Consider the following 121,896-nt stretch of genomic DNA (forward strand, 5'->3'; position numbering starts at 1 on the left):
GTAAAGCGCAGTTCATAGTATTCTGTTCATTGTGGACCCTTATTTCAATGCAACTGGTTCATTCTGTAAAGCCCAGTACTTGTCATTATGCTCTTTGTGGACCCTTATTTCATTGCCAATATTTCATACTGTAGATCCCAGGACTTGGCAGTATGTTCACTGTGGACCCTTATTTCAATGCAACTGGTTCATACTGTAAAGCCCTGTTATTGTATTGTGTTTATTATGGACTCTTTTTTCATTGAAACTGGTTCATTCTGTAAACCCAGTACCTAGCATTATAGAACCTTATTTCATTGCCAATATTTCATTCTGTAAACCCCAGTTCATAGCATTGTATTCATTGTGGAAACTTCTTGAATTGCAACTGGTTCATTCTGTAAAGCCCCGTACATAGAACTGTATTCATATTGGACCCTTATTTCATTGCAACTGGTTCATTCTGTAAAGCCCAGTACTTGCCATTATGCTCTTAGTGGACCCTTAGTTCATTGCCAATATTACATACTGTAGAGCCCAGGACTTGGCATTATGTTCATTGCAGAACCTTATTTAATTGCCAATATTTCATACTGTAGAGCCCAGGATGGCAGTATATTCACTGTGGACCCTTATTTCAATGCAACTGGTTCATTCTGCAAAGCCCAGTTCATAGTATTGTGTTCAATATGGACCGTCACTTCATTGAAACTGGTTCATACAGTAAAGCCCATTACATAGCATTGTATTCATGGTGGAACCTTCTCAAATAGCAACTGGTTCATTCGGTAAAGCCCAGTACATAGAACTGTATTCATGGTGGAACATTATTAAATTGCATATGGTTCATTCTGTAAAGCCGAGTACTTGGCATTGTGTTCATTGTGCAGCCTTATTTTATTGCCAATGGTTCATACTGTAAGCCCTGTATATTGCATTATGTTCATTATGGACCCTTATTTCATTGGAAGTGGTTCATTCTGTAAAGCCCAGTACATAGCATTGTATTCATTGTGGAACCTTATTAAATTGCATATGGTTCATTCGGTAAAGCCCTGTTCATAGAACTGTATTCATATTGGACCCTTATTTCATTGCAACTGTTTCATTCTGTAAAGCCCAGTACTTGCCATTATGCTCTTGTGGACCCTTAGTTCATTGCCAATATTTCATACTGTAGAGCCCAGGACTTGGCATTATGTTTATTGTAGAACCTTATTTCATTGCCAATATTCCATACTGTAGATCCCAGGACTTGGCAGTATGTTCACTGAGGACCCTTATTTCAATGCAACTGGTTTATTCTGTAAAGCCCAGTACCTAGCATTATGTTCAATATGGAGCCTCACTTCATTGCAACTGGTTCATACTGTAAAGCGCAGTTCATAGTATTCTGTTCATTGTGGACCTTTATTTTAATGCAACTGGTTCATTCTGTAAAGCCCAATACTTGCCATTATGTTCATTGAGGACACTTGATTCATTGCCAATATTTCATACTGTAGATCCCAGGACTTGGCAGTATGTTCACTGAGGACCCTTATTTCAATGCAACTGGTTTATTCTGTAAAGCCCAGTACCTAGCATTATCTTCAATATGGAGCCTCACTTCATTGCAACTGGTTCATTCTGTAAAGCGCAGTTCATAGTATTCTGTTCATTGTGGACCTTTATTTCAATGCAACTGGTTCATTCTGTAAAGCCCTTTACATAGAACTGTATCCATATTGGACCCTTATTTCATTGCAACTGTTTCATTCTGTAAAGCCCAATACTTGCCATTATGCTCTTTGTGGACACTTAATTCATTGCCAATATTTCATACTGTAGATCCCAGGACTTGGCAGTATGTTCACTGAGGACCATTATTTCAATGCAACTGGTTCATTTTGTAAAGCCCAGTACCTAGCATTATGTTCAATATTGACCCTCACTTCATTGCAACCGGTTCATTCTGTAAAGTCCAGTACTTGCCATTATGTTCATTGAGGACCCTTATTTCATTGCCAATATTACATACTGTAGAGCCCAGGACTTGGCATTATGTTCACTGTGGACCCTTATATCAATGCAACAGGTTCATACTGTAAAGCCCAGTTCATAGTATTGTGTTCATTATGGACCCTTATTTCATTCAAACTGGTTCATTCTGTAAACCCAGTACCTAGCATTATGTTCAATATGGACCCTTCCTTCATTGCAAATGGTTCATACTGTAAAGCCCAGTTCATAGTATTCTGTTCATTGTGGACCCTTATTTCAATGCAACTGGTTCATTCTGTAAAGCCCAGTACTTGTCATTATGCTCTTTGTGGACCCTTATTTCATTGCCAATATTTCATACTGTAGAGCCCAGGACTTGGTAGTATGTTCACTGTGGACCCTTATTTCAATGCAACTGGTTCATACTGTAAAGCCCAGTTCATAGTATCGTGTTCATTGTGGACCCTTATTTCAATGCAACTGGTTCATTCTGTAAAGTCCAGTACATAGAACTGTATTCATTTTGGAACCTTATTAAACTGCAAATGGTTCATTCGGTAAAGCCCAGTACTTGGCATTGTGTTCATTGTGGATCCTTATTTTATTGGAACTGGTTCATTCCATAAAGCCCAGTACTTGGCATGATGTTCACTAGGGACCCTTATCTCATTGCAACTGCTTCATACTGTAAAGCCCAGTACATAGCATTTTATTCATTGTGAAACCTTCTTAAATTGTAACTGGTTCATTATGTAAAGCCCAGTACATAGAATTGTATTCATGTTGGACCTTATTTCATTGTTTCATTCTGTAAAGCCCAGTACTTGCCAATAAGCTCTTTGTGGACCCTTTGCCAAATATTGCCAATATTTCATACTGTAGAGCCCAGGACGGCAGTATGTTCACTGTGGACCCTTATTTCAATGCAACTGGTTTATTCTGTAAAGCCCAGTATCTAGCATTATGTTCAATACGGACCCTTACTTCATTGCAACTGGTTCATACAGTAAAGTCCAGTTCATAGTATTGTGTTCATTGTGGACCCTTATTTCAACGCAACTGGTTCATACTGTAAAGCCCAGTTCATAGTATTGTGTTCAATACGGACCCTCACTTCATTGCAACTGGTTCATACAGTAAAGCCCAGTACATAGCATTATATTCATGGTGGAACCTTCTTAAATTGCAACTGGTTCATTCGGTAAAGCCCAATACTTGCCATTATGCTCTTTGTGGACACTTAATTCATTGCCAATATTTCATACTGTAGATCCCAGGACTTGGCAGTATGTTAACTGAGGACCATTCTTTCAATGCAACTGGTTCATTTTGTAAATCCCAGTACCTAGCATTATGGTCAATATGGACCCTCACTTCATTGCAACTGGTTCATTCTGTAAAGTCCAGTACTTGCCATTATGTTCATTGAGGACCCTTATTTCATTGCCAATATTTCATATTGTAGAGCCCAGGACTTGGCATTATGTTAATTTTAGAACCTCATTTCATTGCCAATATTTCATTCTGTAAAGCCCAGTTGAGAGCATTGTATTCATTGTGGAACCTTCTTGAATTGCAACTGGTTCATTCTGTAAAGCCCAGTACATAGAACTGTATACATATTGGACCCTTATTTCATTGCAGCTGTTTCATTCTGTAAAGTCCAGTACTTGCCATTATGCTCTTTGTGGACCCTTATTTCATTGCCAATATTTCATACTGTAGAGCCCAGGACTTGGCATTATGTTCATTGCAGAACCTTATTTAATTGCCAATATTTCATACTGTAGAGCCCAGGATGGCAGTATGTTCACTGTGGACCCTTATTTCAATGCAACTGGTTCATTCTGCAAAGCCCAGTTCATAGTATTGTGTTCAATATGGACCGTCACTTCATTGCAACTGGTTCATACAGTAAAGCCCATTACATAGCATTGTATTCATGGTGGAACCTTCTCAAATAGCAATTGGTTCATTCGGTAAAGCCCAGTACATAGAACTGTATTCATGGTGGAACATTATTAAATTGCATATGGTTCATTCTGTAAAGCCGAGTACTTGGCATTGTGTTCATTGTGCAGCCTTATTTCATTGCCAATGCTTCATACTGTAAGCCCTGTATATTGCATTATGTTCATTATGGACCCTTATTTCATTGGAAGTGGTTCATTCTGTAAAGCCCAGTACATAGCATTGTATTCATTGTGGAACCTTATTAAATTGCATATGGTTCATTCGGTAAAGCCCTGTTCATAGAACTGTATTCATATTGGACCCTTATTTCATTGCAACTGTTTCATTCTGTAAAGCCCAGTACTTGCCATTATGCTCTTTGTGGACCCTTAGTTCATTGCCAATATTTCATACTGTAGAGCCCAGGACTTGGCATTATGTTTATTGTAGAACCTTATTTAATTGCCAATATTCCATACTGTAGATCCCAGGACTTGGCAGTATGTTCACTGAGGACACTTATTTCAATGCAACTGGTTTATTCTGTAAAGCCCAGTACCTAGCATTATGTTCAATATGGAGCCTCACTTCATTGCAACTGGTTCATACTGTAAAGCGCAGTTCATAGTATTGTGTTCATTGTGGACCCTTATTTCAATGCAACTGGTTCATACTGTAAAGCCCAGCTCATAGTATTGTGTTCATGGTGGAACCTTCTTAAATTGCAACTCGTCCATTTGGTAAAGCCCAGTACATAGAACTGTATTCATGGTGAAACCTAATGTAAAGCCCAGTCCTTGTCATTATGCTCTTTGTGGACCCTTATTTCATTGCCAATATTTCATACTGTATTTCAAAGCAACTGGTTCATTCTGTAAAGCCCAGTACATAGCATTGTGTTCATGGTGGATCCTTCTTAAATTGCAAATGGATCATTCGGTAAAGCCCAGTAAATAGAACTGTGTTCATGGTGGAACCTTATTAAAATGCAAAAGGTTCATTTTGTAAAGCCCTGTATATTGCATTATGTTCATTATAGACCCTTATTTCATTGCACTGGTTCAGTCTGTAAACCCAGTACCTAGCATTATGTTCAATATGGACCCTTACTTCATTGCAACTGGTTCATACTGTAAAGCCCAGTTCATAGTATTGTGTTCAATACGGACCCTCACTTCATTGCAACTGGTTCATACAGTAAAGCCCAGTACATAGCATTGTATTCATGGTGGAACCTTCTTAAATTGCAACTGGTTCATTCGGTAAAGCCCTGTACATAGAACTGTATTCATATTGGACTCCTATTAAATTGCATATGGTTCATTCTGTAAAGCCCAATACTTGCCATTATGCTCTTTGTGGACACTTCTTTCATTGCCAATATTTCATACTGTAGATCCCAGGACTTGGCAGTATGTTCACTGAGGACACTTATTTCAATGCAACTGGTTCATTCTGTAAAGCACAGCATCTAGCATTATGTTCAATACGGACCCTCACTTCATTGCCAATATTTCATACTGTAGAGCCCAGGACTTGGCAGTATGTTCACTAAGGACCCTTATTTCAATGCAACTGGTTCATTCTGTAAAGTCCAGTACTTGCCATTATGTTCATTGAGGACACTTGATTCATTGCCAATATTTCATACTGTAGATCCCAGGACTTGGCAGTATGTTCACTGAGGACCCTTATTTCAATGCAACTGGTTTATTCTGTAAAGCCCAGTACCTAGCATTATGTTCAATATGGAACCTCACCATTGCAACTGGTTCATACTGTAAAGCGCAGTTCATAGTATTCTGTTCATTGTGGACCCTTATTTCAATGCAACTGGTTCATACTGTAAAGCGCAGTTCATAGTATTCTGTTCATTGTGGACCCTTATTTCAATGCAACTGGTTCATTCTGTAAAGCCCAGTACTTGTCATTATGCTCTTTGTGGACCCTTATTTCATTGCCAATATTTCATGCTGTAGATCCCAGGACTTGGCAGTATGTTCACTGTGGACCCTTATTTCAATGCAACTGGTTCATACTGTAAAGCCCTGTTCATAGTATTGTGTTCATTATGGACCCTTATTTCATTGAAAATGGTTCATTCTGTAAACCCAGTACCTAGCATTATAGAACCTTATTTCATTGCCAATATTTCATTCTGTAAACCCCAGTTCATAGCATTGTATTCATTGTGGAAACTTCTTGAATTGCAACTGGTTCATTCTTTAAAGCCCAGTACATAGCATTGTGTTCATGGTGGATTCTTCTTAAATTGCAAATGGATCATTCGGTAAAGCCCAGTAAATAGAACTGTGTTCATGGTGGAACCTTATTAAAATGCAAAAGGTTCATTTTGTAAAGCCCTGTATATTGCATTATGTTCATTATAGACCCTTATTTCATTGCACTGGTTCAGTCTGTAAACCCAGTACCTAGCATTATGTTCAATATGGACCCTTACTTCATTGCAACTGGTTCATACTGTAAAGCCCAGTTCATAGTATTGTGTTCAATACGGACCCTCACTTCATTGCAACTGGTTCATACAGTAAAGCCCAGTACATAGCATTGTATTCATGGTGGAACCTTCTTAAATTGCAACTGGTGGCCAAAATACTTCAGCTTTGCTTCTAATATCCTTCCCTCCAGTGAGCAGCCACTGGGCATTATTTCCTGGAGGACGGACTGGTTGGATCTTCTTGCCAAGGTCCAAGGCACGCTCAGGATTTTCCTCACGATTCCCTAAACACTCTGCATCCCTTTGGGTTCATAACACTTGTATTATTATTATTCTATTACAGTAAAGTCTCACTTATCCAACATAAACGGGCCGGCAGAATGTTGGATAAGCGAATATGTTGGATAATAAGGCCTTCCTTATTATCCCTATTAAGGAAACGCCTATTAAACATCAAATTAGGTTATGATTTTAAAAATTAAGCACCAAAACATCATGTTATCACAAATTTGACAGAAAAAGTAGTTCAATATGCAGTAATGCTATGTAGTAATTACTGTATTTACGAATTTAGCACCAAAATATCACGATGTATTGAAAACATTTACTACAAAAATGCGTTGGATAATCCAGAACGTTGGATAAGTGAGACTATACTGTAATATGTTTATATTATTGTTATATTACTATATTCTATTACTGTATTTTATTATTATATTATTTATTATAGGATTATTCTATATTATATTCTTTATTTTTCTATTCTATTTTAATATTATTATATTGTTCTGTTGTTTCTTCGTTCAGTCCCTTCCGATTCTTGGTGACCTCCTGGACCAGCCCAGGCCAGAGCTCCCTGTCGGCCCAGGCCACCCGAACCTCCTTCAAGGTGGAGTTAATTTCTTCAAGGATGCCATCCACCCACCTTGCTCTTGGTCGGCCTCTCTTCCTTTTTCCTTCCATTTCCCCCAGCATCGTGATCTATTCCAAGCTTTCCTGTCTTCTCATGATGTGGCCAAAGGGCTTCACCTTTGCCTCTCATCTGCTTCCCTCCAGTGAGCAGTCAGTTGGGCCTTCTTTCCTGGAGGATGGACTGGTTGGATCTTCTCGCGGTCCAAGGCACTCTCAGGACTTTCTTCCAACACCACAGTTCTTCCTTCGCTCAGCCTTCCTTATGGCCCAGCTCTCTCTCGCATCCATAGGTTACTACTGGGAATACCACTGCCTTAGCTACGTGGACTTTCGTTGCCAGTGTGATGCCTCTACGTAAAGGGAAAGGTTTTCCCCTGATGTTAAGTCCGGTCGTGTCTGACTCTGGGGGTTGGTGCTCATCTCCATTTCTAAGCCGAAGAGCCAACGTTCGTAGACGCCTCCAAGGTCCTGTGGTCACTGGCATGACTGCATGGAGCACCAATGTTACATTCCTGCTGGAACGATACCTATTGATCTACTCACATTTGCATGTTTCTGAACTGCTAGGTTGGCAGAAGCTGGGGCTGGAATGGTCACTACCCTCACCCAAACCCCTCCAGTCATCAAATCTCGGCATATCAGGTCTGTGTGCCAAGTTGGGCCCAGATCCATCCGTGTTTGGGTTCACAGTGCTCTCTGGATGGAGGTGAACTACAACTCCCCCAAATCAAGGTGAATTCCCCCCAAAGGCCTCCAGTATTTTTGCTGGTCACGGGGGTTCTGTGGGCCAAGTGAGTTCCAGGTCCATCATTGCTAGAGTTCAGAGTGCTGTTAGATTGCGGGTGAACTATACATCCCAGTCCCTACAACTCATAGAAACCATGGTGAATTCTCCCCAGACCCCCCCCCCCTCTCTAGTATGTTCTGCTGCTGACCAGTTCCTGTGTTTGCTGTGCGCCATAGAAAAGGATAGGACATAGAAGGGAATTGGCATGGTCCCGCCCACTGCCTCTCCCTTAACCCTTTCCTATTCTTTCCTTTGGCACACAGCAACTGGAGATTGAGGTCTGGGGAGTCCTGACCCTGACTGAGAGGAGTCGTAGGGAGTGGAACGTATAGTTCTGCTGCAATCCAAGAGCCCTGTGAACGCCAACAACGAAGGGCCTGGAACTTACTTGGCACACAGACCCAACACGGCCACCTTGGCATACTGGGCCAGGCTGCGGTGCAGCCGGTTAGCAGCCATCTGCAATAAATCACGACTGACTGAGAGGTTGTGGGTTCGAAGGCCGGGTCAGATTGAGTTCCCGACCATTAAGAGCCTGGCTCGCTGCTCACGTAAGCAGCTTGAAAGACAGGTGCATCTGTGGAATAGGGCCCGGGTTGTGGCGCAGGCTGGTGAGCAGCCAGCTGCAACAAATCACTCTGACCAAGAGGTCATGAGTTCGAGGCCAGCTCGGAGCCTGTCAGACCCCTGGCAGCAGGGCACCAAGAACCATACACGGAGGCCAATCTCTATCTAATATCTTTATTAAGGAAATGTATAAAAGTAATAAAAACAAGTGAAGAATATAGTTCAGAAGCAGACCTTTCAAATGAGGTCAGAAATAGTCCAAAAATGCAATGTCCAATAAATGATATTAGAGTTCAAATTTTAAATCCAATACCGAAACACACACTATTGCCAAGCAATAGTGTGGGGAAATGCCAGAGTCTTAGAAGTCCAAGGAAGCTTGACAACAAGGCTGGAAATAGTCTTGGTTCTTTAACAAGGTCCGTGACTAGAAACAAGGTAAACAATGAATCTTGGAACAAGGTCCGTGACTAGAAACAAGGCAAACAGTGAATCTTGGAACAAAGACCGTGGTTAACAGCAAGGCAAGGCAGTACTTGAATTCTTGATCCGGGAAGCAAGGAACTGGGGTTACGAAGTCCACACACGAATTCACTCCTGAAGCAGCTCTGTTGACTCCGCAAAGATTCTCCTGCGTCAGGCACCTATATTGGGTCTCGTTTTCCCGCCAACAACCTCTTTCCCTAGAGAACGGGAAGCGAAACCCAACTTTGTCCAGATGCAAGACTCCTTAGAATTTCCCAAGGGAAGCAGGTCTAATCAGCCTGTTGTTTGGCTGCAATCCGTAAACTCCTGCGATTCTGTTCCCTGACTCCTCTGTCAGCACAATAGGATTCTCTCCTAGGGAACGGAGGCGAGGAATGCCCAAGGTCTGTTTTACTGAATTCTTGGGTACAAACATCAACATCCGGCAGGTGAAAAGACTCCGGCTCATGTTGAACCGGCGAAAACCCCATGTTTTCGTCTTCATCTGCCTCGATGGCACTAGGAACAGGACTACAAGGCCCATGAGGCATCACAACGACCAACTTTGCCTTGCCTTGTTATCCTAGCCTCGGACATTGAACCTGGGACTCTTGAAAGACCTTGCTCATTTCCCCACTCCAACTGCTTGGAAGTTTGAGTGTGTTTCGGTTGTTGTATTTAAAACTTTGAACTCTAATACTGGACATCTAACTTTATATTATTGGACTATATTTGACCTTTCCTAAAAGGACTATTGCTGGACTAAATACTCCGCTTATTTTTGTTTGACTCTTTTATTTCCTTAATAAAGATATTAGATTGTTTATTGGCCTCCGTGTCTGGTTCCCAGTGCTCTCGCAGCTTAGAGGCGTCACAACAGCATAAGCGAGTGAGTAGCTCTTGCCTCCTATGCAGTGGCTCCTGACATCAGGATACAGCGTTCCCTTGCTTTTCGCGCCCTCGCTGTTTCACGTTTTTTTAAATAAACACTAAAATAATAGCATAAATCATAAATTAATATTATAAATCCCTCCTTCTACTTCCTTCCTAAGGAGAAGCCTCGGGAAGGGAGAGAAGAAGAGGCCGAAGCGGCTTTGTTTTCGCATCACAAGGCAGCGGCGGGAGTGCGCATGCGCATGCTTGAGAGGCGAGGAGGGGACAGAGACAACACAAATATAGCATCCCTACTTGGCGGATTTTCACTTTCCGCGCGTGGTCTTGGAACGTAACCCCGCGATAAGTGAGGGAAGACTGTAGCATAAGCGAGCAGGTAGCTCTTGCCTGCCACTCAGTGGCCACAGAGGGAATGGCACCCTCCACGGAGGCTCCTCCTCCTCCTCCGCCTTCTTCCGGTCTTTCTTGAGAGAGGGGAGGGGGGAGGGATACCTAGCCTGACCCTCCGCCCAAACTGCAAAGAATGACAGGAATCATAGAATCATAGAATAGTAGAGTTGGAAGAGACCTCATGGGCCATCCAGTCCAACCCCCTGCTAAGAAGCAGGAAATCGCATTCAAAGCACCCCCGACAGATGGCCATCCAGCCTCTGCTTAAAAGCCTCCAAGGAAGGAGCCTCCACCACGGCCCCGGGGAGAGAGTTCCACTGTCGAACAGCCCTTCTCACAGTGAGGAAGTTCTTCCTGATGTTCAGGTGGAATCTCCTTTCCTGTAGTTTGAAGCCATTGTTCCGTGTCCTAGTCTGCAGGGCAGCAGAGAACAAGCTTGCTCCCTCTTCCCTATGACTTCCCTTCACATATTTGTACATGGCTATCATGTCTCCTCTCAGCCTTCTCTTCTGCAGGCTAAACATACCCAGCTCTTTAAGCCGCTCCTCATAGGGCTTGTTCTCCAGACCCTTAATCATTTTAGTCGCCCTCCTCTGGACGCTTTCCAGCTTGGCAACATCTCCCTTCAACTGTGGTGCCCAGAATTGGACACAGTATTCCAGGTGTGGTCTGACCAAGGCAGAATAGAGGGGGAGCATAACTTCCCTGGATCTAGACGCTATTCCCCTATTGATGCAGGCCAGAATCCCATTGGCTTTTTTAGCAGCCGCATCACATTGTTGGCTCATGTTTAACTTGTTGTCCACGAGGACTCCAAGGTCTTTTTCGCACACACTGCTGTCAAGCCAGGTGTCCCCCATTCTGTATCTTTGATTTGCATTTTTTCTGCCGAAGTGAAGTATCTTGCATTTGTCCCTGTTGAACTTCATTTTGTTAGTTTTGGCCCATCTCTCTAGTCTGTCAAGATCGTTTTGAATTCTGCTCCTGTCTTCTGGAGTGTTAGCTATCCCTCCCAGTTTTGTGTCGTCTGCAAACTTGATGATCGTGCCTTCTAACCCTTCGTCTAAGTCATTAATAAAGATGTTGAACAGAACCGGGCCCAGGACGGAGCCCTGCGGCACTCCACTTGTCACTTCTTTCCATGATGAAGACGATGCATTGGTGAGCACCCTTTGGGTTCGTTCGCTTAGCCAATTACAGATCCACCTAACCGTAGTTTTGTCTAGCCCACATTTTACTAGTTTGTTTGCCAGAAGGTCGTGGGGGACTTTGTCGAAGGCCTTACTGAAATCCAGGTACGCTACATCCACAGCATTCCCTGTATCGACCCAACTCGTAACTCTATCGAAAAAAGAGATCAGATTAGTCTGGCATGACTTGTTTTTGGTAAATCCGTGTTGACTATTAGCAATGACCGCATTTGTTTCTAAGTGTTCGCAGACCACTTCCTTGATGATCTTTTCCAGAATCTTGCCTGGTATTGATGTGAGGCTGACCGGACGGTAATTGTTTGGGTCGTTCTTTTTTCCCTTCTTGAAGATAGGGACCACATTCGCCCTCCTCCAATCTGCTGGGACTTCTCCCGTTCTCCAAGAACTCTCGAAGATAATTGCCAGTGGTTCTGAAATAACTTCCGCTAGTTCCTTCAGTACTCTTGGGTGTAGCTGATCTGGCCCTGGGGACTTGAATTCGTTTAGAGAGGCCAAGTGTTCCTGGACAACTTGTTTCCCTATTTGGGGTTGGATTTCCCCCAGTCCTTCGTCCATTCCGTGTTGCTGAGGTTGAAGATGGCTTTCTTTTTGTGAGAAGACCGAGGCAAAGAAGGCATTAAGTAGTTATGCCTTTTCCCTGTCCCCTGTCGCCATCACCCCATCTTCTCCTTGCAGAGGCCCTATCGCCTCCTTTTTCTTCCTTTTTCTACCAACGTAAGCAAAAAAGCCTTTTTTGTTGTTTTTTATGTCCCTGGCAAGCCTGAGCTCATTTTGCGCTTTAGCCTTGCGAACCTTTTCCCTACAGGTGTTGGCTATACGTTTGAATTCTTCTTTGGTGATTTCTCCCCTTTTCCACTTCTTGTGCATGTCACTTTTGAGCTTTAGCTCAGTTAGAAGTTCTTTGGACATCCATTCTGGCTTCTTTGCACTTGTCTTATTTTTCTTCTTTGTTGGCACTGTTTGCATTTGCGCCTTGAGTATTTCACTTTTGAAAAACTCCCATCCATCCTTAACTCCCTTGTTTTTTAATATCGGCGTCCATGGAATGCCGCTCAGTAATTCCTTCATTTTTTGGAAGTCAGCTCTCTTAAAGTCCAGAATGCGTGTTTGACTTGTCTTAGTTTCAGCATTCCTTTGTATTGCAAACTGCAGGATCACATGGTCACTTGCCCCTAAGGATCCAACCACTTCAACTGTATTGATCAGGTCTTCCACATTTGTTAAGATTAGATCAAGAGTTGCTGATCCCCTTGTTGCCTCTTCTACCTTCTGGACCATAAAATTATCTGCAAGGCAAGTGAGGAATTTGTTGGACTTTGTACTCTTGGCTGAGTTTGTTTTCCAGCAGATATCGGGATAATTGAAATCGCCCATGACTACTATATCTCTTCTTTGTGCCTGTTTGGTCAGCTGTTGACAGAAGGCTTCATCAAGTCCTTCATCCTGACTCGGAGGTCTGTAGTAGACACCCACGACAAGATCTTTTTGAGTCCCGGTTCCCTTGATTCTTATCCAGATGCTTTCAAGCTGGTTTCCCGGATTACAGTCTTGCATTTCTTCTGCAACGTAACTGTTTTTGACATATAAAGCTACTCCCCCTCCTCTCCCCTTTGTTCTATTTCTGTGAAAGAGGTTATAGCCCTCAGTGGTTAAATTCCAGTGATGGGAGTCATCCCACCAGGTTTCAGTGATGCCTATGACATCGTATGTGTGGTGCTGTGCTAGGAGTTGGAGTTCGTCTTGCTTATTTCCCATGCTCTGAGCATTAGTGTAAAGACATGTAAGCCCCTGTGACCTCCCCTCGAACTGTTTATTTGGGATTATTGTGCTCTCTGTACTTGGTCCTTGCTGTGTTTGTGCAGCCCTCCGTTTAGCCTTTCGGCGGTTCCCTGTGGTCGTGGGTAATATAGTGTTCGCCAGGCTGTTGTTCCCCTCCCCCAGTGGATCTAGTTTAAAGTGCGCCTGAGGAGGTTTGTGAGTCTGTGTGCAAAAAGATGTTTTCCTACTTGTGTGAGATGCACCCCATCGCTTGCCAGTAGTCCATCCTCTTGGAAGAGTAGACCATGGTCAAGGAAGCCAAAATGCTCCTCTTGACACCATTTTCTGAGCCAGTTATTGACCTGTACTATTTTTCCGGCCCTTGTAGAGCCGTGTCCTACAACAGGGAGGAGGGATGAAAAGATCACATGTACATTATACAGTTTTAGCTTTGTTCCCAGAGCTCGAAAATCATTTGTGATCTTTTGAAAAGTATGCCTAGCGGTGTCATTGGTACCTACATGAATCAACATAAGGTGGGGAGGGTGATGGGGCTTTAGGAGCCTGCTGAGCCTCTGAGTGATATGGTGTATTTTTGCCCCCGGGAGGCAGCATGTTTCTTGAGCCATCCCATCCGGTCTGGAAATGATGGCTTCCGTTCCTCTAAGGAGGGAGTCACCTACTACCAAGACCTGTTTCCTTTGAGGATTGAGGTTCCACCATGAATACAATGCTAGTAGCAATGAAATAAGGGTCCACAATGAACATAATGGCAAGTACTGGACTATACAGAATGAACCAGTTGCAATGAAGTGAGGGTCCATATTGAACACAATACTATGAACTGGGCTTTACTGTATGAACCAGTTGCAATGAAATAAGGGTCCATAATGAACATAATGCAATATACAGGGCTTTACAGTATGAACCATTGGCAATAAAATAAGGATGCACAATGAACACAATGCCAAGTACTCGGCTTTATAAGTTGAACCATATGCAATTTAATAATGTTCCACCATGAATACAGTTCTATGTACTGGACTTTATTGAATGGACCAGTTGCTATTTAAGAAGGTTCCACCATGAATACAATGCTATGTACTGGGCTTTACTGTATGAACCAGTTGCAATGAAGTGAGGGTCCATATTGAACATAATGCTAAGTACTGGGCTTTACAGAATGAACCAGTTGCATTGAAATAAGGGTCCACAGTGAACATACTGCCAAGTCCTGGGCTCTACAGTATGAAATATTGGCAATGAACTGAGGGTCCGTATTGAACATAATGCTAGGTACTGTACTTTACAGAATGAACCAGTTGCATTGAAATAAGGGTCCTCAGTGAACATACTGCCAAGTCCTGGGATCTACAGTATGAAATATTGGCAATGAAATAGGTATCCACAAAGAGCATAATGGAAAGTATTGGGCTTTACAGAATGAACCATATGCAATTTAATAAGGGTCCAATATGAATACAGTTCTATGTACAGGGCTTTACCGAATGAACCAGTTGCAATTTAAGAAGGTTCCACCATGAATACAATGCTATGTACTGGGCTTTACTGTATGAACCAGTTGCGATGAAGTGAGGGTCCATATTGAACACAATACTATGAACTGGGCTCTACAGTATGAAATATTGGCAATGAAGTGAGGGTCCGTATTGAACATAATGCTAGGTACTGGGTTTACAGAATGAACCAGTTGCAATGAAATAAGGGTCCATAATGAACATAATGCAATACACAGGGCTTTACAAAATGAACCATTTGCAAATTTAAGAAGGGTTTCACCATGAACACAATGCTAAGTACTGGGCTTTAGAGAATGAACCAGTTGCATTGAAATAAGGGTCCACAGTGAACATACTGCCAAGTCCTGGGCTCTACAGTATGAAATATTGGCAATGAAATAAGTGTCCACAAAGAGCATAATGTCAAGTACTGGGCTTTACAGAATGAAACATTTGCATTGAAATAAGGGTCCATATTGAACACAATACTATGATTTGGGATTTACTGTATGAACCAGTTGCAATGAAGTGAGGGTCCATATTGAACACAATACTATGAACTGGGCTTTACTATATGAAACAGTTGCAATGAAATAAGGGCCCAATATGAATACAGTTCTATGTACTGGGCTTTACAGAATGAAATATTGGCAATGAAATAAGGTTCTAAAATTAACATAATGCCAAGTCCTGGGCTCTATAGTATGAAATATTGGCAATGAAATAACGGTCCTCAATGAACATAATGCTAGGTACTGTGCGTTACAGAATGAACCAGTTGCATTGAAATAAGGCTCCTCAGTGAACATACTGCCAAGTCCTGGGATCTACAGTATGAAATATTGGCAATGAAATAAGTGTCCACAAAGAGCATAATGGCAAGTATTGGGCTTTACAGAATGAACCATATGCAATTTAATAAGGGTCCAATATGAATACAATGTTATGTACTGGGCTTTACTGTATGAACCAGTTGCAATGGTGAGGGTCCGTATTGAACATAATGCTAGGTACTGGGTTTACAGAATGAACCAGTTGCAATTAAATAAGGGTCCATAATGAACATAATGCAATACCCAGGGCTTTACAAAATGAACCATTTGCAGTTTAATAAGGTTCGACCATGAACACAGTTCAGTGTACTGGGCTTTACCGAATGAACCAGTAGCAATTTAAGAAGGTTCCAAAATGAATACAGTTCTATGTACTGGGCTTTACAGAATGAACCAGTTTCATTGAAATAAGGGTCCACAATGAACACAATACTATAAACTGGGCTTTACAGTATGAACCAGTTGCATTGAAATAAGGGTCCACAGTGAACATACTGCCAAGTCCTGGGATCTACAGTATGAAATATTGGCAATGAAATAAGTGTCCACAAAGAGCATAATGGCAAGTATTGGGCTTTACAGAATGAAACAGTTGCAATGAAATAAGGGTCCAATATGAATACAGTTCTATGTACAGGGCTTTACCGAATGAACCATATGCAATTTAATAAGGTTCCACAATGAATACAATGCTATGTACTGGGCTTTACATAATGAACCACTTCCAATGAAATAAGGGTCCTGAATGAACATAATGCAATATACAGGGCTTACAGTATGAACCATTGGCAATAAAATAAGGATGCATAATGAACACAATGCCAAGTACTCGGCTTTACAGAATGAACCATATGCAATTTAATAATGTTCCACCATGAATACAGTTCTATGTACTGGGCTTTACCGAATGAACCAGTTGCAATGAAGTGACGGTCCATATTGAACACAATACTATGAACTGGGCTTTACAGAATGAACCAGATTCATTCAAATAAGGGTCCACAGTGAACATACTGCCATCCTGGGCTCTACAGTATGAAATATTGGCAATTAAATAAGATTCTGCAATGAACATAATGCCAAGTCCTGGGCTCTACAGTATGTAATATTGGCAATGAACTAAGGGTCCACAAAAATGACACAGCAAACAAGATAGACCTGCTGGATTTCGTGTCACAAAATCACAAGTCGAACACTTCCCAAGTGTCTAGGACTGTGTGATGTATTATTATTATTATTATTATTATTATTATTATTATTATTATTATTATTATTATTTCACAGCAAACAAGATAGACATGCTGGATTTCATGTCACAAAATCACAAGTCGAACACTTCCCAAGTGTCTAGGACTGTGTGATGTATTATTATTATTATTATTATTATTATTATTATTATTATTATTTTATTATGACACAGCAAACAAGATAGATATGCTGGATTATTATATCTATTATTCTTACTAGCTGTGCCCGGCCACGCGTTGCTGTGGCGAAGTCTGGTGGTATGGGAAATAAAGTCTTGAGGAATTGGTGGTAGTTAAGGTCAAGGGTAAAGGTTTTCCCCAGACATTAAATCCAGTCGTGTCTTACTCTGGAGGTTGGTGCTCATCTCCATTTCTAAGCCGAAGAGCCGGCGTTGTCCGTAGACTCCTCCAAGGTCATGTGGGATGACTACATGGAGCGGCGTTACCTTCCCGCCGGAGCAGTACCTATTGATGCACTCACATTTGCATGTTTTCGAACTTCTGGGTTGGCAGAAGCTGGAGCTAACAGTGGGGGCTCTCTCCGCTCCCCCAATTCAAACCTGTGGCCTTTCGGTCCAGAAGTTCAGCAGCTCAGCGCTTTAACACACTGCGCCATCAGGAGATATTATTTCCTAAAGGTTGTGAATATACAATATTTCTGATTGGTTTTTTTTTGTTTGTTGGAGGCAAGTATGAATGCTGCAATTAGGAAAAATGATTAGGATGTAATGGCCATGTAGCTTTAAAGCCTGGCTGTTTCCTCCCTGAGTGAATTTTTTGTTGGGAGGTGTTAGCTGGCCCTGATTGTTTCCTGTCTGGAATTCCCTTGTTTTCAGAGTGGTATTGTTTGCGATATTTTATGTGCTTCTACTGTCTTTGCCAGAGGATTTGCCAGACTTTGATGATGGGAATACTTTGTTGGGAGGTGTTAGCTGGCCCTGATTGTTTCCTGTGTGGAATTCCCCTGTTTATTTACTGTCCTGGTTTTAGCCTGGAGGTTGCCCATTCCCACCTTCCAGAGTCCCTTTTCCCCACCTCGGGGCAATTGAGTTTTATGGCTGGTTCGTATGTCCTGTCCTCCCTTTTGGCCCATGGTCATGTGCTCTGTGCCAGCGCTTTGTGTCCGGAGATGGCATGAGATGGGGATCACAACATGAAGCGAGGAACCAACAAGGCGTCTCTCACTGGCAAGACGGAACGAGGGCCCAGTAAGGCGTATCCGAATAACAATGGACAATAAAGTGTGCAGGTGGGACCCCATAAGTCCTACAGCCTGAGATGGAGAATGTTTTGAAACCATGCCATAAGAACGGAAGCAACAGCACGTTCCCTGAAAGAAGGACTAAACTTTAGGGCATCCAATGCAGGGGCCTCAAAGATTCAGCACGCTTTCTGGACCTGTGACTACGGAGCGTCCACACCTGTCGGGAGAACCTGATCACCTCTTCCGGGCAGGGTCTGTGTGTGTGAGTATGGATGTATGCATGTGCGTGTGGGTGAGAGCTCTCTCTAGATGTGATTTTGATACGATTCTGATGTGATTATCAATAAATGTTACATGAAAAGTGTTAAAACCGAATTTGGTCTCTAAAAGCACCTCACTGATCCCTCTGCTGCTGCTCAGTCGTTTAGTCGCCTCCGACTCTTCGTGACCTCATGGACCAGTCCAGGCCAGAGCTCCCTGTCGGCCGTCACCGCCCCCAGTTCCTTCAAGGTCAAGCCAGTCACTTCAAGGACACCGTCCGTCCATCTTGCCCTTGGTCGGCCTCTCTTCCTTTTTCCTTCCATTTTCCCCAGCATCGTGATCTATTCCAAGCTTTCCTGTCTCCTCATGATGTGGCCAAAGGGCTTCACCTTTGCCTCTCATCTGCTTCCCTCCAGTGAGCAGTCAGTTGGGCCTTCTTTCCTGGAGGATGGACTATTCTATGATTCTATGATTCTATGATTCCTCAGAAGTCTAACAGCAACCGTTTTTTTTTTCAAAAGGCACAGGCTTCAACTGCCAACTAAGCCACGCCCCCTTCTCCTCCAGAGAGAGGTTACGTTGCCATGGCAACCCACTGAACACAGCTGGCTTCCATGTGAGGCCTGCCTTTGTTAATACATAACTCCTTCTTTTCCTTTAACAAACAAATAAAATCATATCAATAATTTCTGTCAACTCATAACATCCTTACAGCTCCTTATTTCATTGCAACTGGTTCATACCGTAAAGCCCAGTACATAGCATTGTATTCATGGTGGAAGCTTCTTAAATAGCAACTGGTTCATTAGGTAAAGCCCAGTACATAGAACTGTGTTCATGGTGGAACCTTATTAAATTGCAAATGGTTCATTTTGTAAAGCCGAGTACTTGGCATTGTGTTCATTGTGGATCCTTATTTTATTGCCAATGGTTCATACTGTAAAGCCTTGTATACTGCATTATGTTCATTATGGACCCTTATTTCATTGCAACTGGTTCATTCTGTAAAGCCCAGTTCATAGTATTGTGTTCACTATGGATCCTCACTTCATTGCAACTGGTTCATTCGGTAAAGCCCAGTACATAGAACTGTGTTCATGGTGGAACCTTATTAAATTGCAAATGGTTCATTTAGTAAAGCCGAGTACTTGGCATTGTGTTCATTGTGGATCCTTATTTTGTTACCAATGGTTCATACTGTAAAGCCCAGGACTTGCCATTATGCACTTTGTGGACCCTTATTTCATTGCCAATATTTCATACCGTAGAGACCAAGACTTGGCATTATATTTATTGTAGAACCTTATTTCATTGCCAATATTTCATACTGTAGAACCCAGGACTTGGCAGTATGTTCATTGAGGACCCTTATTTCAATGCAACTGGTTCATTCTGTAAAGTCCAGTATTTGCTATTATGTGCATTGTGGACCCTTATTTGATTGCGATAAGTTCATTCTGTATAGCCCAATACATGCCATTATGTTCATTGTGGACCCTTATTTCATTGCAACTGGTTCATGGCATTGTATTCATTGTGGATCCTTATTAAATTGCTAATGGTTCATTCTGTAAAGCCAAGTACTTGGCATTGTGCTCATTGTGGATCCTTATTTTATTGACAATGGTTCATACTGTAAAGCCCAGTTCAGAGTATTGTGTTCAATATGGACCCTCAATTGCAATTGGTTTATACTGTAAAGCCCAGTACATAGTATTGTGTTCATTGTGAACCCTTATTTCAATGCAACTGGTTCATTCTGTAAAGCCCAGTACATAGAACTGTATTCATATTGGAACCTTCTTAAATTGCAACTGGTTCATTTGGTAAAGCCCAGTACATAGAACTGTATTCATGGTGGAACCTTATTTTATTGCCAATGGTGCATACTGTAAAGCCCTGTATATACTGGGCTTTACAGAATGAAATATTGGCATTGAAATAAGGGTCCACAGTGAACATACTGCCAAGTACTGGGCTCTACAGTATGAAATATAGGCAATGAAATAAGGGTCCACAACGAACAGAATGCAAAGTACTGGTCTTTACAGAATGAAACATTTGCAATGAAATAAGGTCCATTTTGAATACAGTTCTTTACAGAATGAACAAGTTGCAATTTAAGAAGGTTCCACAATGAATACAATGCTATGTACTGGGCTTTACAGTATGAAGCAGTTGCAATGAGATAAGGGTCCATATTGAACATCATGCCAAGTACTAGGCTTTACAGAATGAACCAGTTGCAATTAAATAAGGGTCCATAATGAGCACAATGCTATATACAGGGCTTTACAGTATGAACCATTGGCATAAGGATCCACAATGAACACAATGCCAAGTACTCGACTTTACAGAATGAACCATTTGCAATTTAATAAGGTTCCACCATGAATACAGTTCTATGTACTGGGCTTTACAGAATGAACCAGTTGCATTGAAATAAGGGTCCACAATGAACACAATACTATGTACTGGGCTTTACAGTATGAACCAGTTGCAATGAAGTGAAGGTCCATATTGAGCACAATACTATGAACTGGGCTTTACAGTATGAACCAGTTGCAATGAAGTAAGGGTCCATATTGAACATAATGCTAGGTACTGGGTTTACAGAATGAACCAGTTGCAATGAAATAAGGGTCCATAATGAACCAGTTCATAATATTGTGTTCAATATGGACCCTCACTTCATTGCAACTGGTTCATACATTAAAGCCCAGTTCATAGTATTGTGTTCAATATGGACCCTCACTTCTGCTTCATAATGTAAAGCACAGGACATAGCATTGTATTCATTGTGGAACCTTCTTAAATTGCAACTGGTTCATTCTGTAAAGCCCAGTACATAGAATTGTATTCATAATGGACCTTATTTCATTGCGAATGTTTCATTCTGTAAAGCCCAGTACTTGACATTATGCTCTTTGTGGACCCTTATTTCATTGCTACTGGTTCATACTGTCAAGCCCAGTACATAGCATTGCAACTGGTTCATACATTAAAGCCCCGTTCATAGTATTGTGTTCAATATCACTTCATTGGAACTGGTTCATACAGTAAAGCCCAGTTCATAGTATTTTGTTCATTGTGGACCCTTATTTCATTGCCAATATTTCATTCTGTAAAGCCCAGTACCTAGCATTATGTTCAATATGGCCCCTTACTTCATTGTAACTGGTTCATACTGTAAAGCCCAGTTCATAGTATTGTGTTCAATATTGACCCTCACTTCATTGCAACTGGTTCATACAGTTCATAGTATTGTGTTCATTGTGGACTCTTATTTCAATGCAACTGGTTCATTCTGTAAAGCCCAGTACTTGCCATTATACTCATTGTGGACACTTATTTCATTGCCAATATTTCATACTGTAGAGCCCAGTACTTGGCAGTATGTTAACTGTGGACCCTTATTTCAATGCAACTGGTTCATTCTGTAAAGCCCAGTACCTAGCATTATGGTCAATATGGACCCTTACTTCATTGCAACTGGTTGATACTGTAAAGCCCAGTTCATAGTATTGTGTTCAATATGGACCCTCACTTCTGCTTCATACTGTAAAGCACAGGACATAGCATTGTATTCATGGTGGAACCTTCTTAAATTGCAACTGGTTCATTCGGTCAAGCCCTGTACATAGAACTGTATTCATATTGGACCCTTATTTCATTGCAACTGTTTCATTCTGTAAAGCCCAGTACGTGCCATTATGCTCTTTGTGGACCCTCACTTCATTGCTACTGGTTCATTCGGTAAAGCCCAGTACATAGAACTGTATTCATGGTGGAACCTTCTTAAATTGCAACTGGTCCATTCAATAAAGCCCAGCACATAGAACTGTATTCATGGTGGAACATTAAATTGCATATGATTCATCCTATAAAGCCGAGTACTTGGCATTGTGTTCATTTTGCATCCTTCTTTTATTGCCAATGGTTCATACTGTAAGCCCTGTATATTTGTCAGGATCTCCAATCCTCGACATCTCTGCTCAGCTGACAAAGAACAGATGCCAGCCATAAAGCAGGCCGGCCATAAAACATCAATTACCCTCTGGGATGTGAGAGTCCCTATATATGTGGCACAAAAGAAGGTTCTGGCATTCGGTACAATAAAAACTTGTTGGAATCTACCCGCGTGTGTCTTGGTGCTTTCTTTGGAAGACGGACCCACAGCACAACTGGGAGAAGAGAACCCGACAAATCCCCTACTTTCTGTAGCTCCTACCTACAGCAACATGGAGGGAGGAGAGAGAGAGAACCAATTCGAATATTCCCGGGGAGAAGAAGCAAGCGCCGACGGAGAAACGAGGGACGAACCCCACAGCCTCTCGGAGGAAACAAGCTCCGATGGAGGAGAGAGGGAAGAATCACACACCCCCGTGGACGCAGCCACTTCCCCCCCAACCGTGGCCACACAATGGAGGGTCACACCAGCGGCGCCGGAGAGGCCGCACAGAGCCGAGCCAGCCACCGCCTGGGAGCTTGGCAACCCCCACCCGACGGAGAGTCAAGGAATACAGGAGATGAGGCAAGAAATATCACAACTGCGGGAGATGGTCCATTCCCTGATCCTGGCACAACAGGGCAGCCCCAGGGGGGAGAACGCCAGCTCCGTCCTCCCAGCGGCCGCTCCTTCCCCTCAGGTAACCTCCCCCGGCTTCTCCGCGGCAGCCCTTTCCCCCTACTGACAAAGGACTGGGGGAGAGGGGGGGCAGCGAGGCCGGCACTACAGAGAGGAGAGGAAGTTGCAAGTCACCTTTTGATGGGGACCCAGAGAAACTGCCTTTCTTTTTGATGAGAGTGGCTACCTTCATGAGCAAGTGGGAAAGCTCTTTTCCAAGCGAAATGGACAAGGTCCAACATGTGGCCGACCACTTTGAAGGAGCAGCCTCTGAATGGCTCCTGGCGCTGTATGACATGGGGGCACCGGAGCTCAACAACTTGGATGCCTTCATGGGGGCACTGAGATCCCGCTTTGAAGACCGCCTGTGCAAGCAAAAAGCCAGGGCGAAACTCAGGAGCCTGAAGCAAGGCGCCCGCTCCGTCCAGGACTTTGCCTTGGAATTCAGACGGCTGGCCTTCCTGCTCCCTGAGTGGAACGAAGCCTATAGGATTGAAGTGTTCAAGGAGGGCTTGAGGCCAGACCTGGTGGAATGGGTGCTGGCCAGGGAGAACCCAGGCACCTTGGACAGATGGGTGGACACGGCTGGTGAGGGGGAGGTGTTGAAGGAGGAAATCAAAAACTTCCGCCAAAAACAAACCCCCTCAGCCGGAAGCACTGCGGGTAGAAGCCGTGCCCCTTCGAAGAACAGGGACAGGCTTGATCCAGCTGAAAAGGATCGGAGGTGGAAGATGGGCCTGTGCCTATGGTGTGGAGGCGAGGGGCATTTGGCCACCTCCTGCCCAGGAAGCGGGAAGAAACCTGCAGGACGCAGGACAGGAGAAGGCCAGCCCAAGGCCAACCTCAACCCAGGGAAGAAGACCAGCGCAACAGCACTGGTAGCAAAGCAGCAGAAACGGCCGGAGACCCCCTGCGACGGACCCCAAGATGCCTCCTCTGGCAGCGAACAGCTCTCGGGAAACGAGGTTTGCCTGGATTAAAGCGCGCCGGCGTCCAGGCAGAAGGAAGGAGGCGCGCCGGAGCAGCAGAGACTGGCAGTGAATCCTCCCCGCCCCAGGCAGCACGGAAGCGACGCTCCAAGACCATGGTGAGTGGCACAGAATCCCCCTTCTGGCTGAAGGTGCAGCTGAGCAAAAGAGGGACTGGAACAGACTCGCCCATGCGGGCAATCCTGGACTCAGGCTGCACAAAATCCATAATAAAGCCTGAGGTCGCGCTTGGGATGGGGTTGGCCAAAGTGAAGCTTCGCTCACCAATAACCTTTGTGCAGATGGATGGGAGCGAAATGAAGGGAGGGGGGGCTCTGTAAATACAGGACTGAACAAATATTGTTGCGGGTGGGAGACCATTGGGAAGCCATTCAGTTCATCATTGCACCCACGGCCCGCTACAAATTGGTCCTAGGCTTGGATTGGCTGAAACGACACAACCCCATGGTGAAATGGAGGGAGGGGGACATCAGTTTCACAGACCCGGCATGCAAGGACCACGTACGGGACCTGAAGGCAAGCGAGAGGGGAGGGGCTGATGAGGGATGCAGCACACTCACTCTTTGCCTACCGGAGGGGGGGGGGAAGAGGGGGCTCCGAAGACCCAGAGCAGATGGCAGGAAGCGCTGAGTCAAAGAACAACACACACACCGCAACAGGAGAACAGGAAGGGGGGAGGGAAGACCTCAAGCAAATGGCAGGAAGCACAGCCTAGGACGGGGGGCCTAAGAGGAACACAAACACCTCAACAAGAGAACAGGAAGGGGGGAGGGAAGACCCCGAGCACATGGCAGGAAGCCCAGCTCACCCACTGGCGGGAGGGGGGGCGACACACCTCTGAAACACTGGGGGACGAGGCAGGGTGCCCCCGGATACCAGCAGAATATGCAGACTTAGCAGAGGTCTTTGATGACAAGGAGAGTGACAAACTCCCTCCCCATTGAGATACGGACTGTGCCATTGAGATCTTGCCCAACTCCCCCATGCCCAAACAAAGAACCTACCCCATGACTCCCAAAGAAAGGGTTGCGCTGAAAGAATTCCTAGACAAGAACTTGGCCAGGGGCTTTATTCGCCCTTCCATGTCACCCTTGGGTGCGCCCGTCTTTTTCAGGGAAAAGATCACTCACTGAGGCTGGTCACCGATTATAGACACCTAAACGCAATCAGCGCCACACAGTCATATCCCCTCCCTTTGATTAAAGACATGCTGCCGCAACTTAGCACCGGAAAGATCTTTACCAAACTGGACCTGAAGGAAGCTTTTCACCGAGTGAGAATTCGAGAAGGGGATGAATATAGGACAGCCATAAACACTGTCTATGGAAAGTACGGATTTTTAGTTTTGAATTTTGGTTTAAAATCAGGCTCTGCAGTCTTCCAAAATCTCACTAACGAAGTGCTCAGGGAACACCTAGGCAAAGGTGTCCTTTGTTATTTGGATGACGTCCTCATCATGTCTAATGACCTTGAATCTCATGTCCCCCTAGTACAAGTACTAAAAAAAACTGCTGGCCAACCAATTGTACGTCAAGCTGCCTAAGTGCCCATTCCACCAAGACAAATTAGACTACTTGGGTTACTGCATCTCTAGCCAGGGCATTGAGATGGACCCCAGCAAAGTGCAGGCAGTACTGGGCTGGGAGCCCCCCAGGACCCAGAGGCACCTACAAAGCTTCCTGGGATTTGCAAATTTCTACAGGCAATTCATACCCAACTTTGCCCAGATAGCCCTGCCCCTCACTGACATGCTCAAAACAAAGAAAAAGGGAGGGGGAGCTCAATCAGACGCCAAGCCCAAACCAAGCGCAAAACTGCCCTGGAACAGGGAGGCCCAGGAGGCCTTTGGAATGCTAAAATCTCTCATGAGTTCAGAGCCGATCCTGAAACACCCAGACACCCAACAGTTGCAATGAAGTGAGGGTCCATATTGAACACAACTGGTTCATACAGTAGGGGCCCAGTACATAGCATTGTATTCATGGTGGAACCTTCTTAAATTGCAACTGGTTCATTCGGTAAAGCCCAGTACATAGAACTGTATTCATGGTGGAACCTTATTAAATTGCATATGGTTCATTCTGTAAAGCCGAGTACTTGGCATTTTGTTCATTGTGCATCCTTATTTTGTTGCCAATGGTTCATACTGTAAGCCCTGTATATTGCATTATGTTCATTATGGACCCTTATTTCATTGCAACTGGTTCATTCTGTAAAGCCCAGTACTTGGCATGATGTTCACTACGGACCCTTATCTCATTGCAACTGCTTCATACTGTAAAGCCCAGGACATAGCATTGTATTCATTGTGGAACCTTCTTAAATTGCAACTGGTTCATTCTGTAAAGCCCTTACATAGAACTGTATTCATAATGGACCTTATTTCATTGCGAATGTTTCATTCTGTAAAGCCCAGTACTTGACATTATGCTCTTTGTGGACCCTTACTTAATTGCCAATATTTCATACTATAGAGCTCAGGACTTGGCAGTATGTTCACTGTGGACCCTCATTTCAATGGAACTGGTTCATTCTGTAAAGCCCAGTACCTAGCATTGTATTCATTGTGGACCCTTATTTTATTGCCAATGGTTCATACTGTAAAGCCCTGTATATAACATTGTGGTCATTATGGACCCTTATTTCATTGCAACTGGTTCATACTGTAAAGCCCAATACTTGGCATGATGTTTACTACGGACCCTTATCTCATTGCAACTGCTTCATACTGTAAAGCCCAGGACATAGCATTGTATTCATGGTTGAACCTTCTTAAATAGCAACTGGTTCATTCGGTAAAGCCCAGTACATAGAACTGTATTCATGGTGGACCGTTATTAAATTGCAAATGGTTCATTTTGTAAAACCGAGTCCTTGGCATTGTGTTCGTTGTGGATCCTTATTTTATTGCCAATGGTTCATACTGTAGAGCCCAGGACTTGGCATTATGTTCATTGCAGACCCTTATTTCATTGCAACTGTTTCATTCTGTAAAGCCCAGTACTTGCCATTATGCTCTTTGTGGACCCTTATTTTATTGCCAATATTTCATACTGTAGAGCCCAGGACTTGGCATTATGTTTATTGTAGAACCTTATTTCATTGCCAATATTCCATACTGTAGATCCCAGGATTTGGCAGTATGTTCACTGAGGACCCTTATTTCAATGCAACTGGTTCATTCTGTAAAGCCCAGTACCTAGCATTATGTTCAATATGGACCCTCACTTCATTGCAACTGGTTCATACTGTAAAGCCCAGTTCGTATTATTCCTTTTATATTATTATTATTATTATTATTATTATTATTATTATTATTATTTATATGTAATTACATTATGATAATGGATTTCCTGTCCTGCCCTTCCTCTGGTCCTGGCCCATCAGTGGAGTTCTCCCTCCCTCCCTGGATGGCTGTTCCGTGCCTGCAGGGGGCGCCATGGAGACCTTTGTGATGCGCTGCAGCATCTCCCACTGAAGGCTGCTCCCTTTGGAAGCTCACTTTCCTGTTCACAGCAGGAAGAAAGGAAGGCAGTTGCTGTCTCTCTCTCGGTTCTTGCTCCTTGCCTGTTGCTTTTGCAGCCTGTCGCTGTGTCGCCTGGTTTCGTCCACATCCCGGTGAGTCTTCTTCGCTCCTCGTGTGGGGAGGAGGGGAGGAGCAGAGGGACCTAGACGGGGGGAGGGTGTCCCTCTTGGTTCTCTTGGACCTCTCAGGGGCCTTCAATATTGTAGACCACGGTCTCCTTCTGGGATGCCTCGTGGGAATGGGGCTTGGGGGCACCGCTTAGCAGTCCTTCCTGGAGGTGTTGTTGGGGGACACCTTCTCGGCCCCGCAGCCATTGCTTTGTGGGGTCCTGTAGGGTTCAGTCTCAATGACATGGCATTTGGGGGCCTGCTGACCCCTTTGTCTTTGCTCTGTAGGGACAAACAGGACTCTGTCTCGGCCGGAGTGGCGGCTGGGGTCACGGCAGCCTTTGAGGCCTCCGTTGGAGGGACGCTCTTCAACGCAGAAGGCTCTTCCTTCTGGAAGCAAGGCCTCACCTGGGAAGTGGTCAGAGTCCCAAACAGGAAACGGTATCATCATCATTGTTGTTGTTGTTGTTGTATTTATTTATACTTAGAAGTCAACCCTTTGAGCAAGTGATATTCGCAAGCATTCATGTAATGGCACACAGGGAACTCTGCTGCTGGACTGAAGAACGATGCCTTTAAACTGCCATAGATAAAGACATGCCACTACAAACATATATTTGGTTGGTAGCAGAGGATGGTTGTTTTGCTCTTGAAATTGCAGTTGCCCAAAAGATAAGACACTCTCTTGAAACCTCATAGTTAAAATAGGCACTCAGAGATCAAAAACAAAGTATTATTTGAAAAATAACATATCTTGTTTACTCACAAACATCTTGTATTAATCACCAATCAGGCACATTTCTGATTGAAGTTCGGTTACAGGTATGGTGTAGCTTCTCTGTGTTGAGTACACAGGGCATCACTCTGCATCAGGAGTCCATAGTGAAAGTATAGTTGTACTCACTGTGTAGTGGAATCAGTGGAGTCTGTTGAGACACGAAGCAAATGAAGCAAAAAACGCCAGAAGCAGGCTTTGGAGAGGGTGCTTTCCTTTGGCTCGTTCTCTGAGGAGTTGGAGTAACATAACTTGAAGATGGAAACAATTATCTGGACCCAGTGACATCAGCAAACTATGGCGCCGAGGCAATAAGCCTCGTACGGAGCTCTGAGAAGCAAAATACTTTATTTGCTCTAATCGTCCTTGCCTGCCCCCCCCCCTCAGCTCAATTTGAATCTGAGCATCCCTCCAATCTTCCGAGGGACTGGAATGAGGGTGGATTCCAGAGGAATGCAGGAGGATTAGGTAGGCAAAGAGAAAAGAAGATCTGGAGGGTAAGATGGGGAGCAGCCGCCATTAATTCGGCTGAGAAAGATTCCTCACTCCCTGCCTCTCTGTTTCCCTCCTACCTTCGCCTCTTTGCTTCTTTGTTTTTCTTCCATCTGTTCCATCTGCTCCGGAGGTGACAGGAGCCCTGCTCCTTCAGCAAGCTGCTGTCTGGGAGGCTGCTGGCTTTACGAGCCATCTCTCCATCCTGGGAGGTGGCTCCCTCCCTCCCTGCTGATCAGCTGCTAGGCCACCGAGCCTTCCGGCAGGTGGCCGAAGAGCTCAGCTGATCCTTTCCAGCAGAACTGGTCCTTCTCAGCAGGCTCTCGCTCTCCTGGGCCCAAAGTGCTGCCTTGCCGTCTCAGGAGGCAGCAGGAGCCCCAGCCTTTTGCCATGGGCTGTTGCTGAGCGGCCGTTAGACCACTGGGAAGAACTCAGCCAGCTCTTTCCAGCAGGCACTCGCTTCTCTAGGCCCAACGTGTCACTTCATCGTCCCAGGAGGCTGCAGAAGTTCCAATCTTTGCCGTGCGCTGCGGCTGTTGGACCACTGAACCACCTCGCCGTTCCGGGAGGTGGCCGAAGAGTCTAGCAGATCTTCTTCCGAAGGCCTTTGCTCTCCTTGGGCCCAACGTGCCACCTTGCTGCCTCGGGAGGCGGCAAGAGTTCCAGCTGCGCGCCGTCAGGTGTCTGGTCAACCATCAAACTATTCAGCAACATTACCAACCTGGGAGGTGTTAGCAGCGCCAGAAGTCCCTACACTGTCTACCATCCGATTGCATTGCAGCTTGCCATCCCTATCCTTTTATTTTATTTATTCTTATTTTATTTTTTGTATTTTTATTCTATTTTTTTTAAATGTGGGAGTGAGAAAGTTTTAATTTAATTTAACAGGGGAGGAGATATTTGACTGTGATAGGAAGTGGGTTTGCAAGACTGGTAGTAAAGGTCATAGGAAGTGATCACATAGGATTTGAGAGTACCTTGAGTTTAATTGATTGTTGAACTGATGGTTTTGGAATGTGATTGATGGTTTGTGTATTGTTTGTTGATATATTGCTGGAAAGTTTGACTGAAATAGTCAGTAGGAACGGTGTGTCAACTTTGAATTTTGAAGGTCAAGAGTGGTTTACTATAGGAAGGCTTTTTGGAAGGTTATAGGAAATGAGTATGCAGGAAACTCAGAGGAATAATGATCTTCCTTACCTATGTGATCTTCTGGGGAAATTGTTCAGTACGGTTCTGCATCAGATGGAGATACTGAACAAGAAAATTGACCATCTTTTTAAAGGAATTTCCCTGATTGTGAAAAACTTTACTCCTATAGACATTTCAACAACTGTACCTACCCATTGATCTGCCCTTTGGTCACCGGGCTGAAATCTGATACACAAGATTCAATAATTTCCAACAATGGGGTTGAATGTTCGCCGGTGTTGACCCCCCTCTCAGAGTTCCATCTTGAGACTCCCTCCCTAATTTCAAGTCCTGCCTGCTTCAACTCCCAATCCTGCCCACAAACGCTACCCTTATTCAGTCCCCTCTCCATGTCAGATGACTCCATGTCAGATGACTCCTTCTCTCTCCTACCAGTGGAGATGGGCTCTTTCTCTAGACAAACAAATACATTTGGAGGCTCTCCATCTTTGGACAGCTGACTAACCCCTTCAGAAGGCAACCTCAATCAGCCAATCCACCAGGGGGAAGAGGGTTCACATGGGTGGGGCACCATCGAGGTGGTGTGGGGGAGGAGGAAGATCGGTCACTTGCTGCCCAGGGAGAAGCGCAACAGTTCTTGCGACCCTGGAGAGGAATAGGTGTGGTAGTCTCCAGGACAGACCTCTAAGGTTCTGCTTTTGAACGCCAGATCCGTCAACGGTAAGACAGCTGTCATTCAGGATTTGATCCTGGATGAGGGGGCGGATCTGGCATGCATCACCGAGACGTGGTTGGACGAGCTGGGTGGAGTGAATGTCACCCAGCTGTGTCCACCAGGTTTCAGGGTGCATCAGCAGGCCAGGGCTGGGGGGCGGGGAGGAGTAGTCGCGGTGATCTTTCAGCAGTCCATCGCCCTGATCAGATGCGCCGTTCCGCAATCTTCGAGGTTCGAGTGTGTCTTCTTGAAGGTGGGAGCCCGAGACAGCTTGGGGATTCTGCTGGTGTACCGTCCACCCCGTGACCCAGCAGTCTCTCTGTCTGAGCTAGCAGAAGTGATCTCCAATTCGGCCCTGGTCTCCCAACCTCTCATAGTTTTGGGAGACTTTAACATCCATGCCAAGACCACATTGACAGGTGCAGCTCAGGATTTCATGGTTGCCATGACGACCATGGGGCTGACTCAAGTTATATCTGGGCCCACACATCAGGCAGGACACACGCTGGACCTTGTCTTTACTGTGGACGGTGGGACAGTCAGAGTGGAAGAGCAAAACATCCTTCCATTGTCATGGTCTGACCATCATCTGATCTGTTTAAGTTTCGCCGTGTCTTCTAACCTCCGCAGGGGTGGTGGACCCACTAAGATGGTCCGCCCCAGGAGGCTGATGGATCCAGATGGACTTCTGAGGTCTCTTGGGGATCTTCCTGTTCTGGAGACTGGCGATCCTGTTGATGTCCTGGCTGATCGCTATAATAGTGAGCTGACAAGGGCACTTGACATGATCGCTCCCGAACGTCCCCTCTCGCTGCGTAGAGTCACGTCGACTCCTTGGTTCACTGAGGAGCTGGCTGTGATGAAGCTTGTGAGGAGGGGACTAGAGTGCATCTGGAGGAAATCTCAGGATGTGTCTGACCAAGCATGGGCTAAAGCCGCTATTAAGGCTTACTCCGTGGCTCTGCGAGCAGCCAGGAAAGCTTTCACGACTGCCCGCATAGCGTCTGCAGCCAACAGGCCATCGGAGTTGTTCCGAGTTGTTGGGGAGCTCCTGCGGCCTCCTGAGACCCAGGGGCTTCCTGATGACTTGGCAACTCGGTGCAGCGATTTCGTGCACCATTTTGCAGGCAAAGTTGCTCAGATACGCCGTGAGTTGGACTCCAGCTTAACTGTAGTTCCAGCGGAGGTAACCGAGGTACCTGTCTGTCCGATCTTGTGGGATTCTTTCCGGCTTGTTCTTCCTGATGACGTGGAGGGGATTCTTGGGTCTGTGAGGGCGACCACTTGCGCTCTGGATCCTTGTCCTTCTTGGCTGGTTAAGCTGGCCAAAGATGGGTTGTTGGATTGGTTTGTGGCTATAATAAATGCCTCCTTGGGTCAGGGGTCAGTTCCATCCTGCTTTAAGCAGGCAGTAGTAAAACCATTACTAAAAAAGACCTCTTTAGACCCATCTGTATGTACTACAGACCAATTTCCAACCTCCCATTTTTGGGCAAGGTTCTGGAGCGGGTGGTTGCACGCAGCTCCAGGAGTTCCTCGATGACACTGATTTTCTGGACCGCTCGCAGTCTGGCTTCAGGCCTGGGTACAGCACCGAGTTGGCTTTGGTCGCCTTGGTGGATGACCTCCGCAGGGAGCTGGACAGGGGGAGTGTGACCCTGCTGGTTCTCTTGGACATCTTAGCGGCTTTCGATACCATCGACCATGGTATCCTTCTGGGGAGGCTCTCTGGGATGGGGCTCGGTGGCACGGTTCTGCTGTGGCTCCAGTCCTTCCTGGAGGGGCGTTCACAGATGGTGAAGCTGGGGGACACCTGCTCGGATCCCTGGCCATTAACCTGTGGGGTCCCGCAAGGGTCTATTCTATCCCCCATGCATGCATCCATCCCAACATCTACATGAAACCTCTGGGAGAGGTCATCCGGAGTTTTGGAGGGCGTTGCCATCTCTACGCAGGTGACACGCAAATCAACTACTCGTTCCCATCTGACTCCAAGGAAGCCCCTCGGATGCTGAACCAGTGCCTGGCTGCTGTGGCGGACTGGATGAGGAGGAACAAGCTGAGGATCAATCCTGACAAGACAGAGGCCCTCCTGGTCAGTCACGCGTCGGATCGGGGTATTGGATGGCAACCTGTGCTGGACGGGGTCGCACTCCCCCTGAAATCACAGGTCCGCAGTTTGGGGGTCCTCCTGGACTCAGCGCTGACACTTGAGGCGCAGGTGTCGGCGGTGGCCGGGAGGGCCTTCGCACAACTCAAATTTGTGCGCCAACTGCGACCATACCTCGTGAAGTCTGACTTGACCACGGTGGTGCATGCCTTAGTTACCTCTAGACTGTAATGCGCTCTATGTGGGGCTTCCCTTGAAGACGGCCCAGAAACTACAATTGGTCCAGCGCTCGGCTGCAAGGTTAATTACGGGGGCGAGTTACAGGGAGAGATCTACTCCCCTGTTCAAGGAGCTCCACTGGCTGCCTTTTATTTTCCAGTCCCAATTCAAGGTGTATACCATCACATATAAAGCCCTAAACGGTTTGGGACCCACCTACCTTCGTGACCGTATCTCCTATCACAAGCCCACACGATCCCTTCATTCATCAGGGGAAGCTCTCCTGTCCCCACTCCCGATATCCCAGACCCGCCTTGTGGGAACAAGGGAGAGGGCCTTTTCTGCTGTGGCCCCCCGATTGTGGAATTCTCTGCCCGCTGAGATTAGGCAAGCCCCCACACTAGCAGCCTTCAAGAAAGACTTGAAAACATGGCTCTTTCGCTGTGCTTTTGGAGAGTAACCATTTTATATTTCTTTTCCGTTGCTCCCTCTAATATCTATCCTCCAGAATACCCCACTCCCTTATGACCCTGTTCGCTGTGGTTTTTATTTTTATGTCTTTCTCACCCCGAGTTTTAACTTAATGTTCATGTGGTCTGCCCTTGTTTTTATTGTCTCCTTTTTTTATTTTGTAATGGATATTATTTACTGTATTGCTTATTGTATTGTGTTGTGCTGTTCTTTTATATGCTGTTTACATTGTATTGTTTTGGGCATGGCCCCATGTAAGCCGCCCCGAGTCCCCGTTGGGGAGATAGTGGCGGGGTATAAATAAAGTTTTATTATTATTATTATTATTATTATTATTATTATTATTATTATTATTATTATGAAGCAGGCAGACAAGACACATTGGGTTTCAAGGAGAGGCTCACAGAGCAGTGTCCCTGTTGTCCACCCTCCGCCCCAAACAATCCTGGAGAACTTCATCTGGAGATCTCAAGATGCTCTGGACAGCTAGCTGGCTTCCAATGATCTGTTTCCCGAGACAGGAGCCACCTCGGTCTGCCTCCTGGAGAGGAGTCCCATTGCGTCTTTAAGAGGAAGGCCTTTGTTTTTGGAGAACCTTTGGTGGTTCCCAAAGGGAGGGGAAGGGGCCATGAGGAATCCTGACCCCCTTCTCCAAGATGGCCCCCGCAATGCCTCCTCCTCAGAACGAGGCCTCAAGGAGAAGCCATGAATGAGCAGCTTCCATCTGCACCAGGAGCAAGGCTTCTGTGATGCCAATGGCTTCCGATTGTCCTCTCCAGAGGAAGCCAAAGGCCCCGAATGTGATGTGAAAAATGGCCCTCTAAGCTAATGTGATGATAAAGTTGGGAAACAGGATATCCTAATGGAGTCCCAGAATCCGAAAGGGACCCCAAAAGGCGTCTTGCCCAACCATGCAGGAACCAATGGTTTAATTCATTTCTTTATTTAGATATACAGGCTGCGCTGCCGAGCTGAACTGAAGGGTTGCGACTCAATTTATTGATAAGCCAGCACAAATTGAGAACGGGATAATTCATGTGAGATAGGCAGAGGAGGATTTATATAATCCCGGCTGGCAGGCAGAAGTTCTGGGAGTGTCTCCTTTCTGCATCACTGACAGGATAACAATCAACTCCAGAGCTATGCGGCCAACCTTAAAGGCAAAATAAATTGGGCAGTAAACTCCACATGGGTCTAAAATCACATCTATCTGCCACTCCAGTCTCAGAATTTTTAACCTTTCTAAATTAGCCACCTTTTAAGAAAATAATTTTTAAGTAAAAAACAATAATATCGCATAAAGGAGAAATTATATAATGTATGATGCTAAACTTATGTGGCTAACTAACTAGCTACTACAACAAAGTACAAAGCTAAATTAGAAACAAATATCAATAAAACCTTCCTGCCGGAGCGGTATCTACTCTCATTTGTATGTTTTTGAACTTCTGGGTTGGCAGAAGGTGGGGCTAATAGTGGGAGGTCTGTCCATTCCCTCAATTCAAACCTGTGACCTTTTGGTCCAGAAGTTCAGTAGCTCAAGCTTATGAATATACAATATTTCTGATTTTTTTTGTCGGTGGAGGTAAGTATGAATGGTGCAATTAGGGAAGATGATTAGCATGTAATGGGCTTGCAGCTTTAAAGCCTGGCTGTTTTCTGCCTGGTTGAATTTTTTGTTGGGAGGTGTTAGCTGGCCCTGATTGTTTCCTGTCTGGAATTTCCTTGTTTTCAGAGTGGTGTTGTTTGCAATATTTTATGTGCTTCTATTGTGTGTGGGTTTCAGAAAAGAGAGGATTTGCCAGACATTGATGATGGGAATAGTTTGTTGGGAGGTGGTAGCTGGCCCTGATTGTTTCCTGTGTGGAATTCCCCTGTTTTCAGAGTGTTGTTCTTTATTTAGTATTTTGATTTTAGAGATTGTATTGTTGTGTTTTATTATAGCACAGTAATTTTTATATATTTTGATTTTGGTGTTTTTGAATACTTGGAGCCAGACTGTATTCATTTTCACGGTTCATAGCAACACAATAATAATAATAATAATAATAATAATAATAATAATAATAATAATAGTAATAGTAATAATAATGAGTTTGGTAATGTACACTGCTTCACTCCGTTGTGAGCTTTCTTTGTGGAAGAATCCTTTCTTGGGAGGTGTTAGCTGGCTCTGATTGCTTGTTTTGTGGAATTCCCAATTTTCCTGATTTCAGAGTGTTGGTGTTTATTTACTGTCATGGTTTTAGAGATTATATTGTTGTGCATTATTTTACCAGAGTAATTATTTCATATTGTAGTAGAATCTCACTTATCCAACATTCGCTTATCCAATGTTCTGGATTATCCAACACAGTCTGCCTTTCAGTAGTCAATGTTTTGTAGTCAATGTTTTAAATTCATTGTGATATTTTGGTGGTAAATTTGTAAATACAGTAATTGGTACATAGGATTACTGCGCATGGAACTAGTTTTTGTGTCAAATTTGTTGTATAACATGATGTTTTGGTGTTTAATTTGTATAATGATTCTCTAATTTGATGTGTAATCGGTTTTTCTGAATCCGTTCTTATTATCCAATATATTTACTTATGCAACGTTGTGCCGGCCTGTTTGTGGGATAAGTGAGATTGTAGTGTATATTTATAATCTTATATTATTTGTTTAGAAGTGGATTATATGAGGCGCCTTATGTTATAATAATAATTATTATAGCATTGAATGATTAACTGTTATAAAAATAACTATTATTAGTTATTATTATATATTGTTGAATGATTATCATAATAATTATTATTACATTCATGAATGGTTATCAATGTTATAATAATAATAACTTACTATTATTACATTGTTAAATGATAATTACTGTTATTATTATATTAATAATTATTATTCCTCAGAGGGAAGGGAAAGGTGAGGGCGATAGGGCTTGAGAGGGAAAAAAGGGGGGCTCCTGAGGCATTTGAGGGGTTTGTGGGGTCGTAATTTGTGGGTGACAACAACAACAGCAGCAACAGGAACACAAAAGGGGGGAGCTCAGCCTGGGCCAACTTGGGCCTTCCCTTGAGTTGTTTTGGCCGCCAAATCCCACCCTTCCTGGCCTGAGGCTCTTTCGTTTAATCGGGTGAAGGGGGAAAGGAAGGGGCCTGAGGCAGGGAAGGGTGGAAGTTGGCTGCCAAAACAACTCGAGAGGAGGTTCAGACTTGCTCGAGGGCCATGCCCCCTCTTGCCCGCTCACCTTGAAGACCTCCGAGAAGAACCCGGTGGCGATGTTGTCATAGAAGAAGTCATCGAGGAGGGCAGGGTGGAGAGGGCACTGCGCAGAACCCGGTAGGAGGAAGGCCAAGAGGAGGACAGAGGCTGAGGTGGGGGGGTCCACGGGGCCTTCCTCGCGCTGAGGGGAGGGGAGAGGGCCATGGAGGGTCCCTGCGCAGCGCCCAGGGACCATCCATGGCCCCTGAGGGGGGAGGAGACTGAGGGGGAGAGGGCAGAGAGGGACGGAAGGCCTGCACACCTCCCAGCGCAGCCCCCAGCATCCCTCGCCTATCCAGGAATCCGCCTTCCTGCCTTCCTTCCTTCCTTCAGCCCAGGCCCAGCTCTGAGGCGAGGTGTTTGTGAGGCCTCTTTGGTAAGGATGATGTGTGTGTGCGCACGGGAAGGGATGAGGGTGGTGTGTGCGCAGGCGCACATCACCTGTTGCAGTTTTTGGCCTTTGTTGGCCCTATGATTGTGTTTGTTGTGTTCTATCTTACTGGAGGTGGGGATGATGGATTGTGTTGCCAATTTTGGAGTTTGGGGAGTTTTGGGTTTTGTTGTTTTGTGCGTCGCTGCGATGCCATCACTCATTTATATATATAGATTGATTAATGAATAGATTTAAATGCATTACCCTTAATATTAGGGGTATGTCATCCAAACGTAAATGTCAGATTGAAAGCGTATCTAAAAAGGTCAAGACCAGATTTTATTTTCTGCAAGAATTTCACCAGGGGGATGGCCATAACGAAATTCATCTGGATTTGGAGGTTTTAAAGCCAGAGGGGTTGCAGTGTTGATCTCACAAAGAGTGGGGTTTAAGATTGATTTAATTGATAAGGATGATGAAGGGCGAATTTTGATAATTAAGAGTACAATAAATAATGACGATTATCTGTTAGTGAATATTTATGCCCCAAACTCAGGCCAAAGGGATTTTTTAGAGGGGTTGACAAGAGGATTAGAAAAATACAAACAGACAATATGATAGTAGCAGGGGTTTTTAACACAACATTTAACCAAGAACTGGACTCATAATCACAAAAGAGAGGGGATTTATAAGCAAGACATGGCTTTGTTCAATTGATTAATAATTACAATTTAAAGGATGTATTGAGAATAATGAAAGGGAATGAAAAGCTATATACCTATTATTCAGCCGTGCACAAGGTATTCACAAGAATTGATTATATATTCATAACACCACCCCTAACAAAATATGTTAAGGAAGTCAACGTAAATTTAAATTCTGTAAGTGACCATCGAGATGTGAATATGGTATTAGAATATCAAATTGACTACGAGCCCCTAAAAAGAATGTGGATGGACATAAAGATTATTAATAAAAATGTATAAGGAAAAATATTTTAAGAGAATGGACAGAAATTGGGGAGTTGAATGAAAGGGAACCCCCTTCATATGAGGTGCTTTGGGATGCAATGAAAGCAGTTTTAAGAGGATTGTTTAGTAAATATTCAGGTATACTGAAGAAACCGGAAAGGAATATGAGAACCAACTGATAGGTGAAATAAAAAACCTTGAGTCTATGTACTTGTTAACAAAGGATTTGAAGATTATAAATAATATTACCAGATTAAAGAAAGAGTTGGAGGCTAAAGATATAGAAAAAGTTAAAAAAGACATGATGTATACAAACAGATATTATTTTGAATATAATAATAAAAGCTCAAAACTGCTGGCAAAAACAGCACAGATAAAAAAGGAATAGAGGGAGATTGGAAGTATCAAGGATAGTAATGGTATCTTATGTGCCAGAATGGTAGATAAAATCAAAGCGATACAGGATTTCTATTCCAATATGTATAGAGGGAAAGAAGTAGATATAGCCGAGCTGGACAAATATCTGGAACAAAATTTACGCAAGAAATTAAGTGAGACCCACAGTAAGGAAACAGAGAAATCTATAACATAAATTAAAGACATAATAAATAAATTAAGGAAGGGTAAGTCACCAGGCGAAGATGGTATGCCAGCTGAAATCTATAAAACATATATAGAATTTCTAGTACCCAAATTACAGAGATTGTTCAATGACATATTGAGGGGGAAACCCATACCAAATTCATGGAAACATACTAGGATAATGTGTTGTCGAAGGCTTTCATGGCCGGGATCACAGGGTTGTTGTATGTCTTTCGGGCTGTGTGGCCATGTTCCAGAAGCATTCTCTCCTGACGTTTCGCCCACATCTATGGCAGGCATCCTCAGAGGTTGTGAGGTATGGAGAAAACTAAGCAAAGAGGTTCATATATATCTGTGGAAAGTCTAGGGTGAGAGAGGTCAGTATGAATGTTAGGTAGTTAATCACTTAAATTAGCATTGAAAAGCTTATCTGCTGTCTTCTTCCTGCCTCTGGGGCATCCTTTGTTTAGAGTCATTAACTGCCCTTGGTTGATTCATGTCTGGAAATCCTCTGTTTTTAGAGTATTGCTTTTTATTTACTGTTCTGATTTTTGAGTTTTGTAATACTGGTAGCCAGATTTTGTTCATTTTCATGGTTTCTTCCTTTCTGTTGAAGTTGTCCACATGCTTGTGGATTTCAATGGCTTCTCTGTGTAGTCTGACATGATAGTTGTTAGAATGGTCCAGCATTTTTGTGTTCTCAAATAGTATTCTGTGTCCAGGCTGGTTCATCAAATGCTCTGCTATGGCTGATTTCTCTGGTTGAATTAGTCTGCAGTGCCTTTCATGTTCTTTGACTCTTGTTTGGGCGCTGCGTTTGGTGGTCCCTATGTAGACTTGTCCACAGCTGCATGGTATCCGGTAGACTCCTGCAGAAGAGAGAGGATCCCTCTTGTCCTTCGCTGACCGTAGCATTTGTTGGATTTTCTTCGTGGGTCTGTAGATAGTTTGTAGGTTGTGCTTCTTCATCAGCTTCCCTATGCGGTCAGTAGTTCCCTTGATGTATGGTAAGGACACCTTTCCTCTGGGTGGATCTTTGTCTTGACTCTCATGGCTTGTTCTTGGCCTTGCAGCTCTTCTGATGTCTGTGGTGGAGTATCCATTGGCCTGTAGAGCCCAGTTTAGGTGGTTGAGTTCACCTTGGAGGAGGTGAGGTTCGCAGATTCTTTGTGCACGGTCTGTCAGGGCTTTGATTGTGCTCCTTTTTTGACTTGGGTGATGGTTGGAGTTTTTATGAAGGTATCTATCTGTGTGTGTAGGTTTTCTGTAAACTGTGTGGCCCAATTGTTGATTGGGTTTGCGGATGACCAGAACATCTAGAAATGGCAGTTTTCCTTCCTTTTCTTTTTCCATGGTGAATTGGATGTTTGGATGGATGCTGTTAAGATCCACCCAAACATCCAATTCACCATGGAAAAAGAAAAGGAAGGAAAACTGCCATTTCTAGATGTTCTGGTCATCCGCAAACCCAATCAACAATTGGGCCACACAGTTTACAGAAAACCTACACACACAGATAGATACCTTCATAAAAACTCCAACCATCACCCAAGTCAAAAAAGGAGCACAATCAAAGCCCTGACAGACCGTGCACAAAGAATCTGCGAACCTCACCTCCTCCAAGGTGAACTCAACCACCTAAACTGGGCTCTACAGGCCAATGGAGACTCCACCACAGACATCAGAAGAGCTGCAAGGCCAAGAACAAGCCATGAGAGTCAAGACAAAGATCCACCCAGAGGAAAGGTGTCCTTACCATACATCAAGGGAACTACTGACCGCATAGGGAAGCTGATGAAGAAGCACAACCTACAAACTATCTACAGACCCACGAAGAAAATCCAACAAATGCTACGGTCAGCGAAGGACAAGAGGGATCCTCTCTCTTCTGCAGGAGTCTACCGGATACCATGCAGCTGTGGACAAGTCTACATAGGGACCACCAAACGCAGCGCCCAAACAAGAGTCAAAGAACATGAAAGGCACTGCAGACTAATCAACCAGAGAAATCAGCCATAGCAGAGCATTTGATGAACCAGCCTGGACACAGAATACTATTTGAGAACACAAAAATGCTGGACCATTCTAACAACTATCATGTCAGACTACACAGAGAAGCCATTGAAATCCACAAGCATGTGGACAACTTCAACAGAAAGGAAGAAACCATGAAAATGAACAAAATCTGGCTACCAGTATTACAAAACTCAAAAATCAGAACAGTAAATAAAAAGCAATACTCTAAAAACAGAGGATTTCCAGACATGAATCAACCAAGGGCAGTTAACGACTCTAAACAAAGGATGCCCCAGAGGCAGGAAGAAGACAGCAGATAAGCTTTTCAATGCTAATTTAAGTGATTAACTACCTAACATTCATACTGACCTCTCTCACCCTAGACTTTCCACAGATATATATGAACCTCTTTGCTTAGTTTTCTCCATACCTCACAACCTCTGAGGATGCCTGCCATAGATGTGGGCGAAACGTCAGGAGAGAATGCTTCTGGAACATGGCCACACAGCCCGAAAGACATACAACAATACTAGGATAATATTGATACCTAAACCGGGTAAGGACAAATTAATATTAGACTCGTATGGCCCTATTTCTCTAATTAACCAAGACGCAAAAATTTTCATGGCCATTTTGGCCAATAGATTAAAGAATTTTGTTGAGTATTATATTAACCCGGACCAATGTGGGTTTGTTAAGGGAAGACAAATGGTCCGTAGAGTGATAAATATTATAGAGAATGCCAAAAACGAGAAAGCTCAGGTAGACATTTTTGTATTGGACATATATAAAGCCTTTGATATAGAAGGTTGGGTAGTGTTGAAATCTCCAATTAAAAAATATGGTTTTGGAGAGGGTTTCCAACATATAATAGAACAAATATATTCAGAAAACAGGGCTAAAGTCATAATTAATGATTCAAGTACTGAATCTTTTAGTATTAAACAAGGAGTAAGGCAGGGTTGTCCTCTTTCCGCAGTATTATTTATTTTAGTTATGGAATTATTAGCTTCTGCAATTAGGAAAGATAAGGAGATACAGGGAATGGGAATGGACAATAAAACCAAAATTAGCTTATTTGTGGATGATACACTTTTGAAAGTAAGGAATCCAGATAGGCCACTAGACCAGATAATTCTACATTTAAAGCAGTTTGGGAAAATAACAGGTTTAATAATTAATTGGAAGAAAACAGAGGTAATGACAATAAACCTGGAGGGAAAGGTCAAAGAGAAAATAATGGATCAATTTAAGATTAGAAGCAAAATTAAGTACTTAGGAGTTACAATACCTGTAAATTATTCAGTTTAAAAAATTAAATTTTGCCACTCCAGTCTCAGAATTTTTAACCTTTCTAAATTTGCCACCTTTTTAGAAAATAATTTTTAAGTAAAAAAACAATAATATCACATAAAGGAGAAATTATACAATGTATGATACTAAACGTATGTGGCTAACTAAACAAAGTATAAACCTAAATTAGAAACAAATATCAACAAAACACATACCTACAAAGACACAAACTACACCAACAAACAAAAATAGACAAAAACCTCACACTCTCTATTCATTGTTTTTATACCATCTATAAACCTCACACTCTCTATTCATTGTTTTTATACCATATTATTCTACTCCATGTAGACAATCCTATACAAGCACACATTTGCCTTTGGTACCAGTTATTCTCATTCATAAATATGACACTTGACACATGCCCCTATTGTTGTCATGAAAAGTCCTGTGATGTGAACGTAGATTTACATTGTAAGTGAAGGTTTTTCAACACTCCAGGCATTTATAAGGTTTCTCCTTTGATGTGTATGTAGACGTGGTTCCTGAGTGAAGATCTGTCCACACTAAAGGAATGTATATGGTTTCCCCCCAGTGTGAGTTCTTTGATGTGAATGTAGAGTTCCAATCTGAGCGAAGGTCTGTCCACACTCCAGGCATTTATAGGGTTTCTCCCCAGTGTGAGTCCTTTGATGTCTACGTAGACTTGAACTATGAGCAAAGTTCTGTCCACACTCCTGGCAGTTATAGGGTTTCTCCCCAGTGTGAATCTTTTGATGTGAATGTAGACCTGCACTCCGAGCAAAGCTCTGTCCACACTCCCGGCATGTATAGGGTTTCTCCCCAGTGTGAGTTCTTTTATGTGAATGTAGAGTTCCAATCTGAGCGAAGGCCTGTCCACACACCAGGCATTTATAGGGTTTCTCCCCAGTGTGAGTCCTTTGATGTCTACGTAGACTTGAACTATGAGCAAAGTTCTGTCCACACTCCTGGCAGTTATAGGGTTTCTCCCCAGTGTGAGTCTTTTGATGTGAATGTAGATCTGCACTCCGAGCAAAGCTCTGTCCACACTCCCGGCATGTATAGGGTTTCTCCCCAGTGTGAGTTCTTTTATGTGAATGCAGAGTTCCAATCTGAGCGAAGCTCTGTCCACACTCCAGGCATTTATAGGGTTTCTCCCCAGTGTGGGTCCTTTGATGTAAACGTAAATGTCCCCCCTGAGTAAAGCTCTGTCCACATTCCAGGCATTTATAGGGTTTCTCCCCAGTGTGAGTCCACTGATGTGAACGTAGGCCTGAACTACAAGTGAAGCTCTGTCCACACTTCAGGCATTTATAGGGTTTCTCCCCAGTGTGAGTCCTTTGATGTGAACGTAGGCCTGAACTCTGAGTGAAGCTCTGTCCACACTCCAGGCATTTATAGGGTTTCTCCCCAGTGTGGGTCCTTTGATGTAAACGTAAATTTCCCCTCTCAGTGAAGCTCTGTCCACACTCAAGACATTCAAAGGGTTTCTCCCCAGTGTGAGTCCACTGATGTGAACGCAGGCCTGAACTACAAGTGAAGCTCTGTCCACACTCCAGGCATTTATAGGGTTTCTCCCCAGTGTGAGTCCTTTGATGTGAACGTAAGCACCCCTTCTGAGTGAAGCTCTGTCCACAGTCCAGGCATTTATAGGGTTTCTCCCCAGTGTGAGTCCTTTGATGTGAACGTAGGCCTGAACTCTGAGTGAAGCTCTGTCCACACTCCAGGCATTTATAGGGTTTCTCCCCAGTGTGAGTCATTTGATGTGAACGTAGACCTGAACTCTGAGTGAAGCTCTGTCCACACTCCAGGCATTTAAAGGGTTTCTCCCCAGTGTGAGTCCTTTGATGTGAACGTAGGCCTGAACTACGAGTGAAGCTCTGTCCACACTCCAGGCATATATAGGGTTTCTCCCCAGTGTGAGTCCTTTGATGTGAATGTAGACGTGAACTATGCGTAAAGCTCTGTCCACACTCCAGGCATTTAAAGGGTTTCTCCCCAGTGTGAGTCCTTTGGTGTGAATGTAGACCTGAACTTCGGGTGAAGCTCTGTCCACACTCCAGGCATGTATAGGGTTTCTCCCCAGTGTGAATCCTTTCATGCAGTAGCAGATGGCTCCTCCAACTGAAGTTCTTTCCACACTCAAGGCATGTATAGGGTTTCTCCTTCATGTCGACAGTCATGTGATATGGAAACGTGAGTGTTCCCTTTTTCTTTCTGATCAAAATTGAGTTCCACAAGATTGGCACCTAGCGAGGATTTCTTCTTCCCACATGATTTCTTTCATTATTGCCCTTTGGTTTCCAAATTCCTCAATCTCCACTAGATATTGATATTTTCTTTTCATGCCTGTGGTGACTTCATAGGGTCTTCATTTCCCTGATCAAGAAAGAAGCAAAAGGTTAAACATGAACCGGCAAACTTCCTTTATTTCCAAGATGATCCTCTTTTCCATTCATGGCTTATGTTGAAAATTGAACTACCAAGAAATTGAGATACGAAGGGTCTCAAGGACACAAGGAAACAAACAAAGGTGATCACAGATTGATGAACAATAACGGATGGATTCAGAAGGAAAGAAGAAAAGAAGGGAGGGAGGATGAAAATGAGTGATTTCATGGAAGGAAAGAGGGATGGATGGAAGAAAAAGGGACCTTTGTACAATACGAAAGAGCCTCATTGATTTTGTTGGCTTGACCTAAACACGGCTAAAGAAACAAAAAGCAGTCAGTCAGACAGACATAGACAGGGCTTCGTTCACTCTGAATAAAGGGTTTCCATGAATTACCAGCATAAGTTAAATATTAAGCGACACAATGATCCCTTTATTGATGATTTCATGAATGTCTAGATTCCCTTTCAGGCTAGTCGGGAAACTCTCCTTCCTGCCCAGCCCTTTCCACCCCTGTCCATTTCCGCCTCTATTTCCTCCCCTCTGTTGTGGGGAAAGGCTTTTCAGCAGGTGAAGGCTGGGTTCTGGTCTTTGGCTGGGTTCTGCGGTCTCTGGATACAGGTGAACTACAACTCCCAAAATTAAGGCCCATTCTCACAAACCCTTGTAGTATGTTCAGTTGGTCATGAGGCTTCTCTGTGCAAAGTGTGGTCCTGGTCCATTGTCAGTGGGGGTGACTTTTTCTCTGGATGCAGGTGAACTATAAGTCCCTTTCCCTCAAACTTGTCCAATATGTTCTATGGGGGCTCTGTGTGCCAAGTGTGGTCCTGGTCCATCATTGGAGAGGTTTGATTGCAGGGGAACTATAAATCCCAGTACCTACTACTCCCAAATGTCTGGGCCAATTCCCCTCAAAACCCACCAAATGTGGGCACATCAGGTATGCATGGTAAGTTAGGTCCAGGCCCATCATTATTTGGGATCATAGTGTTCTAGATGTAGGTGAACTACAACTCCTCTACATTCCCCAGTAGGAGTCACAGCAGTGCTCTGACTTGATGCAAGGCGAACTACAACTTCCACCACGTGGAGTCAGTCCCCCAAACTCCTCCACTAAATTTAGTTGCTGCTCAGTTCTGCTGTGTTTGTTATGCAGACAGATTTGAAAAGGAAGGGCAGTAGGAGGGGTCATGCAAATTCCACAGCAATGGAGAACCCTGGGATGCCTGCCTATGGTGCAAGGGCAGTGGGCTGGGTCATGCATATTTCACAGCAATGGAGAACCGTGGGATGCCTGCCTGTGGTGCAGAAGCAAAATCTAGGATGAAACTGTCCCCAGATGAAAGCATTCGTTTGGGAAGGACATTGGCAGGGATTGGGCTGCATGTTCATTGAGCTCGCTGTAACCGCAATGTCAGTGAAAAAGAGTGACTTGCTGGCTTTTCAGCACTGGGAACTGTAGCCTGTCTGTGGAGGCAAAAGGCTGTCTGTGTGAGCGGACACCTGTGCCACATACACACATACGGGTTTTCACTTTTATTATGGACTAGCTTGGGGACCCGGCGGTGCACAGGTTATTTGAGAAAGACATTGTTTTCCTGTGTTCCAAGTTTAGTCTAGGTCCAGGGTCAGTGGGGTTCAGTGGGTGCAGGTGAACTACAACTCCCATATGGGAGTCCATCATCCATTGTCCATCCCACTCCAAACAGGGGGATTGTGTCATGGGGACTGTGTGTGTGTGAGGGAGGCAAAAAAGTACCACCAACGTAGGGAAAAAAACTCAGGGGGGTGGGTAAGGTGGGAGGGAGTAAAAGTTTTCATAAAGAGACCCAAAACTATCCTTAAAAGGAAAGATTAAAAATATAGTCATTATTGAAGTGCTCATTCATTGGAGGTGAACTATAAATCTCACTACCTACTACTCCGCAACTTCCAGGCCAATTCCCCTCCAAACATACCAGTAGTCAAATCTGGGCATATCGGGTCTGCATGGCAAGTTTGGCCCAGACTTATCATTGTTTGGGTTCATAGCATTCTGGGTGTAGGTGAAGTACAACTCCTCTAAATCCCCCAGTAGGAGTCACAGTGCTCTGACTTAATGTGGGGTGAACTAAAAATTCCACCATGTGCAGTTAATCCTCAAATTCCTCCAGTAAGTTTAGTTGCAGCTCAATTCTTCTCTGTTGGTTATGCAGAGAGATTTGAAAGGGAAGGGCAGTGGGCAGAGCCATGCAAATTCCACAGGAATGGAGAACCCTGGGATGCCTGCCTGTGATGGAGGAAAATGCAAAATCTAGGATGAAATGGTCCCCAAATGAAAGCATTCCTTGGGTGGTGGGCCGTAGTGTTTGGGAAGGACTTTGGCAGGGGCTGGGCCAAAGTCGCTGTAACCGTAATGTCAGTGCAAAGAGGTGACTTGCTGGATTCTCAGGCCTGGGAACTGTAGCCTGTTTGTGGAGGGCGGAGGCTGTCTGTGTGAGTGGACAACTGTGCCACATACACACATAAGGGTTTTCGCTTTTATTATGGATTTAGATTAGATTAGATTTAGATTAGATAGATTAGATTTAGATAGATTTAGATTAGATTCAGATTAGATTTAGATTTAGTTATATAGATACAGATGTTACCTTATAATAATTTAGACCAAAATTTTAAAAAAATGGCAAATTATATTAAACATGGACTGTAATAGAAATAAAGAGTCAGAATAAATAAAACTAAACGGTATAAACCATAAAAAGAAGGCAGGTTAGGTCTCCCAAATATTAAATTGATCATGCCAATCAAATAAGTTTCGTAGTGGAAGGATTAGCAAAGCAAGGAAAACTGGAAGGGCCAGAACAGTGGTTCTCAACCTGGGGTCCCTCCCCAGGTGTGTTTGGCCTACAACTCCCAGAAATCCCAGCCAGTTCAGTTTACCAGCTGTTAGGATTTCTGGGACTGTAAGGCCAAAAACATCTAGGGAGGGACCCCAGGTTGAGAACCACTGGTCTAGAAGAAGAGGATAAGAAATTAGAATAGAAACCAGAGTGTATTTTGATAGAAAATAAAGGAAAGTCTAAAAAGAATTGGTATAATGAACAGAGTAACCCACTTATATAATCCCACTCCCGCAACCCCACCAGCATTCAAATTTGAGCACTTCGGGTATTGCCAAATGTGGTCCAGTGAATGAAAAGATATCCTGCATATCAGATTGTCAGGATCTGACCGCTAAGCATTCACACTAAGCCGACCTGTTCCCATCCTGCCAAAGCAATTGAAATGGAGATAGCCTAAATGATAAGGGCCATCTGGCTGGGAGGATTGATTTGTGGACTGCTCTGGCCTCCGAGCCTGGGAAAGGACTATTGACAGATAGGTGTGAATGTGGAAGGGGGGTCGGGGGAAAGTAGTAGTTTGATATGCTGAGGTCTGGGCGGATCTCTGTCAGTAGTAGCTTCGCTTTCATCTTGGCAAGAAGGATTTCAATAAAGTGTATCCACGGAATACCTGTGTGAGCCTGCTTTGTGTCCTACACCTTCCAAGGACTGACATTACAATTCACAACAGTAGCAAAATGACAGTTACGAAGGAGTAACGAAAATAATGTTATGGTTGGGGGTCACCACAGCATGAGGAACTACTATATTAAGGAGTCACGGCATCAGGAAGGTTGAGAACCACTGGCTGAAAGAGACGCAGGGTCTGTTGAGCCTCCAGAAATGAAGACCGAGAGGAGGGGGTTGGAGAGGAGCCACATGCAAACATCGGGAAGGAGGCCCCAAGGAAGAGGGAGGGGGCTTCCTTTCTGCTGCCCTGGAGACGAGGCCTCAGCGGAGCCGTGGGTTCCAACGACAAGGAAGGAGATCCCACCCGAACCTCAGGAAGGGCTGCTCAGTGGTGGGAGGCTCCTCCTTTGGAGGTTCTTAAACAGTGGCTGGGTGGCCATCTGCCGGGGCTGCTTTCGTGGTGCTTCTCCTGCCTTACTGGCGGAAAGAAAAGAGGGGGCCGGGCAGGGTGGCCCTTCTGTGGGTTCCTCCCCACTCTGGGATCCTCTGGTTCCCATCGGGAGGGATTGGTTGCATGCTGCAAGTCAGGCTATGAGGATGACCCAGGAAGGAATCCCACTGGAGCATTGCCACACACCAAGGTATTTGGGAGTCACCCTGGACTCTGACCTATAAGAAGCACTGCTTGGCTATCAAGTAACACGTGGGCGCTGGAAATAACATCGTATGACAGCTGACTGGCACACCCTGGGGATCACAACCAGGCATGGTGAAGACATCTGCCCTTGCGCATGGCTACTCTGTGGCTGAGTACGCATGCCCAGCGTGGAACACATCCCACAACATTAAAACAGTGGATGTGGCCCTTAAGGAGACATGCCACATTATGACAGGGTGTGTACACCCCACACTGCTGGAGAAATTATACTGTTTAGCCGGCATTGCACCACCTGACATCCGCCGGGAATTAGCTGCCAGTAATGAAAAGACCAAGGCAGTGACATCTCCGGCCCATCCCCAGTTCAGCTATCAGGCAGCATGCCAACGCCTTAAATCAAGACACAGCTTCCTAAGATCTACAGAGATACTCACAAGAACACCTCAGCAAGCCAGAGTCCAAAAGTGGCAGGACAAAACCCAGAACCTCAATCCATGGCTGAGACCAGATGAGAGTCTTCCCCCTGGGCACTCAGAAGACAGAGCGACTCAGAAGGCGCTGAACAGACCGCGCTTTGGCACCAGGAGATGCAGATATATTTGGAACACAGACATCCATAGCGAAGATACACAATGTATTATGTTGTTATTTTTGAAGCATCAAACCACAGATTTATTGCTTATATACACAACAGGAAGGTACCACTTGTCTCTATCCTGAATCAATGTCTGTATTCATATAGGATTCAAACGGGAGACCTCAGTCTCCTCAAAATAAACACAATAGTCCAATATATGATGATTTAAAAAGTCACTTGTATATGTCTGGAAGGACCATGTGAGGCATCACGTGACCACCTGGGGTCGTGGCATCAGGAAGGCTGAGAACCACTGGCCGAAAGAGAAGCGGGGTCTGTAGAGCCTCCAGAAAGGAAGACCGAGGGGAGGGGGCTGGAGAGGAGCCCCGTGTGGACCTCGGGAAGGAGGCCCCGAGGGCGGGGGAGCGGGACTCCTTCCTGCAGGGTCGGGGGGAGTGGCCTTGGCTTTGGGAGTTCGCCTGCAGCCAGAAAGCACCGAACCCAGCCGAGGTGAGATCTGGACCAGACTTGGCACACAAACCCAACATGGGCAGCTGTGCACGCAGGCCTGATCTATAATAATAATAAGGTCACCCGACTGGGATCTGCGCACATCATCCGAAAATACATCACACAGTCCTAGAGACTTGGGAAGTGTTCGACTTGTGATTTTGTTAAACGAAATCCAGCATATCTACCTTGTTTGCTGTGTCATACAATAATATTAATAATATTAATAATAATAATAATAAATCTCTATTTACATCCCTCTCTCCTCCCTCTCGGGACCCAAAGCGGCTGAGAACGTATGAACATCACGTAAACAACAGAGCAGCTGGATCCTAGAAACACAACGGGACGGACAGGTGAAGGGACACAACTGGAGCAGACCTTCAGGCCCGTGAGGCGTCCTGTGGAGACCCGTCTGGGGAGGAGGGCATCCTGGGAGTTGTAGGCCTCCCTCCCCCCTCCCTCCCTCCTCCGCCCACACGCCCTCCCGCGGCCTCCCTTCCCTCACATCCCGAAGCGAACCGGGCCCCTCCGCCTCCCCCCCGGGCACCCCAGGCGAGCCCCCCTCCCTCCCTCCCTCTCCCCACAGACCTCTCTCTCTCTCTCTCTCTCCGTTCCCTTCCATCCGCCTTCCTTCCCGCCTCACAGACACAGACCAGGCCTCAGGCCAGGCGAGACGCCGCCATCTTCCTCCTCGTCTTCCTCCTCCCCCGGAGCCCGCCCCCGCCCCCTCCCATTGGCTGAGCCCGGGACGCCCCGCCCACCGGAGGCTCCCCATTGGCTGTGTCCCGCTCCCCCTCCTTTGATTGACGGGCGAGAGAGAGGAGGAAGGAAGGAGGAGGAGGAGAAGCCCGGAGTGGGTCCCCCCCTCTCTCCTCCCCCCCAGACACCATCCCTCGCCACCGGGGGTCCCGAGGAGGAGGAGGGGGAGGCGCGCCCTGTGTCGGGAGGGGAGGGCCAGGCCCGTTCCTGTCTGAGCTCAGGGCCCTCTGGGAAGGGAGGACTACAACTCCCAGGTCCCCAGGGCCAGTCTCCCCCAGACCCCGACAGGGACCCCAGTGGGCCCTGCCTGTCTGCCCGGCCTGGCCCAGATCCCTCCCTGCTTGGGTCCAGTGTTCTCTGAGGACGGGTGAACTCTCTCTCTCCGGGGCCAAGGCCAGCCACCCCCAACCCCCGCCAGTATTATGACCTGTTGATGTTTCTACTTGCAGTCTTTCTCCCCCGCCCTCCCTTCTCACCCCGAGGGGGACTCGGGGCGGATCCCAATGCACACACACACACACACGGCAAACACGCGATGCCATGACCACGCACACAGACACACACAGGCCATCCAACATGTTTCCGTCTTCTGGCTTCAGGAGGGAGTGCTCTGTTCCGGCCACTTCTGAGTCCTTGATGGAGGACTTCCTCATTCCTTGCCGCACGCTGCCGGCAGTCTTATGGTGTCATAATTTATTTAAATTGGCCTCCCCGCATAAAGCGGTACCTAGAGTTTTCTACTGAACAGATGCCTAGATGGGCAGAGAGCCAGGTTCTTAACGGTCAGGAACTCAATCTGACCCGGCCTTCGACCCCATGACCTCTCGGTCAGTCGTGATTTATTGCAGCTAATGGGCTGCGCCACAGCCCGGCCGGGATGCCAAGGTGGCCTTTGGGGTTGGGCCTGCGTGCCAAGCGAGTCCCAGGCCCATCGTTGGAGGGGTTCAGAGGGCGGCTCTTAGGCTGCAGAGGAACTACACATCCCGGTCGGTCCCTTCGAGTCTCCCTCTCTCTCTTGGGAGTTCAGTTGCTGTGTGCCATAGGAAATAATAGGAAAGGGCTGAGGGAGAGGAAGTGGGCAGGGTCATGCCAATTCCCTGCTATGTCCTATCCTTTTCTATGGCACACAGCAAGCAGAGGAACTGGTCCACCACTGAACAGACTGGAGAGAGGGGTCTGGGGAGGATTGACCCTGATTTCTAGGAGTGGTAGGGACCGGGATGTGTAGTTCCCTGCCATCTAAGAACTGAACTCTGAGCCCCACCAAGGATGGACCTGGGACTCGCCTTCCCTTCATTGTTTTACAATGTAATATATTTTATATTATACTAGAACTATTATGTTTTAGTAGTATATATTATTATTAGTATTATTTTATTATTATAGTGTTATAGTGTGTTTGTTATATTGTTATGATAAATTAATATTATAATTATATTATTTTGCATTAATATTTTATGGTATATTATATATTATGCCATTATAATTTATTTATTTATTTCCAACATTTGTATAACGCCCTTCTCACCCGAAGGGACTCAGGGCGTCTCACTATCGAATAATTATTACTATATTATAATATCAACATCAAATCGGATAGGATAATTATAATAATATAATACAACATTATAATTAGGGTTCTTATCCTATCCTATTAGTCGTCAATCCAGATCTACCCTTTGCCAAAATATACAATCCTGTGCTTTGACCAAAGTCAAGTTATAATTGTGATATAATAATTATTATAATAATATTGTATTATATATTATTACTATTATTATTATTATTATTATTATTATTATTATTATTATTATTATGTCTTTTACGTCCTGCCCCTCCTCTGGTCCTGCCCATCAAGGGAGCTCTCCCTCCCTCCCCCCTCCCTCCCTGGATGGCTGTTCCGTGCCTGCAGGGGGCGCCATGGAGACCCTTGTGATGCGCTGCAGTATCTCCCTCTGAAGGCCGTTCCCTTGGGAAGCTCCCTTTCCTGTTCACGGCCGGAAGGAAGGAAGGCAGTCGGGCTCTCTCTCTCTCTCTCTCTCTCTCTCTTGTGGTTCTTGCTCCTTGCCCGTTGCCTTTGCAGCCTGTTGCTGTGTCGCCTGGTTTGGTCCACATCCGGGTGAGTTTTTTTCGCTCCTTGAGCGGGGAGGAGGGGAGGAGCAGAGGGAACTATTATTGTTATTATTGTCATTGTCCCTCTTGGTTCTCTTGGACCTCTCAGAATCCAGACAAGACAGAGGTACTCCTGGTCAGTCAGCAGACCAAACAGATTAAAATACCCCGATGAAAGGAACCTAATAACATTCAGGATAGAATTATAATGAGGCTGGTCATCCAATAGCTGTCTCTCCAAAGGCCAGCCCAAACATCCAGGTTTTCAATTGTTTCTTAAAGGACGGTAGGGAGGGTGCCCACCTAATCTCCCTGGGGAGTTCCAGAGCCGGGGGGCCACATCCGAGAAGGCCCTCTCTCTCTCTCTCTCGTCCCCACCAGACGTATCTGTGAGGAAGGCGGAAGCGAGAGGAGGGCCTCCCCGGAAGATCTCAGAGCGCGTAGGTTCATAGAGGACGACGCGGTCACAAAGATAGGCAGGTCCTGAACCATTTAGAGTTTTATAGGTAATAACCTGCACCTTGAATTGGGCCCAGAATATTATCGGCAGCCAGTGAAGCTGCCTGAACAGGGGGGTTGACCGCTCCCTGTAAGCAGCTCCAATTAGTAACCTAGCTGCCGTTGTACCAACTGTAATTTCCGGACCGTCTTCATGGGCAGCCCTACGTAGAGCGCATTTTCGGACTGACTCCACATGATGGAAGTTGTAGTTCACCCTGCATCAAGACACAGCACTGTGACCCCCACTGACAATGGACCTGGACCACAATTAGTACACAGAACCCTCATGATCAAAGGAAAATACTGGGGAGGTTTGTGGGGGAATTCACCTTGATTTACAGCCACTGTGGGTACTGGGATTTATAGTTCACCTGCAGCCAAAGGGCACTCTGGACACCACCAAGGATGGCCCTGAACCTAACTTAGCACACAGAACCCCCATGACCAACAAAAATGCAGGAGAGCTTGGGGGCAAAGTCACCTTGATTTATAGGAATTATAGTTCCTACATCCAGAGAGCACTGTGTATGCGAACAACAATGGATCTGCAACAAATTTCAAATCACATCATTTATTTCGTTCATAGACTAGCACAGGAAATAAAGGTCACAGTTACATACAAACTTGGTACGCTTAGTACATTTAAAATGTAAAGATACTAAAGCACAATATGGCGGGAGGGAGGGGGGGGGAGAAACAGGGCAAAAACATACAATGCACAGGGCTATGAGGAAATTATAGAACCAAGAGAGAGGATTACTGGAGACATAGGTAACTTTTGGGACCCGTCATCCACCGCTCAGCTTATAACCTCTGGTGGCGAGTCAACTCCCTAAACAATTTGTGAATTTGGTGGAAGAATTAGATTTAATTGATGTATGGTGAACATCGCACAAAAAAAGATAAAGACTTTACTTTTTATTCAGACAGACATCAGTCGTGGTTGAGGATCGACATGGTTTGGGCCACACATTCCATATCAACAAGAATATCCAGAGTTAAAATATTGCCAAGGAATATCTCTGACCATTGCCCATTGGAATTTAGATTAGATGAGAGAAGAATTAACTTTAAATGGAGATTTAATGAGAATATGTTAAAATCAGAAGAAGATATAAAAAATAGAGAAATTCTAAAGGAGTATTCTCATTTGAACTCGAACCAGGAGACTCCAATCCAAATAATTTGGGACGCGAGTAAAGCTGTTATGCGGGGACATCTCATCCAGCAGAATGCCAGGAAAAATAAACTTAAGAGATATGATAAGGTTGTGGAACAAATAACTAAATTAGAAACAAGTCTAAAAGAAAACCCATCAAATAAGAAATTAAAACAAGATTTGAATTTTTGGCAAACACAGAAAGACTACTTAGAAACGGAACAAATAGCCAAGCAATTGAAGTTCATCAAACAGTATAATTTTCAGAACGCAAACAAACCAGGCCGATGGCTTTCCAGGAAAATTAGAAAAAAGAAACAAGTGCAGTTTATCACAGAAATAGACTCAGAGGGAAGAACTAATACAAATGACCAGGACATATGGAATCAATTTACCAAATTCTACAAGAATTTATATACTAAAGATACAATAAAGAAAGAGAATATAACGGCCTTTCTAAATAGGCAGAACCTTGAAAAAATAACGGAACAACAAAGAGAGAGACTAAACAAAGAGATTACTGTAGAGGAAATAAAAAAGGCCATAAGGGCGATGGACTCAAATAAGGCCCCTGGCCCAGACGGGTTCTCAACAAGTTACTATAAGGTAATGATTGAAGAAGTAACACCATATTTACACAAAATTATGAACGCGATACTTCAGGGGCAAAAGCCCCCTGACTCATGGCAAAAGACCACTATTACAGTGTTAAAGAAAGAAGGACAAGATCCCAAAGATGTGAAGAATTATAGGCCTATCTTGCTTCTTAACATAGATTACAAAGATATCTCGAAATTTATATGGCAAAACAAAAAACCAAGGATACATCGGAAAAATTTAATAGACGGAAAAAAAAAAAGAGGTGGATTTGGCCTTCCAGACCTACGGCTTTACTATGAAGCAGCGGGCCTAAGCTGAATAAGAGAATGGACGACTTTGAAAAGGCGAAACATCTTGACCCTGGATGGTTTCGACTTACGGAAGGGCTGGCATGCCTACATTTGGTATGACAAGTCAAAGATAGAAAGAAATTTTTCGAACCATTTTATTAGAGCTGGTCTAATAAGAATTTGGGACAGATACAAATTAAAATTTTACACAAAAATTCCTTTGTGGGTTTCTCCTCTGGAAGCTTTTCAGAGGAGAGAACTGGGATGGAGAATTTGGCCTACTTATGAAGATTTGTTAAAAAAAACAAAAAGGAAAATTTTAATTAAAAGAGGAGAGAGACATTAAACTTTTGTTTCCAAAATGTTTCTGGTTTCATTACAGGCAGGTGTACGATCTTTTTAGGGTAGATAAAGAGACAGGTTTTGCAGAAAGAGATGGTTTTTGGGATAACATAATGAAGAATGAGCAAAAACTAATTACAAAATTATATTAAAAACTATTAGAGTGGGCCACAGTAGAAAATCAGATAAAGGGATGTATGGTGAAATGGGCACAGAATGTGGGGCATCAAATTCAATTGAAAAGTTAAACAGACGGGCACTTTCTATCATTTATGGTGGACATGCCCAAAAGCTCAACTTTTGATGCAGGCCAGAATCCCGTTGGCTTTTTTAGCTGCCGCATCACATTGTTGGCTCATGTTTAACTTGTTGTCCACAAGGACTCCAAGGTCTTTTTTGCACACACTGCTGTCAAGCCAGGCGTCCCCCATTCTGTATCTTTGATTCCCATTTTTTCTGCCGAAGTGAAGTATCTTGCATTTGTCCCTGTTGAACTTCATTTTGTTAGTTTCGGCCCATCTCTCTATTCTGTCAAGATCGTTTTGAATTCTGCTCCTGTCTTCTGGAGTGTTAGCTAACCCTCCCAGTTTGGTGTCGTCTGCAAACTTGATGATCGTGCCTTCTAACCTTTCGTCTAAGTCATTAATAAAGATGTTGAACAGAACCAGGCCCACTTGTCACTTCTTTCCATGATGAAGACGACGCATTGGTGAGCACCCTTTGGGTTCGTTCGCTTAGCCAATTACAGATCCACCTATCCGTAGTTTTGTCTAGCCCACATTTTACTAGTTTGTTTGCCAGAAGGTCGTGGGGGACTTTGTCGAAGGCCTTACTGAAATCCAGGCACGCTACATCCACAGCATTCCCTGTATCGACCCAACTCGTAACTCTATCAAAAAAAGAGATCACCTCCATCACAGAGTCTCCTCCACCGTTCAGCTTATAACCTCTGGCAGCCGCCTCCATCACAGAGCCTCCTCCACCGCTCATCTTATATCTTCTGGGGGCCGCCTCCATTACAGAGCCTCCTCCATCGCTCATCTTATATCTTCTGGCGGCCGCCTCCATCACAGAGCCTCCGCTACTGTTCATCTTATAAACTCTGGCCGCTGCCTCCATCACAGAACCGCCTCCACTGCTCATCTTATAACATCTAGCGGCCGCCTCCATCACAGAGCCTCCGCTACCGTTCATCTTATAACCTCTGGCCGCCGCCTGCATCACAGAGCCTCCTCCACCACTCAGCTTATAACCTCTGGCCACTGCCGGCATCACAGAGCCTCCTCCACTGCTCAGCTTATAACCTCTAGAGGCCTCCTCCATCTCATAGCCTCCTCTACTGTTCAGCTTATATCTTCTGGTGGTCTCCTGCATTACAGAGCCTCCTCCACCACTCATCTTATATCTTCTGGCGGCCGCCTCCATCACAGAGCCTCCTCCATCGCTCATCTTATATCTTCTGGCGGCCGCCTCCATTACAGAGCCTCCTCCATCGCTCATCTTATATCTTCTGGCGGCCGCCTCCATCACAGAGCCTCCGCTACCGTTCATCTTATAACCTCTGGCCGCTGCCTCCATCACAGAACCGCCTCCACTGCTCATCTTATAACATCTAGCGGCCGCCTCCATCACAGAGCCTCCGCTACCGTTCATCTTATAACCTCTGGCCGCTGCCTGCATCACAGAGCCTCCTCCACTGCTCAGCTTATAACCTCTAGAGGCCTCCTCCATCTCATAGCCTCCTCTACTGTTCAGCTTATAACATCTAGTGGTCTTCTCCATCTCAGAGCCTCCTCCACCATTCAGCTTATAACTTCTAGCAGCTGCCTCCCATCTCAGAGCCTCCTCCATCATTCAGCTTATAACCTCTAGTGGCCTCCATCTCAGAGCCTCGTCTACCACTGAGATTATAACATCTAGTGGCCTCCTTCTCACGTAGCCTCCTCCACTGCTTAGCTTATAACATCTAGCCTCCGCCTCCATCTCAGAGCATCCTCTACCGCTAAGCTCATAACATCAGAGGCTCCACCATCCCGGGCTTTCCAAATTTTATCTTCTATTTTTTTAAAGTTATTAACTTAAAATCCGTATGAACCAAATCTATCCTTCCCATTTGTGTGAACATGTTTGCATGGTTTCACAGCAAAGCAACCAGATTTGTCTCTGAAGTGCCTCCGTGATCTAACAGTCCTCACTCTTTCCTGAACACTCTGCATCAAAAGAACAGGAACCCTTTGGGTTCAGAATAAAACAAGCTGCTGACCAAACTTGGCACACAGACCCTGGAGTTGTAGTTCACCCTGCATCCAGAGAGCATTCGGAAGCCCACCAATGACGGATGGGGACCAAACTTAGCACACAGAACCCCGATGACCAACAGACCAACAGAACATACTGAAGGAGTTTGGGGGATAGACAAGACAGTGAAAAAGAATAGATGGTGGTCAAAGCAGTGAATACATGTTGTATAAAGCATAATAGGAACAATAATGTCTGGGGCAAGACAATTGAATCCAAACCCATGCCACCAACACAGAGGAAGGAAATGATGTTCAGAGGCAGTCTAGATTAAACATTAAACCCCATTTTGGGCTAAAACCAGTTTCAGCAGTTTTGACCCTTATAAACCCACCTCTTTTTTACAAATCAAAAAAATCAAAAAAGAGAGATTAAAAGCAACAATACAAGAAAGACAGAAATTATATATAATGCTTCGACTACACATGAAAGTAACTACTACATGAGATACAAAACTACAAAACACAAAAACAAAACAGTTACCTACATAGACACACAACTGAACTAGAAAACAGACAGGGAGACGTGCCTAAAGGCCTCATTCTATCTGTTAATTTTTATCTCTCATTATTCTTCTCCCTTTAGATAATATAACCACACTTATTGTTGTCAGTTTGTTCGCTTTGGCTAATTTGTAGGTCTTCATGAGCCATTCTTTTTGCTTTGGAATACCGTGTTTCCCCGAAAATAAGACAGTGTCTTATATTAATTTTTGCTTCCAAATATGCACTAGGTCTTATTTTCAGGGGATGTCTTATTTTTCCATGAAGAAGAATTCACATTTGTTGTTGAACAAAAATATGAACATTTATTATATACTGTACAGTAGTTGTCATCACAAACCAGCATAACCAGACAAACTGTGAATCTTATCAATAATTCCTTGTTACTACCATTATTTTCACGTACAATATTCTATGGTATGTACATTTACCGATCCTGCATGCTCGGCGGGCATGCTTCCAAACAAAACTTTGCTAGGTCTTACTTTCGGGGGAGGCCTTATATTTAGCAATTCAGCAAAACCTCTACTAGGTCTTATTTTTTGGGGATGTCTTATTTTAGGGGAAACAGGGTAAAACATTCCTTCCATCCCTGTGTAGAGTCAATTCTTACGTTAGTATATTGCAGTAACTATCCATGTTTTCATTCTAATTGATCATCCAATATTCTCAACATGTAAAACTCTAGTTTCATTTGGACCTAGTGATCTTGAATGGGGGAGTGGAAAGATAGAAATATGGCGAATTCACCTTTACATCTGGCATGGGGGCATCAACAATCGACTACTTAATAGTATCACATAATTTGTTAAATCTAGTCATATGCTTCAAAGTGGTGGTACGAACTGAGAGTGACCATTTACCTTTAAGTGCAGTCCTAAATCTTGAGGCACGGGGCTTACTTACAGAGTCTGAACCTGGAATCAGACTTGAGGCTGATTTAAGATTCTCCCACACCAACCGCTGCTCTACATTCAGAAAGCACTCTCAAATTAAGAGATGCCCTCCTATCTGCAAAAACACCAGAAGATGTACTGCGCTCATATCAGGACCTTGTTAGACAACTGCAAAAATGCCTGCAATGCAATAACCACACTAAAAAGCACTTTTGCCATTTTTCATCCAAATCTTGGTTTGACCAAGAGTGTCTAGAAATGAAGAAGTTGCTCCTTGAAAAGTACAAAGGGTACAGGAAGTCAAACTTGGCATCACTACCTGGAGAATGGCTGCAATTGAAGAAGAAATACAAAAACTTAATTCAGGAAAAAAAGAAACAGGTATTGAGATCAAACTGGCAGAAACTAACTGCTGCTTCGCAAACACATGACACAGCTGCCTTTTGGAAGATAGTGTCTGGGGGTTGGCAAAGCATGCCTCATGGATTAGACTTCCACATCCCTGTGAAATCATGGGGGAAATTACCATTTTTACCTTTACCATTTGGAGCCACGGGGAAGAGGAACCCAGCAAGTTCCTGGGCCACCTCAACAGCATCCACCCAAACATCCAATTCACCATGGAAAAGAAAAAAGAAGGAAAACTGTCATTTCTAGATGTTCTGGTCATCTGCAAACCCAATAAACAATTGGGCCACACAGTTTACAGAAAACCTACACACATAGATAGATACCTTCATAAAAACTCCAACCATCACCCAAGTCAAAAAAGAAACACAATCAAAGCCCTGACAGACCGTGCACAAAGAATCTGCGAACCTCGCCTCCTCCAAGGTGAACTAAACCACCTAAACTGGGCTCTACAGGCCAATGGAGACTCCACCATGGACATCAGAAGAGCTGCAAGGCCAAGAGCAAGCCAGGAGAGTAAAGACAAAGATCCAACCAGAGGAAAGGTGTTCTTACGTTATATCAAGGGAACCACTGACCGCATAGGCAAACTGATGAAGAATCACAACCTACAAACTATCTACAGAGCCACAAAGAAAATCCAACAAATGCTATGGTCAGCGAAAGACAAGAGGGATCCTCTCTCCTCTGCAGGAGTCTACCGTATACCATGCAGCTGTGGACAAGTCTACATAGGGACCACCAAACGCAGCACCCAAACACGAGTCAAAGAACATGAAAAGCACAGCAGACTCACTCAACCAGAGAAATCAGCCATAGCAGAGCACTTGATGAACCAACCTGGACACAGTATATTATTTGAGAACACAGAAATGCTTGACCACTCCAACATGTCAGACTACACAGAGAAGCCATTGAAATTCACAAGCATGTGGACAACTTCAACAGAAAGGAGGAAACCATGAAAATGAACAAAATCTGGCTACCAGTATTAAAAAATTCAAAAATCAGAACAGTAAATAAGAAGCAATAAGAAGTCTGCATTTGACTCAATCTCAAGAAACAGACTTTGGAGCAAACTTGATACCACCAACATAGACAGGTGTCTGCTGGCTCTCATTCGCAGCCTCTATGAAAAAACACATTTGCAAGTATGATGTATCCGTGAAGGCCATCTGACATTCCGATACCCTCATTTACGGGAGTAAAGCAAGGTTGTGTTCTTGCTCCCACTTTAATATTGATATTAACCCTCTGGTGAACTCACTCTTAGAAATAAACCCTCACCCCCCTAAATTGGATGGGAGAGCAGTATCAGTTTTACTTTATGAAGATGATGCGGTACTTTTATCACTGACATGTGTTGGACTGAGGCGGCTTCTAAAAACGTTAGACGTGTACTGTAATACTGAACAGCTAGCAATTAATTATGACGAATCAATCGTGCTAGACTTTACTCGGAAAAGATGCTCACACAGCTGGCAAATCAATGGGGCACCCAATAGAACAAGTCAAACTCTATAAATATCTAGGAGCCATTTTCCAGTCCACCGGTTCATGGAAAGCTCAAGTGTCCCTTTCTATAGCAAATGCTCAGCGGAGTTACAACTCACGTATGTCATTTTTTTATGCTAAAGGAGGCCAGCATGTACCTTCACCAATTCAAGTTTTTAATACTGAGATCTTGCCACAAATGTTATATGGAGCACAATTATGTGCATTCAAAAGTGTCAAGGCTTTAGAAGCCATCCAGACAATTTTTTTAAGAAGCATCTTTAGCCTCCCAAGCTGTGAGCCTAATGTAATCTTGCTACAAGAGACGGGTCAGATCTCTGTCAAGTCTCGGACCTGGATATATAAACTAAACTTCCAGAATGGAATGTATTTTAGTTCGACCTTTCTACAATACACCACATGTGATGAAATGTCCCAATTCTGAGCCTGCATTTCCAAAATGTGCAAGAGTTGCTTTTGTACATGTTAGAATGACACTCTGGTGTCAATTAACACCATTCTCTCCAGGGTGAATTATACAATGTCTATAATGTTATTCCGTGAAAAGCTCTGTCCACACTCCATGTATTTCTATGCTTTCTCCCCAGTGTGAGTCCTTTGATGTGAATGTAGATTTCCACTCTGAGCAAAGCTCTGTCCACACTCCAGGCATTTATAGGGTTTCTCCCCAGTATGAGTCTTTTGATGTCTGCGTAGGGTTGAACTATAATTGAAGCTCTGTCCACACTCCAGGCATTTAAAGGGTTTCTCCCCAGTGTGAGTCCTTTGATGTGAACGTAGAGTTTCATTCTGACTGAAGCTTATTCCACACTCCAAGCATTTATAGGGTTTCTCCCCAGTGTGAGTCCTTTGATGTATTTGTAAGCTTCCCTTCTGAGTAAAGCTCTGTCTACACTCCAGGCATTTAAAGGGTTTCTCCCCAGTGTGAGTTCTTTGATGTGTTTGTAAGCTTCCCTTCTGAGCATAGCTCTGTCCACACTCCAGACAGTTATAGGGTTTCTCCCCAGTGTGAGTCCTTTGATGTCTACGTAGGCCTGAACTATGAGTGAAGCTCTGTCCACACTCCAGGCATTTAAAGGGTTTCTCCCCAGTGTGAGTCCTTTGATGTGAACGTAGAGTTTCATTCTGACTGAAGCTTATTCCACACTCCAAGCATTTATAGGGTTTCTCCCCAGTGTGAGTCCTTTGATGTATTTGTAAGCTTCCCTTCTGAGTAAAGCTCTGTCTACACTCCAGGCATTTAAAGGGTTTCTCCCCAGTGTGAGTTCTTTGATGTGTTTGTAAGCTTCCCTTCTGAGTAAAGCTCTGTCCACACTTCAGGCAGTTATAGGGTTTCTCCCCAGTGTGCGTCCTTTGATGTGAACGTAGACTTCCACTCGTAATGAAGCTTTGTCCACACTCCAGGCATTTATAGGGTTTCTCCCCAGTGTGAGTTCTTTGATGTGCTTGTAAGTTTCCCTTCTGAGCAAAGCTCTGTCCACACTCCAGGCATGTAAAGGGTTTCTCCCCAGTGTGAGTCCTTTGATGTGTTTGTAGAGTTGAACTATAACTAAAGCTCTTTCCACATTCAATACATTTATATGCTTTCTCCTCCATGTCAGCAGTGTTATGTACATTTAATTCCAGTATGGATACTTGATTCTTGTTCTTCCCTTTCTGATTACTCACAGCAGTGGGTTCAAATTGCAGGAAAGTAGATTCCATCTGAACATTAAGAAGAACTTCTTGACTGTAAGAGCTGTTCAGCAGTGGAACGCTCTGCCTCAAAATGTAGTGGAGGCTCTTTGGGATCTTTTAAACAGAGGCTAGATGCTCGTCTGTCAGGGGTACTTTGCACTTTTCCTGCATGGCAGAGGCCTGGACTGGGTGCCTCATGCAGTCTCTTCTGGCACTATGGTTCTACTCTATAATCCAAAGTGAATCTAGGAATTCAGCAAGATCAGCCCCTTGAGAGGAATCCTTTTTCCCTGAGGGCTGGTTTCCTTACTGCACTTTGGTTTCCAAATGCCTTAATATCTATTAGAAGCTGGTTTGTTTCCCATCACGGCAGGGGTGGCTCCAGAGAACTCTCTTGTCCTGGTCAAAAAAGAAGACGCAAAAGGTTAGACATGAAGCCGCATACCTCTGGCTCAAGGTAAACAAAGCGAAAAAGGAAAGAAGAAAGGAAAGATGGAAGCAAGGAAACACAGAAGGAAGGGATAAGAGAAGGAAGGAATCCTGGAAGGAAGGAACTGAACCCTTTCCCCCATATTGGAGGGCAACACCCATTTCATTGGGTCAAACCCAAACATGGTTAAAGGAATAGAAGGCAGCCAGGCAGGCAGAACTCCTTCCAACATTCAAGGGTGTAACATGTTCTGGATACTAGGTTTCCGTGAATTACCAGCATTGTGCTAAATGTTGAGCATGTCAGTATCTCCCATGCCACAGGGACTCCCAACTCTGTTTCCTCAGCATCTCAAAGGGTCACTCCTGCCACATTTCCCAAATGAATCTTCCAAACTAACAAGGACTGGCTAATCCAAAACCACGTTGAGGTTTGTTGGGATGTTCATAAAATGAGTCCATGCTAAACTATGTTCCATCCAGGCCAGTCATTCCCTCAGTAGAGCCCATGATGAGATGCAAAGACAGGCACAGCTCCAGCCACAAAGCCTCCTTCCTGCCAACTCCTGTCACCTTTGCCCACTTCTTTTCTTCTTTTTCCTCCATCCAGGGGAAGATTTTCAGCAACACAAGAAGAACTAGCTAGGCTCAAGGAAATCATAAGATTCTTCCTTTTGGAAGAAGCCTTCAAGGGGTCTCCAGATGTCCTGAAATGTTATCCTTTGATTCTGTAAGGCTCAAAACAAAAACGACTGGGAGAAGAATTGGCTTCAGAGGGAACTTCCAAAAGAAAAGGCCTGGTGGAAAAAGCCTTTGACATGGAAAAAGCCTTTGACAATTTGAATTGGGATTTTTTTAAATTACTCATTAAAGAATTGGACATGGGTTACAAATTCACAAACGCTATTGACCAAATTTATGATAAACAAGAAGCTAAAATTAAAATTAATTCCGAGGAATCAAAATATTTCAAAATAAGCAAAGGAACTAGACAAGGATGCCCGTTGTCTCCGCTGTTGTTCATTTTTTCACTGGAAATCTTACTAAACAATATTAGAGATGACCCCAAACTGAAAGGGGTAAAAATAAGAAAGTATAATTATAAGTTAAGGGCATTCGCAGACGATCTTATTTGTGTAGTAGATGACCCCATAAATACAATTCATTATTGGCTTTCCAAAATAAGAGAATTTGGCGACAACTCGGGACTAAGAATAAACATGGATAAGACCATGTTACTAACAAAAAATATGACAGAAAAAAGTCAAAAAGAACTAACAAAAATTTCTGGGATTCAGATTAGGAAGAAAATAAAATACCTAGGCATAACAATAACAGCAAGAAATTCACAACTATTAGAAAACAACTACGATCTTAAATGGAAAGAAATACAAAGGGACCTAGAAAGATGGAGGTATGCAAATTTATCGTTGTTAGGAAGAATTTCGGTAATAAAAATGACGATCTTACCTAAATTACTTTTTTTATTTCAAAATATACCAATTATCAGAAATACCCAAAAATTCAAAAACTGGAACAAAGAAATAAGCAAGTTCATTTGGAGGGGAAAAAAACCGAGAATTAAAAGAATCTACTTGACAGACGAGAAGAAAAGAGGAGGTCTGGGTCTCCCAGATCTCCAACTTTATCATGATGCGAGTGGCCTAAATTGGGTGAGAGACTGGGCCACACTGGGGAATGCAAAAATTACAGCATTAGAAGGAATAGATTTAAGGGCGGGGTGGCATGCGTATTTGTGGTATAATAAAAAATTAACGGAAAAAAATTTTGGTAATCATTTTATTCGATCATCGCTGATAAAAATTTGGGAAAAATACAAAATGAGATTATATTTGAAGACTCCAAAATGGATCTCCCCACTAGAAGCATGCCAAAGGAGAGAAACGGGGGGAGAAATTTGGCCGAGATATAAAGACATATTAACCAAGGAAAATGGGACACATACTATGAAAAGCCAAGAAGAGATTAACCATGAATTTAGAATTGTAGGTTGGTTCCAATACATACAATTAAAAGAATATTATAATAAAGATAAAAAAATAGGATTTGAAGAAACAGAAAGATTTTGGGACAAAGTGATGAAATTAGAAAGGAAACAAATATCTGTAATATATGCAAAACTAATTGAATGGGAGACAGAAATGGTTCCAGTAAAAGACAGTATGATCAAATGGGCAAAAAATCTGGGAAAGAAAATTTATTTAGAAGAATGGGAGAGGGCCTGGAACTCCAGATTAAAAATCACATATGCAACAGAATTGAAAGAGAATTGGATTAAAATGTTTTACCGCTGGTATTTGACCCCCCAAAAGATATCAAAATATTATAAAAAAACCTCAAACATATGTTGGAAATGCGAAGACCAAGTAGGAACGTTCTTCCACTGTTGGTGGACTTGTAAAAAAGCAAAGAAATATTGGAAAGAAATCCACCAGGCGATACAAAAGATGTTGCAAATTAAACTAGACTTAGATCCTAAATATTTCCTCCTGGGGATGCTTAACATTGAAAATAACAAAAACAAAGAGACGCTTTTCAATTATCTCACTACGGCGGCTAGAATTATATATGCCAAATACTGGAAAAAGAAAGAAACCCCTGAAATAGGCTGTTGGTTAATTAAGATAATGGAAATAATGAATATGGATAAACTAACGTATTTACTAAAAAACAACTATGGCATTCCAAAAAAGCAAACAAACTGGGACCTGATTAAAAAATATTTGGCAGAAACACAAATGAAGGTGCTAATATAAACTGGAATGAAGGTTGGTACACCAACTGAAAGTTGTATGAAGATGCTGTCATCATATAGAGAGAGGGAAGTAAAAGAATAGATAAGAAGTAAAGCAACTTACTTCTCCAAGTAGCAGTGGAGGAGATGGAAGTCACTCCTTTGGATTTTACTATTATATCTGTTTTTGTTTTACTTGTGTTTATATGTTATGTAATTTTTCCGTGTCTCTATGTTTCTTCCTATTTTGTCTTTCTTCATTGCTTAGGTCTGAGACTCTCTTTTCTCCCCCCACCCCCCCACGGTCCTTTTTCTTTCACTCTACTTTTTGCACCTTTTCTTCCCTCGGGAATGTTTTGTCCACACTTTCTTATTGTTAACCACAAACGCAAAATCAATAAAAATTTATTAAAAAAAATTAAAAAAAAAAAAAAAAAGAAAAGGCCTGGTATTCTATCTCCGCAAACTCTGGCACTTTCAAATGGTTAAGACAGATATAGAAGGAAGGTTTCTAATGGTAACGATAGAACTACAAAAAATACCATATATATTCAAGCATAAGACGACTTTTTCAGCACTTTTTTAATGCTGAAAAATCCGCCCTTGGCTTATACTCGGGTGAGGGAGGGGAGGCGGGTGTTGCTGAGGGGCAGCCATCAGCGTTTGCAGTCCTTGTGACTGAATGAAAGCGGGTGCCTTCCTGAGGTAACAAGGTTGCACTTGAGTGAGGGTGAAGAGGTCCTCAAGCTTCACCACCGGCTAATGCACTGAGACCGACAACGAGGAGGAGCCGCACACTTCTTCCTCAGCGCATCCGACAGCGGAAAAGCATGAGCTTGCCCTCCCTCAACTGCAGCCTTGTTCCCTCAAGGAAGCTCCTGGCCCTCGCCACCCCCGTGGTCTTGGCCCAACCGAAGAGGAGGAGGAGGGAACATGGCAGCCTGAGAGGGAAGGAAGGAAAGAAAAGGTGTTTCCATGCGGACGACCTTTGAACCCTCTCCTGCCCAGCCACACATTCCTGGGTCTAGCGCCCACCCTGTCCACTTTTTGTAAAGACCTAAAAACATGGTTGTTCCAATGTGCCTTTGCTTAATTCAGTTCACTAAATGACTGGATCCCTCCAGGCATAACTTAATTCTCAACTCTTACCCTTTACTATGGTCCCTGCCCTGGATTTGTACTGTACTAACCTGACTGGCCCTTCCAGCCTTAACTTATCACCTGCCTCTCACACTTTGCCATCAGCCCTGCCCTCGCAGTTGTATTGCACAGGCCTTTCCCTTGCCCCTAGTTCGGAAACGTCCATTTGGCTCTCCCATAGTCAAAATACAGGAGCCAGAGCAAGAACAGAAACACCCCCCCCCCCTCAGCCTCACCTCTGGATTGGACCTTAGATCAGTGTCGGTTATTTTTTGGCCCTTATGAGAACTCAGACATAAGTACAGCTGAGGAGTTTGCCGTCACTACTGACAATTGGGATAATCTGGATGGTTGGAGGGGGCACAGGAGGCATGTTTTAACCTCCCCCATGAAGATGTGGTTGAGGTCCCTATGAATACAACAGAGGGCGATCTAGAGACAAATCTAACATCAGAGGCCTTCAAAAAACCACCCATTGCAGAGGGTCTGGTCAATCAATTAACCAGTTTGAACTCTGATATTCAGGCTATCAAGACTTTTCTTGCAGAAACCAATGCCCTCCTGATTACAATCACACAATTTATGGTCAAACAGGAAGCAAGCAAGGAGAAAATCTTCCCAATTTTCAATCATGACATGGAGGTCAAAGACTCCACACAAAAGGACATCCTGAAAAAAAGGAAAGGAACAAAACCAACAACATAATAAGTTCCCCCAAACATAGCAAAGCTTGCAAAAGGATAAAGTATAAATGCAGGAGTCTTCAAAAAGATCAAGTAAGGAAGAAAGTCTCCATATCCACAGTTTAAATTTAATCAAGTTTAAACTCTTAAAAGCTCCTCAAGTATAAACATGTAGATAAGAAGAAAGATCAAGGTACTACTGCGAAGCTCCCTAAAGATAAGACAAAATAAATCGTAAACCAGAATCCAAAAATGAGACATCAATAAATCAAACCAAGCCAAGAACAAGCCAAGAGCAGCCCCCGGTGGCATAGTGGGTTAAAGCCTCAGGACTTGATGGTTGGGTTGCTGACCTGAAGGCTGCCAGTTTTGAATCCAACCCAGGGAGAGCGCGGATGAGCTCCCTCTATCAGCTCCAGCTCCATGCGGGGACATGAGAGAAGCCTCCCACAAGGATGGTAAAACATCAAAACATCCGGGCGTCCCCTGGGCAACGTCCTTGCAGACGGCCAATTCTCTCACACCAGAAGTGACTTGCAATTTCTCAAGTCGCTCCTGACAAAAAAAAAAATAGAGCAGAAAACTCCCAGAATTTCCCAAAATGTAGTAAACTATCAAAAAACAATACAAAGCCACGTTGTTGAGAAACAAGAGGGAGAAAATGAACAGAATATGGGATGCCCTGGTTGATGCTTCCTTAAACAGTGAAGACGGGTGTAGCGCTTTGCCATCCAGGGTCGGCAACTGGATATCTCTGCTGCCTGGTCGACCCAGCCATAGGATCTCCGTCTTTGCTGGATTCACCCTCAACCTGCTGGAACGCAACCATCCAGTAACGGCCTCGAGGCACTGATGAAAATTGTCGGGTACAGAATCCGGACGGCCTTCCATCTTTAACACAAGCTGAGTGTCGTCAGCATATTGATAACACTCAAGCCCAAAATCTCGGACCAGCTGAGCAAGTGGTCGCATATAGATGTTAAACAACAGAGGGGAGAGAATGGCCCCCTGAGGAACCCCACGAAGAAGAGGGGACCTTTCAGAGACCAGGCCTCCCCTCTCCACTCGCTGTCCACGGTTGTGAAGAAAGGAGGCCAGCCAATTTAAAGCTGTCCCTCTGACTCCAGCAACGGCGAGGCGGTGGGTCAAAAGGTTGTAATTGACTGTGTCAAATGCTGCTGTGAGATCCAATAATACAAGCAGAACCAACCCTCCCTGGTCAAGCTGGCATCAAAGATGATCCGTGATGGAGACCAAGACAGTCTCTGTCCCATGCCCCGCACGAAAGTCGGACTGGAAGGGATCTAGTTCGGCTGTGTCATCTACGAAATGCTGCAGATGCTCCGCTACTGCCCTCTCAATCACCTTGCCCAGATACAAAAGATTGAGAGAATTGGCCGTCTGCAAGGATGTTGCCCAGGGGATGCCCGGATGTTTTACCATCTGTGTGGGAGGCTTCTCTCATGTTCCTGCATGGAGTTGGAGCTGATGGAGGGAGCTCACCCTCCCCCCGGGTGGGATTCGAACCTGGCAGCCTTCAGGTCAGCAACCCAACCTTCAAGTCACAAGGCTTTTATCCCCTATAATAGATCTCTATTTATGTCCTGCTCTTCCTCCCTCAGGGGACTCAAAGCGGCTGACAACGTATTAACATCACGGAAACAACAGCTAGTAATTAATACAATTGAAACAAGAAAAAGTAAAAACACCATAAAACTACATAATCAACCGACCAATAAGCAGAAAAAGTGGGCACGATCAGATTCGAGAAGGCAGGGCAAGGTCTTGTGCAAAATGGAGACTATATTTATTGATTTACTACATTTATAGTTGGCTTTTCTCCCCCTAAGGCAGGCATGGGCCAAGTAAGGCCTGGGGGGGGGGTGGTGGATGTGGCCCCCTGGGCGCTTCCCTCTGGCCCCCTCCTCACGTTCCCTGTCCTCTTGGCATCAGGACAGGGTGGCCGGCCGCATCCTCAGGCCAAGAATTGGGGAGGAAGGCACGTGGCAGCAGAGAGAGAACCTCCTGGAGCGCTCCCGGCCACTGCGTGTCTCACCCTCCTCCCCATCCTTATGCCGGGAGGGTGGCTCGAGGAAGGTGCGCGGAAGGCGGCTGAGAGCCCTCTGGAACACACTCGACTTCGACCTGCCTCGCCCCCCTCCCGGCATGATGCCCAGAGGACAGCCGAGGGGGGGTCGGGGAGGAGGGGGGAGGGACCGGGCTGTGGCGCAGATGGTTAAGAGCCAGAAGCTCTTAACCATCTTAACCATTGAGATCACTGCTGACCCAAAGGTAATGAGTTCAAAGCCCGTGTTGGATTGAGCTTCTGACCTTGTCCTTGATCATCATCCAGAGAGCACTGTCGACCCAACCAAGGATGGATCTGGACCAAACTTGCCGCGGATGATGGGACTTGCAGTACCTTCACTGACACTGTAACCACTACTGACAATGGACCGGGAACAGACTTGGGACAGAGAAGCCCCTTGACCCACTGAACACACTGCAGGGGTCGTTGGGAGTAGAAATTGGTTGTGGGAGTTATAGTTCACCCGCATCCAGCTGAGGTGAGATCTGGACCCAACTTGGCACAGAGACCCAACCTGGGTTAATAATAATAACAATAACAACAACAACAATAATGAATCTCTATTTACATCCCTCTCTCCCAAAGCGGCTGACAACGTATTAGCATCAGGTAAACAACAGAGAACAAGGATCATACAAACACAACGGGATGAAGAGATGAAGGGAAACAACGGAGACATAAATGGGGGGGGGGAGGGAGGGGGGGTGGCCAATGTGGGCCCTGGGAGTCGCAGTCCTCCCTCCCTCCCCCTCCCCCTCCTCCTCCCCAAACGAGTCTCTCCGTGTTTATCTCTCTCTAGACAGACCTCTCTCTCTCTCTCTCTCTCGGCCTCTGCGCCGCCATCTTCCTTCCTTCCTTTCCCGAGGAAGCCCGGCCAGGCCTGAGGCGACGCCATCTTGTTCCCCCTCCTCCTCCTCCATCCCCCGGAGCCCGCTCTCGCGCCTCCCATTGGCTGAGCCCGGGACGCCCCGCCCACCGGAGGCCCCCATTGGCTGCGTGCCTCCCAACCCTCCTTTGATGGGCGGAGAGGGAGGAAGATGGCGGCCGACAGAGAAGGCGTCGCCGTGAGGGAGGGCGGTGTTCTCTGAGGGCGGGCGGGCGAGGACTCCCAGGCCTTGGGCAGTCACCCCAGACCCCGCCAGGCAGGAGGGCGGGCGCCGAGGGGGCCGCGTGAGTCCCAGGCCGTGGCGGGTGGGGCCCCGAGGGCGGCGCTGGGGCTGCAGGGGGACGAGGCCTCCCGGTCGGTCCCTCCCTCCGAGGCCTGGAAGCCCTGAGTCTCCGGGGAGGTGGGTTCCCGTGCGGGCTCGAGGCCGTGGGCAGGGCAGGGCCAGGCTCACCCCGCTCTGGGGCCCCCCCGCCTCCGTCACCGAGGGAGAGAAGAGGGCGGGAAGGTCAGGAAGGAGATGCAGTCCTCAAAATGGGATGGTAATATAGGAAGACAATCAGAGAACGAGATGGAAATAGATCAATGGGGTCAGAGAAGAATAGAATAATAGAATTACAATAATAATAATATAGGAAGACAATCAGAGAAGGAGATGGAAAGAGAGCAATGGGGTCAAAGAAGAATAGAACTGAATAATAGAATTACAATAATAATAATATAATAGTATGAAATATATTGATACAATAATAAAATGATATGGAAATAGATCAATAGGGTCAAATAATAATATAACAGAATAATAGAATTACAATAATAATAATAATAATAATATAATAATATAAAATATATTAATACAATAATAGAACGATATGGAAATAGATCAATAGGGTCAAATAATAATATAACAGAATAATATAATAATATAATGATAATATAATAATATAAAATATATTAATACAATAATAGAATGATATGGAAATAGATCAATAGGGTCCAATAATAATATAATACAGTAGTCTCGCTTATCCAACGTAAACGGGCCGGCAGAACGTTGGATAAGCGAATATCTTGGATAATAATAATGAGAGATTAAGGAAAAGCCTATTAAACATCAAATTAGGTTATGATTTTACAAATCAAGCACCAAAACATCATGTTATACAACAAATTCGACAGAAAAAGTAGTTCAATACACAGTAATGCTATGTAGTAATTACCGTATTTACGAATTTAGCACCAAAATATCGCGATGTATTGAAAACATTGACTACAAAAATGCGTTGGATAAGCGAGTGTTGGATAAGTGAGACTTTACTGTAGTAATAATAATGGTATTTTGTGTCCCGCCTCCATCTCCCCGAAGGGATTCAGGGCGGCTGACGTGGGGCCATTGCAGGCCATTGCATACAAAACGCGCATCATCAACAAATACAAATACTTTCACTGTCATAGAGTAAAGGTCAAGGTTTCCCCTGACGTCAAGTCTAGTCGTGACCGACTCTGGGGGTTGGGGCTCATCTCCATTTCTAAGCCAAAGAGCCGGCGTTGTCCGTAGACACCTCCAAGGTCATGTGGCCACTGGCATGACTGCATGAAGCACCGTTACCTTCCTGCCGGAGCGGTACCTATTCATCTACTCACATTGGCAAGTCTTCGAACTGCTAGGTTTGCAGGAGCTGGGGCTAACAGCGAGTGCTCATTCCGCTCCCGGGATTTGAACCTGGGACCTTTTGGTCTGCAAGTTCAGCAGCTTGGTGCTTTAACACACTTCGCCACCGGGGCTCCTCGTAATATAGTAAAGCAATAAACTAGTAACAATAGCATCATAAAACATGGTATAAAAACAGTACAAAGGAATTGAACGAGAGTGAACTGGGCCAAAGGGCGAGGAGTGAAAGTTACAAAGTGACAGAATAAAATAATAGAATAATATGAAGATAGAATAATAGAACATGACAATATAATTACACAATAACGCAATAATAGAATAATAATAATAGTAATAGAATAATATGAATATGCAAAAATATAATATATTTAAGGGTAAAGTTTTCCCCCTGACGTTTGAGCCCAGTTGTGGGGGTGGGGGTGGGGGGCTTGCCTCCATTTCTGAGCCGAAGAAAGAGCCAGCATTGTCTGTGCCTCCAAGAGTCATGTGGCCACACACAGCAGTACCTATTGATTTACTCACATTTGCATGTTTTCAAAGTGCTAGGTTGGCGGAAGCAAGGGCGAACAGCGGGAGCTCACCCCACTCCCCGGATTCAACCACTCACCTTTCAGTCCGGAAGTTTAGCAGCTCAGCAGTTTAACCCACTGCACCACCAGGGGCTTCTTCATTATAATATATTACAATTACTATACTATATTATATATTATTTTTATTATTATAGTGTTATATTGTATTAGTATATTATGTTATTATTATAAAATAATATATTAGATTTCTTTTTCACAATATACTTTATTATTATATATTATGTCATACTATATTACAATTTTACATTATTGTATGATTATTACTATATTATTATTATTTTATCATAATTTAATGATATAAGTATCCTATCTGATTTGTCATCGATGCCCTCGTTTGGGCTTCACACTAATCTACCCCTATACAACCCTGTGCTTTGACCAAAGTCAAATTGTAATCATGATATAATATTAAAAATAATTATATTTTATTATATATTATTGTATTCTTTTGATGATATTATACTATTATTTTTATAATAATATATTTTTATGTTTTCCCTCCTCCCTCCCTCCCCCCTCCCTTCGGCACACAGCAAACAGAGGAATTGATCAGCAGCTGAACAGACTGGAGAGAGAGAGAGAGAGAGAGAGAGAGAGAGAGAGAGGGAGAGGGGTCTGGGGAGAACTGGCCCTGATTTAGAGGAGTTGTAGGGACTGGGATGTATAGTTCACCTGCAATCTAAGAACTGCACTCTGAACCCCACCAATGATGGACCTGGAACTCACTTGGCACACAGGCCCAACACGGCCAACTTTGCATACTGATGGGGTTTGGGGGCGATTGACCTTGACTTCCAAGAGTTATAGTTCACCCATATTGGAATGTATAGTTCACCAACAATCAATGAGGACTCTGAATTCCACCAACAATTGACCTGGAACTACCTTGGCAAACAGAACCCCCATGACCAGCAAAAAATACTGGAGGTCTTTGGGGGGAATTCACCTTGATTTGGGGGAGTTGTAGTTCACCTGCATCCAGAGAGTACTTTGAACCCAAACACGGATGGATCTTGACCAGAGTTGGCACACAGACCTGATATGCCGAGATGTGATTACTGGAGGGGTTTGGAGGGACTGATCTTCCTTTCTGGGAGTTGTAGTTCACCCACAACCACGGAAACTGCGAACTCCACTGATGATGGATCTGGACCACACTTGGCACACGGAACCCCATGTAACTCAACCTACTGGAGGAGTTGGAGGGGACAGACTCACCATGGTGGGAGTTGTAGTTCACCCTACAGCCAGTAAGCACACTGGGCCCCACTCGTGATGCGTCAAGAACAAACTTACCCAACAGAGTAGAACGGAAGAGTCGGAAGAGACTGGAGGCACCCAGTCCAGGTCTCTGCCGTGCAAGGAAAGTGCAAAGTACCCCTGACAGATGTGCATCTGGCCTCTGGTTAAAGGATTCCAAAGGAGCCTCCACTACATTTTGAGGCAGAGAGTTTCACTGCCGAACAGCTCTTACAGTCAGGAAGTTCTTAATGTTTAGATGGAATCTACTTTCCTGTAATTTGAACCCACTGCTGAGAGTGATCAGAAAGGGAAAAACAAGAACCAAGTGTCCATATTGGAATTAAATGTACATAGCACATAACTCTGTTGACATGGAGGAGAAAGCATATAAATGTATCAAATGTGGTCCTGGCCCATCAGTGGAGCTCTTCTTCCCTCCCTCCCTGGATGGCTGTTCCGTGCCTGCAGGGGGCGCCATGGAGACCTTTGTGATGCGCTGCAGCATCTCCCACTGAAGGCCATTCCCTTTGGAAGCTCACTTTCCTGTTCACAGCAGGAAGGAAGGAAGGCAGTCGCTGTCTCTCTCTCTCTCTCTCTCTCGTGGTTCTTGCTCCTTGCCCGTTGCTTTTGCAGCCTGTACCTGTGTCGCCTGCTTTGGTCCACATCCCGGTGAGTCTCCTTCGCTCCTCGTGTGGGGAGGAGCAGAAGGACCTAGACGGGGGGAGGGTGTCCCTCTTGGTTCTCTTGGACCTCTCAAGGGCCTTCAATATTGTAGACTACGGTCTCCTTCTGGGATGTCTCGTGGGAATGGGGCTTGGGCCCCCCGCTTAGCAGTCCTTCCTGGAGGTGTTGTTGGGAGACACCTTCTCGGCCCCGCAGCCATTGCTTTGTGGGGTCCTGCAGGGTTCAGTCTCAATGACATGGCATTTGGGGGCCTGCTGACCCCTTTGGCTTTGCTCTGTAGGGAGAAACGGGACTCTGTCTCAGCTGGAGCGGTGTCTGGGGTCACGGCAGCCTTTGAGGCCTCCGTTGGAGGGACGCTCTTCAGTGCGGAAGAAGGCTTTTTTTTCTGGAACCGAGGCCTCGCCTGGGAACTGGTCAGAGTCCCAAACAGGAAACGGTATCATCATCATCATCATCGTTGTTGTTCTATTTAATTATACTTGGAAATCAACCCTTTGAACAAGTGATATTCACTAGCATTCATGTAATGGCACACAGGGAACTCAGCTGCTGGACTGAAGAACCATGTCTTTAAACTGCCGAGGATAAAGACATGCCAGTACAAACATATATTTGGTTGGTAGCAGAGGATGGTTGTTTTGCTCTTGAAATTGCAGTTGCACAAAAGATAAGACACTTTCTTGAAACCTCTTAGTTAAAATAGGCACTCAGAGATCAAAAACAAAGTCTTCTTTGAAAAATAACACATCTTGTTTACTCGCAAACATCTTGTATTAATCACCAATCAGGCACATTTCTGATTGAAGTTCGGTTACAGGAATGGTGTAGCTGCTCTGTGTTGAGTACACAGGGCATCACTCTGCATCAGTACTCCATAGTGAAAGTATAGTTGTACTCACTGTGTAGTGGAGTCAGTGGAGTCCGTTGAGACACGAAGCCAATGAAGCAGGCAGACAAGACACCTTGGGTTTCAATGAGAGGCGCACAGAGCAGTGTCCCTGTTGTCCACCCTCCGCCCCAAACAATCCTGGAGAACTTCATCTGGAGATCTCAAGATGCTCTGGACAGCTAGCTGGCTTCCCAGGATCTGTTTCCCGAGACAGGAGCCACTTCGGTCTGCCTCCTGGAGAGGAGTCCCATTGCGTCTTTAAGAGGAAGGCCTTTGTTTTGGGAGAAGCTTTGGTGGTTCCCGAAGGGAGGGGAAGGGGCCATGAGGAATCCTGACCCCCTTCTCCAAGATGGCCCCCGCAATGCCTCCTCCTCAGAACGAGGCCTCAAGGAGGAGCCATGAATGAGCAGCTTCCATCTGCACCAGGAGCAAGGCTTTTGTGATGCCAATGGCTTCCGATTGTCCTCTCCAGAGGAAGCCAAAGGCCCCGAATGTGACGTGGAAAATGCCCCCTGGGCTCATGTGAGGATGAAGTCGGGAAACATGAGATCCTAATGGAGTCCCAGAATCCGAAAGGGACCCCAAAAAGGCGTCTTGCCCAACCATGCAGGAACACACCAATGGTTTAATTCATTTCTTTATTTAGATATACAAAAACAAAACAACATCAACAACAAGAGATTAAAAATACTGTTTCTAGAATAATACTACTTTATCCTATATATAAAAAACCCCAATAACTACAAACAATCTACGTTATCTAATGTAATGACCTGGCATTCTCTCCCTGGTTGTTATCTTCTCTCTGTTTTCTACACCCGTTTACTGAAAAGCAACCCTTGGAACGTCCTTTCTCACATAGTAACACACTTCTAGTCCCAAACAAACAGACAGTGATGGAGATTTGGAGGAACACAATCAATGGGCCCCGGTCTTTCTTAAGTGAGAGATTTCTCCTCAGTCAACGAGTAAGCCTCTTCATTCCCACAAACTCACTTGTTTTCGTAAGCCAATCATTTTCTGACAGAATCACATTTTCGTAAGCCAATCATTTTCTGACAGAATCACACTTTCATAAGCCAATCATTTTCTGACAGAATCACATTTTCGTCAGCCAATCATTTTCTGACAGAGTCTTTCCATCTTTAAGTGGAGGTCATTCTTGCTGCCGTTCTCACCTATAGCAATCTCCTCCCACATTTCCTATTAAGTTGTTCATCTCACATCCCAAGCAGATAAGAGTTCAGGTTTCATTTCAAATTTGACTTTAACCATTTCTTCTAAAATCATATGTATTTGTGCCCAGTATTTCTGGGCCTTTTTACATGACCATCACACATGATAAAAAGTGCCCACCTTTCCCCCAATTTTCCAACAATCTAGAACTGTTGTTACAGATCTTCGCCATCCTTTCTGGTGTCAGGTATCATCTAAACATAATGTTATAAAAAGTATTTTTACTCAATTGTAAATTCCACACGCTTTGTCCAAACCCTTTTCTGTTGTTCCCTTTGTATTCGTTTACCAAAATGTTGTGCCCACTTTACCACACAATCTTTCGCCTCCTCCATTTCATGTTTCAACAAAAGTTTATACAACTTAGCAATAACATGGTCATCTCCAGAGTCCAAAATAGTTTCAAGTTACGGTATATCAATAATATCAAAACTTATTATCAAATAAGTTTTTATCCACTTTAAATGCTTACCAATGTAAAAGTCAAAGTTTCCGGAGGGTAGTTCCTCGTCTTTATTCTATGCTGATGATTATCCAACGCCATAGTTGATGCTTCACTGACAGCCATCAGATGAACTTGTGGTGATCTCATGACAGAGCGGCCTCCAGGCCACTGTTTCCTCCCGTCCTGCTCAGGCTTTGCAAAGCCAAGGCAGCGGCCAAAGCGCCTTTGACCGAGTCCATCCAACTGTAAGACCCTTCTCTCTCGTGGCCATTACAGTCTTCACACCAGCATGATGCAGCACTTAGACTATTGACTCTGGAGACCAGCGTTTAAATCCCTGCTCAGCTACAGAATCTCTGACCTGACCTTGTCCCAGTCACACTCTCTCAGCTTTAGAAGCAGGCCAGGGGAAACTTATCTCCCTAATGAATTAGCATTAACAAATCCACGAATAACGCTTGAAAGGCTCTGGTGTTTAGTGGTTGAGAGCAAGCTATTCTCAACTACCTCATCCAGGGCAGAAGCAGCATGGCTCTCAAGCTCCCTTTTCATTGCCCAGATCTTATGACTGTCTCACTGAGCCCAAATGAGGAAAAATAATACCTTGCCTGACATTAACAAAGCCAACACCTTGACAAACTGTGGGCCTGTCACACTCACAATGGCCTTATTCTTCTCCTTTTGCTGTATGACTTCTAATGTCTTTGCCTAATAGAAAAGCCAACGGAACTTTGAAATCTTGCAGGGTATATTTTGGTGCCTTTATAGTAGGCCCAATAAACCCCGTTTGTGGATTTGGGTGTTACTGTATTTCACTACCATAGTCAGCTGTGTGAACAACCCTGGGATATATGCTTGTGTAAATAAAGCCGAGTAGCTGCGCTGCCGAGCCCAACTGAAGGGTTGCTACTCAATTTATTGATAAGCCAGCACAAATTGAGAACGGGATAATTCATGTGAGAGGAGGATTTATATATTCCCGGCTGGCAGGCAGAAGTTCTGGGGATGTCTACTTTCTGCATCACTGACAGGATAACAATCAACTCCAGAGCTATGCGGCCAACCTTAAAGGCAAAATAAATTGGGCAGTAAACTCCACATGGTCTAAAATCACATCTATCTGCCACTCCAGTCTCAGAATTTTTAACCTATCTAAATTTGCCACCTTTTAGAAAATGATGCTAAACTTATGTGGCTAACTAGCTACTACAACAAAGAACAAAGCTAAATTAGAAACAAATATCAACAAAACACATACCTACATAGACACAAATTACACCAACAAACAAAAAATAGACAAGAATGGATCTATTTCTATAAACTTCACACTCTCTATTCATTGTTTTTTTATACCGTATGATTCTACTCCATGTAGACAATCCTATACAAGCACACTTCTGCCTTTGGTACCACTTATTCTCATTCATAAATCTGACACTTGACATATGCCCCTATTGTTGTCATGAAAAGTCCTGTGATGTAAATGTAGATTTACATTGTAAGTGAAGGTTTTTCCACACTCCAGGCATGTATTGGTTTCTCCCAGTGTGCATCCTTTGATGTGTATGTAGACGTGGTTCCTGAGTGAAAATCTGTCCACACTAAAGGCATGTATATGGTTTCTCCCCAGTGTGAGTTCTTTGATGTATACGTAGAATTTCCCTCTTATTGAAGCTCTGTCCACACTCCAGGCATGTATATGGTTTCTCCCCAGTGTGAGTCCTTTGATGTGAACGTAGGCCTGAACTCTGAGTGAAGCTCTGTCCACACTCCAGGCATTTATAGGGTTTCTCCCCAGTGTGAGTCCTTTGATGTTTACGAAGAGTTGAACTATCAGCAAAGCTCTGTCCACACTCCACACATTTATAGGGTTTTTCCCCAGTGTGAGTCCTTTGATGTTTACGTAGAGTTGAACAATCACTGAAGCTCTGTCCACACTCCAGGCACTCATAGGGTTTCTCCCCAGTGTGAGTCCTATGATGTGAACGTAGACCTGAATTACGAGTGAAGCTCTGTCCACACTCCAGGCATTTATAGGGTTTCTCCCCAGTGTGAGTCCTTTGATGTGAACGTAGACCTGAACTCCAAGTGAAGCTCTGTCCACACTCCACACATTTATAGGGTTTTTCCCCAGTGTGAGTCCTTTGATGTTTACGTAGAGTTGAACAATCACTGAAGCTCTGTCCACACTCCAGGCACTCATAGGGTTTCTCCCCAGTGTGAGTCCTTTGATGTGAACGTAGGCCTGAATTATGAGTGAAGCTCTGTCCACACTCCAGGCAGTTATAGGGTTTCTCCCCAGTGTGAGTCTTTTGATGTGTATGTAAGCTTCCCTTCTGAGTGAAGCTCTGTCCACACTCCAGGCAGTTATAGGGTTTCTCCCCAGTGTGAGTGCTTTGATGTGAATGTAAGTGTCCCTTCTGAGTAAAGCTCTGTCCACACTCCAGGCAATTATAGGGTTTCTCCCCAGTGTGAGTCCTTTCATGCAGTCGCAGATGGCTCCTCCAACTGAAGCTCTTTCCACACTCAAGGCATGTACAGGGTTTCTCCCCAGTGTGAGTCCTATGATGTGAACGTAGACCTGAATTACGAGTGAAGCTCTGTCCACACTCCAGGCATTTATAGGGTTTCTCCCCAGTGTGAGTGCTTTGATGTGAACGTAGGTTTGAACTATGAGTGAAGCTCTGTCCACACTCCAGGCAGTTATAGGGTTTCTCCCCAGTGTGAGTCCTTTGATGTGAACGTAGGCCTGAATTATGAGTGAAGGTCTGTCCACACTCCAGGCATTTATAGGGTTTCTCCCCAGTGTGAGTCCTTTGATGTGAACGTAGGTCTGAACTATGAGTGAAGCTCTGTCCACACTCCAGGCACTCATAGGGTTTCTCCCCACTGTGAGTCCTTTGATGTGTACGTAGGCCTGAATTACGAGTGAAGCTCTGTCCACACTCCAGGCATTTATAGGGTTTCTCCCCAGTGTGAGTGCTTTGATGTGAATGTAAGTGTCCCTTCTGAGTAAAGCTCTGTCCACACTCCAGGCAATTATAGGGTTTCTCCCCAGTGTGAGTCCTTTCATGCAGTCGCAGATGGCTCCTCCAACTGAAGCTCTTTCCACACTCAAGGCATGTATAGGGTTTCTCCCCAGTGTGAGTCCTTTCATGCAGTAGCAGATGGCTCCTCCAACTGAAGCTCTTTCCACACTCAAGGCATGTATAGGGTTTCTCCTCCATATCGACAGTTATGTGATATGGACACGTGAGTGTTCCCTTTTTCCTTCTGATCAAAATTGAGTTCCACAAGATTGGCACCTAGAGAGGATTTCTTCTTTCCACAGGATTTCTTTCATTATTGCCCTTTGGTTTCCAAATTCCTCAATCTCCAATAGATATTGATATTTTCTTTTCATGCCTGTGGTGACTTCATAGGGTCTTCATTTCCCTGATCAAGAAAGAAGAAGCAAAAGGTTAAACATGAACCTGCAAACTTCCTTTATTTCCAAGATGATCGTCTTTTCCATTCAGGGCTCATGTTGAAAATGGAAGAAATGGAGATATAAAGGGTCTCAAGGACACACGGAAACAAACAAAGGTGATCACAGATTGATGGACAATAAGGGATGGATTCAGAAGGAGAGAAGAAAAGAAGGGAGGGAGGATGAAAATGAGTGATTGATGGAAGGAAAGAGGGATGGATGGAAGAAAAAGGGACCTTCGTACAATACTACAGAGCCACATTGATTTTGTTGGCTTGACCTAAACACGGCTAAACAAATACAAGGCAGACAGTCAGACAGGCGAAAGATGGGGCGTCATTCACCCTGGATAATGGGTTTCCGTGAATTACCAGCATAAGTTTAATCTTAAGAGGCACAATGATCCCTTTCCTGATGATTTCATGAATTTCAGGTTCCCTTTCAGGCCACAAGGGATCCCAGGTCCGTCTCCTGTGCATCCCAAATTGGGCCTCTGCTGCCACCACATTTCCTACATCTCTCAAAGGAACCCCAAATTCCCAAAGACGTTGCCTTCCTGCCTGGCAAATTCAACACCCCATTTAGGCATGCTGAGATGCTCACAGAACTGGTCTCGCCTGGACTAAGTCCCCGTTGGGTTGTTCACTCCCTTGGTTGAGCCGTAGGACGGCATGCAAATTCACAGGCACAGCGCAGTCGGGAAATCCTCCTTCCTGCCCAGCCCTTTCCACCCCTGTCCATTTCCGCCTCTATTTCCTGCCCTCTGTTGTGGGGAAAGGCTTTTCAGCAGGTGAAGGCGATCGAGAGAAACACGGGTTATGTGCACAGGGTTGTAGGAACGTGTCTGCAATAATCTAAGCCATTAAATCCCAACCTGGGGAAGAACGGCACCCACTCTGTCCATTCCTGTCCTGGAAGATGCCTCACAAATGACTTACTGAGCACGAGCAAAACAGAGGGAAAAGGGAGGGAGCAGATAATTCAATTGCCCCCTCCCCTGGCATTTAATAAAAGCATGGGCCTCAATATTTAGCCAACCAAAAGGAAATCTTGAGAAAAACAGAGGCTGTGGGGAAAAAAGCCTGCCTGGATACTTTTTGGAGGATGCCTCCAAGGGCCCTAAAAGGAAGGTGACACTCGAGTAAGAAGGCAAAAACCTTGGCCTGGGAAGAGGAACTTCATCCTTCACCTGTTTAATGAAGGTTGTGGCCGAAAAATCGAGTTCCTGGGGTGCAACAAGTACCTTCACAGTAAGCAGTACACAATGACACAGGAGCAGACACTTTCAAACCAGGAACAGAATGCCATCATTACTGTAATTACTCACACTTTGTTGTATGGCCATCGGTGAAGACAGGTTTTGTAGTGTACTTGCGCCAGGGAACAACATGATGATATTGCCAGGCTATACATGTTGGTTCCTCATTGGGTGTGTGCTGACAACATGGGTAATGTAAATGACAAATGCTTACTACGGGCTGTTGGGACATGGACGTGCTGGAGAGGAATGTAAATATATAGAGACAAGGTCATGCAGGTGGCTAATAAGGAAAGCCATGTAGAACCTAGGAACAGCGCCCTGTTGTTCGATGCCACAAGTACACAACCAAATCTGTCTGGATAGATGGCCAGGCAGCCAGGCTGTAAAAGTAGAAGATAATGACAAACTTCTGTTCCTGGCTTACAATTGCCTGTTCCTGTTTTATTGTGCAGTGCTGACTTGGGCAAGGTGGCCCTGCCCCATTAGATTTGTTTGTGTGGCAAATACTTCATGAAATGTTTGGAGGGCACAGTTTCTCTGGCCAAGACAAAGAACGGAACTTTTGCATATCTGAATCTCTGCATATCCACATCTTGTCATAAAAAAAAACACGGAGGTTTCAGGCAGAAGTCCTGCAGCAACCATTTTGGGAGCCTCTAACTCTCGGAACAAAGCAGCAAGTCTGGACAACGGAGGCAGAAACCCCATGACCAACAGGTCTGTATGTGGACCTCTTCTGAAGTCCTGGGATCTTTTGCCCCTGTTTAAAACCCGTGATTTAGTGCTGTCTGGAAGTGCCCCAAGTGGCCTCTACAAGGTCCAAAATGCTGTTCTCTGCTTTTGAAAGGCTTCCCTGACCTGGGACACACCTACCGCGTAGAACAAACACAAACTGAGTCCAACCTCAGCTGCCATAGATCAATACTATAGAATTTTTGGGAGTTGCCATTCAACATGGCATCAGCTGTCAGGGATCACTCTACATCTTCAAAGGAAGCCTTCGGAGTGACCATGCCATCAAAGAGCTGTGAACAAGAAGCTGTTAATGACGACCATCTGGGTGATCAAGGCTGGGAGACAGAAGTTAGCCATAATGGTTGTTATGGAGATAGCAGTTAGGTTCCATGGGAATGTGTAAACAATGAGGTGGTGAAAGGAAACAGGGAAGAGATACAACCTGGCACATTATGGTTAGAGCTTAGAAGCAACTTTCCTTCTGCTTGTATGACTTGGAAAATAAAGGAACTGCATCAAGATGATTCCGTGAGCCGTTCTAGAAGCTCACGTTCATGACAGTAAGCCCTGTCTCTTCGAAAGACTCTTCCTCTACCAACAACAAGAGGTGTGTAGCAGCAGGATGTCAGAGAGTGGACACCCAGCGAGGCCGGAGAGACAACCCGGCAGGAGTTCTCCCCCTTTGGGACTGGAGCTCTCGTGGCTGCCCTAGCACTCGACCCACCCGTCACCTCTGGGGGAAGACCCAGAAGAGTCACTGAATTTGGGAGAGACCAGACGACCACTGAGTTCGACCCAGTATCCTGTGGGTCGAGGAGTCCCAGGACTCTAGAGGAATGGAACATCTTAGCGGGGAGAGTGGAGCATGACAAAGAGCAAGTGAGAATATGAGCCAGGGATGGCGTCATCAGAAGAACCACTGCAGTAGGCTTGGGAGGAGGAGGTCCACAGAATCCTCCACGAGGATGGTCGAGCAGCCGGGAGAGAAAAGAACAACGGGATCCTTTTTTCACGTGCGGGAAGGAAAGCCATTGGGCAGCAGAGTGCTGGAGGGAGCCACATCGGCCCAAGGAGAAAAAGGACAGTCCCGACAGGCCCCACCAGCTAGAATGGGGAAGGACAAAGCCCACGCCCCTACACAGACAGAGTCAGCACAGGGACCCATGCAGGCCAAAGAGGAAACTGCCAACTGGGAGAGCGAGGACTCCCCGCTGCAGGGAAACAAGGATGGTCTGCTCTAAGGAAGGCTTGAGAACCGATGCCAGCCACCAGGAGCATCAGGCCAGGAGTGAGTTTGAACTGCAAGACTGCGCACATTCAAGCCAGGGAAGCAGGTCGGCTCCCTGGCGTGAGAATGAGTGTCTGAACTGGAAAGATAACATTCTACAGGGATCCAGACTGACTCTGTAGCCAACGTGTTTGGGCTAAAGGAGAACCTGAAGATGAGAAGAATACATGGCAAAATGGAGAAAGCAGCAAGGCATGATGGGATGGAGGTTCTGGCAACCAAAAGTGAGAAACTATGGATTTGTATAATTAAAAACGGGCTTTTAATTTGTATAATTAAAAACAGACTTTTAATTAAAATCCCTAAATATGCATATTATAGAATACTAGCTGTGCCCGGCCACGCGTTGCTGTGGCGAAGTCTGGTGTTATGGGAAATAAAGTATTGAGGAATTGGTGGTAGTTAAGGTCAAGGGTAAAGGTTTTCCCCTGACATTAAGTCCATTCGTGTCTGACTCTGGGGGTTGGTGCTCATCTCCATTTCTAAGCCGAAAAGCCGGCGTTGTCCGTAGACTCCTCCAAGGTTATGTGGGATGACTGCATGGAGCGGCGTTACCTTCCCGCTGGAGCAGTACCTATTGATGCACTCACATTTGCATGTTTTTGAACTTCTGGGTTGGCAGAAGCTGGGGCTAACACTGGGGGCTCTCTCCGCTCCCCCAATTCAAACCTGTGGCCTTTTGGTCCAGAAGTTCAGCAGCTCAGCGCTTTAACATGCTGTGCCATCAGGGGATATTATTTCCTAAAGGTTGTGAATATACAATATTTCTGATTGGTTTTTTGTCTGTTGGAGGCAAGTATGAATGCTGCAATTAGGAAAAATGATTAGGATGTAATGGCCTTGCAGCTTTAAAAACAACAACAACAACAACAACAATAATAATAACGATAGTAATAATAATGACTTTGGTAATACACAGTGCTTCACTCCCTTCTCAGCTTCCTTTCTGGAAGAATCCTTTCTTGGGAGGTGTTAGCTGGCCCTGATTGTTTCCTTTGTGGAATTTCCAGTTTCCCTGCTTTCAGACTGTTGGTCTTTATTTACTGTCCTGGTTTTAGAGATTATTTTGTTCTGCATTATTCTATCCCAGTAATCATTTCATATTAAAGTAGAATCTCACTTATCCAACATTCGTTTATACAATGTTCTGGATTATCCAACGCAGTCTGCCTTTTCATAATCAATTTTTTTGTAGTCAGTGTTTTAAATTCATTGTGATATTTTAGTGGTAAATTTGTAAATACAGTACAGTAGAGTTTCACTTATCCAACATAAACAGGCCGGCAGAATGTTGGATAAGCAAATATGTTGGATAATAAGGAAAAGCCTATTAAACATCAAATTAGGTTATGATTTTACAAATTAAGCTCCAAAACATCATGTTAGACAACAAATTTGGCAGAAAAAGTAGTTCAATACGCAGTATTGCTACGTAGTAATTACTGTATTTATGAATTTAGCACCAAAATATCACGATATATTGAAAACATTGACTACAAAATGTGTTGGATAATCAGGGAACGTTGGATAAGCGAGTGTTGGATAAGTGAGACTCTACTGTAATTACTACATAGCATTACTGTGCATGGAACTACTTTTTGTGTCAAATATGTTGTATAATATGATGTTTTGGTGCTTAATTTGTATAACGATTACCTAATTTGATGTTTAATCGGCTTTTCCTGAATCCCTTATTATCCAACATATTCACTTATCCTGCCGGCCTGTTTACGTTGGATAAGTGAGACTCTACTGTATATTGATAATCTTATATTATCTGCTTAGAACTGGATTATATGAGGCCCCTTCTTCACAGCTGTATAAAATGCACATTGAAGTGGATTCTATGGCAGTGTGGACTCAAGATAATCCAGTGCCAAGCAGATAATATAAGATTATAAATGGGTTATATAGCTGTGTGGAAGGGCCTTGAGTCTACACTGCCATATAATCCAGTGCAAATTAGATAATCTGTGGAAGAAGCCTAAGTGAGGCCTAAATCTGCCTGTCCCCTAACTGAACCCTGGCTGTCCCTTGGTTGCTAGGAGACGAAGTGGACAGAGATTAGCCCTCTAAACTGACAGCAACTGGATAAAAACAATTATTCCTCTCCCTCTAATTAGGACTTTATTTTTCTTTTTTTTGTTGTATCAACCTAGAGGCGTGGATGATGGGTTGTGTTGTCAAATTTCGAGGTTGGGAGGCCTGTAGTTTTGTTGTTTTGTGGGTCGCCGTGATGCCATTACTCATTTATATATAGATATTATATTAAATATAATTGTAATTATAATGTGTATAATTACATACAATAATAGAATATAGAATACAATATTATTATAATATTCTAATATGTTTTATTTCTTGCCCGCCTCCCCTCACTGGGAGGCTTCTCATTGGTTTTAGCTGTTATATTGATATATAATTGCTGTATTAAAGTAATCATCATATTTATTATCTATATATATATAAAAGGGTGATGGAATCGCGGCACCGAGCAAAACAACAAAAGTAAAGGCTCCCCAACCTCGAAATTTGACAACACAACCTATCATCCACGCCTTAAGGTTGAAACAACACAAAATCACTTCACGCACCTCCACATGGACAGAACCCACAACGCACCATCGGGAGCCATGCCCGGGAGGGAAAAGAGAAGCCCTCATGGCCGCCGCAAGAGGAAAGGCAGGCAATGGGAAAAAGCTGTCCCCTGGGTCCTAGCGCCCGCCCATCATCCGAATTATTTCTCTCCACTCCAACCTTCTACAATATCCAACCCATTTTAATACTCAATATTTTAAATATATGCTATGAACCATGACAATCAACACAATCTGACTCCTAATATTTTAACAAGCTTAAAATCACAACACCAAATAAAAAACAACACTCTTAAAACACGGGAATGCCAGACGCTAAACAATCAGGGCCAGCTAACACCTCCCACGATCTGCCATGCAGGACACAATCCAAGCACTCCCAACAGATGGCCACCCAGCCTCTCAATAATAATAATAATAACAACAACAACATCATCATACAATCCTAAGGTTTGCAGAGACCCCTAAGAACACAATCCAAACATTCCCAACAGATGGCCATACAGCCTCTGATAATAATAATACTAATAACAATATCACGGAATCCTCATGTTTCCAGACAGCCCTAAGAATCATCCAGTACAACCTCCTTCTACCATACAAGACCACACAATCCAAACACTCCTGACAGATGGCCATCCAATATCTCCACAATCTCCACCATAAAAATAATAATAGAATCCTACAGTCACAGAGATAGGAGAGACCCCTAAAGGCCATCCAGTCCAACCCCTTCCTGCCATGGAGAACACAATCCAAACATTCCCAACAGATGGCCATACAGCCTCTTCATAATAATAATACTAATAACAATATCACGGAATCCTTATGTTTGCAGACAGCCCTAATAATCATCCAGTACAACCTCCTTCTACCATACAAGACCACACAATCCAAACACCCCTGACAGATGGCCATCCACCCACTATATAATAATAATGATGATAATACAGATTATAATCATGATGATAACAGCAACAATAATAATAATAATCATAGAACTATACCATCCAATAATTTGGAGACACCCCGAATGGCCATCCACCCCAACCCTTTCTACTATGCACCAAGACACAATCTAACCATTCACAACACTTGGACAACGTATGCATACTATACAATACTACACAGCGACAAAGACCCCCTCTACTCTCACCACTTTCACATTACACAAACAACCAAATACAGTAGAGTCTCACTTATCCAAGCTAAATGGGCCAGCAGAAGCTTGGATAAGCGAATATCTTGGATAATAAGGAGGGATTAAGGAAAAGCCTATTAAACATCAAATTAGGTTATGATTTTACAAATTATGCACCAAAACATCATGTTATACAACAAATTTGACAGAAAAAGTAGTTCAATACGCAGTAATGTTATGTTGTAATTACTGTATTTATGACTTTAGCACCAAAATATCATGATATATTGAAAACATTGACTACAAAAATGGCTTGGATTATCCAGAGGCTTGGATAAGCGAGGCTTGGATAAGTGAGACTCTACTGTACATACTAAACATAAAGACAACCATACAACACTAACTCAAATTTCTCACCAACACCACCAGACGCCACAGCAACGCGTGGCCGGGCACAGCTAGTCTATATATATAAAAGAGTAATGGCATCAGGGCGACGCACAAAACAACAAAACTACAGGCCGCCCAACCTCGAAATTTCACCACACAACCCATCATCCACGGCTCCAGTAAGATACAACACAAATCCATGACAAACACAATCACAGGCCCAACAAAAGGCCAAAAACCGCAACAGGCGATGTGCGCCTGCGCGCACACACCCCTCTCATCCCTTCCCGCGTGACACACACATCATCTTTACCAAGGAGGCCTCAGAGCTGGGCCTGGGCTGAAGGAAGGAAGGCAGGAAGGCAGATTCCTTGGTGGGCGCGGGATGCAGGGGGCCGCTCTGGGAATGGTGCAGGGCTCACGTCGCTCTCTGCTCTCTCCCCCTTCCTCTCCTCGCAGGCCCCCTCCTCCCACCCCTCTCCCCTCCCCTCGGCGCAAGGAAGGCCCCGCAGACCCCCGCCTCACCCTCTGTCCTCCTTCCGGCCTGGCCTCGGCCTTCCTTGTACTGGGCCCTGCCCAGCGCCGTTTCCACTCTACCCCCCTCCATGACTTGTACAACAAGACCGGCGCCTGGTTCTTCTCGGAGGTCTTCAAGGTGAGCAGGGAAGAGGAGGGCATGGCCCTCGCGCAGGCCTGGACCTCCCCTCGAGTTGTTTTGGGTGCCAACTCCCACCCTTCCCAGCCTCAGGCCCCTTCCTTTTCCCCCTCACCCGGTTAAACGGCTGACGGGGGAAAAGGAAAGAGCCTCAGGCCAGGAAGGGTGGAAGTTGGCGCCCAAAACAACTCGAGGGAAGGCCCAAGTTGGCCCAGGCTGAGCCCCCCCCCTTTTCTGTTGCTATTTGTTATCACCCACAAACTACAACCCCACAAACCCCTCACCCTCGGGGCCCCTCCTTTTTTCCCTCTCAAGCCCCATTACCCTCACCTTTCCCTTCCCTGTGAGGAATAATTATTATTACTATAATAATAACAGTGATCATCATTTAAGAATGTAATAATGACCAATAATAGTAAGTTATTATTATTATAACAGTGATAATAATTCACAAATGTAATAATAATTATTATAACATTGATAATCTTATCTTATTATTATTATTGTGTTGCTGTGAACCGTAAAAATGAATACAATCTGGTTCCAAGTATTCAAAAACACTAAAATCAAAATATATAAAAATTACTGTGCTATAATAAAACACAACAATACAATCTCTAGAATCAAAACACCAAATAAAGAACAACACTCTGAAAATGGGAATTCCACACAGGAAACAATCAGGACCAGCTAACACATACGAACAAAGTATTCCCATCACCAAAGTCTGGCAAATCCTCTCTTTTCTGAGGGCCACAGACAGTAGAAGCACATAAAATGTCGCAAAGAACACCACTCTGAAAACAAGGAAATTCCAGACAGGAAACAATTAGGGCGAGCTAACACCTCCCAACAAAAAATTTACTCGGGCACAAAACAGCCAGCCTTTAAAGCTGCAAGCCCATTACATGCTACCTAATTACATTTTCCCTAATTGCAACATTCATACTTACCACCAACAGACAAAAAAACAAAAAAACAATCAGAACTATTGTATATTTTCAACCTTGACAAAATATCCCCTGATGGCACAGCATGTTCAAGCGCTGAGCTGCTGAACTTCTGCACCAGAAGATCGCAGGTTTGAATTAGGGGAGCGGACAGAGCCCCCTCTATTAGCTCCACCTTCTCCCAACCCAGAAGTTTCAAAACATACAAATGAGAGTAGATAAATAGGTACCGATCCAGCAGGAAGGTAACGGCGCTCCATGCAGTCATGCTGACCACATGACCTTGGAGGTGTCTACGGACAACGCCGCCTCTTCGGCTTAGAAATGGAGATGAGCCCCAACCCCCAAACTTGGACATGACTGGACTTCATGTCAGGGGAAAAACTTTACCCTTGACCTTAACTACCACCAATTCCTCAATACTTTATTTCCCATACCAATATACTTCGCCACAGCAGCGCGTGGCTGGGCACAGCTAGTTATTTATAAGGGTAAAGGTTTCCCCTGACGTTAAGTCCAGTCGTGACCGACTCTGGGGGTTGGTGCTCATCTCCATTTCTAAGCTGAAGAGCCGGCATTGTCTATAGACACCTCCAATGTCATGTGGCCGGCATGAGTGCATGGAGAGCCATTACCTTCCCGCCGGAGCGGTACCTATTGATCTACTCACATTTGCATGTTTTCGAACTGCTAGGTTGGCAGGAGCTGGGGCTAGCAGCTCCCAGGATTTGAACCTGCCAACTTTTCAGTCAGCAAGTTCAGCAGCTCAGTGCTTTAACACGCTGCGCCACATGGGGGACACCCTTAGGTTTACCTAAATAAATAAAAAACAAAAACAGTAGAGTCTCTCTGTCAGAGACAGAACGCCAGCAAGTAAAACAAAACTCAGTTTATTGAGGTTACAGAACTAAAAACGCCTGTAGGAAACAAAGAACAGGGCAAACACTTGACTTCAGTGTGATAAATAACAAAAAACAGCTCAGTTAGAGCTTAAACGGTTCAAAGGGATAAACCGGGTTAAACAGAAGTATAATCCGGATTAAATCAAAGTGCTTACTTCAGCCTGGCAAACAATGCAAACAAAAGAGGATCAACAGGAGTCAGAATGTAAACAACAGACTGGTGGCAGATTCCTCTCTGCTACTCAGAAACAGCAGGGGAATAAACCAGGCTTGTTTATTCCTTCCTGCAGCGAACGAAAGCGTGGTCGTAGTCAGGATTCAGTTTAAGGTTCAGCGGCCAACGAAATCCAGGTCCAGGCACAGCGGTCAGGTTAACGGCAGTCAGCAGGGTCCCAATCCGGTCCAGAGGTCTATAGCCAAGCGTAGTCGTCCAGAAATCCAAGGGTCTCACCGATAGCCAGCAGAAGGGATAATCCGGAATCGAAGTCAGTCAGTCCAGCGTCAATCCAGTAAATAGGTATTGCCCGTCAAAAAGACGACGGAGGTCCAAGCTATCGAGATTAAACACAAGTTGCACAGAGAAAAACCCCGCACAGTTCCTCCCGCCGTCGATGCCCAGTGTCCTTGGTAAACTTACGTATCCAGTAACGAATCACACCCGTCTTCAGGAAGTTTCCCAACAAAAGCCCAAGCGTCCATCCAGATTACCTTGCCCAACGCAATTAGACATTGGTCCCAAACCCCATTTTATCCCAGTTCAAGCTCATCATCGCTGTCAGCTGCCATCCCAATTCCAGGCGCCCCAACATCATCATCCTCATCAGAGCTTAAGCACCTTTGACTACGCCCCACAGCATCCCCAGCTGTGGATCCCGCTCCATCCCTCCATCCAGTCCATGGGTCTGATCCTGCAACCCGCCAATCACCTCCCATGCTTTCATTGCCTGTTTCCCCAACACCCAAATCCTCCCTCACACGAGTCCATTCCATGTCGTCCTCCTCCGAGCTGGCCATCTCTTCCTCCAAACCCTCAGAAAAACCCTCAAATGAGTCCTCATCTGTCGGGTCTGCAAATAAATCCCGGAGCCGTTTTCTTTCACGCTCCTCGAAAGAGTCTGACTCTCGAGGAGTCTTATGACCCCTTCTTCTATTACCGGAGCCCGAAGGCTCAACCATAACACTCACTTATCCAACGTAAACGGGCTGGCAGAACGTTGGATAAGCAAATATGTTGGATAATAAGGAGAGATTAAGGAAAAGCCTATTAAACATCAAATTAGTAGGCTTGAGCGATCCACATAAAAATTGATTCTAAACTCGCTTCAAAAGTAGGGGGCGCTAGCGTTTCGTTTCTGATGTCATTTCCGAATTTTGCCCTCAACATTTTTTGAAATTTAACGAAAATTCGTTAGTTTCAAAAGTAATTCGTTAATGGCGGACACACATGCGCTGTGGCCCAAAACAGCCCAGGAGGGGGGGGGGAGTAAGATACCCAGCCAATGTGCACTTACTGCACTAATGTTAAAGAAAATAAAAGGGAAAAATACAGCCTCCCCTTTGCCCAAGTTCTATTTGTGTGGATTATGGGAATTGCACCGTTTGCCAGACTTTGCAAGCATTGATAGGAGTAAGATACCCAGCCAATGTGCACTTACTGCACTAATGTGCAAGAAAATAAAAGGTAAAAATACAGCCTCCCCTTTGCCCAATTGCACCGTTTGCCAGACTTTGCAAGCATTGATAAGCTTAAGAGAGCCAGCCATTTGTGCAGTGCAAGAAAATAAAAGGGCTACAGAAGTGATTTTTTACCTGTGGCTCTTGAAATTATCTCCAGTGTTGTATTCATGTTACTTGCTCTGTACTCATTACAAGTAGTTCTGCTGGTACTGAGCGATGAGCTAGTGAGAAAGAAACCCTCTCTCTCCAGATCCCCGGGCCGAATGAGCCACGAGGCTCCCTGCAGTTTTCATTCAGGACGTACAAGCCCCTCCCCTGAGTTAAACGTGCTCTCCGATTGGCAGAGCCGGCCCTAGGTATTTTTCAAGTGTAGGCGAACAGAATTTTGGCGCCCCCCCCCAAACCAATCACTGAAAAATAAAAGCGTTGGATAAGCGAAAATGTTGGATAATAAGGAAGTATAAAGGAAAAGCCTATAAAACATCAAATTACATTATGATTTTAAAAATTAAGCACCAAAACATCATGTTTTACAACAAATCAATAGAAAAAGCAGTTCAATACATGGTAATGTTATGTAGGGATTACTATATTTGCAAATTTAGCACTAAACATTGAACAGGGATATAGGGCAGTTTGGACTTAGATAACCCAGATAGCCCTCAGTATTAAAAAAACCCCTCTAAAATCAGGACAATAAATAAAGAACAACACTCTGAAAACAGAAGAAATCCAGACTGTAAACAATCAGGGACAGCTAACTCCTCCCAAAAAAAGATTCTCCCAGGCAAGAAGAAGCCAGGCCTTGAAGCCACAGGGCCATTAAATGCTAATCAAGGTGATTAATTACAACATTCACACCTGCTTCAAAGAAAAGTTCTTTCTCCCACCCTGGACCTTCTACAGATATATAAACCCCACATACCTAGCTTCCAAGTTCCTACAGACCTCACAATCTCTGAAGGCCCCAAAGGTGGGCTTGCGTGGTGCGAAGGTGGGTCTGCGCTGGCCAGAAGGGCCAGCGCGGCCGCTGGAAGGCCCAAAAGAGAAGGAGGTGGAGAGTGGTGCCCTCCTCCCAGGACGATGGTGCCCCCGGGACGATGGCGCCACAGGCAAATGCCTATTTCGCCTTATGGTTGGACCTCCTCTGCCGATTGGCCACAAGGTAGAAACAACATGCTAGGTTGCCCCAGTGCACTGAAACAAGTTTGGGTGATTTGCAAATGCTTGCTTACCTAACGGAAAAAAACGACGACATCAGAAAAATTGCCTATCGCGGTTCGAAACCGCGGGATCCACATGACAGGATAATGCGATTCGAATATTGCTTCAAAAGCGACAAAACAAACGAATTACTAACGATAAACGGGGAAATCGAATTTTTTGAGCAAGCTTGCAAATTAGGTTATGATTTTACAAATTAAGCACCAAAACATCATGTTATACAACAAATTTGCCATAAAAAGTAGTTCAGTACGCAGTAATGCTATGTAGTAATTACTGTATTTACGAATTTAGCACCAAAATATCACGATGTATTGAAAACATTGACTACAAAATTCGTTGGATAATCCAGAACGTTGGATAAGCGAGTGTTGGATAAGTGAGACTCTACTGTAATAAGAAGGAAGAAAAAAGGAAGGGAAGGAAGAATAGAGAGAGGTGGGGGAGAGAGAAAGGAAGGCACAAGGAAGTGACCAGGAATTGGAAAATATAGATATTGACACCTATATACTGTATGTACATAATAATAATAATGGCGTAAATACAATTAAGGCTATCAACACCTGGGCCATACCCGTCATTACATACACTGCTGGAATTGTGAACTGGACACAAGCAGAGCTAGATGGTCTGGACAGAAAAACAAGAAAACTGATGACAATCCACTACTCATTACACCTGCGTAGTGATGTCGACAGACTTTACCTGCCCAGAAAATCAGGAGGCAGAAAGAGGGCTTCTGCAAGTGAACCAAACGGGAGAAGAAGAGAAACATGCCCTGGCAGATGATGTGAAAGGCAGTCAAGAACCAACATTGAGGGAAGTCAACAATAGTAAACTGCTTCAAGTGCCTAAAAGACAAAGAGTGAATACAGTAGAGTCTCACTTATCCAACACTCGCTTATCCAACGTTCTGGATTAACCAACACATTTTTGTAGTCAATGTTTTCAATATATCATGATATTTTGGTGCTAAATTTGTAAATACAGTAATTACTACATAGCATTACTGCGTATTGAACTACTTTTTCTGTCAAATTTGTTGTATAACATGATGTTTTAGTGCTTAATTTGTAAAATCATAGCCTAATTTAATGTTTAATAGGATTTTCCTTAATCTCTCCTTATTATCCAGCATATTCGCTTATCCAACGTTCTGCCGGCCCGTTTACGTTGGATAAGCGAGACTCTACTGTACCATAAAAACACAATCCAGAGCAGAAGAGAAAACTGGCAAAAGAAGGCTCTCCATGGCCATTGAAATCCACAAGCATGTGGACAACTTCAACAGAAAGGAAGAAACCATGAAAATGATCAAAATCTGGCTACCAGTATTAAAGAAACTCTAAAATCAAAAAAGTAGATGGGAACCAACACTCTGAGGGCAGAGGACAGCTAATGACTGAACAAAGGATGCCCCCAGGCAAGAGAGAAAACCTTTCCAATGCTAATTAGGGTGATTAACTGAAACATTAATGCTGGCTTCCCAGTGACAAAGGAATCTCCACACCCTGGACTCTCCACAGATATATATTCTTTCCTTTCCTTACTTAGTTTATCCATACCTCACAACCTCTGAGGATGCCTGCCATAGATGTGGGCGAAACGTCAGGAGAGAATACTTCTGGAACATGGCCACACAGCCAGAAAGACATACAACAACCCTCTCCATGGACAGTTCCTGGGAAAAATTGAGAGCCAAATTGACAAAGAAAAAACATGGCTGTGGCTCACAAATGGAACTTTGAAAAAGGAGAAAAAGGAGGGCCTGATTCTGGCAGCCCAAGAACAAGCCATTAGAACCAATGCCATCAAAGCCAAAATCGAAAAGTCGACAACAGATCCCAAATGTAGACTCTGCAAGGAGGCAGATGAAACAATAGATCACATCCTAAGCTGCTGCAAGAAGATCGCACAGACAGACTACAAGCAGAGGCATAACACCATTGCTCAAATGATTCATTGGAACTTGTGCCACAAATACCATCTGCCTGCGACAAAGAACTGGTGGGATCACAAGCCGGGAAAGGTTACAGAGAATGAGCATGTCAAGCTACTCTGGGACTTTCGAATTCAGACGGACAGGGTTTTGGTGCACAATACTCCTGACCTCACGATCGTGTTAAAAAACAAAGTATGGATTGTTGATGTTGCAATCCCTGGGGACAGCAGGATTGAAGAAAAACAACTGGAAAAGCTGATACAATATGAAGACTTAAAGATCGAATTGCAAAGACTGTGGCAAAGCCAGTCAAGGTGGTCCCAGTGGTGATCGGCAGACTGGGTGCAGTGCCTAAAGACCTTGGCCTGCACTTAAACACAATTGGCGCTGACAAAATTACCATCTGCCAGCTGCAGAAGGCCACCTGACTGGAATCTGCACGCATTATTCGCGGATACATCACACAGCCCTAGACACTTGGGAAGGGTCCGGTGTGTGATCCAGTACAACAGCCAGCAGAGTGTCTGCTGTGGACTCCTCTTGTTGTGTTTCAAATAATAATAATCATCATCATCATCATAGTAACTTTATCATTATGTCCCACCATCATCTCTGTCCCTGAAGGGACTCGGGGCGGCTTTCATGGGGACCAAGACCAGCATAAACAAGGAATTCAAGGTAAAACACAATTAAAACATATATTAAATAAACAATATAATTAAAACAATTGAAACGAGAAAAGAAATCATAAAAATACATAATCAACTGACAAGTAATCAGAAAAAGTGGGCATGTTCAGATTCGAGAGAGCTGGGCAAAATGCAGGCTATATTTATTTACTTACCACATTTATAGACTGCTTTTCTCCCCCTAAGGCAGGCATGGGCCAAGTAAGGCCTGGGGGGGGGGTGGATGTGGCCCCCTGGGCGCTTCCCTCTGGCCCCCTCCTCACGTTCCCTGTCCTCTTGGCATCAGGACAGGGTGGCCGGCCGCATCCTCAGTCCAAGAATATGGGGAGGAAGGCACGTGGCAGCAGAGAGAGAACCTCCTGGAGCGCTCCCAGCCACTGCACGTCTCACCCTCCTCCCCATCCGTATGCCGGGAGGGAGGCTCGAGGGAGGCACGAGGAAGGAAGGCGGCTGAGAGCCCTCTGAGCACCCTCGGCTGCGGCCTGCCTCGCCCTCCTCCCGGCATGATGCCCAGAGGACACCCGAGGGGGTCCGGGGAGGAGGGGGGAGGGACCGGGCTGTGGCGCAGATGGTTAAGAGCCAGACGCAAGAGATCCCTGCTGACCCAAAGGTCATGAGTTCAAAGCCCGCGTCGGATTGAGCTCCCGACTGTTGTCCTTGACCATCATCCAGAGAGCAATGTCGACCCAACCAAGGATGGATCTGGACCAAACCTGTCGCTGATGATGGGATTTGCAGTACCTTCACTGACACTGTGACCCCCACTGAGAATGCACTGGGACCAGACTTGGCCCAGAGAAGCCCCTTGACCAACAGAACACACTGCAGGGGTCACTGGGAATGGGTCTTGGTTTGGGGAGTTATAGTTCACCTGCACCCAGAAAGCACCGAGCCCAGCCGAGGTGAGATCTGGACTACAGTGTAGCTGTGCAGGCAGGCCTGGTTTAATAATAATAATAATAAATCTCTATTTACATCCTTCTCTTCTCCCTCTCGGGACCCAAAGCGGCTGAGAACGTATTGAAATCCCATAAACAACAGAGCAGATGGACAATGTAAACACAACAGGACAGACAGATGAACGGGAGCAGCCCTTCAGGCCCGTGAGGCGTCCCGTGGAGACCCGTCTTGGGAGGAGGGCATCCTGGGAGTTGTAGTCCTCCCTCCTCCGAGAACAGGCCTGGCCTCACATACGCCCTCCGCGGCCTCCCACCCCGAGCTCCTTCCGCCTCCCCCCCGGGCACCCCAGGCGAGCCCCCCTCCCTCTCCCCACAGACCTCTCTCTCCCTCTCTCTCTCGGCCTCTCCGTCCTCTTCCTTCCCGCCTCACAGACACAGACCAGGCCTCAGGCGAGGAGAGGCGCCGCCATTTTCCCCTCTTCGTCCTCCTCCCCCGGAGCCCGCCCTCGCCCCCTCCCATTGGCTGAGCCCGTGACGCCCCGCCCACCGGAGGCCGCCCATTGGCTGCGTCCCACTCAACCCTCCTTTGATTGACGGACGAGAGCGAGGAGGAAGGGAGGAAGGAAGGAAGGAAGGAAGGAAGGAAGGAGGCCTCGGAGGGAAGGCGGAGGAGAAGCCCGGAGTGGGTCCCTCTCTCTCTCTCTCTCTCTCCTCCCCCCAGACACCATCCCTCGCCACCGGGGGTCCCGAGGAGGAGGGGGAGGGGAGGGCCAGGCCCGTCCTCGGCTGGGCGCAGGGCCCTCTGGGAAGGGGAACGACCACCCCCGGGTCCCCAGGGCCAGTCTCCCCCTGTGATGACTTGACGTGACAGAGAATGGAATCCCTTCAGATCCCACCGCTGCCACCAATTATGTGAAGACTTGATGTGATGACAGGGATGGAACCTTTTTGGATCCCACCGCTGCCACCAAACTGCGAAGGGTTCACCTTCTACCTCTATGTATTTCACTTTTCTATGTTGTCGCTGCCACCACCTTTGAAAGATGCTTTGCTCAAATTATAAGCAACATTTGAAGAAACAGTAACTTGTTTATTTATAGTACAAAGCTTGATGGTCGCAAGAATGTTATAACTTAAGTTGAACGATGTTACTTCTGTACAGTAAGTGTTGCAAGACTTTTCAATCGTTTCACTGAGCTTAGTATGGTATTAGCTTTATAAGACTTGTTTCTTTCAGTCAGGAATACTGCCCTTCTTGAACTTAATTGATCTGTACCCGATCAAACTTGGATTGGGGAGTTTAACTGGTTAACCCTAGTCCTTCTATGACTTAGGGATGTAACCTCAGCTCTTTAGTTATTCCTACTAAAGGCTCAGCAACTTTAGCCCTTCTCCGCTAAAACTCTCTAGCTGCTCAACTTCCTCCCACAATCTCTTTATTTCGATCACACTCCTTTCCCACTGAATAGAACCAACTGCTCTGCTCAACCGACAAACTCCAACTGCCCAATTCCAACTGCTAAATTTTTGAATTCTAAGGCTTCCACCAGCAAGGTGAAGCCACGCCCCTTTTCCTGGCCATGCCCCAGAGGCTCCCAGCTTCTGTACAAGAACAGCTGAAACATATAACCTTAAACAGTCAACCTAAACATAGCAATCATGAATAAAACACAATGATCATGACATCTTTACACCCCCAGACCCCGACAGGGACCCCAGTGGGGCCTGCCTGTCTGCCCAGTCTGGTCCAGGCCCGTCACCAGATGGGTCCAGTGTTCTCTCAGTACAGGTGAACTATAACTCCCTGGTGCCCTCCACTTCTGACACCGAGTCCTTGATGGAGGACTTCCTCATTCCTTTCCGCACGCTGCTGACAGTCTTATGATGTCACAAATTAGTTAAATTAGAGGGTTGTTATATGTCTTTCGGGCTGTGTGGTCATGTTCCAGAAGTATCCCAGCCATGAAAGCCTTCGACAACACATAGCTAAATTAGCCTCCCCGCATAAAGCGGTACCTAGCGTTTTCAACTGAACAGATGCAACTATTTTCCGAACTGCTTAGGTGGGCAGAGAGCCAGGCTCTTAATGGTCAGGAACTCGATCTGACCCGGCCTTCGATCCCACGACCTCTCGGTCAGTCGTGATTTATTGCAGCTAATGGGCTGCGCCACAGCCCGGCCGGGATGCCAAGGTGGCTTTTGGGGTTGGGCCTGCGTGCCAAGCGAGACCCAGGCCCATCGTTGGAGGGGTTCAGAGGGCGGCTCTTAGGCTGCAGAGGAACTACACATCCCGGTCGGTCCCTTCGAGTCTCCCTCTCTCTCTTGGGAGTTCAGTTGCTGTGTGCCATAGGAAATAATAGGAAAGGGTTGAGGGAGAGGAAGTGGGCAGGGTCATGCCAATTCCCTGCTATGTCCTATCCTTTTCTATGGCACACAGCAAGCAGAGGAACTGGTCCACCACTGAACAGACTGGAGAGAGGGGTCTGGGGAGGATTGACCCTGATTTCTAGGAGTGGTAGGGACCGGGATGTGTAGTTCCCTGCCATCTAAGAACTGAACTCTGAGCCCCACCAAGGATGGACCTGGGACTCGCCTTCCCTTCTGCGGCCTTACATGATTGTTTTACAATGTAATATATTTTATATTAGATTAGCTGTGCCCGGCCACGCATTGCTGTGGCGAAGTCTGGTGGTCTGGGAAATAAAGTATTGAGGAATTGGTGGTAGTTAAGGTCAAGGGTAAAGGTTTTCCCCAGACATTAAGTCCAGTCGTGTCTGACTCTGGAGGTTGGTGCTCATCTCCATTTCTAAGCCGAAGAGCCGGCGTTGTCCGTAGACTCCTCCAAGGTCATGTGGGATGACTACATGGAGCGGCGTTACCTTCCCGCCAGAGCAGTACCTATTGATGCACTCACATTTGCATGTTTTCGAACTTCTGGGTTGGCAGAAGCTGGGGCTAACAGTGGGGGCTCTCTCCGCTCCCCCAATTCAAACCTGTGGCCTTTCGGTCCAGAAGTTCAGCAGCTCAGCGCTTTAACATGCTGTGCCATCAGGGGATATTATTTCCTGAAGGTTGTGAATATACAATATTTCTGATTGGTTTTTTTTGTTTGTTGGAGGCAAGTATGAATGCTGCAATTAGGAAAAATGATTAGGATGTAATGGCCTTGCAGCTTTAAAGCCTGGCTGTTTCCTCCCTGAGTGAATTTTTTGTTGGGAGGTGTTAGCTGGCCCTGATTGTTTCCTGTCTGGAATTCCCTTGTTTTCAGAGTGGTGTTGTTTGCGATATTTTATGTGCTTTTACTGTCTGTGGCCCTGAGAAAACAGAGGATTTTCCAGACTTTGATGATGGGAATACTTTGTTGGGAGGTGTTAGCTGGCCCTGATTGTTTCCTGTCTGGAATACCCTTGTTTTCAGAGTGATGTTGTTTGCGATATTTTATGTGCTTCTACTGTCTGTGGCCCTGAGAAAACAGGATTTGCCAGACTTTGATGATGGGAATACTTTGTTGGGAGGTGTTAGCTGGCCCTGATTGTTTCCTGTGTGGGATTCCCCTGTTTATTTACTGTCCTGGTTTTAGAGATTATATTGTTCTGCATTATTCTATCCCAGTAATTATTTCATATTAAAGTAGAATCTCACTTATCCAACATTCGCTTATACAATGTTCTGGATTATCCAACGCAGTCTGCCTTTTCATAATCAATGCTTTTGTAGTCAGTGTTTTAAATTCATTGTGATATTTTAGTGGTAAATTTGTAAATACAGTACAGTAGAGTCTCACTTATCCAACATAAACGGGCCAGCAGAACGTTGGATAAGCGAATATGTTGGATAATGAGGAATTAAGGATAACCCTATTAAACATCAAATTAAGTTATGATTTTACAAATTAAGCACCAAAACATCATGTTAGACAACAAATTTGTCAGAAAAAGTAGTTCAGTACACAGTAATGCTATAAAGTAATTACTGTATTTATGAATTTAGCACCAAAATATCACGATATATTGAAAGCATTGACTACAAAAATGCGTTGGATAATCCAGAACATTGGATAAACGAGTTTTGGATAAGTGAAACTCTACTGTAAATACTACATAGCATTACTGCGCATGGAACTACTTTTTCTGTCAAATTTGTTGTATAATATGATGTTTTGGTGCTTAATTTGTATAACGATTACCTAATTTGATGTTTAATTGGCTTTTCCTGAATCCCTTCTTATTATCCAACATATTCACTTATCCTGCTGGCCTGTTTATGTTGGATAAGTGAGAGTCTACTGTATATTGATCATCTTATATTATCTGCTTAGAACTGGATTATATGAGGCCCCTTCTTCACAGCTGTATAAAATGCACACTGAAGTGGATTATATGGAAGTGTGGAGTCAAGATAATCCAGTGCAAAGCAGATAATATAAGATTATAAATGGGTTATATAGCTGTGTGGAAGGGCCTTGAGTCTACACTGCCATATAATCCAGTGCAAATTAGATAATCTGTGGAAGAAGCCTGAGGCCTAAATCTGCCTGTCCCCTAACTGAACCCTGGCTGTCCCTTGGTTGCTAGGCAACCAAGTGGGCCGAGATTAGCCCTCTAAACTGGCAGCAATTGGATAAAAAAAATTATTGCTCTCCCTCTAATTAGGACTTTATTTTTCTTTTCTTTTTGTTGTATCAACCTTGAGGCGTGGATGATGGGTTGTGTTGTCAAATTTTGAGGTTGGGGGGCCTGTACTTTTGTTGTTTTGTTAATTGCCGTGACGCCATCACTCTTTTATCTATATAGACTAGAACTATTATGTTTTAGTAGTATATATTATTATTAGTATTATTTTATTATTATCGTGTTAAAGTGTGTTTGTTATATTGTTATGATAAATTAATATTATAATTATGTTATTTTGCATTAATATTTTATGGTATATTATATATTATGCCATTATAATTTATTTATTTCCAACATTTGTATCCCGCCCTTCTCACCCAAAGGGACTCATTATCGTATAATTATTACTATATTATAATATCAACATCAAATCGGATTGGATAATTATAATACAATATTATAATTATCCTATCCTATTAGTCGTCAATCCACTCCTTTGGGCTTCACGCAGATCTACCCTTTGCCAAAATATACAATCCTGTGCTTTGACCAAAGTCAAATTATAATTGTGATATAATAATTATTATAATAATATTGTATTATTATTATTATTATTATTATTATTATTATTATTATTATTATGTATTTCACGTCTTGCCCCTCCTCTGGTCCTGTCCATCAAGGGAGCTCTTCCTCCCTTCCTCCCTGGATGGCTGTTCCGTGCCTGCAGGGGGCGCCATGGAGACCCTTGTGATGCGCTGCAGCATCTCCCTCTGAAGGCCGTTCCCTCTGGAAGCTCACTTTCCCGTTCACAGCCGGCAAGAAGGAAGGCAGTTGCTCTCTCTCTCTCTCTCTCTCTCTCTCGTGGTTCTTGCTCCTTGCCCGTTGCCTTTGCAGCCTGTTGCTGTGTCGCCTGGTTTGGTCCACATCCGGGTGAGTCTTTTTCGCTCCTTGAGCGGGGAGGAGGGGAGGAGCAGAGGGAACTATTATTGTTATTATTGTCATTGTCCCTCTTGGTTCTCTTGGACCTCTCAGAATCCAGACAAGACAGAGGTCCTCCTGGTCAGTCAGAAGACCAAACAGGTTATAGGGTTACAGCCTGTGTCTGTGCTAGATGGGGTTACACTCCCCCTGAAGACACAGTTATATAATATAATAATAAAAATAAAACTTTATTTATACCCCGCCACCATCTCCCCGTAGGGACTCGGGGCAGCTCACAACGTTACAAAAGTAACAGCGCAAATACATTAAACAATATACACAGGTTAAAACACAAGAAGATGGTAAAACAGAAGTTAAAACAAAGGTTTATACAACAGTAATAATATCAAGCAATCACCAATGCAAATCCGTCAACTTCAAAGGTGGGGGGGGGGGAACTATAGCAGCAATACAAGATAAAATCATTAGATTAAAATACCCCGATGAAAGGAACCTAATAACATTCAGGATAGAATTATAATGAGGCTGGTCATCCAATAGCTGTCTCTCCAAAGGCCAGCCCAAACATCCAGGTTTTCAATGGTTTCTTAAAGGATGGGAGGGTGCCCACCTAATCTCCCTGGGGAGGGAGTTCCAGAGCCGGAATGGGGGCCACAGCCGAGAAGCCCCCCCCCTCTCTCTCTCGTCCCCACCAGACGTATCTGTGAGGAAGGCGGAAGCGAGAGGAGGGCCTCCCCGGAAGATCTCAGAGAGCGCGTAGGTTCATAGGGGACGACGCGGTCATGAAGATAGGCAGGTCCTGAACCATTTAGAGCTTAATAGGTAATAACCTGCACCTTGAATTGGGCCCGGAATATTATCGGCAGCCAGTGAAGCTGCCTGAACAGGGGGGTTGACCGCTCCCTGTAAGCAGCTCCAGTTAGTAACCTAGCTGCCGACCGTTGTACCAACTGTAATTTCCGGACCGTCTTCATGGGCAGCCCTACGTAGAGCGCATTTTCGGACTGACTCCACATGATGGAAGTTGTAGTTCACCCTGCATCAAGACACAACACTGTGACCCCGACAATGGACCTGGACCACAATTAGTACACAGAACCCTCATGATCAAAGGAAACTACTGGGGAGGTTTGTGGGGGAATTCACCTTGATTTACACCCACTGTGGGTACTGGGATTTATAGTTCACCTGCAGCCAAAGGGCACTCTGGACATCACCAAGGATGGCCCTGAACCTAACTTAGCACACAGAACCCCCATGACCAACAAAAATGCAGGAGGGCTTTGGGGGAAAATCACCTTGATTTATAGGAATTATAGTTTACCTACCTCCAGAGAGCACTGTGTATGCGAACAACAATGGATCTGGATCACATTTCAAATCACATCATTTATTTCGGTCATAAACCAGCAAAGGAAATAAAGGTTACAGTTACATACAAACTTGGTACGTTTAGTACATTTAAAATGTAAAGATATTAAAGCACAATATGGCGGGGGGGGGGGGGAGCGGAAGGAGAAACAGGGCAAAAACATACAACGCACAGGGCTATGAGGAAATTATAGAACCAAGAGAGATGATTACTGGAGACATAGGTAACTTTTGGGACCCGTCATCCACCACTCAGCTTATATCTTCTGGCGGCCGCCTGCATTACAGAGCTCCTCCACCGTTCAGCTTATAACCTCTGGCCACCTGCATTACAGAGCCTCCTCCACCACTCAGCTTATAACCTCTGGCCGCCTGCATCACAGAGCCTCCTCTACTGCTCAGCTTATAACCTCTAGAGGCCTCCTCCATCTCAGAGCCTCCTCTACTGTTCAGCTTATAACATCTAGTGGTCTTCTCCATCTCAGAGCCTCCTCCACCATTCAGCTTATAACCTCTAGCGGCTGCCTCCCATCTCAGAGCCTCCTCCATCATTCAGCTTATAACCTCTAGTGGCCTCCATCTCAGAGCCTCGTCTACCACTGAGATTATAACATCTAGTGGCCTCCTTCTCACGTAGCCTCCTCCACTGCTTAGCTTATAACATCTAGCCTCCGCCTCCATCTCAGAGCATCCTCTACCGCTAAGCTCATAACATCAGAGGCTCCACCATCCCGGGCTTTCCAAATTTTATCTTCTATTTTTTAAAAGTTATTAACTTAAAATCCGTATGAACCAAATCTTCCAATTTGTGTGAACGTGTTTGCATGGTTTCACAGCAAAGCAACCAGATTTGTCTCTGAAGTGCCTCCGTGATCTAACAGACCTCACTCTTTCCTGAACACTCTGCATCAAAAGAACAGGAACCCTTTGGGTTCAGAATAAAACAAGCTGTTGACCAAACTTGGCACACAGATTCTGGAGTTGTAGTTCACCCTGCATCCAGAGAGCATTCGGAAGCCCACCAATGACGGATGGGGACCAAGCTTAGCACACAGAACCCTGATGGCCAACAGACCAACAGAACATACTGAAGGAGTTTGAGGGACAGACAAGACAGTGAAAAAGAATAGATGGTGATCAAAGCAGTGAATACATGTTGTATAAAGCATAATAGGAACAATAATGTCTGAAGCAAGACAATTGAATCCAAACCCATGCCACCAACACGGAGGAAGGAAATGATGTTCAGAGGCAGTCTAGATTAAACATTAAACCCCATTTTGGGCTAAAACCAGTTTCAGCAGTTTTGACCCTTATAAATCCACCTCTTTTTTGCAAATAAAAAAAAATCAAAAAAGAGAAATTAAAAGCAGCAATACAAGAAAGACAGAATTTAGATATAATACATCAACTACACATGAAACTAACTACTAAATGAGATACAAAACTAAATCAGAAACACACTAACGAAACAGTTACCTACACAGACACACAACTGAACTAGAAAACAGACAGGGATACGTGCCTAAAGGCCTCATTCTGTTAATTTTTATCTCTCATTATTCTACTTCCTTTAGATAATATAACCACACTTATATTTCTGATAACACTCATCCAATTAATACATATTACAACTGACATTTGCCCATGTTGTTGTCAGTTCGTTTGCTTTGGCTAATTTGTAGGTCTTCATGAGCCATTGTTTTTGCTTTGGAATAAAACATTCCTTCCATCCCTGTGTAGAGTCAATTCTTACATTAGTATATTGCAGTAACTATCCAAGTTTTCATTCTAATTGATCATCCAATATTCTCAACATGTAAAACTCTAGTTTCATTTGGACCTAGTGATCTTGAATGGGGGAGTGGAAAGATACAAAATGGTGAATTCAGCTTTACATCTGGCATGGGGGCATCAACAATCAAATACTTAATAGTATCACATAATTTGTTAAATCTAGTCATATGCTTCAAAGTGGTGGTACGAACTGAGAGTGACCATTTACCTTTAAGTGCAGTCCTAAATCTTGAGGCATGGGGCTTACTTACAGAGTCTGAACCTGGAATCAGACTTGAGGCTGCTCTATATTCAGAAAGCACTCTCAAATTAAGAGATGCCCTCCTATCTGCAAAAACACCAGAAGATGTACTGCGCTCATATCAGGACCTCATTAGACAACTGCAAAAATACCTGCAGTGCAATAACCACACTAAAAAGCACTTTTGCCATTTTTCATCCAAATCTTGGTTTGAACAAGAGTGTCTAGAAATGAAGAAGTTGCTCCTCGAAAAGTACAAAGGGTACAGGAAGTCAAACTTGGCATCACTACCTGGAGAATGGCTGCAATTGAAGAAGAAATACAAAAACTTAATTAAGGAAAAAAAGAAACAGGTATTGAGATCAAACTGGCAGAAACTAACTGCTGCTTCGCGAACACATGACACAGCTGCCTTTTGGAAGATAGTGTCTGGGGGTTGGCAAAGCATGCCTCATGGATTAGACTTCCACATCCCTGTGAAATCATGGGGGAAATTACCATTTTTACCTTTACCATTTGGAGCCATGGGGAAGAGGAACCCAGCAAGTCCATGGGCCACCTCAACAGCATCCACCCAAACATCCAATTCACCATAGAAAAGAAAAAGGAAGGAAAACTGCCATTTCTAGATGTTCTGGTCATCCGCAAACCCAATCAACAATTGGGCCACACAGTTTACAGAAAACCTACACACAGAGATAGATACCTTCATAAAAACTCCAACCATCACCCAAGTCAAAAAAGAAGCACAATCAAAGCCCTGACAGACAAAGAATCTGCGAACCTTGCCTCCTCCAAGGTGAACTAAACCACCTAAACTGGGCTCTACAGGCCAATGGAGACTCCACCATGGACATCAGAAGAGCTGCAAGGCCAAGAGCAAGCCAGGAGAGTAAAGACAAAGATCCACCCAGAGGAAAGGTGTTCTTACCATACATCAAGGGAACCACTGACCGCATAGGCAAACTGATGAAGAATCACAACCTACAAACTATCTACAGACCCACAAAGAAAATCCAACAAATGCTATGGTCAGCGAAGGACAAGAGAGATCCTCTCTCCTCTGCAGGAGTCTACCGTATACCATGCAGCTGTGGACAAGTACACATAGGGACCACCAAAGGCAGCGCCCAAACACGAGTCAAAGAACATGAAAGGCACTGCAGACTCACTCAACCAGAGAAATCAGCCATAGCAGAGCACTTGATGAACCAACCTGGACACAGTATGTTATTTGAGAACACAGAAATGCTTGACCACTCCAACATGTCAGACTACACAGAGAAGCCATTGAAATTCACAAGCATGTGGACAACTTCAACAGAAAGGAGGAAACCATGAAAATGAACAAAATCTAGCTACCAGTATTGAAAAACTCAAAAATCAGAACAGTAAATAAGAAGCAACCCTCTGAGACATGGGAACTAGGGGCAGCTAACAAAGGATGCCCCAGGCAGAAAGTAGCCAGTAGATGAAGCCATTCAATGCAAATTAGGGTGATTAACTGCAACATTCACGCTGGCCTCCAACTGACAAGAGTTCTTCCCTTACCCTGAACTTTCCATAGATATATATAAACCTTCCTTGCTGAGTTTCTCCATACCTCACAACTTCTGAGGATGCCTCCCATAGATGTGGGCGAAACGTCAGGAGAGAATACTTCTAGAACATGGCCATACAGCCCGGAAAACATACAACAACCGTGGGAAAAATTCTTCATCAGTATGAGTGGATGGAGGCAAGCTGGAGATTTACTAACACCACAAGATCTAAAGGGGCTACCAAACTGGCCCCATTTCAACATCTGAAATTGGCAGACTTATTTCTGAACTTAAACCAAGCAAAGCCCCAGGAAGTGATCATGTGCCCCCTGAACTGCTGAAATCAAACTCTGACTGGTGGATACCTGTCTTAGCAGTTCTGTTCACATGCACTGACCGGTCTGCTTGTATACCATCTGACTGGGGGCTTGCAATAATTATCCCTATTTATAAAAAAGGCAACAGATCAGATCCTGCCAACTACAGACCAATTAGCCTTCTAAGCATCATCAGCAAATGGATTGCTAGACAAACTATTAACCTGGTTGGAAGAAGAAAACTTCTTAGAAGAGGAACAAGCTGGTTTTAGGATCAGACGCTCAACTGTTGGTCAGAGCCTAATATTGCAACATTTAGTAGAAAAATATTCCTCTCCCTCCAGGGCAGCACTTTACACAGCCTTTATAGATTTTAAGTCTGCATTTGACTCAATCTCAAGAAACAGACTTTGGAGCGAACTTGATACCACCAACATAGACAGGCGTCTGCTGGCTCTCATTCGCAGCCTCTATGAAAAAACACATTTGCAAGTAAGATGTAACCGCGAAGGCCATCTGACATTCCGATACCCTCATTTACGGGAGTAAAGCAAGGTTGTGTTCTTGCTCCCACTTTAATATTTATATTAACCCTGTGGTGAACTCACTCTTAGAAATAAACCCTCACCCCCCTAAATTGGATGGGAGAGCAGTATCAGTTTTACTTTATGCAGATGATGCGGTACTTTTATCATTAACGTGTTGGGCTGAGGCGGCTTCTAAAAACATTAGATGTGTACTGTAATACTGAACAGCTAGCAATTAATTATGATGAATCAATCGTGCTAGACTTTACTCGGAAAAGATGCTCACACAGCTGGCAAATCAATGGGGCACCCAATAGAACAAGTCAAACTGTATAAATATCTAGGAGTCATTTTCCAATCCACCGGTTCCTGGAAAGCTCAAGTGTCCCATGCTATAACAAATGCTCAGCAGAGTTACAACTCACTTATGTCATTTTTTTATGCTAAAAGAGGCCAGCATGTACCTTCACCAATTCAAGTTTTTAATGCTAAAATCTTACCACAAATGTTATATGGAGCACAATTATGTGCATTCAAAAGTGTCAAGGCTTTAGAAGCCATCCAGACAAATTTTTTAATAAGCATCCTTAGCCTCCCAAGCTGTGAGCCTAATGTAATCTTGCTACAAGAGACGGGTCAGATCTCTGTCAAGTCTCGGATCTGGATATATAAACTAAACTTTCAGAATGGAACGTATTTTAGTTCGATCTTTCTACAATACACCACATGTGATGAAATGTCCCAACTCTGAGCTTGCATTTCCAAAATTTGCAAGAGTTACTTTTGTACATGTTAGAATGACACTCTGGTGACAATTAACACCATTCTCTCCAGGGTGAATTATACAATGTCTATAATGTTATAATATATTATAGACACACTCCATGCATTTCTATGCTTTCTCCCCAGTGTGAGTCCTTTGATGTGAACGTAGATTTCCACTATGAGAAAAGCTCTGTCCACACTCCAGGCATTTATAGGGTTTCTCCGCAGTGTGAGTCCTTTGATGTGAAAATAGACCTGATCTATGAGCGAAGTTCTGTCCACACTCAAGACACTTATAAGGTTTCTCCCCAGTGTGAGTCCTTTGATGTGAATGTAAACTTCCATTACGAGCGAAGCTCTGTCCACACTCCAGGCATGTATAGGGTTTCTCTCCAGTGTGAGTCCTTTTATGTTGACGTAGAGTTGAACTATAATTGAAGTTCTGTCCACACTCCAGGCATTTAAAGGGCTTCTCCCCAGTGTGAGTCCTTTGATGTGAACGTAGAGCTTCATTCTGTCTGAAGCTTATTCCACACTCCAAGCATTTATAAGGTTTCTCCCCAGTGTGAGTCCTTTGATGTATTTGTAAGCTTCCCTTCTGAGTAAAGCTCTTTCCACACTTCAGGCAGTTATAGCGTTTCTCCCCAGTGTGAGTCCTTTGATGTGAACGTAGACTTCCACTTGTAATAAAGCTTTGTCCACACTCTAGGCATTTATAGGGTTTCTCCCCAGTGTGAGTTCTTTGATGTGCTTGTAAGTTTCCCTTCTGAGCAAAGCTCTGTCCACACTCCAGGCATGTAAAGGGTTTCTCCCCAGTGTGAGTCCTTTGATGTGTTTGTAGAGCTGAACTATAACTAAAGCTCTTTCCGCAGTCAATACATTTATATGCTCTCTCCTCCATGTCAGCAGTGTTATGTACATTCAGTTCCAATGTTGATACTTGATTCTTGTTTTTCCCTTTCTGATTACTCACAGCAGTGGGCTCAAATTACAGGAAAGGAGATTCCTTCTGAACATTAAGAACTTCCTGACTGTAAGAGCTGTTCAGCAGTGGAACTCTCTGCCTCAAAATGTAATGAAGGCTCCTTTGGAATCCTTTAAACAGAGGCTAGATGCTCATCTGTCAGGGGTACTTTGTGCTTTTCCTGCATGGCAGAGGCCTGGACTGGGTGCCTCATGCAGTCTCTTCTGACTCTATGGTTCTACTCTATAATCCAAAGTGAATGTAGGAATTCAGCAGGATCAGCCCCTTGAGAGGAATCCTTTTTCCTAGGGGACTGGTTTCCTTACTGCACTTTGGTTTCCAGATGCCTTAATATCTACTAGAAGCTGGTTCGTTTCCCATCATGGCAGGGGTGGCTCCAGAGAAGTCTCATGTCCTGGTCAAGAAAAAAGAAGCAAAGGTTAGACATGAAGCCGCATACCTCTGGCTCAAGTGAAAAATGAAAGAAGAAAGGAAAGATGGAAGGGAAGAAACACAGAAGGACGGGATGAGAGAAGGAAGGAATCACGGAAGGAGGGAACTGAACCCTTTTCCCCATATTGGAGGGCCACACCCATTTCATTGGGTCAAACCCAAACGTGGTTAAAGGAACAGAAGGCAGGCAGGCAGGCAGAACTCCTTCCAACATTCAAGGGTGTAACATGTTCTGGATACTAGGTTTCCATGAATTACCAGAATTGTGCTAAATATTGAGCATGTCAGTATCTCCCATGCCACAGGGACTCCCAACTCTGTTTCCTCAGCATCTCAAAGGGTCACTCCTGCCACATTTCCCAAATGAATCTTCCAAACTAACAAGGACTGGCTAATCCAAAACCACGTTGAGGTTTGTTGGGATGTTCACAAAATGAGTCCATGCTGAACTACGTTCCATCCAGGCCATGCATTCCCTCTGTAGAGCCCATAATGAGATGAAAAGACAGGCACCGCTCCAGCCACAAAGCCTCCTTCCTGCCAACTCCTTTCCCCTTTGCCCACTTCCCCCTTTCCTTCTTTTTCCTCCATCCAGGGGAAGACTTTCAGCAACAGAAGAAGAACTAGCTAGGCTCAAGGAAATCCTAAGAAAACTGGAGGCCATGGAGAGAAAAGGTCTTCCTTGGATGCCTTTGGGAAGAAGCCTTCAAGGGGTCTCCAGATGTCCTGAAATGTTATCCCTTGATTCTGTAAGGCTGAAAACAAAAACGACTGGGAGAAGAATTGGCTTCAGAGGGAATTTCCAAAAGAAATGTCCTGGTATTCTATCTCCCCAAACTCTGGCACCCTCACATGGTTAAGACAGATATGGAAGGAAGGTTTCTAATGGTAATGATAGAACTACAAACAAATACCCTATATACTCAAGTATAAGCCGGCTTTTTCAGCACATTTTTAATCTTGAATAGCCCCTCTTAGCTTATACTCGGGTGAGGGAGGGAAGGAGGGAGGCGGGTGTTGCTGAGGGTCTCCTGTCACCATTTGCAGTCCTTGTGATTGAATGAAAGCGGGCGCCTCCCTGAAGTTACAAGGCCGCACTTGAGGGAGGGCCACCATGCTTCACCACCAGCAGATGCGCTGAGGGAAAAGTGCCCGGCTCCCTCCTCGCCAGCCTCCTATTTGCCGCCCGGCCGCTCACCTGAGCCAGGAGAAGGAGGCGCCATCCCTTCAGGGAGATGGCGGGATACAAAAATAAAGTTGTTGTTGTTGTTGTTATTATTATTAGGGGGAGACAATGTGGCACAATATGGTGCTGTGTTTTACAGGGACTAACAGATAAATACAACAATTCAAGCAAAATTATGGATCAGGTGAAGGTGATATCGCTCAACTGCTGAGGCCTTGGCTCCTGCTATAAACAGAAAATGATTACCAATCAGATTCTTAAATCTAAAGGTGACACAATTTTTCTAAAGGAAACACATCAATCAAAAGAAAAATGACATAAACTGAAAATAAAAGGAACCTCAAACGATGAAAAGACTTATGAATCCTCCAAAGTGAGAGGGAGTGGCATTCTGTGGATATATAAATAAAACTAAATTGTACAAACCACAAAAAGGAGGGTTAGGTCTCTCAGATATTAAATTATATTATCATGCCAACCAAATAAGGTAAGTAGTCAAAGGATTAGCGAAGCAAGAAAAACTGGAAGGGCCAGATCAGTGGTTCTCAACAAAGGAACTGGGTGAGCTCCTGCTGTTAGCCCCAGCTTCTGCCAATTTAGCAGATTGAAAATATGTAAATGTGAGTAGATCAATAGGTACCGCTCTGGCGAGAAGGTAGCAGCGCTCCATGCAGGCATGCTGGCCACATGACCCAGGAGATGTCTACGGACAACGCCGGCTCTTCGGCTTAGACTCAACTGAACTTAATGTCAAGGGTAAACCTTTACGTTTACCAACCTCACCTGCTTCATAGGAAATCTGCTACAAAACAGGAGCTTTTTGCTGAATTCCAGGGCCAGAGAAGCAGATGGAGGAAAGAGAAGAACGGTCTCCCTCAGGGGAGGGTGCTTGCTCCATCCATATTTCACATTTACACAAATGAGCAGCCATTGCCAGAAGGGACGGAGTTTCATCTATGCTGACGATCGTGCCATCACCGCCCAAACAGGGAGCTTTGAAATGGTTGAACAGAAGCTCTCTGAAGCTTTAGGTGCTCTTACTGCCTATTACAAGGAAAACCAGCTGATCCCTAATCCATCTAAAACACAAACGTGTGCTTTTCACCTTAAGAACAGACAAGCATGTCGAACTCAGAGGATGACCTGGGAAGGAATCCCACTGGAGCATTGCAGCACACCAAAACACCTGGGAGTTACGCTGGAACATGTTCTGACTTACAAGAAGCACTGTTTAAATGTCAAGCAAAACGTGGGCACTAGAAATAACATTATACGAAAGCGGACTGGCCCAACTTGGACATCACAACCAGACACAGTGAAGACATCTGCCCTTGCACTTGGCTACTCTGCTGCTGAATACACATGCGCAGTGTGGAATACATCTCACCACGTTAAAACAGTGCATGGCTCTTAATGAGACATCCCCAATTATCACAGGATGTCTATGCCCTACACCACTGGAGAAATTATACTGCTTAGCCTGCATTGCACCACCTGACATCCGCTGGGAAGTAGCAGCCTGTAATGAAAGGACCAAGGCAGCGACATCTCCGGCCCATCCTCTGTTCTGGTATCAACTAGCATGCCAACACCTTAAATGAAGAAATAGCTTTCTAAGATCTACAGAGATACTCGCAGGAAAACCTCAGTAAGCGAGAGTCCAAAAGTGGCAGGCTAAAACTCAGAACCTTAATCAGTTGCTGACGCCGGATGAGAGACTCCCCCCTGGGCACACAGAAGACTGGGCGACTTGGAAGGCGCTGAACAAACTGCGCTCTGGCACCATGGGATGTAGAGCCAACCTTAAGAAATGGGGCCACAAAGTGGAGTCCGCAACATGCGAGTGTGGAGAAGAGCCAACCACAGACCACCGACTACAATGCATTCTGAGCCCTGCTACATGCACAAAGGAGGACCTTCTAAACAGCAACACCAGAGTCACTCACTCCAAGTGGCCAGCTACTGGGCAAAAGACATTTAGTATTAATGCCAAGTTTTTTTCTAAAAAAAAAAATCTCTATGTTTGCAAATCCATTACAACTTGTACCCTCGGTTCAATTCTGACACGAGAAATGAATACCCAAATAAATAAATAAGAAGGGAGGAGGAAGGGAAGGAAGAAGGGATGAAGGAAGGGAGAGGAGGAGGGAAGGAACAAGGAAGTGATTGAGAATTGGAAAATATAGATATTGACACCTATATATTGTATGTACACAATAATAATAATAATAATAATAATAATAATAATAATAATAATAATTTTATTCTTATTTCCCACCACCATCTCTCTCCCCGAAGTGACTCGGGGCGGCTTGCATGGGGACCAAGCCCAGCATGAACAAGGATCCCAAGGTAAAACACAATTAAAAACATATAACAAATAAACAATATAATTAAAACTGTTGAAATGAGAAAAAATAAAAACGCCATAAAACGACATAATCAACTGACATCAACCGACCAGTAAGCGGAAAAAGTGGGCACGATCAGATTCGAGAGGGCAGGGCAAGGGCTTGTGCAAAACGCAGACTATATTTATTTATTCATTTACTACATCTATATATCGCTTTTCTCCCCCTAAGGTAGGCACAGGCAAAGTAAGGCCCGGGGGGGGGGGTGGATGTGGCCCCCTGGGCGCTTCCCTCCGGCCCCCCTCCTCACGTTCCCTGCCCTCTTGGCATAAGGACAGGGTGGCCGGCCGCATCCTCAGGCCAAAATACGAGGAGGAAGGCACGTAGCAGCTGAGAACCTTATGGAGCGCTCCCAGCCACTGCGTGTCTCACCCTCCTCCCCATCCTTATGCTCGAGGACGGCTCAAGGAAGCGGAGCCTGAGAGCCCTCTGGAGCACACTCGGCTGCGGCCTGCCTCGCCCTCCTCTCAGCATAAGGCCCAGAGAACAGCCCGAGGAGGGTCAAAGAGGGTCGGGGGAGGAGGATGGGAAGGACTGGGTTCTGGCACAACTGGTTAATAGCCAGCAGCAAAAGATCTCTGCTGACCCAAAGGCCATGAGTTCAAAACCCGTGTCGGATTAAGCTCCCCCCTCTGTTCTACTTGACCGTCATCCAGACATCACAGTCGACCCAACCAAGGATGGATCTGGACCACACTTGCCACGGATGATGGGACTTGCAGTACCTTCACTGACACCTCGACCCCCACCGACAATAGACTGGCCCCACCACCAACTGAACATACTGAGAATGCGTTGGTGAGAATGGACCTTGGTTTTGGGAGTTGTAGTTCACCTGCAGCCAGAAAGCACTGAACCCAGCTGAGGTCAGATCTGGACCCGACTTGGCACACAGACCCAACATGGCCAGCTGTGCACGCAGGCCTGCTTTAATAATAATAATAATAATAATAACAACTGGTCGCCATCCCAGGTGACAGTCGCATTGACAAAAAACAATACGAAAAACTCAGCCGCTTTCAGGACCTCAAGATTGAACTTCAAAGACTCTGGTAGAAACCAGTGCAGGTGGTCCCGGTGGTGATGGGCACATTGGGTGCCGTGCCAAAAGATCTCAGCCGGCATTTGGAAACAATAGACATTGACAAAATCACAATCTGCCAACTGCAAAAGGCCACCCGACTGGGATCTTCACACATCATCCGCAAATACATCACACAGTCCTAGACGCTTGGGAAGTGTTCGACTTGTGGTTTTGTGACACGAAATCCAGCAGATCTATCTTGTTTGCTGTGTCATACAATAAAATAATAATAATATTGTAAAATGAGTACAATAATATATAATGAACTATTATAATAATTATAATAATAATAATAGATCTGTATTTATTTCCTTCTCTTCTCCCTCTCGGGACCCAAAGCGACTGAGAACGTATTAAAACAACAGAGCAGATGGATCCTAGAAACACAACGGGAGAGACAGGTGAAGGGAACCCACTGGAGCAGACCTTCAAGCCCGAGAGGCGTCCCGTGGAGACCCGTCTGGGGAAGAGGGCATCCTGGGAGTTGTAGGCCTCCCTCCCTTCCCTCACACCCCGAGGCAGGCCGGGCTCCTTCCCCTCCCCCCGGGCACCCCAGGCGAGCCCCCCTCCCTCTCCCTACAGACCTCTCTCTCTCTCTCTCGGCCTCTCCGTCCTCTTCCCTCCGCCGCCTTCTTTCCCGCCTCACAGACACAGACCAGGCCTCAGGCCAGGCCAGGCGCCGCCATCTTCCCCTTCGTCCTCCTCCTTCCCCGGAGCCCGCCCTCGCCCCCTCCCATTGGCTGAGCCCGGGATGCCCCGCCCACCGGAGGAACCCCATTGGCTGCCTGCCGCTCCCCCTCCTTTGATTGACGGGCGGCAAGGCGGGGCTTGTGTGGGCAGAGAGAGGCCTGTGAAGCCACGGACTGTGAGGCCTTCCTTCCTTCCCTCCTGGGAGTTGTAGTTCGCCCTCAACCGGGGACACCGGGACCCCCACCCAGGATGGGCCTGGCCCGCCCTCGGCACACGGAGCCCCCGGGACTGGCTCAGCCAATGGGAGGGGAGGGGAGGGGAGGGGCTGGCCCGTGGGAGTTGTAGTTCTCCCTCCCGCCAGAGAGGGCGCCCAGCCCCACCCGGGAGGCCTCTGAGCACACTCGCCCCGCCTCTCGCTCTTCCGCCACCGAGGGAGGTCCTGGCAGATCCTGGGAGTTCAGACACAACCTCAGGCCTTTGGGATGATTGAAACACTGACTCGGTCAAAGAACCTGGGCAACAGTAGGTTGTTATTATTATTATTATACTGTTACAATACATTGTTATATAATAATAATAATATTATAATATTATTTGATAATAATATAATAAATTATAACAGTATAATATGTAATAATATTATAATATAATAATCATGTTATAATGATACAAAGTTATAATGCTATACTATATTATATAATAATATAACCATTGCAGTACATAAGATTTCCTTCCTTCGTGATGGTCGGCCACGGCATGAGGTCCCAGCGAAGCCCCCTTCCCTTCCACAGCCTTACATCATTATTTTACAATACAATATATTTTATATTATAATAGAATTGTTATATTTGAGTATTATATATTATTATTATTATTATAGTGATAAAGTGTGATATGATGTAGTTATAAAATATTATACTACATTGCATTATTATTTTATAATATATAATATTATATATCATGTCATTATAATATATTACAATTATTATATTATCATATGATTATGACTATATTATTGACATCAAATCAGATAGGATAAGATAATTATAAAATTATAATATCATACAATATTATAATTATCCTATCCGATTTGTTGTCGATCCACTCCTTTGGGCTTCACGCAAATCTACCCTTTGCCAAAATATACGATCCTGTGCTTTGACCAAAGTCAAATTACAATTATGATATAATACTTATGATAATATTTAATTATATATTATTGTACTCTTTTTATAGTAAAAGGTAAAGGTTTCCCCTGATGTTAAGTCCAGTCGTGACCAACTCTGGGAGTTGGTGCTCATCTCCATTTCTAAACCGAAGAGCCGGTGTTGTCCATAGACACCTCCAAGGTCATGTGGCCTTCCTATGTGGCACCTATTGATCTACTCACATTGGCATGTTTTTGAAATGCTAGGTTGGCAGAAGCTGGAGCTAACAGTGGGTGCTCACTCCGCTCCCGGGATTTGAACCTGGGACCTTTCGGTCTGCAAGTTCAGCAGCTCAGTACTTTAACACACATCACCACCGGGACTCATTCTTTTTATAATGTTATATTATTATTATTATTATTATTATTTTATGATTGTTATATATTATTCCAATGGCTTTCCCATCCTGCCCCTCCTCTGGTCCTGTCCATCAAGGGAGCTCTTCCCCCCTCCCTCCCTCCCCCTCCCTCCCTGGATGGCTGTTCTGTGCCTGCAGGGGGCGCCATGGAGACCCTTGTGATGCGCTGCAGCATCTCCCTCTGAAGGCCGTTCCCTTGGGAAGCTCACTTTCCCGTTCACAGCAGGAAGGCAGGCAGTTGCTGTCTCTCTCTCTTTGATTCTTGTTCCTTGCCCATTGCTTTTGCAGCCTGTCGCTGTGTCGCCCAGTTGGGTCCACATCCCGGTGAGTCTTTTTTGCTCCTCGTGTGGGGAGGAGGGGAGGAGCAGAGGGACCTAGATGGGCGGAGGGTGCCCCTCTTGGTTCTCTTGGACCCCTCAGCTGCCTTATTTATTTCGTGTCAAAAGCATTGCATAATAAATAAAATTAAAAGTGATAAAATAAAGGAAATCACAAGCAGCTAAATAGTTTTAGACCAAAAGCGAGCAACAGTGCCTGCATTGTTGATAGCTTTGAACAACTCCTCCTCTGTCCATGAGGCAGGGCATTGTGGGCAAGCATACAAATGCAGAGTTGTTTGTTCTGCTCCACAGTCACACAAGGGGAGGATTCCTCCAGGTAGTGCCACTTTGCCAGGTTCCCTTTAGATCTGCCCACTCCGCTTCTGAGTCTGTTCAGGGACTTCCAAGTTGCCCATTCTTGGTTTGGCCCTGGAGGAAGGAAGACCCTCGTGGGGGGCCATCCAGTTGGCATTGCCTGGTTTAGCTGCCCAGAGGGACACCCTTGCTGCTGCTGGAGGAACATCAAGAGGAGGGAGTGGTGGTTCTCATGAAGCCCTTCCTTGATTTGAGTCTGGTGGGAGGAGGGTGATAGTCATGCAGTGGGTGGCTTTCACAATGTTCAACCTGATTTCTCCCACGTTAGGAACAATTTCCCATCGCACGTCAGGAGGGGCAATGCCAGCTAAGTTGTAGAGTTTATCAACAGGTGTAGGTTTAAGGCCTCCTGTGATGATTCTGCATGTTTTTCGTTCAGTGCCTTGTCCACCTGCTTCGCATGGGCAGACTTGTTCCAGACAGGACAGTCTCACTCAGCAGTTGAGAAAGACAAGGCCAGGGCTGATGTTCTTATTACTTGTGGGTCTGCACCCCATGCACTGCCAGTACGTTTCTGCAGGATGTTTTTGCGTGCAGCTACTTTGTGCTTGGTGTTCATGCAGTGTTTCCTATATGTTAGTTTTCGATCTAAGGTGACACCAAGATATTTAGGATGGAAACAGTGTTCGAGCTCTTGGCCTTCAATACTGTAGACCACGGTCTCCTTCTGGGATGCCTGGTGGGAATGGGACTTGGGGGCACCGTCTAGCAGTGGGTCTGGTCCTTCCTGGAGGTATTTTTGGGGGACACCTTCTCGGCCGCACAGCCATTGCTCTTCCAAAAGGCCTTCGGTGTTTAGTTGTTGCTGGATTGATCTATCTGTCCATTCCATAATAGTCCCATTGTTGTTGTCTTGCCATTTTATACCGCACTTTATTGTCCATTCAACTTGAGATTTCCTTTTCCCATTTCGTAACACTCTGCATTTCGCCTGGGATCTACGAATTAGTCTCCTGTTTTAAATACTGTATCCTGCTTGTTGATTTTAATGATTGTTTTTATTGATGTTGATGTTTTTTTTACTGGGATAATTGTTTTATTGCTTTGTTACTGTTATTTGTTTGTTTTATCGGGCCTGGCCCCATGTAAGCCGCCCTGAGTCCCTTCGGGGAGATGGGGCGGGGTATAAAAATAAAGTTATTATTATTATTATTATTATTATTATTATTATTATTATTATTATTATTACTTTTATTATTATTATTATTATTGTTGTGGGGTTTTGCAGGGTTCAGTCTCAATGACATGGCTTTCTTGGGGGCTAATGACCCCTTTGGCTTTGCTTTGGCTTTGCTTTGAGAGGCGCCCGATGGGGGTGCTGGGGGACACCTGCTCGGACCTTTGGCCTTTGGCTTGTGGGGTGCCGCAAGGCTCGATTCCTTCCCCCATGCTATTGAACACAGACATGAAACCGCTGGGTGAGCTCATCTGGAGCTTTGGAATTTGGTGCCATCTGTGGGCATGTTTTCATGGGAGCATTGGGTAAGTATTACTTATTCTGTTGTATCTTATCTTATTTATGGATGACACCTCTTGGTCCGTACTTATAATGTTTCGTTTGCATTTTCTATGTATTTTGCTTTGTTGTTGTTTACTTAACCTTTAGATTGTTTCTATATTTATCCTCATTGACTTTGTTTATACTGTTTATATTGTTTGCAAGCCGCTCCGACTCCCTTCGGTGAGAGGGGGCAGGAGATTGATGCCCCCCAGGCCTGGAAACCCCAATGATCACAGCCCCACACCAAAGCCCAGAAGAGGGAGAAGCAAGCAGTTTAGTTTGAAATATCAAAAGGATTGGGAAAATTCCGGAACGGGGAAATAGGAAGTATATCCCAAAAGGGTTTAGCAAGAAGCAACATCCAACCGGAGTTCAAATCCCTCAATCAGATTCCAAGGCAATACAACCCAGGAATAGCCAAAAACCGAAAGAAACGCTTGCGTCCACAAGCACATAAAAGGAATGCAATAATATATAATAAACATTTTATAAAGTAAAAGGTAAAGACTTCCACTGACGTTACGTCCAGTCGTGTCCGCCTCTGGGGGTCGGGGCTCATCTCCATTTCTAAGCCGAAAAGCCGGCATTGTCCGTAGACGTCTCCAAGGTCATGTGGCCAGCATGGCCGCATGGAGCGCCGTTACCTTCCCACTGGATATGAGCCCCGACCCCCAGAGGGGGGTCTACTCACATTTGCGCGTTTTCGAACTGCTAGGTAGGCAGAAGCGGGAGCTAACAGCGGGAGCTCACCCCGCTCCCTGGATTTGAACCGCTGACCTTTCAGTCAGAAAGTTCAGCAGCTCAGCGGTTTAATAGACTGCACCACTGGGGGCAGCAATGGAGAACCCTGGGCCACGTCATGAGAAGACAGGAAAGTTTGGAGAAGAGAATTATGATGGGGAAAATGCAAGAGGAAGAGCGGTGTATAAATTAATTAATTAAATGAATAAATAAAAGGAATATGTCGTTGGCTGGTCATCGGCTGGCTGCAGTACTCTGTGGATGGGGGTGAACGACCACAAGTCCCAGAGCAATTGCCCCGAAACATCTGTCAGTATCCACAGCAGGCAGTGTCCAGTCTGTGTGCCAAGTTTGGTCCAGATCCATCATTGGCTGGGTTCACTGGCCTTTGGATGCAGGTGAACCACAACTCCCAAAATAAAGGCCCCTTCCCACAAACACCGGCAATGTGTTCAGTTGGTCATGAGGCTTCTGTGTGTGAAGTATGGTCCTGGTCCATTGTCGGTGGGGGTCACTGTTTCTCTGGATGCAGGTGAACTATAACTCCCTTTCCCCCAAACTTGTCCAATATGTTCTATGGGGGCTCTATGTGCCAAGTTTGGTCCTGGTCCATCATTGGTGGGGTTCAAAGTGCTCGTTCATTGCAGGTGAACTATAAACTACCCCCAAATGTGCAGGCCAATTCCCCTCCAAACCCACCAGTATTCAAATCTGGGCATATCGGGTCTGCATGGCAAGTTTGGTCCAGACCCATCATTGTTTGGGTTCATAGCATTCTGGGTGGAGGTGAACTACAACTCCTCTAAATTCCAATCCCAGTGCTCTGACTTGATGCAGGGTGAACTACAACTTCCACCATGTGGAGTCAATCCCCAAACTCCTCCAGTATGTTAAGTTTCTGCTCAGTTCTGCTGTGTTTGTTATGCAGAGAGATTGGAAAGGGAAGGGCAGTAGGCGGGGTCATGCAAATTTCTCAGCAATGGAGAGCCCTGGGATGCCTGCCTGTGGTGCAGAAGCAAAATCTAGGATGAAATTGTCCCCAAATGAAAGCATTCCTTGGGCGGTGGGCCGTAGTGTTTGGGAAGGACTTTGGCAGGGTTTGGGCTACATGTTCATGGC

General features: G+C 44.7%; 3 protein-coding genes across 5 annotated transcripts; all 3 read right to left on the bottom strand.

Moving 5' to 3' along the window:
• Window positions 1-41,954: 41,954 nt before the first annotated feature.
• LOC134294574 (zinc finger protein 658B-like) lies at window positions 41,955-50,469 on the bottom strand. The gene is made up of 2 exons (XM_062966122.1): window positions 50,339-50,469; window positions 41,955-44,495 (listed from the first exon to the last, which is right to left on the bottom strand). The coding sequence occupies exon 2, from the start codon at window positions 44,297-44,299 to the stop codon at window positions 42,662-42,664; it is 1,638 nt and encodes a 545-aa protein (XP_062822192.1). The 5' UTR covers window positions 44,300-44,495; window positions 50,339-50,469; the 3' UTR covers window positions 41,955-42,661.
• Window positions 50,470-61,694: 11,225 nt separating this feature from the next.
• On the bottom strand, window positions 61,695-116,741 carry LOC134294593 (oocyte zinc finger protein XlCOF6-like). 3 transcript variants are annotated; one of them, XM_062966159.1, is made up of 2 exons: window positions 116,169-116,435; window positions 61,695-63,212 (listed from the first exon to the last, which is right to left on the bottom strand). In XM_062966159.1, exon 2 carries the CDS (start codon window positions 62,838-62,840, stop codon window positions 61,707-61,709), a length of 1,134 nt encoding a protein of 377 aa, XP_062822229.1. In that variant the 5' UTR covers window positions 62,841-63,212; window positions 116,169-116,435; the 3' UTR covers window positions 61,695-61,706. The 3 variants fall into 3 exon arrangements, 2 of the variants coding, with proteins under 2 accessions (XP_062822229.1, XP_062822230.1); XM_062966160.1 differs by lacking the exon at window positions 116,169-116,435 and adding an exon at window positions 70,715-70,824; XR_010001410.1 differs by lacking the exon at window positions 61,695-63,212 and adding an exon at window positions 104,302-110,865 and having other exon boundaries at window positions 116,169-116,741.
• LOC134294575 (zinc finger protein 658B-like) lies at window positions 76,494-85,664 on the bottom strand. The gene has a single exon (XM_062966123.1). The coding sequence runs from the start codon at window positions 80,775-80,777 to the stop codon at window positions 79,152-79,154; it is 1,626 nt and encodes a 541-aa protein (XP_062822193.1). The 5' UTR covers window positions 80,778-85,664; the 3' UTR covers window positions 76,494-79,151.
• Window positions 116,742-121,896: the final 5,155 nt, after the last annotated feature.

This window comes from Anolis carolinensis, unplaced genomic scaffold, assembly GCF_035594765.1.
Source record: "Anolis carolinensis isolate JA03-04 unplaced genomic scaffold, rAnoCar3.1.pri scaffold_17, whole genome shotgun sequence".
NCBI classification, from domain to species: domain Eukaryota; kingdom Metazoa; phylum Chordata; class Lepidosauria; order Squamata; family Dactyloidae; genus Anolis; species Anolis carolinensis.

Excerpts from the sequence above, each read along its gene's own strand:
- LOC134294574 (XM_062966122.1), bottom strand. The coding sequence starts at position 44,299 with ATGACTGTCGACATGAAGGAGAAACCCTATACATGCCTTGAGTGTGGA.
- LOC134294593 (XM_062966159.1), bottom strand. The coding sequence starts at position 62,840 with ATGGAATCTACTTTCCTGCAATTTGAACCCACTGCTGTGAGTAATCAG.
- LOC134294575 (XM_062966123.1), bottom strand. The coding sequence starts at position 80,777 with ATGGAGGAGAAACCCTATACATGCCTTGAGTGTGGAAAGAGCTTCAGT.